The sequence below is a fragment of the Argentina silus genome, assembly GCF_951799395.1.
Source record: "Argentina silus genome assembly, chromosome: 4".
Taxonomy (NCBI): Eukaryota; Metazoa; Chordata; class Actinopteri; order Argentiniformes; family Argentinidae; genus Argentina; species Argentina silus.
In genome coordinates, this window is record NC_139658.1 from 3,009,476 (window position 1) to 3,153,654 (window position 144,179).

Below are 144,179 nucleotides of genomic sequence, written 5' to 3' on the forward strand. Positions count from 1 at the left end.
TGAGAGCAGACTACATCCTCAGGGATCTGTGGCTCTCAGTCTCCAGAAGTCTCAGTGCTTACGGCCCACTGTGTGGAAATTGACTATGGATTATTGAAAGCAACCACAAAGCACTCGTACCACCTTCACCTCCAGATTGGGAGAGGGAGAGGAAGAGATGGGGAATGCAACATCATTATCGCCCTCCCAGAGAGATGCTCAACATGGGGTTGGACATAAACAATGGGTGCTCTGAGGTAATACTGTGGTGTAGTTTGGATTGCCTATGAAGATGTAGACTTAAAGACTTGTTTAAATATACTGGGACACATATCATTAACAGAAATGTACAAACCTGGAGGCAGAGAAACAAATATTCATTTCAATGATGGAGATTGTTCATCTGCTGTGCTAACTACATTTAATCAGCTTTCCATTTAGACTGAACTCAAAGGCTAGTGGACAGAATCAATGGATTTGATTGAACATTGATTTATTCTATTGATCTGTACCCACACAAGTCCTCATCACGTTTTTCCATCCTTACTTCTTTCCCTAATTCTTTCCCCCCCTCCTCCCCTCCTCCCCTCCTGCCCTCCTTCCACCTTTCCTCCCTTCCCCCCTTCCCCCTTTACCTTAAAGTGTATGAATCAATGTGTAGACTAGTCATCATATCATATCCCTCATGGGAAAAGAGGGGCAAGTCCAATTGTCATAACTAACCAATGACAGCAGTCGATGGGAAAGAAAAGGTATTAGATTGACATATTGCAGTAGCTGATGTGTTCTGTTGCCATCACAGGTACAGTACAGTACATTGATGGACGAGCTAAGAGGAGTAGAGATGAAGTCAAGGAGCCTATGTCCATCCTTGATCCCACATACTGCACTGTGAGGAGAATCTATTTTAGAGAGAACATTGCTTTGTTGGCCAGGAGCCACACATGGGAAAACTTCCCTAAGCATGATAGATACATATAATAGCTGTCCAAACAACAATCTTATGCTCATCCCCTAATGAGAGTGTGTTTGGATTAACATACATACTAATGACTGTGACAGATAGCCAGCCCTTTTTATTGTCACCCATACAGTGTAAATGCAAGTTAGTGTGGTACATGTAATCTCAGCTTAATCAAATAGCAAATTCCAAAGCAACTCTGGAAATATCAGTAGTTTGTAAATGAGAAATATGTATCTTATCAGAGAGGCTTTGCATTTTAAAAGAAGCATGACAAGTTTTCCTCACCAGGGACATAGCACAGGCTCTTGTTCTGAAAGAGAGAACAACATCTTAAATGAGAAAAGTTGAATTGCATGAGTCAGAGGCATTGATATTCTGACAGGCATGTCCAATCGGGCGAGAAGAAAAAACTTAAAGCCTTGGAATGTTCAAGTGAATCATCTGTCAGTCATTCCGGTAGACTTTGTCTGTTAGAATTTCTATACCCAGTTGAGGATTCCAATTTTACAACAACAATGCACTGATACCATGGCATTTTCATACATAAGGCACAATTTGTTGACAAACTAAAATATTGTGCAAAGCCAGCATTTTTACTCCACTCTATACTCTTGCCCTGGTTATAAAGTAGAGAAAGGCCATCACCCAGTGAATATTTCATTCAATGTAATACAGTATGGATCACTGACTATCAAAAGCCTCCCCCCAAAAGAGTGAGGTTGGCGGTGCAAAGAATAGAATAAACATGAGGCGAATTCCCCCTCATTTGCCATTGTAAAATGGTGCAGATTTGCACATGTCAAAAGCAGAATTTATTTTCACAGTGCATATTTGTTTATTTGACTGAAACAGAGGTGCTCTTTTTCGAGAGGTGGTTCATCACAATCTCCTCTCTCACCCCTCTGTCTTGCCCTCCCTCATGTGCTGACACTGATCATTTCTAAGCAAGTGTTTAATCTCTCTCTCTATCTCTCTCTCTCTCTCTCTCTCTCTATGTCACAATCACTGCTCTTTATGATCACTTTGCCCTATTTGCCCTTTAAAGATGTCGTAGTAATGAGGACTCTGGAGAACTGGGTGAGTGGGTTATTTAGCTATTCAGTCGAGCTCACACATCCATCCCACACTTTCACTTTTTCACACAGACTACTGTCCAATCCCTCTTTATTAAGGAGAGTGGTGGTCAGCTGGGTTCACAGGGTCACTGAGTAGATGGAGCCAGACAGGCTTAGAGCAGATGAGATCTAGTACACCTATTATACCATTACTTTAGCTTCTCTGGTCTGAAATACCAATTTCAAATAAATTACTTTGGTTACAGAGGACTCCCCTTGCCCCTTTATACATAAACTTGACTATACAATCACTGAGTGGCCACATTGCCTGCATACAGTTTAATCTCTCATATCCTTCTTCTCTTCAGTGCATTGTAGGTTAGAGCATATTTGAACAGTACAAAAATATCGGAATCTTCTAGAATTTGAGGTTATTCTAACCTATGCAAATTAAATGGATTTCTCAGAAATCAATGAGTTCCCTTTTTTACACAAAAGTAACACAACCCACTAATTCTCCAAGGAGAGATTAATTTAAAGGAAACAATAGGACTTATTTCTATGATAGGTTATAGGTTATCCAGTAATTATTGAGTTTAGCCTCTCAGGTTTCTCATCAATAAAGTGCAGTACCGTCTCTCCCTATACGTGGACTACACACTGTGCATAGGGCCCCGACCGCTAGGGTTATTTTCTTTTTAAAAAGAAACAATTCTCCATAAAAACATAATAAAAACATTTGGTTCTTGAAAAAAGCAACTTTTCTGTAGCTTACTTTTAATGAGCCAGCCCTTAATATTATTTCATTCTATAATTAGCTTTATTTATTTAAATGTCTATATTGTAGGCGTACACAGTTTATTCCTTTTCCTTTATTCCTTTATTCTACAACCTAGAGAACAAAATCATATTGGAAAAGCCTACAGCATATTCTTCGGTAGTATTTCTGTATCTCCTGGGCCGTATAGCAGTCTTATATTTTGTCTATTAACAAATAAATATTAGTTGTATTATTAGTAGGTTATAATATTAGTTGTATAAGAATATGTTCAATTTAGATATGGAGCCACAGAAGAGAGGTCTGACGTGTGTGCACAGTGGAATCCTTTCGCAACGCCTACTTCCGTCGACCTTCCTATCAGCTGTCTGAACTGCACGCACATGGTCCTTCACAGTACTCTCTTCCGCGTCAACATGGCGGCATCCATGGCATCTCAGGCTGTAGTGAGAGGATTTCGTGGAGCAACCTCCAAACACTTGTTTATTGACAAATTCAAGGTACTGACATCATTTTAAATATTGACATTGTAATTGTAACACTGCAACAACGTGTCCCGATGTAGTGCACTCACTGTCCTTACCACCGAGCACTCTGACGGTTTGCCAGCTAACCTGAGGACGTGGAATGGACTGGTGAAAGTTGGGAGAAACAGCTCGCAGATGTAACACAGCCTGCACAGTGCATTACTTAACCAGCGATATGAAGAGATATTGACATTGGCATCCCGTAACATTTTATTTTTTTCCATGGAATAGCTATAATCTCACAAACATCCTTAACATCCTTTTGATGCTATTTGTCTCCAGCTAACCTTTGCAATATAAGCTGTGCTGTACAGTGAAAGGTCATAGGCTGTTTGAATTTGTCATTTAGTTTAATTCTTGCATTTTGTGTGTTGGCATTAGCTATGTGGTGTGGAATGCCAGTGTGGTGTAGTGAGTAGTGTCATTGACAATACTGTAGCTTGAATATGAGGCTTATTTGATTGATAACATTTTGATCTTAGATTTTTTTTTATTTGAGAGATTGCAATGTTCTCTGCCTTTAATTGATTGTACTGTGAATCAAATATAATATTGTAAGTGATTATTCTGTGGGTGACTCTCAACCATGCAACCTTTGACCCCAATTGACTGTAAGGTCTAGGCCTATGTGGAGGTATCCTAGTTGATAGCCTCTGAGATGGAACAATAGTGTGTAAAGGTCAATTCATCTCTGCACTTTAAACTGTTGAACTAATGTGAGATAAGGTTTCAATGCTTGACTGATTTCTATAGATTTTCTTCTCTGGTGCAACATTATGCAATTCTTACTTCATTGCGTTGGTTGAGAAATAGTTACGCATGGTATTGATCAGCCTAGGCTTACAGCACATGTTGGTAGGATTTTAACAGTGCTTCTGCATGCTCATTAGTTCTATGTTAGGCCTCAGTAAATTATAGAAAAGAGCTTTTTAGCAACTCATTCACGGCAAACGGATTGAGACAAATTGCATCATGCATTGAAGCATCTGGTGGTCACATCCCAAATTGGCCTATAGCGACTAGTTTGTATCTCTCTGAGACACCATCATTGAAAGTCTAAAGTCAGAGTTTGCTGTTGATACTTTAAACAGTGGCACAGTTGAGTGTAGGAGATCGTGGCCTACACAAGCAGGGATCACAGATTGTCACTCTTTGTAGTTGGACTTTTGGAGTCTCCCTCTGTTTGCTTTTACTTTGGTGGTTTTGCACTTTGTGCATGGCAGATGTTTTGCATAGTTCTAGCAGTTTGTCAGTGAGACTTGGGAGAGAGAGAACCCTTAATGCCTAACTATGAGTGGTGGATGCTTGATGTTTTTGTTTACTGTAACCAAAACTCCATGAAATAGACTTTGGCACAATTAGAGCAACTAATGCCCCCTAAACTTTAGCAGTAATGTTGCAGTTAGACGAAGCAAGTTCACACTTTTTCAACGGGATTGTCTATTTGGGGCACGGTAATGAATATCATTGAGAGGGCATAATTACGCCTATACATATGGACCTCTGTTATTGATATAGCCCTATCTATTATCTAGTCGGTATTTCTAGGAAAAAGCCCTGGTAATACGCCTACTTGCACTTGATTGTCAAATGTTTAGGTCATAATTAGAAACTTAAATGAAACCAAGTCACTTAGGGGCAATTCCACTCTAACATAATGATGACGCTAACAGGGATGCTGGGACAAAATTTTTCACTTTCAAATGTATGCCAAATAGTGTTGTCATGATACCAAAATGTTGACTTCGATACCAACTTAAGTATCATGATTTTCACGACAAAAAACCCAGTTACAATCATCAATTAAGACAAGTTAGCAAGTTATAGTGGTAGCAATATGTGCCCAAATCTAACATCCCCTGCACCATGTTTCACAGATGAGGTGCTATGCTGTAAATCTTGGGCACTCTGGTACATCAGGTATTAATCTTACCTTTTTCCAGACCTCTGCAGGCTTTTTAAGGTACTTTTTAGCAAACTGTAAGTGACCATCCTTTTTGAGGATAACTAGTGGCTGGCACCTTGCATTGATGCTTCTGTAGTTTGGCTGGTGACATATTCTGTGGATGGTAGTAGGTTGTTTTGGGGTTTTTCTATATTATGGTTAGCATTCTTCTGTCATTCACTGTAGAAGTCTTCCTTGGCCTACCAGCCCATTTGCATTTGCTGAGGTTTTTTAAAAAACAGTTTTTAATGATCTTCCAAACTGTTGATTTTGGCATGCCTAAGGTTTTGGCTATGTTTCTGATTGTTGTTTTCTGATTGTTCAGCCTAATAATGACTTCCTTGACTTTCATTGACACCTCTTTGGTCCTCATGTTGACAGACAATGCAAAGCCTACAATCAATACTAGACATTGACAGCTCTCTTATGCCTGGTCATCTCTTATGACAAATGATATGACGGAACACACTTGACTTACTAGAAACACCCGTCAAGCCATTTGTCCAATTACTGGAGCCCCCCAGGGGACAGTTCTGGCTCCCTTCCTCTTCACCTTCTATACCTCAGACTTGCACAACACAGATATTTGGCATCTGCATAAGTTCTTGGACGATTCTGCTATTGTGGGATTTACATTTACATGTTTGCCATTTAGCAGACGCCTTTATCCAAAGCGACTTACTACAAATACATTTGTTTAAGTAAGTGAATCATATATCCATCAGTCATCATAATCAATGCTCAGACCAGGGCCCATAGGCAGTCACTGTGCTAGAATAATATTATTATTTAATTTTTTTTAAACAGGGAGAAACTTGTACAGGGGGGTAGTGGGGGTGAAGAGGTCTTTAGGAGGGACCGTTAAGATGTAGCCTGAAGAGATGGGTCTTCAATCTACAGCGGAAGATTAGTAGTGACTTTGCAGTCATGACAGCAGTGAAAAGCCGTGACCGACTAGTGCGGCTGCTGCATCCACGTAGAGGCGGCGGTGCCAGGCGGCCAGCCGAGGTGGAAGAGTGGAGTGATCGGGCAGGGGTTCGGGGGCTGACCATTGCTTGCAAGTAGGGAGGGGCTGTTCCCTTTGCCGCCCGGTAGGCGAGCACCAGGGTCTTGAATCTGTTGCGGGCTGCCACCGGGAGCCAGTGAAGGGAGCGGAGGAGGGAGTGACATGGGAGAATTGTGATGTGTCAGTGGAGGTCAGGAGACCGAGTACAGAGGACTGGTGGACTTGTTGAGTGGTGATTATTACAACCACGTTGCACTAAGGAGCGCTATAGGAGATCTCTGCTGCAATAACACTGTACAACTCCTCCTCCGGGTGGCTCGATCAGGGTGATCAGTCAGGCTGGGGGATGTTAAATCATACTGGGCTGTTCTTACTGTATATAATGTTTAAGATGTCTATTTTATTTTTATTCTATTATTCTATTGTCACTTTATTTTGTTGTTGTTTGTGATGTGAGCTGCTGTAATGCCTTAATTTTTCCTCGGGGATCAATAAAGTACCTATCTATCTATCTTTTTAGTACCCTAAAATAGGGGGACTATGCATAGAAAGTGTTTCCGAATGATGAAAGCAATATGTACACAAAAGCCATCAAATAAAAGCTGAGAATCTCTACTTTAACCTCATACCTCGTACTTGTTTGATTTAAAATCCAAACTTTTGGAATTTGGTGTAGAGCCAAAAGAAGAAAACATGCTTCATTGTCCCATCACTTACGCAGGGCACTGTATTTGTGTGATTTTCTGGCTTTGCTTTCCAACAATGAAGTCTACATTTTTTAGGGCATAAGATGAGGATGTTGATGCGGTGGTTGGTGAGGAAGTTGATGCAGTGGTTTGTAACTACTACTGTATGATTTCCCACTTTATTCCGGCTGTCCCTGTGGAAGGACCCTTTTGGAAACCATTTGAATTCCATATAGAACTCTTTTGGGTTCCATGTAGAACCATCTGTGAAAAGGTTTCTTCATGTAATCCAAAAGGATTCCTTAAAGGGTTCTCCCACAGGGAAAGCCGAAGATGCTTAAATGCTTTTCCATTACTTGACCAGAAGTCAAAGCCTTTGCTCATCCCTTTTTTATAATGGAAGAGAAATGTATTTCTGACTTCAGAAACTAACCCTAGCTAGCCTATACCCATATTACAGTAGCTTAAATTCATTTAAATTCGACAATTATCATTATTGATAAAGCATCAATTGAAAATCAAAATGATTATTATTGCCATTTTTATTGCAATAGTGCTCACAGTGGCTGCTAGATTATAGGTAATCACTTTCCCTCCCACACCTAGCCCAACTCTAGCAGTGTTCATTTAGGCAAGAGCAGAGACAGACCACCGCTTCACTGTGCAGTGCAGCCCACACACACATTGGTACTGACTCCTCGGAAGTCTGGTTTGGTATTCTGTGTATAGTGCTAACTAAGCATATATTTTCATCTTGTTGGTATAATGAGACATAGCTGTAGTAGCTAGAGACTAGCTCCATCTATCTGGAAGAAAGCTTCGCATAATGAGAAAGTACACAGTGCAAAGTTGTATTACTCACGCACATATTTATTGAAAATATGTTTTCAAAAAATGGTGTGCTAAAGTTATGTGAATTTTCTCCTTTAATGTGAAAATTGGTGTTTTAAATCAGAGATTCCATTGTGCATCTATGAGTTCAAAGTAGCATTGGTTAGGCATATACTGGGGATATCTGTTATGGTATCTTAACAGCAGATATTTTACAATTGATATAGCGGCCTATTATTGCAGCTTATTGTTCTTGTATTGCATACAGTGGCTGTAGGTCGAGACTAATATTGAAATCAGGCAAAAATAAATAGATTTTCCAAAGATGTCTAGCTATTCCAGATTGGTGTGCTAAAATGTCAATCCCCCCTCCTCCTCCTCCCCTTCCCTTCTCGTCCTTCAGCTTCTCCTTGTGTTCACACTTCATCTATATGCGAGCCTCAGTTCAATCTGCAGGAGCCTGGACATATGCCAGTGCTTCAAACAATTGATCGTTTTACTTAGTGACGGCACGCATTGACTTTTGCACCGCCACTCTCCCCCAGTGGTAAACTGGTGCAGCGCTTCTAATATACGTTTTCTGGCTGCAGCACCTGGTTCTGATACCCCGTCTCTCTCTCTCTATTTTTGTTCCGCTGCTGATGTGAAAATAGTAACAATCCGGGATCCTCTCTTGTCTATTGCACCCTATCACAGCCCCGATTGATTGACAGGCAGGTACCGTCACAATGGAGTTCTATCGGCTGTGACAGTCGTCACCTCTGCAGGGAATTCAATTTGCCATGAATTGTCAATAACAATACTTGGGAGATCACAATATATTTTGAGATTGATACAGGGTCTTGTATGGGGAAGAGAGAGGTGTTTTTTTTCCCTCTCATAAATCAAATCTCCTGAATTGTTGTCTGCACAGCGAGATAATCCTGGGGCTGTTTTTCACTGTCGCTGCACACCGTGCTGAATTTGTAAAGGTTTGCTAAGTTTTTTAAGGTGTCATCGCTCCCTGGCCCCATAGTGCTGCAGCCCTACACAGAGAGCAGGGAAACAGGGGGAGAGGCAGCTCAATGAGAGTGAATATTTTACCAAGGGGGTGGGGGGCTGTGACGACTCGGGATACTGGAACTTCAAACGGCGGGCGGCATCCCCATCTGTCTACAGCAAGAACACATTTACATTTCCTACCCGCAAGGGATACAGTAGACCAAGTTAGTTCTAACTGGATTTGAATATCATTTCGCCAAGGTTAATAGCCATTTCTGTAGCTCGTAAGAGGTGTTTAGGCTTTTTCAATAATTTAGAAGGGCTGCGATCATTCAGAATATTTGGCAGCCTCTAGAGTGAGAATGCAATGAATTAATGCACTCTGATCAGCCCAATCAATTTTTTTTTCTTTACTGATGATGAGGGATAGAGGACTAAGCCTAGTCATGCTGAAAATAGCCAAAACAGCAACCACAGCAGTTTGAAATAACCTTTGCTACATGTTTTAAAAGGACAAAGAGTCAAATGTTTTTTCCATCCACTTTTAATCACACTTACTGTAGCTCCTATGTTTTCAATTAACACTTTTACAAGCAAAGTCTCATTTGTCATTCCAGTGTGAGTACACACTGGGCATCCATACCTCCCTCCCCAATCTTACGTTCCCCCTAGACCTGACACCTGCAAATACGAATTCCTTGGATGTCTCTTATTAGCTATGCTAATTGCTCAAAGTCTCCTATCTGTGTAGACTTAGAGCTTTGGGTTTGTTCTCCTCCTAAGTCTGTCTGCGGCAGATTAGGCCCTCCGTTCGCCCAGACTTGCAGATGATGCAAATCTCATTGATCTAAATCCTGTAGCCATGCTCCACTGCTTCTGCCTTCCCCTTCCCCTCTCTGCTATAGCAACACTCCCAAACAGGCAGACGTCACATCATATCATGCCTTCCTTTACGGCCTAATGGAGCCTTCCCAAGATCTTCTCTAACTCCCCTCATGGCTGGGCCATGACTTTGGCTTACACGGGCCAAGGACTTCTTGTATACGGGTCATAGAGGGTAGAAGGTTGGGTGAAGATACTGTAGGAATGACATTGTAGAGAGAGAGGACAGTGATGGCATTGAGGAACAAGGAAGTACAAAGGTAGCAAGAGGCTCCAATGGGTTTGTTCAGTTAGATTTATTTTGGCCCTATCAAAAGGAATACCCTTTTATCATTTTTAAGCGTAACAGCATTGTCATTTTTGTCTTTGTTTAGGCTAATTCTAGAAGAAGCAGCAAAGTGAAGTGCCATCAACACTCATACTCTATTAATTAGAAAGGACTATACATCTGTTTCTCCTAATACAAATTACTAATGCTTCATTGTGGGTGCTATTGCTACATAATACATTCACATTGGCCTATTCATGCTGCAAAATCAAATCAATGCCGCCTCTCTGCTCTCAGTTTCTTTCGTGTATGTGTCGCCCATCACTGTTAACTATGCAGCCACTGTCTAATTACAATATAGCCTATCTTCTTGAGTCAAGACCAAGTTAGCAAACTGCCATCTCATTAGTCAGAAAACATTTTACTGCAGTCAGGATGCCAATGATTTTTTATAACAACTCAAAGTGTTGAGCTCCGTGATTTGCTTGTGTAAGTGGAATTGGCTTAAGATCCCTTTTAAACTCTACCCGGATGGTTAGCTAAATGGGGAGAAAAAGGCGTGAGTTCCGGACCTGAATGGGAACAAATCAATTAGGTACAATCGGTGAACTGGCTATGTGTTAATTTCTTAAACATTTGATAATGCCCCTTAAGGAATATTCCGGTTAATTAACTCTGAGGCCGTTCGTCAGTGTTAATTAGGTGGAGTCATTTCAAAGGGTTAGGGTCTGGCCATGACTAGTAATGAGGATTTTAACCCTGGGAGACATCTGGGGACGCCACAGTATTATGAGTCATTCAGAGCAGTTCACAGACCCTCTGTAAGATGTCTGCAGGCTTGGTACTGAGAGTTGAGAATTCAGAGAAGATTACAGACAAAACGTACAAAGGCAGAGATTTGACTGTTTTAGGTTTTGAACTAATATGGTCAAATAACTTAGTACTTGCCTGTGTAATACTGAAGAGCCACCAGCAAGCTGCATAGATCTTTGTGTCTTCCAGATAGGATTTGTAGGATTTTCTAAACATTCCTTTCACTGGGTCCTGTGGTTCCAAGATGCTGTTCTGTGCTGAACAACTAGGCCACCTCTACAATTCTCACAGAGACCTTGAGAGTCTCATCTCAAAGCTTATTTTTCAAAACACCTTGATTAGAGTCCCATAAGCTCCTATTCCCCAAAGCTATGTCGGGTCAATACAGAATTGCAAATAACCCTTCATGCATATATGCCTGTTAAAATTTTTTTTTTTGTTTCCTACAAGGACTCTTTTAGGAATCAATCCCGTATCGACGTATTGAGTTTTTCCTTTCTCTGCCCCTAATGGAGCGGCACTACGTCCAGCCTCTGAGACATGCTAATGATGATGGCCCTCCCTGAGAGGGATAGTTAGATTCACTCTTCTACTGCTTTTATGGCCCCTTATGGAGCAGGTTGAGGCTTTTTTATACATGCATTATAAAAAAAAGTTCAACCTAAACACTCTATGAAATACCTCTCTGGATTTTTGCATCTGAAGAATGAATGAGTGATGATGTTGGGCCCTGTCCAGGTGTCCTATACGATATCGATTTTTCTCTCTGCCTTTTTGCACAGCCCTTCCACCTCATCCATCTGAGCCCTGCTGCTTCAAACATGTCCTACTGTATGTGTGAGAGGTCTTTGTGCCATTGGTTCATATGGGTTTGCCCTTTCCTCAATCAAAGCATGACATTTAAATAGTATACATACTGTGTGAACAGTCTATGCCCATCTTGACCAGGCCTTGTGTGGACTATAGACAAGGGAAAACCCCTATCCCATATAGTTTGCTACTCTTAACTATGGATGGTAGCAGAGGTTATTTAGCTTGTAGCTGTTGTGCTCAATTGCACTTGCGTTGGCACTGTATCGGTATGGCCAGAAGACTGAGGCACAAAATGAGACTTTTGCCATGCTTTATCAAACCTTGTAGAGTTTGAGTGATGGATTGACTGGCAATGTAGAATTGCCTAGCTGCTGTTTATAGGCATGATATGGCCCTACTTTGTAACCTTCCCCAGTAAATTAACACTTATGACTGCAATAAATCTCACTGAATTAGGAGAGGTGCCTACCAGAATATGGCTTGTGACCATTTGACATTGTGCTGCCTCACTCAGAGTGATAGAGTAAAATACTGCCTCTCCATTCGAACTTTAAGAGTGGGGCCAACTACAATGTGATGATTCTGTCTTAAACCGACTGTGACTTTGTAAAGCACTTGGCTGAGGGTTAAGATCCTGCCTCCCTTCCCTGTAATGACACTTCTAAAAGTATTGCAGTATGACATCGTGTCCCCATCTCACAAAAACAAGAGTGGCTGCGCCAGCCGCCACTTGTGCCTCTTGAGAGTAGACCTGATGTTGCTCCTGACTGCTGAATGCCATACGGGGAAGGAGATATATAACAAGGAGCTGGGAGGTGGATGGAGGGAGGAGTGTGCTACCCCGGCTCTGTCCTTCCACGACACTCCTCGACGCCAATGCATCTGCGACACTGACTGCGCAATCTGATGCAGCTGCTACCACAGCACTGTCCTCTCTCTGCCTTTGTGTGAGGACAGTCGGTATGAGTGCTCGTCAGAGAGGAGCCGTATGGCCCTGCTACAAGATATGCTTTACTCAGCATATTTGTCCAGTTTATGCATTTTGTTTTCAACACTTTTGAATGTCATTGTGTTTTAATGACTTTGGGAATTGCGTCCTGTTTAGTGTTGTTCAGTGGCTAACGTACTGCATAGGTCATTGTCTCACGTCATCTATCTCGTATCTATCCAAATGCTTTTGGAATAGATCAAAAGTACCTCAGCTAAAATGTGCTGTCATATTGTTAATGTGGACTCATAACTGAAACAATGCATCTGTTAATTATTTTCATGTGTCTCTCCAGCAAATGTCTTTGTTAAATGACCATGATACTAGCAAAAGGACTTTTGTTAATTGAAGGTGCAGCCATTGTTTAGTTTGCAAATGTACACAAAAACTAGCATACTGTAGATTGTTCAGTGAGCCAGCCAGCTAAGCAACTCACATTTCACATGAAATTAATGGTGCTTTATCCACAGCTGTGCAACCATAGCAGTGATACATTATTGTAAAAGTGACTTCACACAACAGTAACTAACGATGTATATCGAGTTTTTATGGTTTTGTAAGTAGCAGTCCTGGAGAAAGCAATGCATCTCACAAATTAGGATCTATTTTAACGCGGATGCTTTCTAATCTGAAGATCTGAAGATTGGTTCCATGTCCTACAAGTCAGGTCGGTCGAGGCTCTGTGTGTTGCGTATTAATGACGCTACCCGTTATAAGACAATGAGCCCTAGGTATAATTATTTCTTTGGGTTGTTTGATTTGGTTGCTTGATGACAATGTTGGAAACCTGAAGGTCAAAAAAACATTGTCAAAATCAGACCGGAAGCAGGAATATAATGTAGATATTGCGATATGAGGAAAAAAAGAAAAGAAAAAGAAAGCTTTGTCTTTTTATCTTGAAATGCTTTGCTCTGACATTTTCTGTCTGAATGTTGTAGCTGTAAGCTTGCTGAAAGCCAAGCTCTCCCTCACGGAATATTGTGGTACTTCAGCATTGGCACTCTCCTTAATAAGTGCTCTTACCAAGACGATGGACAGACAGAGATAGACGAGACTTAGATAAAACACTTCCAGGGTGAAACCATTTCACCTTTTTATAGGTGTAGGCTTAGGCCAGGCCTACACCCTGAAGTACTCAACTCAGATTACACCTCAGGGTTTTCTATTCTAATTAGGTCTAAGCCTAGGGCAAAGCCCTCTTTACATCCTGGTCGTTCACAGCATTAAAACAAATCAAGTGTTTCTGTCCATTTTGGTGATGATCTTTAAAGTACCATGCCACTGCTTAAGTGTTTATTAAAGAGCAGAACTGTGCTTATTGCTCACCCTTCTTTATCTCACTTTTTACCATATCTCTCTTTCATGGTAGAAAGTGTTTGTGTGCACATGTATGTGAGAGAGTGCTTTGTTTGTGTGTTTGATCGTTTGCTTGCATGTTTGACTGGCGTGAGTGTTTATTTGTTTGTTTGTTTGTGCGTGTGTGTGTGTATGTTTGATTCCAGCTCCTGCATGCGCATGTATGTGAACAGGCTGCTAGTATTTAACAGCACTGGGTGGGTTGTCTCCAGAGCACTGATGAAGATAATTACTGTAGAGTGAGTGTCTCAGGAGAGATCAGCCTGCCTGCCATCCGCCACTTACTGCTCTCTCCTGGGGCTGGCCTGCAGCACACACAGCTTATTCCTCCACAACTGTACTGTACCAACACTGCCACAGCCCTACGCCACTCAACACTTATCATCTAGCTAAGACTTTACTATGACTTAGTTATGACTTTACCATAGCTTGTGTGCGATTTAACAACCATAGCTTGCACAGTTTGTGTGTGCAGCTGGCATGGTGAATATTGTAACTTTAACATGTTGTCTGGTAAAGCCACAACGGTGTTTTGTCTCTGTTGTGACAAACAAACGTAAATCATAGGCCTTTCTATCTATCATCTCTCTATGTGGACACAGTATTAAACTCAGACAAGACAGGCAAACAGACCAGTTAGACCAATCTTTGGGCTATTTGTGACAACGTCGAGGTAACAACGTGTCTTAAGCCCTTTCTCTGTACATAGAGAGCCGTATTTGGGTCTCTGTGTGCCAAGTTGTAAAGTGCTCTGGGTTGTCTCTGCTCCTCTATTGTTTGGCCCAAGGTAACTGGCAGCGCCTGGAGGGACACCGCCAGCCCCAGTTCCCCATTCAGCAGCTGTTATTTTTAGCAGCTCTTCTATCTCCTTTCATTTTTCCCCTCCCTTTCTTCCCTCCTCCTCCTCCTCCTCCTCGGTGACAGAGAAGTTGTCTCCGATGGGTCTGAAGTGTGTTTGCTCACTCCCTCTCCAACAGCACTACGGTTGCTTTATATTTGCGATGGTGTTTTGGGGATTTGGCATGAATTTGTTTTTCATAAAGAATGTCTTCTACTCTCTTTCTCCCAGCAGACGGTGGCAGTGCTTGTCGGGTCAGATTAATGTCTAGCTCCTCTGGTTGTTTTGCACCATGCTGTTAATGATCTATTCACTGTCGGCGCACTGGACCCACAGTCCCCATTTTAGCACTCATAAGTAGCTCATAGCAGCAAGAGATCTTGGGTTATGTTTAGGCCTCAGACTCAGTACCACTTCTCATTTGATATTGTGGTCAGTGACTGTTAGTCTTTGTAGGAGGAAGGTTGTGAGGTTAGTGACTGTAGTCTAGGCCTTACCTATACTGTATGTTCTTGCTGATCTTTTTCAGCACGTTTTTTTCTTAACACGAACACAAGCTTTTGCAATCTCTGAGATTCAACATAGATACACTTTACGCACACACACACACACACACACACACACACACACACACACAGAGAGCTCTGACTGCAGACGGTTCCAATAATATGCAGAGCGGGGGGAACTTGTTTCTGTTCTCCTGGCGGACCTGTAGGACATGATCAACTGAAGTGAAGTGGACATGAGAGAGAGAGAGACAATGTACTGTGGCACAGTTCAACAAGCCAGATACTTACCCAACACACAACATACTCTTTCACCCCTAACACATTAGGCCTACCACAACGCGTTGCACCAACCCATAGGGCTGAATCCTGGTTCGTTGCTGTGTATCTTAAAAAGATCCCAGACATGTCCCACGGAAGGGTCTGCTCAGCTCTGTTGGCGTGTCTACGGCTGTGAATAGCTTAAGCGTGAATAAATGCAGCCAGTGCACAAACTAGGACAGCAGAAGCCTTTTTTTTTTTTAATAGAGCCAGAGTGTAAGAGAGAAGCAATTCATTTGAAATACTGTTGTTTTCATATCTTGTGCCATGCCATTGAACACCGTTAGATTCGACTGAGACTGAGACATTGTGAATGTTGTCTAGTGTACTAGTACCGTAGATACTATGGTCTTATTATCTTGCACTTGGACGCCCTCTGACTGTCCCTGTGAAGCGCTGTACACATAGAAGGCTATGTGAAAACAGTAAACAGTTCCTGCAAATCCAATGGCGCTGACCCACAGATGCCCATCATTATGCAGTAATGCATGTAGAGGGCCCATCAGGACACACGTGTTGTACTGTACGCTATGAAAGCAGACCATTTCGCTCTAATGAAGTCTCCAGTTGCTTACAGACTGACTGCATCTGAAGGGGTTTGGGAAAGAGAATGCATTCTAAGTAGTAGACTACACCATCATGGAAAAGGCCTATGTTTTAACATGAAAGTTTGGATTGATCTCACACTCCACTCTGTGTTGACCTTAGAGGGCTAGGGAGGGTGTCTCTTTTCTAGGACTGAAAATAAATGTAATAGAGGCCCAGTTTGTGAACATGTTGGGAGTTAATAAGTTATCGGTGATGATCTTTCTGTCATGCTGCCTGTAGGCCTAAAAATCGTTGTCTTTCTTCGTAGATGGGGGGGGGGGGGATCCTCACATCTGGCCCTCTGAGGTTAAACTTGGTCGGACTTTGGTGGTGAGGTGATGGAGAAGCACTCTGATCCCTCTTTCCCTCCTTTTTCCTGTTCTCATCTCCTCATGAATGATGGAGAGGAACTGTTTGAGAGGCACAGCGTGGCCTTGTCAGTTTTCTCGCACCGCTAAGTCAGATGGCAGCACCCCAACACACACGCACACACACACACACACACACACACACACACACACTTCCTTATGCACCAGCCCCCTGTCATTTTCACCCCACATCCTCTCAACCTGCCTTGAATCAAGATACATTTTTGAAAAGGCCTTCTAAAATGTGTCTTGTTTGATCAGCTATTCCAGACTTTGTTGCACTAGAGTAAGCCTTCATAATTCATCAGTGGAGGACTCATAGTGGATTTGGGGATGGGATTACGCCTGTCGGAGTCACACACACAAAGCTCTTAAGCAGGGATGTTAAAAGAAAGAAGAAATTATGTCTAATTTGCACAAATAACCTTAGGTCCAAGTCCTTAAATGCTGCTGTATGCTGGTTTTTTATCCACGGGCATAGACTCTCTGTTATGAGTCCTGCAATGCATAAATCTGACAGTCTCTGCGTAGAGACGTATTCAGAGTAACCTGGTCCTTGGCCAAGAAAATCTAATTGTCTCCAATGTCACAATTAACAAACGTAACAGCCATGGAGATGGGAACAGCAATAATCGTTTTATTTTTCGTAGCCTAACTGCTCTAATTTTTCTTTCAGTTTCAATCTGTTTTTTTTTAATTTTTAAATTTTATTATTTATTAGAACTGTGATAGACTACACACATCTACTTGTCTTCTTCACAAGTGATGCTGTAGCTAAGTAGAAAACAAACAATAAAGCCTTCTATTTACTTAGCATTATCACTCTCCTTTACCTTAATGACTTTGTTTTCCTTAACAATGTCAGTTGGCACCGTGGTGAATGCACACGCTGAGGGTAATGGGCCCACCTGACAACACTGAGGGAAGCTAACCTTAACACCGGTATCTCACATTAAAACCCAATGTCTTTTTAATAGTGGCAACAGCTGGAGCTGACAGCCCCTCTGTCTGCTGAGTGAGCAAACGGCTTTAAAGCGGCCTAGGCCTGTCTGCCTCTCTCATTACTAAGAACAGGGATAGAGAGGAGGAGGAGGGGGAGGAGAGGTAGTGGAGAGGAAGAGGAGAGAAGGAGGAGGAGAGGAAGTGGTGGAGAAGAAAGAGGGAGGAGGACGAGATGGGAGGAGGACAGTACTCAGTGAAGGTGGGAGATATGGAGGGGAAGGGAGGAGAAGAAGGTAAGGAGAGAAAGCAGGAGAGGGACACTGAAAAATCATTGTACTTGAGTTGAGATGGTGAACCCACTCCTCAAGTTAAAATATCCCACCCGCACCATCGAATTGCTGGCTTTTCAGTGACGTAGCTGGTTTATTGGTATTTTTAGAGTGCAAGTATATTTTGACTTAACATCTGTTTTACCATGATCATGTAATCTATACCTGCTCTCAGGTATGATCATTCCTGTAGCGGAGACTCAGTCACACCATTGGCATCTCAACTCGATTATTTGCCATGTTGATAATTCCTGAACATAACTAGATGTGCAAACAGTGGCTGGTGCAGTGCTGCTAAGCCATTTATGTGTGAATAATGTTCAAAATCTCTTGGGAAAAGTGAATAGAAATCTCCTACCCTACATAAAAATGTTAAAATATGCAGCTGCTTAGTGTTTAATACTCCTTTGGTGCTTTCTCTTTCAGGAGTATAGAAAACAGTTTTCACTGGCCTTCATGTAGTCTGCGTCTTGTTCTCTCCAGCTGTGTTCCTTGATTCCTGAATTCCCTTGGACTTTGTTGACTCTCGTCTGGTCATAATGTCACCTATTCTCTCTCTCTCTCACTCCCCCCGCAGTGTGCACAGGTAAGCTGTAGAAGATGGCTGAACCTGCAGGAATACCAGAGCAAGAAGCTGATGCAGGAGAGCGGGGTGACCGTCCAACGCTTCTACGTGGCCGACACAGCCTCCGAGGCCCTGGAGGCCGCCAAGAGACTCAGTGAGTGGACACACTGTCTCCACACTAACAACTCAAGTGTCTTTTTATAAACAAACAGCAAGTTTAAAGAAATTGCCCTCATGAAATCATTGTTTATGATGTTAAAAAAAAAAAGATATGTTCTGATGTAAAATTTTATTCAAGCAGATCCTAGGATTTCTAGACTGTGGGTTGTTTGAACAGCTTCCTAGCACGGTCGTGCCATTGTAACAGCTTGTATTGTGATACCCAGCCTGCTTGCAGACATGCAAACGCCTGTGGTTAATTCTGGCTGAAGTGTTATCAGATTTAATTGCGTGTTGTTTATGCAGTTTGTTTGGGAGTGGGGCCCATGTTTCTTGCGGTTAGCAAAGTCCTGGCTCGGTTTTTCGTCACCCCAGATACATTTCTACATGCGCACACACACACACACACACACACACACCCCTCCCCCTTGCCCTTATATTTAATTCAGTGATCTCTGTTTGACAGCCATCTAGTAGAGACACTGTTGTTGTTGGCCAGTGAAATGTTAGGCCTGGGCACTGCCCAGGGCATGTTGTTCTGGGTAGTATGTGATGCACGGTGCTGGTAGTGGTGGTGGTGGTGGTGTAATATCTCTCTGTGACAGTCCCAGTTGTGCACTCTTTCACTTAGGGCTGAGAGAAAGGCACTTATGTGTACTGTATGTGGACGCAGCCCAGGCCAGACACCTCCTCCTCTGCTCACTTCCTTTGGCTTCTGTAATTTCTGCGTCTCCACTCACACAACGGGCTCTGGTGCTGTCCTATAGTGTCCCTGTTTACAGCTCTGAAAAGCTCAGTGTGTGTGTGTGTGTGTGTGGTCCTCAGACTGTATTTGTGTCCAATAACTGCTGTTGGCTCACTATTAACGCGACTAAGCAGCTACCAATGCCTCATTTGTTCAGTTACACACTGTGTGTGTGTGTGTGTGTGTGTGTGTGTGTGTGTATGTGTGTGGCGTGCTCCTGGGCCATGTTAGGTTGTGCATGAACATGATGAGAGGGAGAGAGAGGGGGTAGTAGCTTTCTATTTAGTTATTTTTGTTGGAATATGCACTGAGATGCCCCGCTGCTCCCTGTAGGGAAGAGGGGAAAGAGCCACTGGCTCAGACTTCTGCCCAGGACCGGGAGCTCTGTGTCTGGGCCCCCTCCACTGGGGTACAGCAGCTCCACAGGGGGGGCTAGAGGTGACCAAGCGAGACTCAAATGGATTTCTGTGTGACGGTGATATACCACTGTGAGCACGAGCCCCCCCCCCCCCCCCCCCCCCCCCACACACACACCCCACACACATACACCCTAACACCCTCTTCCCCTCTGCTGGGCTCACTTAAGCATGAAGCAGTGGAGCTGACAATTGGAGCTGGGCTCTCTGTAGATGTACTCTCATGTACAGTACTGCACTCTCTCCAAAGTGGATGGTGATTGATTGGACCAATAACACTTAGGAGAAATAACTTGATAACTTGCAGGAGTTTTCCTTCTCTGTATAAAATCAGTGGTAGAGGATCACTGATGCCGTGCCGTAATGATTCAGGAAAGGATTGTGTAGGGTGTCACACAAACACAGATGGATAAGACAGAACTAGCCGATCATTAAGTTGACCTAAGCTACTCATTGTCCTCCATACAGGGAGTGCTGAGTCATCTAAATGTGTGAGTTAGTCTGTCTCTGTGCCTGCGGGCCACACTCTGTGACAGACTCAGACTCCCTCCGTCCTGCCTCCTAATGATCCAGCAGCACCTGTCCCAAAACCAGGTCTGTGTGCAGGCAGGGGCCCTGTACATTTTAAAAAGCCCCCCCCACAGTGAAGTAATCTAACTGTCACAGAGGCAGGTATAATTTGTCCCTCATCGGTCATCTGTGTGTGTGTGTGTGTGTGTGTGTGTCTGTGTGTGTGTGTGTCTGTGTGTGTGTGTGTCTGTGTGTGTGTGTGCGTGTGTGTGTGTGTGTGCGTGTGTGTGTGTGTGTGTGTTACACTACATTGGCACTAGTCTTGTGTAGCCATACCTCCATATCGCATTGTTCTCACGTCTCTTTTGGAGGTCAGAATTTTAGGTTAGCCGATCTGGCTTGGATTGAAGCGGAGCGATGGGAGAATTTCATTGGATGTTGCGTTTCGAGAACCCTTCCCCACACATGCCCGTAGATGATTGTTGTTTGTTGGCTAGTTTCTGACTATTTTGCAGAGAGTTGTTGCTAGATGCTAGCTTGCTAACATTGAAGAAAATGGAAGAAAACCTGAAGGAAAAACTGAATTATGTTTGCCAATCTAGTCGATAAAGGCATTAGGTTAGGTATTTGATTGGTTTGACGTGTGGCGAGGCGTCACTCATTTTCCACCCCTTTGTAGCTACGTTTCAAAAGGGTTTCCTCCCCGTTGTAGCTACATACTGCAACGTTTTTCACCAGGCTTTTCGCCTCTTCTCAGCGAGGTTACCATGGCACTAGCGGGTGGCCATAAGGTATGCTGGATTCCTACCCTGATTGAGAAATGAAGTGAGAACGTTTCCAGCTTATGTTAAATGTCTCGATAAATCAGCTGAGAGACTTTTTTGACACCTCTCCTAGCAATGTAGCACTTCACAATGTTGAAATCATCCCCTTTTGAACACATACAGTACACATCATGTATATGGATTTCAAAGAGGTTGTATGTTTTGGCATTTCCCATCTGAATAGCCTAAACATCTTCTTGATAATGATATACATTATACAGTGTCACTCAATAGAAGGCTGTGTTGCATTTTCCTCAACCAGGATGTTATCAAACAAACTGGATATTTATCCAGCTTTTGAATATAGGCTGTCTGGTATCTTGCCACTTTGAGATATGAGAGTTGCTCACCTAATGAATATAGATTTTGTTTCCCTCCCCCACCCATCAAACACACACACACACACACACACACACGCACACACACCTGTCACACTAACCAATGAGGGTGTGATTATTTGGTCCACTTTGTATATCACCACCCTGTTGACAGATGCATCTGCTGAGTAAATCTTGATGGATTTTCACTCTGAATTCTCCATTATGTCGGACCCCCTCATCCTTTCCTGTGTGTGCGATAGCCCTCACGTGTGCCAGGCTGCACCTCCCTTGAGCAGTGAACCAGAAATTGAAAAACATTTGGTTGGATTTCTATCTTCTTCACATGAGACCAACATGTTTTGTTTTTTACAAGCAAACACTGCATACCTATACATTCTCTCACGCCAAATGACATGTTTCACCTTGTTTCCAATTCAATTCATTGAAATGTGCAACGTAAGATATTCTTTTCATGTTTGCCTAAGTGCGCCTCACATCATACCTTGAATCCAGTATGTCTTTTTTCTTGGAAAACCTGAATGAAAGGATATAATGTTTGCATATAATATGGTTACGTCTACCTATTATGGTCTTATCACAATGTCTACATAGGTTGAGGCAGCTTGTAGGATTCTAGGGGCTTTGTATTCTCAGATTAGTTCTGAATACAATGATCTATCTGCAGTTTGGTTTTTTTTCTGCGTTTTTACATCCTGCCTCCTGAAGTCAACCCTCCAGGTGTTATCTCTCTCTCTCTCTCTCTCTTACCTTCTCTCTCGTTCTCTCTCTCACGCTCTCTCTCTCCCCTCTCCCCATTTCTCTCTCATATTCTTGCCTGACAGTGACTCTCCCATTATTTAATTTATCTTTCCTGCCCCCATCCCCTTCCCTCTCTCCCCTCACCCTTCTGTTCCCTCTCTGTCTTTCCACTTATTCAGAATAGACAGACAGGTAGAATGACAATTAACATAGTCAGGAGTGTATTAATTCATTTCACAGAGCAGCTATGAATATTCAGTGTAAATATTCCAGGTTTTTATGCATGGCAGTCAAATCTCACGTGTGCTTATTAGAGGAATAGTACGTTTGATATGTCTGTGTGCAGCATAATATTGAGATGCCCTGACATAAGACGACTCTTTGATGAGGCAGGGATATGTGTACTTCCACACTCATCAACTGATCTGACAAGCAGTTTTGATTACTTTATGTTATGCTGCCTTCAGATGACATGTTGTTTTTGTTCAGAAATCCTTGTCTGTATAAAAGTTGACTATTCCAAAGGCTATGTAGTTGAGGTGAGCATCAAAGCATTGTCCTTGTACAATCGTATGATTCGTTCCTAATTGGCCTGACTCTTAATAATTCTTAACCACATTTTTAAGGCCCTGTTTTGGCTGTTGGCATTTCTAAAAAACCTCATGCCTCAGATGATGTATGAAACACACACGCACACGCACGCGCACACGCACACACACACACACACACACTATCATGTCTGCTGCAGAATCAGTTATAGCTCACCACTCTCACAGCCTACAACACATAAATTGAGTGAGAACTCAACCAGAAACCTCTGGTCTCCTGAAAAACAGTAGGCCCCCGGACGTCTCCTTGGCAGAGCAGCATTTACACCTCTGCCTTTCGTTTCCCACTTGAGGGCTTTTGTTTGATAGCTTATCTCCATTGTGGAGAAATGTCAAGTGTCTCGCTGGCATGTAGATGTGATGTTGTAGGTCAGCCGGTTGGTCTCACTTGTTTTCTCTGGTTTAGATAAAAGACATTTGAGGATCTGATATATTATGGTGTATGTGTGTGCCCCCTAGGATTCCAACTGTGTTTATGCCAGTGTTGGTGTGTGTACTGCATGCAAGTGAATATTCTGTTTATTCCCTGTTTGTGTGTTTGTATACCACCCACCCACCACCTCATATAAAGCTACAGCTGCAACCAGCTTCAATAGGAAAACACACTTTGGCATCTGGATCACCAATAGAACAACGTGAGGGAAAGGCAAAAACAAAAACCCCAGTGCAAATACGAAAATGGGAGACTTTATGACTCACAAAGGAGCGTAATTACTGCCTCTGATTTGTTTATTCTGTGGTAAATCGGAATGCCTCTCAAATGATTGTGTAAATACATTGAGGACTACGAAGCGCGTTTCGGGGAGCTCACAAATCAAAATGTAATTTTGGACTCATGACGGCTTGGTGGTATTGATATGTGCGTGCAGCACATTACCGTTATTCACGCTTTAGGCCCTGCTGCCTTTGTTGCCAATGCGGCTCCAGCAACACTTGTTCAGGCAGAAGGTATGGCGCCATTATTTGGGTAATGTTAAATTGCATGTTTTATTAGGGCTATTCCATGCTCCATTGAGCAGTAAATTTGTTAGAAGAAATACAATGTGTTTTTTTTTTTTACTCTCTCTCTCTCTCCACATTGCATTCATTCCAGTTTTTAAGTTCCTGCGTCTGGATTGCCTTCTACTATTTCTCTAGTCTCTGTTTGGTAACGATGCTTTCCCGTCATTGACGAGTAGTGAATTGGAATGATTCCTGCACTCTAGCAATGTTAAAACACAAACAAGAGAGCAGTACAATTAAAACCCAACTCTCAAGTTTTAGCAGTCGTAGTTTAGCAGCGTTCAAAATTCACATTTGTTTTACAGTATGGTCTCTCAGTAGTGTAATGATGTTTGAATATTTAAGTGACACTGTTTTGTATGAGGAATTTGGTGTGAGACTCAAGCTGGAGCAGTCCACCCATGTTGGCCAGCTTTGCTCAGACAGACACCACCAATGCCTCTTCTCACACTTCCCTCCCTCCTTCCTCACTCGGCCTCCACTTGCCGCCCAAACTGGCCTTGCGCACTTCAACACTTCAAGCGCCGTTAAGCCCACTTTCATCTTCCCCTCCAGAAAACAAGCCAAAGTCTCTTTTCTGAAAAGCGCTGACAGCGGCAGTGAACAGTGAGTGCTGTTTGGAGTGTGTTGGCTCACACTGGACCACTCCTCTGTCTTTGTCAGAAGAGGGGGGGGGGTGGCCTCATGTATCAGTGTGCGGCTCAGCTGGACCAAAATGGCCGCTCTTGTACCAAGTCTCGTCGAGAGGAGAGGAGAGAGGGGCCCTAAGAGCTGCGAGGACGGCAGGAATCAAATGCTTCCTAGATGTTTATGATAACATATGTTCTCTGCATTGCCTCTGATAGTATACTGAATATGACACGTTAAGTAGTCTCTCCTGCTTTATTAACAGTGGCTTGATCTGATCAGATTTCTCTCCGACTGTTTGCAGTGGGAAATGTGCTTGGCCATGAAAGGGAGCCAGGTGATACGACTGTATACTATATCCAGCTTTACTATGCTAGATCTACTGTGTGATCTACGTAGGAGTCCCTCTAGTCTGCACCATGTAGATCACCCATGGTTATCACAGAGGAGTTGTATAACATAACCACACCATGTTGTCCCCTAAACTTCTGTCAGCTTCTCTTTCTGTCTAAAGTCTAAAGAAACTTCTGAGAAGTTGTGCTGCATTGAGAGAGATGGTGAGGGAGAGAGAGGGTGGAAGGAAGCAGGATTTGGAGTGAGAGGGAGATTTTGATTGACAAGGACATAGTTGTTGACAGCTAGTGGAGTACTCTCTAGAGGGCAGATTGAGGAGGCAGCAGTAGTTTGGGTCACAGGCAGCCATGCACCCAATCCTCTGACTGGCATAGACTCAATCAGGGCTTTCCTTGCAGTGGTGTGTGTGTGAGTGTGCTGTACTGCTAGATATAAATGTGCATTTAGTTCAGGTCTGAGATTAACTGAGTTTATTGCTCTCATACAGCATAAAAAATAGGTTGTAACAGTATGTTTTCAGCTGGGCAACCATTGTTGCCAAGCAATATACATGTTTAAAATGGTGTTCTATTAGAGATTCAACTTGTATATTTGTCTGAATAGCCCAATATAAAATAGTTCTCTGTATTTCGTAGTTCACCTTTTTATAGTATTCCCTCAGTGAGAACCATGCCGTTGTTCTTTGGTTCGAATAGACTATTATGCTAATGTTTATCAGGTAACTGGGTGCATTTACATAGCTATTAACTGTTAATGTCAAGTCAACACAGCAGTGCTCTTTCCAAAAGAGTTTGTCCACACATCTCCCCTGCTCTCTCTCTCTCTCTAGCAAGCAGCCACTCTGTGCCACAGGAAAACATCAGTGTCCTCATTTGCCACTTGATCAGACAGGAGGGGAATAAACGAGGGCAGCAAGTTAGTGTGGCGAGCGGCAGGTATCTCCGCCACACCGCCCTTTTCCCAGCATGCCTCCGGCTGATGGACAGAATGGCTTTAGTCCCTCCTGAGAACCGGCCTGTCAGGCAGAAAGACGGATGGTGTGCGGAGTTCTCCTGGCACCGTTACCTGCCAAGAAGACACGCTCCCGGGGAGAGCGGACACAGGAGAGGAGCGAGGAGGGGCTCGTTTAAGCACAAGGTCGTTAACGCAGACAAGACGGACAGGCACAGACATGAGCTGAGACGGGTACGCGTCTAGTACACACAGTTTCACTCACATGCACAGCCACACAGACGCATCAAAGTGATGCTTTAGTCCTCTGCTAAAAACTTGGTTGACATAACATTGTAGCTGGCAGAGGTCTCACAAGAGAGGGAAGAAGAAATGCAGCTGAAATTGTCTCAACAGCTGTAAATAGGCTTTCGAGGGTACAGTCGGCTGTATTTGACAGCACAGATTTCTGTAAGCAGCTTATAGTATTTCCACCTCCTCATTACACTGCTTAACCCATTCATTTTGTTGAACCATATTTGGTATTATTTCAGTCCTCGGATTGTATTAGGAGGAGGATGGTGTAATACTAGAAATAATAGTTATTGTTATGATGCTATTCTGAGATGGAAGACGCTCAGAGCCTTTACTATGACAAGCTCTCACACATACTCATCTCAGGATCAGGGGGGTTAAAGTCATATGAATCACTCTTGAGTTACTGGAAGGTACCCCAGCCGCCATTAGCTGTAAGAAGGTCTTAACCCAAGTCATCTATATGTGTTTTATATGACTCCTACAGTATGTAACACAGTATTGCCCACTAGTTCATCCCATCAGCCTTGCATGTACAGGCATTTGGTCTAATTGGATGTCATGTAGTGCGAATGGGAAATAAGTCATAGTTCAGTATTTGTTCTGGTGATGAGAATGGTAATGGCTAGGCTCTGATGTTTATAACAACAGGTCAACTGTATTGTATTTTATGAGATCCATTTGTTATATGTCACTCACTCACAAAGGCCAGAGTAGGTTTGGTTGGCTAAAAACTGATGTAAGTATTCAAACTGTGGGCCAGATTTGCTCAGTGTAACACTCTCTTTACCATGTCATGACTAAGACTAGTTTTGATGACCACTGGGACATTATCTGTACATCTCCCTCTTGGGTAAATAAGCTCCTGGAAATGTGTAGAAGGGTTTAAAACTCTCTGTCGTAGTGGTGCTACGGCCAGCTCTGGCTGCTATCATTAGTGTGGTGGTGGTTGGTATTTTGTCTGGAGCCAGGTGGAGCAGTCTAACGAGGAGCCAGCTCAGCTCAGCTGTCATGTGGGCAGTGACAGGAGGATGTGACATGGGTGGCACCGGGGGTCTGGGCCACTTGCTGATCAACCCCCACAGAGCTGCACACTGACAGTAACGGCATCATTAGGACCCAGCCAGAGAGATGGTGTCCGTGTGGCCCAGTTGAGGGCACACCACAGGCCAGAGTAAAGACATATAACATGATGGAGAGAGAGTATAACAGTCTAGTAGAACAAAAAGGTCAAATGTTATGTGTGCAATAGTGGTTTTAAGTGTGTGTGTGTGTGTGTGTTACTCTCAACTTTCTCTTACATGGAGATTTTCCTGAGTGAATGTGTTATCTAAGATTTCACTTCTCAACTTTGTAAGAGCGTCTTATGAACCATGCAGAGCTGGATAATAGATATGGCCTTGGCTGTATTCAGGGCACTATGATCGGTCATTATCTTTAGATTGTGAAAAGTAACTGGCAAACAATCTGTTTTTTTCCCCTGAACAACCTCTTGAATGGAGAGTGTGTCTAGGATTTTGCCAAAGGACCAGAGGAGAAGCAACCCCCAAGCCTGGCAGAATTAGAACCTGTTCACCATATTTCTTACATTTTAAGGGCTTTTTGATTGGGTAAAGGACCGTGCAACAGAACCACTCTGGAAAGGACATTTGGCTAATGTACCAAATTGCCCTGGGGTTCCATTCATTTGACACCGGGAGGTTGTGAGGTCATCATCTCTCTCCAGTGCCCTGTGGAGACGGTGCTGTAGCGTGAGGTGAATGGTGGGCCAGGGCTCGTTAAATAGACTACTGTACAGTACTCTCAGCATGAGACTGAGCAACAAACAAACAACCCAAGGAGAGAGTAGCCTTATTCATGTTATTTTAAGGGTCAATGCAAGATCAAGTCATGTTTATTAGGTAGGCTATGTCACAAACGGAAAGCACAGATCACAGTTTCTCTCCTGCTTATAATTGAGGTTACTTTTAAAAAAAGGATATATGATGAGCTAACCCTTCAAGCTCTGTTGTGTACAGTACTTAGTTACAATGCTTAGCTCCATTACTTATCACTGTGCTATACCAGTAACCAGACATTCTCATTTCCCTCATAGTTCTCAACATTCCTCTACGATTCGTGCAGCAGGCTACGTTTTTAACACAGATGCTTGGGTTGAACAGGTCTTTTTACTTTCTGCCACTGTTTGTGTTTGTAGCATTTATCTAAAGGAGCCACACAGACTCCCTTCCCTGTGTGTGTGTGTGTGTGTGCGTGTGCGTGTGCGCGTGCGCGTGTGCGTGTGTGTTTTCGTTTTCTGTCTCCCTAGAGTTTGATTAGCCTTCCACATTTACCCGCCACATTACTTGCATTACGACACGGCACACACATTGGGGATCCGGGCCTGATCTCTCCCTTCTGTGCCGTGCATAGTCAGACAGCAGGCTCATCTCATCTCATCTCATCTCATGCTCCCTCCCTGGATTGACTCGTAGCCTGCATCTGTCCCATTCCACTGTCCCCCCAAGTGCAGAGCCTTTACGGCTTCATTAAATATCAGACAAACGCCTTCACTAAGCCCAGAGCTACATCCTTCCAGACCACTGAGAGAAGAGGGGGGAGCGGAGTGTTTGAAACACAAAGAGAGGGAGAGAGACGGCGAGGCAGAAGTAACAGCCTGGATGTCGACTGCTGTCATCGGTAAATAAGCTCCGAGTTCATTTGCGTTCATTACTGGGAAATGAGGACGCCCGGGGACGGCCGTGTTACTCAGGTTGCATCTAATGCAATTGGAGATGTAGTAACATGTTAATCTCCTCTTCCCTGTCCCCAAGAAAGAACTAAATGGAGAGGAAAAGAAATCTCCCTCTTGACAGTTCACCATGGCCTGAAATGGTTACAGATGGAACGTCGACACACCTCTTTGTTCCTGTCGTAAACCCAACACATTCCCCACTCTGAGGGTCCATTGGGGCCAAGACAGACTTCCAATTGATCTTATCTGAGTCCTCATCACAAGAGCATCAGAAGGTGCAGATGACCAACACCACCCCCACACCCTATGGAAGGTGTGAAAGAAGGAACATTCAGAGAAGACACACAAAGGGGATTTGTGCACATGATTGGCTCTGATCATTTCTTAAACACATTAGAAATGTCAACGTATTACCTGTGAATGTATTTGGAATAGTGTGTGTACTCCTTGCAATTCACTTATCTTTAACTTAAATGTGCTATTACAAATCTTGTAACGTTGCTTTATATTGTAATCACTTATTGTTTGCTATCATTCTCTCCTACAATATGAAACAAAGACTAAAATAATTGCAGACGTGCATATGCCTATGAGAACATTTTAGGAATGATATCTGGACTATCTGCATTTCACTGCAGCCAATCCTGAAGGAGAGGTGAGATTTCCTATCACCCATTCACAATTGCGGCTGGGACCAGCCCGCATTTCAAACACGCCCATTCTCCTGCTGGCAGGAGAAAGGCATAAAAGAGCTTTGACTCAACTAAATCAGGAGCTTTTCTGTGGTCTTTGGCTTTTTGGTTCTTTTGGAGCTTTTGAAGAAGCTCTGCCTTTACTCTGTTCGAATGATCCCCCTCAAAGGGGGTCCTGAGATTATCCCTTCTTGCATGAGTGACCAGCTTGCTCTCGGCCAAGGAGAGGTCCAACCATGGTACTGTCAGCACAACGAACTCTACCACTGAAAACATCCAGGAGGATGTGTTGGAATCAAGCCTTGGAATCTGATCAATTCCGTAAATATTGACAATGAATTTCCCTTACAATTATGATTGAAGTCACCTTTATTAATCTTTGCAAATTGCTTGTGTGTTTCTTAGCATAGTAATAAAATTCAATCTTTATAAAGAAGTGTTGTTTGTCTTGCTTTGAGAAATGTTTGCCCTATGAACAATTAAAGAACATACTAAAATATTTGATGGACATCAAATACCCTTCAGATTATTAATATGAGGCTGACTGTTGAAGTAATTATTCTGTAAAAGAACAAATCCAGAGTTTAACTTAAGAATCTCTGCTCAAAATGTTTAGTGGTGCCCACTAAGAATTACATTATTAATTTGAAATAGTAGCCAAATTAATAATTCCAAGTAATTAATTATTATGCATACCTATATCAACCCTCTCCCATCCTTGCTCTCTCTCTCATGCTCTCGCTCTCTCTCTCTCTCTCTCTCTCTCATGCTCTCTCTCTCTCATGCTCTCTCTCTCTCATTAGTGACCAACCTTGCCTGTGTGATGGGGCTGTTTCATGTCTGATGCATCACTGGTCAATGGCTGCTCAGCCCTCTCCAGCTATCATGTTCACTGTGATCTTTGAGGGCATCATTACTCTACCATGTATTTAAAGGAACACAGACATCTTTATCCTTGGTGGTGGCAGCTTGTGAGAATCTATAATGACACACTTTTTTTAACAAGCTACAGCAAAGGTCGGGTGTGTTATGTGTGTATAATCAAGACCAATTTTCCAGCCGAGCGATTTTATTAGATGACCGTCCGTTCGTTAAGAGGCTTATCTCTCCTCCCTCCTCTTCTGTGTGCTTTATATGCACTATATAAGGACATCAGGTATTTAAGGCTATTATTTACTTATTATTTAATTATTTACTTTAAATCTAAGTATTAGGCCAAGAGCTTAGGTATGTAAGCATTGTTGTAATAGCAGGGTAAATAATACTGTCCTTTGACATGCTCTGTTGTCTGGTGAATAAGCTCTTCTTCTTACAGGTGTGTCTGGGTATAATGGGCTCCATATTTCCCTTCATAATTCCCTTTCTCCCTTTTCTTCCCATTCTCTCTCCAGCCAGCCACACTGTAAATGTCCTATCCGAATGTTCATCCCTCGGTCCTCTCCTCTCCTCTCCTCTCCTCTCGATGATGGCTCCATGTGGGCCCTCTCACCTCTCCACACCTTGTACCAGACCTCTTCTCAATGCACGCAGTAAACAGCCTCTCCATTGGCCCCGGTGTCTTCTCCTTCTTCCCACCTTCTTTAACAAAAGTCATTTCCTCTGCTGCGTCCCTCTCCACTGCACATGCCCGCAGGACACTCTTATTTCATCTCGCTTTGAACTCAATTTTAATTTTGCGCGGTGGCAGTTTTTTTTTTTTATTAACATATTTATTAATTTATGAGTCCTCACAGCCCCTTGCATACACTCACCTTTATTCTCTCACTCTCTCTCTCTCCCCCACTCTTTCTCTCTCTCCCACTCTCTCTCCCCCCCAGACCTCACTAATGCTGTATTGGTTTAATCCGTGCCACGTTGTCGGAGCCTATTTTCTATGGGTCCTCTTTCCTATAGCTGTAGCAGGCAAAGCATTTAGCCTTTGTCTCCAGCCTCCTGGCTAGACACTCATCTGCTGGCGGAGACTCACTAGTGAAGGAGGCTCTAGTCTGCTCCTCTCTGGTCCAAGGTCGCCACGCCTTTCCAGGCCTGTTCAGGAGAAGGGCACCCCTGCTCTCCATCTCCCGTCCCTGTTAGCGAATGGTTGAACTCCCAGCCAGGATAATGATAGCTGAACGACCGTATTCCATCAAGTGCTCTTGATGCTCCATTTGAATACAGGGAAATTGTGTTCAGGAAGTCGAATAAAAAGCCTCGTCCTCAAGTGCTCAATCTCTCCTGGTGGGTGGGGATGAGGCGTTGAAGGTGAGAGGGAGGGCAGGAGGGGATGTGAGGTATTTGCATATGTGCAGCAGGGTTGTATGAAACATTTAGTTGTTTACTAACTATAATAGTGACATAGTAGTCAGAGTAGTAGTAGTAGGTTTTCTGGCCATTGACAGCCATATGGTACCAACACACAAGTGGATAAAGTGTGGATTAGATCAGACGTTCTAAGATCATGGAGTCTTTTGGATTGGCGTCTCTTGGGAGAATCCTCTACTTCTCTTTGGGGGAGTTGGTTATGTCATGTACTGTAATGAGCTGTGCTGGTGGTTAATAACATCCGTGTGGACGATTATAGAACTCTGGACTACCCTTCCTTCCCCTGCAGTCCCTAATCCCATCACATTGCTCTCCTCTCAGCCCTCCCTTTCCCAGTGCCCTTCTCCTCTAGCTCCCATTCCACCAGAGGGACATAGTAGCTAATGGGGACCCAGGGCGATGGGTGAGATGACATTTTACTCACAGACACGGGAGAGTGGAATGGGCCAATGCGATGATGTGATGTACTGATTGGAGACTCTCCTCTCTCAGCCCACCACTCTATCCTTCTGACAGTCCTTTTCTCTTTCTCTCTCTCTCTCTCTCTCTCTCTCTCTCTCTCTCTCTCTCTCTCTCAGATGCCAAGGAGATAGTCCTGAAGGCCCAGATTCTGGCCGGTGGCCGGGGAAAGGGCGTGTTCGACAGCGGCCTTAAAGGTGGAGTGCACTTAACTAAGGAGTGAGTACCCGCATGCCCACTCTCACTAGGCTGTAATCTGGGAAATGGACTCTTGAGAGAATGTCTCCGCTTTCTCCTCTACAACAGCTGTTTTAAAGAGTACTGCTGTATAGCTGTCTCAAGATCCTCCCTACAGACAAAGGATCTGCCTCCTCATACGCTGGGACCTAAAAAGCTAGCATAGCTTTTTATTTGTTTTTGCAAGGTCTGTTTACTGACATTTGGCCCCAATTAAACTTTCAAAACAGATGAATTGAATGTTAGCAAATGCACAGTACACCCCTCACTGATTTTCACTGTGTCAGATTATTGTATTCCGCACTGCTGTTATATTGTTTTGCAAGCACATCCATTGTTGAATATGCTTAGATGCTTAAAGTTTCCGCCATTGATAATTTACTGTACTGTAAATCCCTCCCACATTTCATCAAACCCATATCTACCTTGCCCAGCACAGAGATGTTCTTTGTCCAAATGTAGCAGCAGTGATTAGGTACGAACTTGATTTATGACAATCGGCCATGACATGCATCATAGTCACCCTACTTCAGTGTATGGGATATTGCTGGGAACTTTTCTCAAAGTGAGACGTGTGAAGTTCATCCTCCCTAGACAGTGACACGTGCACAGAGTTCACCCTCCTCCCATCTATCAAAGGATGAGCCTAACCTGAGGCTTTATTTGTATCCTGGTAGAAACCAGAGCGGGGCCAGAGGAGGAAGGAGACACACACACACACACACACACACACACACACACTAACACACCCGCTTTAAACAGCATGGAATGAACAGAGCTTTATTTAAAGAGAAGCATAGACATATTGAAGCAGTGCTTTGTCAGAATATGTTACAATCACGCCAGAAATCTGCTGAACCATGTCCTCATTGAAATGAAAAACTATTCTCGTGAGCTGAAAATAATTACTCTGTCTCTCTGTACTCTGTCTCATAGTTTGCTACATTTATAGATATTTGTCCTCAATTTATTTCTTGGTCTAGTCTCTCTAATGTCAAACATGTTTTAATGGAACACGTGTGATTGAGCCAATACCCTCTCTCCTTACAGCCCCTCAGTGGTGGGCGAGCTGGCCAATAAGATGCTGGGGTTCAACCTGACCACCAAGCAGACGCCAAAGGAGGGAGTGAAAGTAAAAACGGTAAGTCATCGCTGGAGGTAAAGAACATTCTGTTTTTCTCATTTCAGGGTAATTTCAACACGGTAATGCAATGCCATGAAATTAATGACTGCACAGGCATTGGGGGCAATAATACATGAGACTATATTGTTTACTTTCCTAGTTCTGGGGAGTAGGTGTCTGGGTTCCATAGTGAAGCCAGTGTTGTTTGTTCTGTGTTTGTGCTATTGGGGGTCATGATTCTTTATGGCAATAAATAATACATGCAAGTCAAGGCCTCTGTGAGACCAGAGTGTTGGTAAAAACAACCATTTCAGTGTGTCACTAACAAGCAGGAGTATTATTTTCCTCACTTACATACCGCAGCACCCCCCAAAAACACACACTCGCAGGTAATGAAGCCTTCCTGGCCTGTAGCTTGTGTTTTCTCTCTCTCGCTCTCTCTCTTTCTTTCTTTCTTTCTCTCCCTCCCTCCTCCCTCTCTCCTTCTTACTGAAATATCGCCTAGAGCTCCCCATTAACGCGTGCTTTCATTCCTGCCAGCCAGGCACGTACTTCGCTCAGCTCCTGCCCCTGCCGCAAAGTTTAGCAGAAGAATCAAATGAGTGTCACATTTGCCATTTTTATAGAAAGCGCTCGCGGGGAAGGCAGTTCACAGCCGCAAGATCAGGACTGAGTCATTCAGGGAGAAGATGATAATATACACAGAAGAAGACAAAGAAAAAATAACAACACATACAGAAGTACATTTGCTCAGCTAATGGAAATGTCAACATATTGAAACATTGCTGTATTACCTATCAAGAGCAGACATCTTCTGCCACATGATTGACACAACAACAACATTTATCATGTCTCAACTAAATTCATGGGAGTAAACAATCTTTCACACCAAAATGTTTTAACAATATATATACACTCACTGAGCACTTTATTGGGAACACTATATGAATACTGGGTAGGGCCTCCCTTCCACAAGATGTTGGAAACATTCCTTTGAGATTCTCATCCATGATGACATGATTGTATCACGCAATTCTTGCAAATTTTTCCAGTGCACTTTCAAGCTGTGAATCTCTCGTTCTACCACATCCCAAAGCTGTTCTATTGGATTCAGATCCAGTGACTGGGAAGGCCACTGAGGAACACTGAACTCATTGTCACGTTCATGAAACCAGTTTGAGACGACTTTTGCTTTGTGACATGGTGCATTATCATTCTGGAAGTAGTCATTAGAAGATGGGTAAATTGTGGCCATGAAGAGATGCACATGGTCAGCAACAGTACTCAAATAGGCTGTGGCATTCAAGGTTCAAGATTGATTGGTATTAACGGGCCCAAAGTGTGCCAAGAAAACATTCCCCACACCATTACACCACCTCCACCAGCTTGGACTGTTGACACAAGGCAGGTTGGGTCCATGGATTCATGCTGTTGGCGCCAAATTCTGACCCTACCGTCTGTGTGCCTCAGCAGAAATTCTTCAGACCACGCTACATTTTTCCAGTCTTCAACTGTCCAGATTTGGTGAGCCTATGCCCACTGCAGCCTCAGCTTTCTGTTCTTGGCTGACAGAAGTGGAACCCGACGTGACCTTCTGCTGTTGTAGCCCATCCGCCTACCTAAAGGTTCGACGCATTGTGCATTCTGAGATGCATTTCTGCTCACCACAATTGTACAGAGTGGTTATCTGAGTTACTGTAGGCTTCCTGTCAGCTTGAACCAGTCTGGCCATTCTCTGCTGACATCTCATCAACAAGGCGTTTCCGCCCGCAGAACTGCAGCTCACTGGATGTTTTGCCTTTTTATTGTACCATTCTGAGTAAACTCTACAGACTGTTGTGCATGAAAATCCCAGGAGATCAGCAGTTTTAGAAATACTCAAACCAGCCTGTCTGGCACCAACAATCATGCCACGGTTAAAATCACTGAGAACAAATTTTTTCCCCATTCTGATGGTTGATGTGAACGTTACCTGAACCTGTTGGCCCGTATCTGCAGGATTGTATGCATTGCGCTGCTGCCACACGATTGGCTGATTAGATAATTGCATGAATGAGAAGGTGTACAGGTGTTCCTAATAAAGTGATGGGTGAGTGTATATACCACATACCATCCCAGAGGGAATTGGGATATGCTGGCAGTGATCAGTCACCAAAACAGTAACACACACTCAACAAATTCCCACAACTGATAAACGTCCTCAAACACAGGAGGACATGATCCTACCTGGCAGTATAGAGCAGAGTACACCAACGCCAAGGCAGGGGATCAGAGTGATAAAGTCAGCCAGAGCAGTGGTGATTGAATAGGACCCAGGACTTAACAGGCTGTAATTGTGTTGTCAGGCTCTGTTCCCCTGAATGGGAACCACAGGCGAGCTGTCATCCTGCCATTGTACCTACATCCACAGCATGTAGAGCTGTTGACTTAGCCATACAGACACTCCACCCTTACATGGAGGGATAAATGAGGGATATTCATCCTCATCTATTGTTCATTTGGGTTGAAGTGGAACATGGGTGTTGTCCGTGTTCAACCAAAGACTGGCGTCCAGTTAGGCTGATATAATGGCTAACTCATCTCTCTACCTCTGTCTTCCTGTCAATCTCTTGCCCCCCCCCCCCCCCCCCCTCCCCCCAACCACACCAGCTCCCAATGCTTTGCTTCATGCCCATTTGCCCATTGTAGCCTAGATATAGATTCCAATTGTTCTCTGGGTTGGGATGGAACTGCCTTCCCTGTCTGTTGTGAAACTGCAACAGTAGGTACCAGGTAGTAGACCGAACCTTTCTGCTACTCCAAACTGCCCCTAGGTGATGGTGGCCGAGGCCCTGGACATCACCAGAGAGACTTACTTTGCCATCCTGATGGACCGCTCCTGTAATGGGCCTGTCATGGTTGGCAGCCCTCAGGGAGGTGTTGACATAGAGGAGGTGGCCGCCAGCACCCCAGAACTCATCTTTAAGGTACATTTTGATTTAGATTTATTACAATAGTATGCATGTAGCAACATTCTCAGTAATCTACAGTAGGAGCCATAGCATGATAGCAAGTATAGCATGTTCCAGTGGTTCTGTATTGCTATCCCAGTAGCGTAAACTCAGGTGACTGCAGATGCTTCTCAGTTATTCTCTGTAGATAGATAATACTCTATTGCATAGCATTTCTCACCAGGGAAGACAGATTAAACAACATCATCTCATTCAAATGAGTACAGATGGTAGTGCAGCACCCCATTGACTTCAGTTAATACCCAGTTACTATTGCCATTAAACACATGTTGTCCTGTAGTGTAGTACATGCATGTCTTACCAGTGACTACAGACCATAAGTATCGCTGTTCCTGTATGTGGAGAAGGTGCCACCTCTCTCTCTCTCGCTGTTGAGTGGCACAGGGAAGTCCTTGATCCCTCTTACCCATGATGAGGAATAGTGAGAGAGGTAGAGAGAGAGAGAGAACCTCTCTCTGTGTGAGAGTCATTTCTACAAGGGCCCAGTAATTATAAAGCCATCGTTCCAGAGTTCTCCTTTTCCTCACGTCTGGCAGGTTGCCACCATTTAATTGCGGTGTTCGTGATTTAATGTGAACATCCACTTTGTGTCAAATTACCGTCCAGTGCCGGAGTCTCCCATTCTCTCTCTCTCGCTCTCTCTGTTCTATCTCTGTCTCTCCCTCTCTCTCTCTCTCTCATTCTTTCTCTCTCTCTCTCTCTCTCTTCTCTCTTTCCACAGGAAGTTATAGATATTTTCGAGGGGGTACGAGACGACCAGGCGCTCCGCATGGCAACTAATTTGGGTTTCAAAGGACCTCTGGAGAGACAGGTAATGGCCCCGGCGGAGGCTTCAGAGCCGCAGTGTAGAGCCTCAGAACAGAGCAGCGACACAGCAAAGAACCCCAGAGCACACAACACAACACAGCTGATAAGAGTGGATAGGACAGTGCCTTGCTTCTATATACTGTTTAGAGGGTTTATACAGAATCACATACAACACAGATATACCGTACTACTATAGTGCAGACATGGCCAAGAGGGTTAAGATCATCATGGTACAATGTTATATCGTGTAGTGCAGTACTGTATGTGTTTTAGCCACCATGACATTGACATTGACCTCAAATAATTATATTACTTTTAGTACATACAAAACATTTTTTTAATTAGTGTTGTTTTTTTTCTATACCCATTTCTTGCTCCCAAACCAGGTCAGTGAGGGAAAGAAAAAGAACAGAAATTTTTTCCAAATGTGTATTCCTATCTGTGAGCAGAGTGGCATAACAAATCGGATTCGTTCAGAAATGTAAAAAGTGTAAATCAACTTTTCAAATTAATCAGTTTTAGAGAAATTATTATTATTGTTATTATTATTATTAGACATATATTAATGCAGGGTGTCCCACTAAGAACAAGGTCTCCTTTTCAAGAGAACTGCTTAATAAATCAACAGCAATTTACACAATATTATTAATTAAAACAAGTACAGTACAATCCTCAGGTGACAGATCCTTTAACATGGTCTTAAATTGACCAATGGAGAGTTGAAATAGACCAAGATAATCTAATTTGAGTATGCTTTGAAGGTTGTTCCAAGTATTCTGGGCGCAGAAACTAAAAGCTGATTTACCTAGTTCAGACAAAACGCATGGACTTTTGACGGTTAGCCAGGCTTGGGACCTGGTTTGGTACTCTGGAGAGCGTGTCTGCCATAAAAGCAATGTGAGGTAAAATGGGAGTTTTTAAAAGAACTGCTTTATATCCAAATAAAAACCAATGATAAGCCCTTCTTGAAGTCAAAGACTCCCAACCCACAGACTGATATAAAAGACAATGGAGAGGAACTGCAGAGCAGAGAGATAAACTGAGCCAAACAGTTTGAGAACTGAGGCTGCCGTGTGCATGTAGATTGTGTCACCATAATGGAGGACAGGAAGGAGCGTCACCTGGACAATCTTCCTATTATCAAAGGTGTAGCAGGACCTATTTCTGTACAACAAAACAAGTTTAACTCTCAAGCTCTTGGTCAGTTTTTCAATATGTGTTCTAAAACACAGTTTATCATCTATCCAAATGCCCAGATACTTATAATGTGGGACATGTTAAATTTGGGCTCCTTTCAAGGTGCAAATATGCAGATCATTGTAATCAATATTACGGGATCTACAGAGAAAACATTCCTCCGTTCTCATTCAGCACAAAACTAAATATGTTTTTCCATGAAACCTACCCCCGATGGCTGAGAGGTAGTGCGTCCCAGGGAAATACAAGCCTTTTTTTGTATTGAATGGATATTGATTTGAACAGCCTTGAGGAAATTAAAATGATTCGCTAAGTGTCTGGCTTGTCAGTTTGGTTCTGCCAACTTTGCGACTTTTAAAGAACATCAGTCACGAGTGTCTGTTCGATTCAGCGGTAATTACAGTGGTTCCGGGTACGGAACCTAGTTTAAATAACTTTGCGACTTTGAAGAGCCTTGAGAATGACAAAAAGCGTTGGCACGGTTGCGTGGAGAGAGAGCAGTGCTAACAATGTTTTCTGTCAGACTGCTTTCATTATCAACAGAGCAGCTCGGTTGCAGGGACAGACAGAGACATCCATTGAACTCCTCATTCTTTGAAATGGTGATTTTATTAAAATGACAGCTGCTGAAATAGGGATACTGCGGTTGTTAGTGTGTCTTACAATGTGTCTATTGTTCTACATTATCCTATGTTCACGCATTGTCCTCCACTATAATGTGTCGATTCAATGATACAGCACAAAAAGGCTATTCCATTGTAGCTGAATCATGTAAAGTGATATACATTGAATTAAGTAGGAGGTGAAGATAGTGTATTTATCACACTAAGAGCAAAAAGCTTGTTGAGTTACAGAATGAGCTATTGTGGGTTGTCTGCCTGAGGTTGTCATAACCCATACAAAATGTGGTAATTAAATGTTATTGTGCAGCACCTGCAGACACAATCTCTCACTGTTGAAAAGTGGTGTGTGTGTGCGTGTGTACGTGCGTACGGTGAAGGTGATTTGCCATGTTTTATTTAGTGTATGCGCTGGGCTTAGTGGCCTTGGCGGGCCTGCTGCTCAGAGGCGTATTGTTGGGTAATTACTGTCCTCTGTGGAACTCACAGGCAGCAGATCAGATTAAGAGGCTCTATGATCTGTTCCTGAAAGTCGACGCCACTCAAGTTGAAGTCAATCCTCTTGGAGAGACTCCCGAAGGAAAAGGTATGACTTTTTTTCCCCACTCTCTTTTTTATCTTTCTGTATCAGGGAGAATATCTGTCTGTCTGTGAGTGTGTCTGTGTGCTTGCTTGTGTGTGTAAGTGCTATATCATCCAACATATCTCTTTTACTTCAGGAGTGAGTGCACTCAATGATATAAGAACATATAGTAGCTTAGTATGTATTCCTTTAATGATGACCTTTTCTATTGCTAAATCAGAGAAGCCGTGGGCAGGACTGAGGGCATGTCTTTCCTTATTCATAGATTTAAGATGATAGACGAAAGACTCAGTCTATTTCAAATGTTACTGAGAAGTTATGAATATACCTTAATGTTATAAGTTACTGTACATACCAAGTAGACATTTAGGAATGGGTTAGAATCCGTCCAAAATGTGTTCTGTTACATTTGCAGTCTTGATTAAACCCAGTGGGTAATATCTACAAGGAGTACTCAAATAAAATTGAAACCCAAATAACATACAGGCATACAAGTCCATCCTTTATTCAGTTAATTTAGAACTACCATTGAATCTTCACTTCACTTTCTTTTATTTCTTCAAAACCATCAGAAATGGTCTTGTGAGAACAGTCAGCAATTGTGAGAACAGCAACAATCAGCTATTAGATGGCCTCCTAGATAAATAACATAAGTCTGAGGATGTCATGACAACTTTTGATGTATTATTTGGGTCTGATTCAGCATCAATTGACGAGAGGAACATTTTGCTGTCATTATAATCCCCTATTCTTTAGTTATATACTTATACTGAGAAGATGAGACATGACTATTGCAGAAGCTGTATTTTAGTCGACTACAGTAGTGTAACTGAAGTCAGATCAGGTTCTTCATTTTATACACATTTATACTATCAGGTTCTCCTTTTTATACACACTTACCAAGGGAAGAGAATCAGGAAGTCAGTTTGGCAGATTTATAATGGCACTCAGTAGGGTAATGAACATCACTAAATACATTTTGACTACTGTGCAGTTTTTCATTTGTCTTTCATTACACTGCAACTGAGCCCATTTTACCAGGGGGACTGTAAGACCAAATGGCTGCTTGACTCTGAAAATGAAAGTGATTTTAGAGTTGGTCACATACTGTATCTTGATGAGATGGCCACACAGCACTCCACTTAGCAGGAGTTGAAGTTGGTTTCCAATTTATTTTGATTCCCTCGTGTGTGTGTGTGTGTGTGTGTGTGTGTGTGTGTGTGTGTGTGTGTGTGTGTGTGTGTGTGTGTGTGTGTGTGTGTGTGTGTGTGTGTGTGTGTGTGTGTGTGTGTGTGTGTGTGTGTGTGTGTGTGTGTGTGTGTGTGTGTGTGTGTGTGTGTGTGTGAGTTGGGCCTTACACTCGGGAGCTCTGGCCAGGCCTCCATTTCACGGGGATGAGCCATTACATTTCCAGTGAATTTACAGCTGGTTCCTCAGAGATCCTGTGTGCCATTTGTCTTACAGGCAGTTATAGAGTATTGATAGATGAAGGCTCCAATATACCCTGTGTAAATGGTTGTGGTATATGATGGGTCTTATAAAGCACAAATCCATAGGTAGCACACCTTCATTGACCATCATTGCCCCTTAACCATTACATATCCTATTGGAAAAGTTACTGAGGATATAGGTTTATCTAACAAGGAGTACCCTATGTTGTAGTCATCTGTATAGTGTTCTTTCTAAAGGTGCACATACAGCTGATATAAATACCTTGCTTGTTATGCAGGTTGTGTTCTGCTTATAGTCTCTTTGAAATGCACCCACTTGTGAAATGTAATGGCAGTGTCCATTATGCATAACAGTTTCTTCCTGAGGGGCACTGCCAAATACATAATACAGAAACATAAACCAAATGCTGAAATAATTAAGACTAATAGGATGAGGCTACTCCCATCATAACATATTTTATTGAGGGTGTCAAATATATTGATTTCACTCTCTCTCTGCCTCTGTCCTTCGCTTCAGTTGTATGCTTTGATGCTAAGATCAACTTTGACGACAACGCAGAGTTCCGTCAGAAAGCCGTCTTTGCCATGGACGACATGACGGAGAGCGACCCCACCGAGACAGAGGCTGCCAAGTGGGACCTGAAATACATTGGACTGGATGGAAACATCGCTTGCTTTGGTGATTTAAGATGATACCCTTCTATTGCTGTATTTCAACATAACATAATATGTCCGCCATACAGTATGTAGCCCACCAAAACAAATGGAATTATTTCCTAATGAGATGACTGTGACACTGAGAAGTTAAAACTTCTTCTTGTCAAACTACTCTAAGGTTGACTGGCTCCTCTCTGGTCTAAATTACAACCAGCTTTCTAACAGCTCCAGAAGGAGCGCGCCGTAACCAATGCTTTCTAATTAGCCATAATCCGCCAGAAAAGTCTCCAGTGATCGCTGGATTGTTAGCATTCTCATTATAGCCCTCGCTCGTCATCAATCAAAGCTTTGCAGCGTAATACAAGGCAAACAGGGACTCTCTCCTGGCTGCCCGGTAGCCTCATAAACACACTGGAGGTTAGAGCACAGGTTAGAGCGACTCCATCCTCCTGCCCAGGCCCGCTTTTTAAAGAACAACAGCTTGGAGCAAACAGCTTCCTTAAAAGCTTTGTAACCCACCAACGTGACAGCTGTTACAGAGAATTTCCCTTTTATGCAGACTTCTGTCAGGGCGCTTGCCAGGACGCAGGCTCAGCACCGATAAACCAAATGAGGTAAGACGTTTGTAGAGGGAGGCGCGTTGGCCAGCGCAGTGAAACAACTGAATCACTTGGCTCCCTCATAGCGCAGCGGGGTAGGGACGCTCGTTGCTCTCTGCTGGGCCGATCGGTACAGTAATACGGCCCACGACTAGAATTACAGAAGCTCTTTTAATCAATGCTCCCTTTCTGAAGTCGAGAACGCAGTCGTAATCACATTTTCCTATGCCTCGCAACTTAGTGTTGAATTTCCTGATTAGAAGGTTTTGAACAGTTTAGGGCGGCTTACCTCTTAAAGCTTTAAATCCTCCAAGCTTTCAGTTTAGTTGTTCTCTGTTCTTTATTATATCATTTACTCATTGATTTCACGATGCACTTTTATATTTGCTTTTTTTCTGCTTTTAATTAACTTGACTACTTTTCATGTCAGTCTTTTCTCTCAAGGGTTTTTGTTTCAGTTCTCCGCTTCGTTTGGATCCTAATGGGGAAATCTAGCTTCATTACACTATGGACAAGAACAACCATTACTAGAGCTACAGTATCATTCCTTGTCATCTGTCTGCTAGGTTGGGCACAGTAACTCTATGCGAGAGAGGCTTTGCACTTAAGAAGGCCTCCCTCTGTTGGTGAAACCCTGCTGTTTCAATTAACTTTCTCTGTGATTCTATATCTGACCTTTCACCTTCCATCACAGTGAATGGGGCTGGTCTGGCCATGGCCACGTGTGACATCATCGACCTCCACGGAGGGAAGCCGGCCAACTTCCTTGACCTGGGAGGAGGGGTGAAGGAGAACCAGGTGTACCAGGCCTTTAAACTGCTTACTGCTGACCCCAAGGTAGGACAGCAGCTTTAACTTTTACTTGAACACATTACTATTATTATTACACTGAGTGTGGAAGGGAGTGGTGAGAAGTTTAACCATCTGATTGGGTAACAGTGGTAAAATGCTGGAGTTTTTTATTCCGCACCACTGGGTGGGAGTGCACTTCAGAGCAGTAGGTTACCTGGAGATGAAAAATGGATTTCCAGTGGTAAAAGTAGCTTGTGAAATGCCAAACTGTCAGATATGAAGTAAACACATGTCAAGAGCAATTCCCACTACCAGTTAAATTCCCAATATATTGTGTTTTCAACATGTCTGTTGTAGCAAAGCCTTTTTGTAATTCTCTTATGTTCTTTATTTTATTATTAACCATGAGTCCTGTCAAAGCTCCTTGTCTATATGGACCAACTCCACCTGCATGTTAAAGACCCAGCAATGCTCATTACACCAGTAGCTGTTTCACATGGACAATGGGAGACCTTGTGAGAGACCTTGTGATTATATGCTATCATTTTATTGACAGCGATGTGATGAATCACAGCTTCGCAGCCACAGTAAAACCAGCCTTTTAATGACTTGTCTCTGCTGTCACACTCTCTTGTGTCTTGTCCCAATGCGCACGCACACACACACACACACACACACACTCGTTACTTCCCTCCCTCAGTGAATTAAAAGCCTGAAACCCAAGAGGATGTGGCAGCTTGGGTCTTTTACGAGTGTGTGATTCTGTGTTCAGCTTGCCAAAAAACTCGACAGTAAACAATCAGAGGTTTGTAACGATGCCGCAGTGATGATTGTGTGTGACACTCATCACAGAGTTAATTCCCTGTTTGCTGTCACTTTCACGTCCATGCCTTTTTACTCCAGCAGGCTCCTCTAGAGTGGCTGTTTGTGTCTTTATGACGTATAAAGTGTAGAGAGTTTGATATTAATTCCCTCTGTCTTCTATTGAAAACATCAGTTAACTCACTTGTTTTTGATACATCCAAGACAGAGAGAGGTTTGGAGAAAGAGGGGCATATTAGAGGCATGATGTGGTAAATGTGCTCATAGTAGACGTCGATGATTCTGTGTTATACTAGTATTACAATATGTTTACACGTCATTTCAATTTTATAGCTCGACTTCAGTTTATTGCGGTTGTTTCAATAGTAGACAGTTTCATAGAGGGTAGACGGTGTCAGAGAGTTGTTTGGGGTTTTAATACGGTTCCTCTCCCTTGTTTTTGAGTCGTTGTGTGAAGGAGCCAGTGATGCACACCTACAAGTGATTAATTTCAAAAAGGTGCTTGTGCAACACACCAGCTGATGATATATTGTCCCACTCTAATATCCACTGTGTATTTATTATTTTTGGCCTCGCATGAATTCATCACGGTGTCCTTAAAAAAAATAAACTAAAAAGAGAGAGAGAAGAGAATAAAATAACAAGAGAAAAACACTGAAGGTGTTCCTCACTCCTCGGAGGCCCAGGCGATCTATTCAACCATTACCATGTCAAACGAGTTCATAATAGAGACGAATTTACAGGGAAACTGTGCCAGTTCTTTAAAAGACTGCATTAGCCTACACTCCCCCAATTATTCCTGCATGGGGAAGTAGTTTTCTCTTTTTTACTCTGGCAGAAATTCAAAAGGCTTTGCCCAGATCTGGGGAGTGACGTGAATGCGGGACAGGTATATGTCCCTCCTCCAGCAGTGCACCGTAGAGGAGAGACAGAGGAGCCCTCCCTAACAGGGAAGAACAGAGACTGGATTGACATTAAACCTCTATGTACTGCCATTAGCATTTCATAGAAGGATCTGGAGAGACTCCTCAGATCTGTGGAGGGAATGTTAATTATTAGATTCTTGGCGTGATAAAAATCCCTCATTTGCATTCTTTCTTTTTTGCATCATTTCTTCTTTTCAGAAATTCCCCCCAAACTTTTTAAGCAGGCATATTTCATGTGTCTCAGTTTCTGTTTAGGCCCAATATGTGTGTGTGTGGGGGGAATATGTTCTAGACACAGAGAGAGGCTTGTGTGTGGTGATCAATAGTGGTCAATGGATACACAATGTGTGCTGATTGTAGAAATGGGTCTGATGAACTAAGACTGACCTCAGGTGCATGGATGTTCTGAGGAGTGTATGATGACGAATAATGACTATTCATGCTTACAATTTATTATGTTATATTTGTTTGGAATTGAAGATGCCAACTTGGCTTTACTTTTTCTTGGGAGGTTAATGTGTTTTTTAAGTAGAGTCAGGAGTGTTTAGTTTGTCATAATCAGAACACCTGCTAAAAAGGCCTTGTGCATGACGCATCATCTTATTTCAGCTGGTACATAACTGGTGTCTCCCAAGAAATCATATGATCAAATGTTTTTTGAAACAATGAAACACAAAATATCACCCTGCCACTACATTGTTATTTGATAATACAGAATTGCACTTGTTTAATGAATACCCAATAAATCAGGAAGAATTTTAGCAACCATTACAGTTATTTCACAGTGAATTCTAGGTAAATAACAAACATACAGCCTGTGAGGCTGGCTCCCTCTTTCATCAGGGAGATGGCTGCTGCATACATGGACTTATTCATCACTCTCTCTTTCTCTCTCTCTCTCTGTCTCTCTGCTTTGATCTCTTCAGCTCATTCTATTCAGACTGGAGGACACAGCCTCAGTGTACAGCTAGCAGAGACAGGGTCTTGGATTGGTTATGATTAAACTTCCCTTGTTTCTTTTAGTTGCTTTCCTTCTACCTGAGTATAATATTCATTAGGTAGATTGGAGAGATGAAAAAAGAAAGAAAGAGAAAAAGGAACATAGCATGAGAGAGAGAAAGATTAAGGTGAGGGGAACATGGCAGAAGAATGAAAGGAAAAATAAAGTATAAAACAAATGAAAGCAAACATTGGAAACATATAAGGCAATAGCTGCAGTGAGTGTTAGTCGCTGCTGAATGCTGTTCAGATTCTGTCCTCTGGCACCTTGACAGGAATATATATTTATTTTCCATGCTAAAATAAATAGCCCCACTTTCTCATAGAAACATACAGAAATGCTTACTTTGACAGAATAGTTGTGTTATAGTATAGTGTATAATAGTAGAGTTTTTCCCTCACATCACCTGTAGGCACTATAGGCAATGGCCAAATACCAACAGCCAAATAACCTATTTGCTTCCTTCTGCTCTGGCCTCAGAGGACATGGTGAATGGATATTTTTTCAGCAGTTAACAGCAATTTTGCTCTGAAGGCTGTATTTTCTAGATGGGAGTGAATTATGCTCCATCTACAATGGGCTACAGCGCCTGGATAATTGTCACCTGTGGGCATGTTCACCTGAATGACTCCTCTGTGGTGTGTTGTCTAAGGTGAAGCGTGAACGAGATGTAAAGGGAACAGACTTGGTTAGAGCTCTCTACTCCGCTTGCGACCAACTGAAAAAGAGGGGAGATTGGCACATTAGCATTTAGTTTACCTGCCCCCAGGCAAAGAGCAGGGGAGGTGTGTGTGTGTGTGTGTGTGTGTGTGTTGCATGGACGTCACACTGTTGATAGAACATGCTGAAGGTGTATTGGCTACTTTCTTTCCTCACCTTTGCCTCCCTCCCAGCCTATGCGTGTGTATCTGAGTTTGTTCATGTGTGATTCTGCTCTGGAGGTATGCACTCAATCAGAACATCCAGCTTCACCTGTGTCACCCCTCCAGCGCACATCTGTGTGTTTTTGTGTGTGTGTGTGTGTGCACGTGTGTGTGTGTAACTGTGTGTACTGTACCTCTCCTCTGTCCCTCCTGGCCTGTCTGTTTGCGTGCATGTGTGTTTTTCTCTCTTCACCTGTGTCTCCCTCTTGGCATGCAGCCAGACAAGAACCACCCCCCCCCCTCCCCCTCCCCCCCGAGGACAGTGTGTCCCATCTGCGCTGTAAAACACAGAGGGGTCCCGTTCCCTTCAAATTTCCCCACCAAATCGCCCCATTGCGGCTGAGTATTCATGAACGGTAGCATTGTCCACTTACGGTGGATATCCACACCACTGTGTGCCAGCACTCCTCCCTGCCTGTGCCTTTGATCTGTTAAATCCTGTTAAGGCCATGTGAGGGGCTCCCCTCTGCTTCACGCCTGCTAACTCTCTTAGGAGAAAGGCCAATACTCTCTGGTCCTATTTTGCATATGGAGATGTCTGGGCCCATAGCGAATGTCACAGCTCCTGCTTAGACATGGTCCGTGGCTGCAGGAGACAGGCTTCATTGTGGCCCCCTTAAGAGCCAAATGCTGGGACGTGATTGGTTGTGAGGGATGCATCATTCTGTCTTCCGCGCGTTGAAGGCTGGAGTTTCTAGAGGCTTGCTGGGAATGACCCCTAGTCATGTCCTTGAGGCTGCTTTCATCTAAAACCACCTCTGTCTCATGTGTGAAGGAAATCATTCACCCACACGCACGCGCACACACACACACACACACACACACACACTCCTGCCTGGCCCTCCAGAGACTCAACCAGCCTGTCATCATGGAGTCGCCTATGACGTCGGAGCCCTGTGTTTACCACGAGGGAAAGGATATCATCCCTCCGCCTGCAGCCGAGGGCCTCTGGGAGCAGCCAGTCCCCCGTCTCGTAAACACAAGCAATGAGAAGCCAGAGAAAGACCAGGAACAGGCTTCAACACCATAATGGAGTTCATTCCCTCTGCGCCGGCCGGGTATTAAGCCAGGTATTAAAGAGGGCGCGCTACAGTGGAGCCAGCACCTGAGTCCAGCGCGCCGGGACCAGTAAACCAGTAAAGAGTGCTATACTGGGGAGACATGAGGAGAGAACATTGTAATGGCAGGCAGGTTAGCCCTAGTCAGGGGCTAGGTAGTAATAGCTCTGTGGGTGTTACAGGCTACTTGGGTATTAGCCTATGTTGACTGTGTGAAGGATAGGTTGGAGTTTTGCTGCCCTGGTGGTTTGCAGGGGTTGTACACTGAATGCACTCATTTGAAATGAGACTGGAATTGTGTCGTGTTGGTAAATAAGGGAACGGCGACATTGGAGCAGCTACCACTGTCAAATCTGTGAGTGAGAACAGCTGGCATACTGTGGCAGAAAGCTATCGTCAAACATTTTAAATCACCTATAATCACTGAAATGAAAATATTTCGATTTAGCTGTATGGTTGTAATAGGGCCTCTTAAAAGCTCTCTATAACATAAATGCTAATGTGACACTTTTGAACTGGGAAACACTACAACAGCCCTAGTAATTGCTGATCTCGGACTAGAAGCGAAAATCATTGGTGATACAGCATGGACCTGAAGGTTTGCTAACAATGCATTACTTTCATACAGTCCATGATACCCTACTGTACACATCATTGGAACTGTTCCACCTCAGTGATGTCATATGCAGCAGCAATGTGGGCAGTGTCTACTGCACGACAGGCACTTTGTTCAGTGTGCACTGTGTCTATGGCAGTCCTTGACACGTGTAATTAAATGTAAATTGTGTGTGTGTCTTTGTGTGTCAAGGGTTGTCTGAGACTTCAAGGCTCTCATACTTTAAAAGCCTTTTAGACGTATGACAATGGAGCAGCAATTCAAAGGAGCACAGCTATGGTGCAGAGTAGGGAACTCTAACTGGATGCAGAATGTGAGCTTTTGAACATGCTGATTATCAAATGCTAGGCTGTCCCATTTTGTTGTTCTGTAAAACAAAAGAGCTCAGAAAACCATGGACTGTGTATCAATCCTCCATCGATACAGAGAGTTTGTTTTATGACAAAGTAGTTTAGTTCGAGAGTTCACTCTCTTATTTGTGTAATTGGTTGGAGTAGAGTAACCTAGAGTGTGCTGTTTCTGTGAGCTGACAAGCTTGAACTCCTGTGAATGAGCTATTGTTTGATTTTAGTTGTTCTAAAAAAGCACACAATGTTTTCTGGTTGCTTTTACATTCTGTTTTGCACAAACCCATGACAATACAGAGTTGAGATGCATATTTAACTGGTTATGAATGACAGACAGGTTTATAAAAGTATAAATGCTTGTTCTCTCAACGCGTTGTTTTCAGCAGCTGGGATGTATCCTTGAGGATGTTTGGAGAAGCATGTCTCAGATTTTCTTCCTACACAGTTACAAGACTCCATAACGATAGACCCTTATTGGAACACTTATAATGAGTTGCTTGAAGCCTTTTGGAGCATTTGACAGAATTACATTTTCTCTCATTTTGTGAATATAATAGGCATAGAAGTACATATTGTAGCAAACAATGTGAAAATATCCCCAAACCAGCATGTGACATACAGTACACTGCATATGGGACTTTGACGTTAGTATTTTGTCATCCTGTGTATTCAATTGTTATACACTTTAAAACATTTCTGTTCTGTTTGGCTATTGTACAATAGCAGATAATCAGGTTTGCAATATTCCTTGTTGGATGTTTGTAGTTGTGTAAATTAACCCATTGTGGCATTTAATGTGTAGGTTCTTCTTTTATTTGTCACTTTAATCTGTGTTCACATTCTGTGATCTCTCTAGCCCCCCGTCTGTTGAAAGGAATGCTGTTTCTTATCTAATTAAATCAAGTGAAACCTAAAGTAAATGCCACTTACTGTTGGTTTATGTTACATACTGTCTAGGTGCTCACACCAATGGATTAGGTTCCCTGGTGTGAAATTTGTTTTCACGATACCAGCGTATAGTACTGTAGACAGATTTGGTGGAGACAGTCATTTAGTCATCTGCTTTAGTCATCAGCACCAACTCCTGTGTGTCCTTGACACACACAGCCTAACACTAATACACTTATCTGCATGGAAATGTTATAGCCTTTTTAAATGGTGTCACAATTGCTTGTGTTCAGATGAATGTTAAAAACAAGAAGTTAGATGGCGATCAAATATCACTCCTCTCTAAATTGCGGCAGTAATCGATATGTGAATTGCCTGGAGAAACACTCAGAATAGCATTCAGCAGGCCTGCTCACCTTTCCTCTAGTCTGTTTTACCCATCTTATCACTTATGGTTTAAGAGGCTCAATCGACATCAGACCCAAAGCTTCACTCACTCACGCTCTTTTCCTCTCCTTTTTCTCCCTTGTTCTCTACTATTCTATTCTTTGTTTTTTACTATTCTATTCATTGTCTGTCTGTCTGTCTGTCTGTCATAAGTTGAAGGTTAATTTAAGGAAGTGTTGAATTCTCCCAGGATCCTCCATGGAGCTGTCTGATTGATCGCTGTCTGATTGATCTCTCCTTCAGGGAGCTAATGTCTCCCTGGCCTGGCCTACTACAAGATCGCTGTAGGACATGGTGTCTGTCTAAAGACCCATGTCATTTCCAAAGGCAGTCAACAGAAGGTGCTATTACATATTTAATGGCCATCTAGGTATTAGTATGGATTGTTAATACATTTGCCATGTCTTAACATATTGACATTTCACCCCATGTGATTTCAACTGTGCTCTTACCCCTTCTCCTCCTGCTCCTTCTGTGGGTCAGTCTGATTGAACAGTCTCCCCGTCTCCCATTCCTCATCTGAGAGAAATCAATAGAGGATCTGGGATTGGAGCCTGGACTAATTGAGACCTTCTCTCACTCATATTGCTGCGCGGTGTCTCAGCGGCTTGTCCGTGATAGGCCGGGGGGGCAGCAGTAGAGGGACCAAATGTCATACTGTAAGGGCACACAAGGCCTGTGATTGAGTGACCTACTGGAAGTCAAGCAGTGGACCTTCTATAGGGAACTGGTCTGAACACTTCATTGTGTTCTCATGTTCTACACAGCAGCTCTTCACATTTCCTCCCAGCTAATGGTGGTACAGGCTGACAACAGGTTGATCTCTCATTGACGGGGTTCTGTTCGTCATCTTCGTCCTATTCCTTTTGAAATGACTTCCACTCCTACTTATTACTATCATGGTATGACAACAGCCACCTCCCTGTCTTTCTATGTGGCTGTGATTCCTCATGGTTCTGTATGACAGTAACACATGGTAATGCCCCCCCCGCATTACTACTGTGGCCCTGGTTGTGACGTGGCGCTGTGTGTCCAAACTACCGGCCTTCGCCACGCAGCTCAATTTAACGGATGATGATTCCTTCCGTCCTGACGAACGTCAAATATCTCCATCTTATCTCTCCATCTCCTTGTCCGCGATGTGAGCGAGTGTCGCCGGGGCGTGGCAGGTTGTGGAACATTGAGCTGATGGTGTGGCCATTGAACGGACGCCTCTCATTTCATGCCTCTTGACTCTGATGTACACACACTGTGGGCTCATCTGAGGCCACCCAAACACCCGAGAACGATGATGAGATCAGGCCTGCTTTATGAGCCATGGTACGCTACATGACAGCACAGTATACAACACAGCACACAGCACAGCTCAATACAGCCCGTCCTCCCATGTCCTCTATGGTGTGTGGATGCAGAGCTGTATGTGTATCTGTGGGTATAGATGCCAGCGTTGATGAGTCACATGTTAAAATAACTGTGAAAGATGATTTAAAGGAGCTTTTGAATATTCCACTAATCATTCGAGAAAACTTGATTGTCTAGCCACATAATAAGATGTGCCCTCCAATGCCTTGGGAAGTGTTTTTCCATGGAGATGAGAAGCCATCGGGGTATGCTACGTGCCATTAGCCACGATATGTCATCCTAAGACACACAATACACAGGAGATGAATGGAGACTCCAATAATTCAATAAGCGGGCATCCCTTTATTTGAGAGATGGGGAACATGGATGCTAATTTACCAGACACAGCCAAGGCTAAAGCAGGTGATTAGGTTGGGCGTGTGCGCGTGTCGTAACACATCTCATCTCTGGTAATGTGTGAATGACAGATTTATAAACAGTGCCCTGTGTACCTCTTGTTGTTGATGTTTGTGTCAGAGGGGCTGTAGATTCCACTCTCACATTAACCCTGTGACTTATGTCATTTGGATCCCCCAGCCCCTCTAGCCGTCTCTCCCAGCACAGCCCCTTGTTTTAGGCATGAGGTCAGAAAGGCACCACCAGCCCCCAGCACCCCCTATGGCCCCCCTGTACCCCATTGCAGACAGGACTCCACGCTATAATTAATGTGATGAGTTGTAGTGTGTGTGTGATGAGTGGACCTCCCACCGTAAAATAACATCAGAGACCACTGCTGAACCAAGGGATATCTGAAAATTGCAATTTTTAAAAGAAGATAAGCTTTCTAAGAACATTAGGAAATGATCACCAAGTCACAGACACTATTATTTGCTTCATACAGAAGAGATTGAAGCTATATTTGGGTTCTCTGATCCTCGTGCACCTCTGTCTCGTGTTACCTGTACCTCAGGCCTTCTCTCCGATCCTCTCCCCTGCTGGAGGTATTTGTTGCTGTGTATACTGAGTCACGCTGGCAGCAGTCCAGCGAGATTATTGTCACTGTAATTGGCTTTTCCAGTCCTGATTTGATACAAGGTTCTTGTCTGATCCGTACACCTCTTTACCGCGGTAATAGAACGACGATGAGGCTCACATGAAATGTTTGTCTCATCAGATTGCTTGATGGAATCTGCCGTCTCTCGCTGCTCTGGTCAGGGTCAGCGTAGAAGGCTGAGCAAGCGCTACTGAAATTACATTACATGTACTGTACTGTAGAAACTAAGTCACAGGGAGGATATAATGTCCCTATAGAGTGTGGAAGTGTACTACACTGGTACCCATAGTGCACAGTACAACCGTGTGCACAGTGACACTCCTTATCCAAACCATGAGCCTCACATGTATGATAACGAAAACCACCAGTTATTTGGTCAATTCATACCGGGAATTATCTTCCTGTGAGAACAGTTGTGGTTATCTTAGATTGTCTGAATGCAATAATGAACATTACTACTATTACAGCAGGATTACAATCGAACAGCACAATGCTATTGCTAATAATGATACAACCAGGCCATTGTAACCTAACTCCATGCTGACTGACACTACTACAGTGACCTAGTATCTAGTTTGTCCTCTAATGATCTGACACCCTGTTTGGGAGCTGACCTTTCTCTGTCTGTCTCTGGCTGCAGGTGTCCTATCCTCCATAGCCCTATGCTCATATCTCACAGAGCATCTGCTGTTGTCAGGGCAGCATGTAGATGCACAGGAGATGGCTAGGCTACGATCCACCATCTTGCACAATGCCTGTATTCTCTATTTAGAAAAACGCAGCACCGGAGCTTAAACTGGGCCAGAGGGCCACTGATTAAGAGAATGTTATGGTTGCTAACTCCTTCTGGCTGCCCTGCAGTGACCAGCTGATTTAGAGTTGAGTTGTTTGAACTAGATTTAAATCACCCGACAGTCCATAAGCGATTGGATATGCGATACACCCTTACACATAATTAACGTGTTAATCTTTTTTTTAAGGAGATTAGGTGATGTAGCTAGTGGCTTGGATTTATGTATCTCCGCATCCTCCTTCTCCACACCCACCCCCCCCCGACTGTATCAGTTTATAGAGCCTTTTCACATTTCCCCCATTTTTCAGACCTGCTGTCATGGCCCTGTCTACCAAGCTGTGAGAGAGAGAGAGAGAGGGAGGGAGAGAAAGAGAGTGTGAGGGAGAAAGTTCCATTTGAAGCCCCAGCATTGATTACACTGTCCATCAGCCGCCAGGACGACCTGCATCAGCCCACAGGATTGATGTTTGACAGAATAATTAGAAAACTGTCTCTGGTTGTAATCACTGGTGCTCATCTTTGGTGAAGAAGGCTTCCTTTCCATCCTCTGCAGAGGGGGTACGTGGTATAGGGAGAGAGACAGAGAGAGAGAGAGTTGATAGAGTGCTGGGACGGGAGTGTTTGTGTTTACTCTAGTGGAACTGGAAGGGCACAATCTGAGAGAATGGGGGAAGAGGGGACATCAATGTCTGTGACACATGCTACTGGCTCAGTGGTGGTAGGATCGGAAAGATGCTTACAGGGGACGGTGGGTAGGGGATGTAATAGGGGAGTGAATGACAACAGGAATGCAGGGTGGGGTATGTGTTATGGAATGGGACAGAGGGGGTGAAGCAAAGATCATCCTATATAACTAATGGCTTTGCCTCTTGGGGGGACTCGCGGGGGAGAAGGGGTGAAGTGAGGGGTAGCCATTACCCTGATGTCTCTAGTTCTGTAGTGTTGATGAGGTCTTCATTAAGCTGGCCCTCAGGGCTGTCCTCAGGGATCAAAGAGAAGGATGTGTCTGTGTCCACCCTACAGGCCCTTACCTGTCAGAGAACCAGGCATCAGATGAGGCCATTATTGACTGTCCCAGCCCACATCTCTCACTCACCTCTGGGCTTTTATTGGCTCCTCTGATCCCTCTAATACCTGAACAAACCCTTAATGGCTAGTTGATATACTGCAGAGTTCCACAGAGCTGCATCAAGGCCTGGGGATCTAAATGTCAGCCCAGTAGCAATCCCCCCCCCCCCCCCCCCCGAAAGACAGCACACGGGTGCTGAAGAAAAGATCCCCCTCATCTGTATGTTCAGGCTACCTTTTTGTCTCCTTTTGATGACACGTACAGTGCAGATGGAGACATGGGAAGACATGATACAAGGTCTTCCAATGCAACAGAGAAAGGAGGGGAGAAAAAGGGGGCACTAACACGTTCAATCAGTGTATGTATCCGTGTCTGGCTTTTTGGAAATTAAGTCTTGATTACACCCATCTGTTTAGCCCTGCTTTCTGGTTTTCTGGCTGTGTAGCGCCTGCTCCCCAGACCCCGCAGGACCGGGCGAACAGAGGGAAGGGAAGAGCGGAGAACGCAATATGTGTATTCTATCAATTTCTAAATTACTCATTTAGCCGGAGACGAGTCGTGGAGAAAAGTAGTCATTGCCTCTCAATAACCGCCTTGATTCAGTCATTCACAGGGATGAATAACAAATTAGCGCACTCTAAAAAAGGGGGTCTATATTTAGACAGGGGGGGCCTCCATATCAAAATAACCTCCCATCTATCAGGATTAAAGCTTTCAGAGGTTATTTCATCCAGGCTAAATTGCCTCTCAGGCTAATCACCCAGTTCCTCTCCTGACAGTTTTTCTCTGCTCTTTCATTGTTGCCTCAAAGAGGACAAAATGCACTCCCTCTGAGTTGCTTATTGGTCACTTTTGCCCTTTCAGGGCTCTTAAGGTATTTTCAGGATGGCAGTGCATTGTCTGGAAATACCAGTGTACTCAACCCTTCTTCCCAATCTGTCTATTTTACTTTTGCTCAGCTCCTGTGGGTGTCTTTGAGGCTTCAGTACACCCTGGTAAAATCACTCTATCAAGGATCAGGCAATAGTACACCCAATAGCTAGGTTTAGTTATTGTGTGTTTATTTAATTGGTGGTTGCGTTCCTTTGTAGCTCTGAAGAGCCCCTAGCTATGTTTACACGAGTCAGAGAGAGCAGCTCAATTGTGTTTCTGCATTCTGAATTAGATTTGTCTCTGAGGTGTGAATGATGTGAGTTATCTGTGTGGGTGGTGGTACACTCGGATAGGCTTCAGGTTAGAGTCATAATCTTTCCAGACTTTTCTTCTCTTTTTTTTTTTTTGTCCACATACTTAGTTTGCCATTTGTGGTCCATGGGTCCTGGCAGCTTTAAAGCAGAGTTTAAAACGCCCCGTTGTTTACCCATTAGCGAAATGCTCTCCACCAAAAGAAGAGCAGGCGCGTCTATGCAAACAGGGGTGACGAAAAAGAAGTGGGAGATGATTTGCCTTGCAAAACCACACAGCTGCCCTTTAGATGGCTCATTGGCTCCCAAGATCAGGTGCAATCTGAACTGGAATCATTTGGATAATTGACCTTCTGTATGAATACATTAGAATAAATTAATTTTGATTGGCCGTGTAGCATTATGAACAAAGTAGAAATGTTGGGTCTTTTACATTCAGCGGCGGTTTGTTGTGCTAGGTCTCCGAGGTGATTATGTATGCCATTCGCCGCTATTATGTATTCCTTCAATTTAATAAAGTAATTCTCGCTCGGAGCAGAGAAGAACAGAGCAGGGCTATGCCAGTTGAGTGCCACATACAGGTGTGCTGGCAGAGTTCTGCAATGATTGAAAGGAGAAATATCTGAGGATTGGGTCTTGTAATCACAGTTCGTTTGTGTGTGTGTGTGTGTGCGTGTGTGTGTGTGTGTGTGCGTGTGTGTGTGTGTGCGCGCGTGCGCGTGTGCGCATGTGCGTGTGTGTGTGTGCAAATGGTACTCACACCCCGCCTTCATATTTCTTTGAGAGGAGCTATGTCTGTGCGCCCCAGTCACCCTGCATATCTCTGTTGGTCCTGTCTCATCCCTCACTGATCGACAGCCATTAACCCTTGGTGAAGGGGTTGAGGAATATTTATGTCTGCCTGTCAGCGGTGACACGCGGCCCTTTCTGGATGAATAATATGCCTGCTCTACAGTGTCTGCTTTTGTCAAATCTAATGTACAGCACTGCAACAGCTCTGTGTGTGTGTTTGTGCATGTGCGCATGCGCGTGCGTGTGAGAACATGTACCAGAACCATGAGGTGAGCAACAGGAAATGAGTTGTACATCCCAGACTGACATCTGACAACATCCCCTGTCAGCAGCTGTGGAGTCTCACTCCCTCTCTCCCCCCTCCTTTTTCTAGTGCCTTACCTCTTCCTCCTGTCTGTCTACTGCCAGGCTATCTCTTTCATAGTCTTGTCTCTCTATCTCTCTATCATACACGCGTTGCTCACTCTGGTCCTCTCACCTGCCCCCCTGTGCTGTTTTTAAATGTGTTTATCCTCAATATTCTCTCCATCTCACTCATTCATCCTCTACATGATGGCTCACTCTAGCCCTCTACCATTCTCATTCTAGAATACTGACGTTCTGTAATTTCAAGTATTTATCTGTGTTTGATTGAGTTTGCCTGATGTAATGGAACCAAAGGAATGGTCCTAAAAGTGCAAACTCTGCCTATCTGACACTCTAGGCAGACTCAAGCAAATGCTAAGGGATTTAAAATGATTTCAAATACTATTTTGACCCAGGTTTGCTGTCCGTATATGACCTAAACTGTACTTTATAATGTATCAGTTGAACATTAAAAAGCCCCTCTCTGTGAGCTGATATCAGACCCACAAAAAAATGCATTGTCTCCAGTTATAAGCTTATTAACTAACCATGATGTCAGAGGCTAAATTGGACATTGAGTTTAGAGATGTTTTTTTGTTCTCCCCATCTGATTAAAAACCATGGGCGGCGAACACTCAGGGACATGAAAGAGTTCTGGGATGTTGCAGAGAGGCCGACGGTACTATCAGATATCCACCACCACCTCTGTGTTTTAATAGCCACTTCAAACCTCCACAACAAAGCCCACCCCAGCCAATACTAGTGCTAGCTCTACCACCATCTCCATGACAAAGGGAGAGGTGAAGTGCACTTCACACAGTCTGCTATAAAGTGCACTTCATAGCCTGTTCTAAAGTCAGTCCCAAAACTCTAGTTTAGTCGAGAGGCCTCCCTCAGAGGCCCCGTTGTCAGTGACATACACATGCAATTGCAGATACAAGGACACACACACACACACACACACGTTAGTGGGTGCTGGGCCTTATCATTGGCCTTATCAGGTAAGGAGGATATGGAGTATGAGAAGATGCAGTGTGGTGGGATGAGGTTGGCCTACTTATCAAAGCCAGGGTGTATGATGGGACTGTTGGGGTGAGATTCGGGTGTATTGGAGATATGAGATAGATAGATAGATAGATAGATATATGTGTGTATATGTTTATATATATGCACACTGTATGTACAGTTAGGTCCAGAAATATTTGGACAGTGACAGAATTTTCATAATTTTGGTTCTGTACACCACCACAATGGATTTGAAATGAACCAATCGAGATGCAATTGAAGGGCAGACTTTCAGCTTTAATTCAAGGGGTTGAACGAAAAAATCTTATGAAATGTTTAGGAATTGCAACCATTTTTATACACAGACCCCATTTTTAGGGGCTCAAATGTAATTGGACAAATTAACATAATCATAAATGAAATGTTCATTTTTAATACTTTGTCGAGAATCCTTTGCAGGCAATGATGACCTGAAGTCTGGAATCCATGGCATATGTAACAGAAACCATTCAAAATAGTTGATTGTTGCTATGTATTACATTAAAACCCATTATGTCAACTGGTTGAATGCCATGGTTAATACTGAACTACACATTTATCTCCACTGGTACTTGCAGCAATGTGTTTGTATTTTCAAAGAGAAGTAACCTGAGTACAGTACATATTAGTTTAGCTGCAGGAAAGTACTTGAAGTATAATACTGTACTTGAGGAGAAATATTATCATGGTTTTGAACCGTTTTCATGTGTTCAATACCTGGGAAGTATTTTGTGGATGTAATATACTGTATGGAATCACTTGGGATTTTCTGGATTATGGGTTAATTTTCCCTTTAACATGTGCGTTTTCAAGTGAGTGTGTGCACGGCTGTGGGTGGCTGTTCAAACACCGGTGTTTAAGTACATGTGCAGTTGTGTGGTCTTACAAAACGCAATCTTCTTCCCTGCTTTGTGTTGGCGATATTGGGCCAGAGTGTGTTGTGAAAATTGAATGACTGGGGCTTAGTGAAAGGACGGTCTTACTTATCGCCGCGATGTGGGCTGCCGAGAGGCAGCTGTCACAGTCCACAACCCTGCCGCTCGCTCACAAGGGAGGCAAACCTTGAGGCGGAAATGACCGGCTTCTGTATCAATTCACAGGGACACTGCTGTCCCCCTGCCTCTCCCCCTCCCATGCCGCACCCATACCCCCCCCCCCCCACACACACACACACACACACACACACACACGCCTCTCCTCCTGGCTCCAGCAAACCCATTTCTGCCTTGATTGGTTTCTTTTCATCGGTGGAGAGAGGAGAGAAGCGCGCTGGCTGTGCTGAGACGAACCAGAGGGCCACTCATGTTGGTCTGAGGCCGGAGGAACAATAGGACATCATGACCAACTGCAGCCCCAGCAACAGACGCTTTTTAGGACGGGCAGTTGTCAGAGAAGATGGCACATATGGGCAGGGATATTGGAGTGGGTTGGGTTGTGTTAGGTCAGTGTTACAGCAAGGTGAGCAGAAGGATATGACAGACTTAGCAGGCATTGAATGTCTTTGGTTCCTAGTAAGGATGTGAAGAATGGTCCTCACATTAGTGATATGATGAATGGTCCCCTTGAGCTGTAAAGCAAAACTCCATGCAACACTGCTTGCTTGCAAAAATCACCACGTTTAATAATCACTGATGTTTCGGTCAAGAGACCTTCTTCAAAGTGTAAAAGACGTTGCTTGAAGCTGAAAGCTCGCTTGTCCTTAGTCACTGCTTACTTGCAAAAATCACCACGTTTTAATAATCACTGACGTTTCGGTCAAGAGACCTTCTTCAAAGTGTAAAATATGTTACCTGAATCTGAAAGCTTGATTGTTTTTGGAAAAGGACTAGAAGTCCAATGACTAGATTTGGAAGACATTTATAACACAGAATCATACTTTACTGCTCCATTTATATATTTCAATTGACCGATACGCATTATTTTCCTAATGGCATATATTTCATATACACGTTTTTTCTCTAAATTGTTACTCTAATGGACAATGTTTGCGGTGTTTGCCCATCTTAGCCTGTTGACTGGTCAAGACACATCTCCCCAGCATTGATCAGGCTAGCAGCTGCCAGTTCAGGAGGGTTTCTCAACATTGAAGTCAAACTTCTGATGGCAGTGTCAAGATGTGTCTGTGTTTGTGATGCGCCGTCTTTGACATAATGCTTCATCTCTTTCACTTTGGGGCCCAGGAGGAGCTGTCATGCTTCAACAAGCCGTATAATTATTTCCCTCTTATCCCCCTTCGCCAGGCCCAATCCCAGCCTTCAATACGAGCCAGGGCCCACGCCGCTTCTCTTCTTCGCCTCGAGACGCTCCCCCTCTCCTCTCGCTCTCTCTTTCTCGCTCTCAAGCTTCAGGGAGTTGATTCTCAGTGAGGAAAATAGCCCATAGATGTGATAAGATGGCAGCAAAAGAGAAAGCCAAGAGGAGGATACAAATAAAAGTAAATAAGTCTAATTAAATGTTTTATCACCCACCTTTCTTATGTCTGCCTGCCAATATTTTAGCAATTTAGTGACTCTCTCTATAAACTGACAAGGCCTTGATGAACTGAAGCTTTCGAATAGTGTTCTGCAGTTTCTTGGTAAACTTGCTCCATTGATTACCATGTGTTCTCATATATTCAACTTAGCAGTACGTCAATCAATCTTCTGATTGATTCTTGGCACACACTTGTGTTTAGTTTAGAGATTCCTCGTTAGGAGCATCAGTGACAACATTCAGCATTTGTATGTACACTACTCCAAGAAAGGGACAGTTCCTGATCCATAGTCCCATCTCCTAGTTCCTACCCCATCTGTGTTCACAGGTTGATCCATATTGATAGATAGTTAGATAGGTAGGTAGGTACTTTATTGATCCCCAAGGGGAAATTAAGGCATTACAGCAGCTCACATCACAAACAACAACAACAAAATAAAGTGACAATAAAATTAAAATAAAATAGACATCTGAAACATTATTTACAGTAAGAACAGTCCAGTATGATTTAACATCCCCCGTCCTGACTCTGATCACCCCGATTGATCCAGCCGGAGGAGGACTTGTACAGTCTTATTGCGGCAGGCAGAAAAGATCTCCTATAGCGCTCCTTAGTGCAACGTGTAATAATGCAACGTGGTTGTAATAATCTGTTGCTAAAGGAGCTTCTCTGCTCTGCCACAGTGTCATGTAGGGGATGGAAGGGATTGTCCATGATGGCCAGGAGTTTGGTCATCATCCTCCAATTGGCCACCTCCTCCACAGTCTCCAGGGTGACACTGAGGACAGAACCAGCTTTCCTAATAAGCTTGTTCAGCCTCTTGGTGTCACCTTCCTTGATGCTGCCCCCCAGCATACCACCGCTTACAGCACTGCGCTGGCCACCACTGACTGGTACAACGAGTCCTGCACATGCCAAAGGATCTGAGCCTCCTCAGGAAATAAAGCCGCCTCTGGCCCCTCTTGTATAGGACATCAGTGTTACCAGTCCAGTCCAGTTTATTGTCCAGGTGCACAGGACAGGACAGCTGATGAGGCTCTTCAGGTCTGGTGACAAGGAAGAACTGCGGGTGCAGAGGAAGCTGAAGGAGAGCAGGGACACCTACAGGTGGAAGATGGAGGACAGCCTGCAGGACAACAACCCAAGAGAGGTGTGGAGCAGCGTGAGGAAGATCACCAGCTACAAGCAGGCTAACCACTCGCATTGTCTCCCTCCCCCCAGCTCCACCAACGACTCTCCACTCCGTTCTCCTTTTACTTCTCCTCCCCCCAGCTCCACCAGCCCTGCTCAGCTACCGGACCTCCCCTCCCCCTGCCCTGTCTGGACCCATTCACACCTCTCATCTACCCCTTTGTCCCATCCAGTACCCCCTCCCTTCCCTCTCCAGCCCCTCTGACTCCATTCACACCTCCCCTCCATTCCCCTCCTCCTCCAGCTCCACCATTTTCTGACTTCACAACTCTTCAGCGCCCCCCATCAGTGTACCCCCCCGACATCACTGACAGGCACAACACAGATACTTGCCATCAGCTTCCAGCATCAAGGAAGGTGACACCAAGAGGCTGAACAAGCTTATTAGGTAAGCTGGTTCTGTCCTCAGTGTCAACCTGGACACTGTGGAAGAGGTGGCCAATAGGAGGATGAGGACCAAACTCCTGGCCATCATGGATAATCCCTTCCATCCCCTACATGACACTGTGGCAGAGCAGAGAAGCTCCTTTAGCAACAGACTACTACAACCATGTTGCACTAAGGAGCGCTATAGGAGATCTTTTCTGCTGCGACAAGACTGTACAACTCCTCCTCTGGCTGGCTCGATCAGGGTGATCAGAGTCAGGCTGGGGGATGTTAAATCATACTGGACTCTTGTTACTGTATATAATGTTTCAGATGTCTATTTTTATTCTATTATTCTATTATCACTTTATTTTGTTATGGTTGATTGTGATGTGAGCTGCTGTAACGCCTTAATTTCCCCTCTGGGATCAACAAAGTACCTATCTATCTGTCTACCTATCTATCTATCTATCTATCTATCTATCTATCTATCTATAGTAGCACACTGCTCATCCAAGATGGATGATTAGTGCCAAAGGGCCTGTCTTGATTTGGAAATGCTGCGTGTTAACCTCTGGTCCCGAGCCAGGCGCCGGACCCCAGTGGAAGAGACAGGAATAAACAACAACCCTGGCTAATGGCAGGCACTGACAGAAAAGCCTGCTTCCACCAGATAAAGCAGAACAATGCTCTTAATAGGCCACAGAGACACACAGAGATTTCCTTGCCTTTTTTCTGTACAATCTGCTAGCCGCTAACAAAGGGAAAGAGATGCGTTTTTCCACAGGCAGATTAGCGCCGGTCAACAGGGGTACGGCACCGCTAGCGTGAAAGGCGCTAAATGTGTGTGTGTGTGATAATTCAGCAGCTCACACACTCACCACAGGGATGCTGGCAGAAAGGAGAGGAAACACAATGCTTAATTCCTCCAGGTTTCAAATGGACAAATGGAAATCACTGTTTTTAAATGTTGACAGGTCTAAGTGGAGCATGTTATGATTTAGCTTGATGATCATGTAGGCCTGGTGATTACATTGTTTTTGGTTATTGTTTTGGGTTGGATAGATTGACTTCGGGGGATTTACGTTATCTAAATCGTGAGAGATTTCCATATTACCTGCCAGCAGTGGTAATAATGACATTCATCCTCATATTCTGTTGAACACAAGGCGTAATCGTGACACTCCTGGGGATACGCCAGTGCCGTGTCAGCATGGTAACATTGTATAGGCTACATTTCATCCTGTCTTAAATGCAGTTAGCAGGGTGGAGAATGGAGGCAGAAACGCCTGTTTTTTTTCCCTGTGAAGCCGTCTTTGGTTTGATGTGAAAAAGCCTTGACAGGGTATTGAAGCGTCGGCTGCTATGATCCTATTATGTGAAATTTGAATCATTCACTCTCGGGCCCAGGTAGAACGTGGCGATGCCTCGCGCTCTTGAACTCACAAAGATTCTCAAAGGACCCCCGGTACATTATTCTTGATGCCTTTATGTTCAGCTCCAATGAATGAAATACCCCATTGCCAACATTTACCCTGTCTGGGACAAATGTGTTCAAGGAGGCTTTGTATATTTGATTTTATGACCGGGTAAATTGGTCGTACTATGTACTCTGATTTGTGAGTTATGAGAATTGTGAGAAGAGTGATATTGAAGTATTGAAATGTCAGAGTGGATTTGTATTGATCTTAGTGTGATTTTGAGATGGTCAGAGCTGGAATCAATGGAATGTTGTTTATGGTGGTCTTTTGATTGGAGCAGGCATTGAACCCAAGGGGTTGACCCTAACTTTACCTCCCATTCCCCAAAACATAAATCAGAGCGGAATTTAAAGGGTCTGTGCTGGGATGGAAATTGTCTATAGCTCTGCTTTATGAGTCTCTAAAACCAGGAATATATAACCAATGTGTGCTTTGACACGTGGGTGGGTGCTACACATTTTTGGTGGTGGATGAGGTAATCCAACGTTGAGGTAGGATGAGATAGATGGGTGGTCAAGTGTGTTTTATTTGAACTGTGTAACCTACCCTACACTACCCTGCCTTTACCTTCTCCCTTGTATGTAAGCTACCTCACTGTATGGCTTTGTACACTACCTCACTGTATTTAGAGTCTTGTACTCTAGTTTTGTTTCGTTGATACTGTAGGCTATCCTCCATATTGACAGTGGTCAGTGTCTCTGGGGCTTCCTGAGATGATGTTAATCAGTCTAGTCTCTACATCGGGAGGGGGCATGTATAGATATGGCAAGTGACTACCCTCCCTGCTGTATTTCTCAGATTCAAACGTCCTGTTTTGCTGATGAATAATCTGTGTGGAAGATGTGAAAATAAGTCTCTCAAAAGTCCACTGTAAACATTTGTAAAAAAACGATAGCTCATCCATATTTCTCTAAACTGCATTTACTTGCGTGTGAGCATACATAAATCATGTCCTCTGTATCATTAATATACATGGATGCCAATAGGAGACGCTTGGATGGAAGAAATATGGTGGTACTCAATAGAGCCTGCATTGGAAAATGTGATGCTGATGACGACAGAATAGGGCTTTTATGTTGGACTGTAGTCCCGGCGTCTAAATCTCTACTGCCCCCCAGTGGTCCCTCGGCAGTATAGCTGATGATGCACCATCAGTACGTCTAAGGACCGTTACTCCAAACAACCTCATGCTGTGTCCTGTCAGTCAGCCCCTAGCACTCATGGAAACTTCAATTATGCTGTGTGTCGTCTTTAAAAACAGATGGAAACGTGCTGTGAGAGAAGTTTTAATTACATATGTAATGCTTGTCCTACTAAACATGAGTTGTATTGGTTTAGGTCGTCCTCAATAATGCTCTATAGCTAGTAGGCCTATAATGTAAACCACATTGGGGGGTTGCCACTCTGGTCCAGTTGTCAAGTTTGAGACAGTTATATGGTTTCTTAGAATGTAGTGACATACCTGTTCATTTAAATGTCGACTATAACCCACTCAAGGTGTTCTCTGAATTGGGCGCACACATACAAAGACACACACACACACACGCATGCACTGGCTCTTTGACTGGTATATTTGCAGGAAAAGATCTGCACTTGGCTTAGTTTGAGAGGAGCTTGGAGTATTGACAGGTTTCTGTGTGTCTTTCTCTCCCTCTGTGTGATTTTCTCAGTTTGTTATGTTCTAATTGGGCCAGGGGAAGCGCTGGCAGGATTGGCCTGGTGCCCCTGCCTGGGGCCAGAGCTGTTCAGGGCCAGGGGAAGAACACACCCCCAGGCTGTAGAGAGATATCACCCACCTTTAGGAAAGAGACCTGCCTCAGATCACACCTAGCAGGCTGACCGTGGAACAGTTTGATGCAAGTCTGGGATATGAGGACCAATGTGCCATTTCTCACCGCTTTATTTTGCACACACACACACACACACACACACACACGTTGTGGTGGTGTTGCTGGAGGTCTAGTGGTGTGGTATCAGTCACAGATGACAGTGATGAACAGTATAGCCACCTAAGGACTTCTTCTCCTTGGAGACTGACAGCTGCTCCACATTAATCTGGCTGACACATGTACCCACACATGCACGCACGTAGGTTTTATTCTACAGTATATATCTGTGGCTCTAATTGTTCCTGTTGAATTCATTGACACTCTTTGATATGAGATGTACAGACAATAGTGTAGGTGATGGCTATCATTAAGTCACTGTGTGAAACTGTAAACATCCTTACACACAGAGTTCATCCACAGCAGTGGATTAGCGTAGACTATAAACAAATGTGCAGGATTAATCCTGTCTGCTCAATCAATTTGCCATTGCACTGTCCAGGGTATGTACGGTTGGTTAGATTGTTATTGTATACCAGCTGACTGTTATGTGTATGTCGTGTCCCCCTTCTATATCTTTCTGTTGCACTTTATCAATGTATAGTAATAACCTAATTTGTGCAATACTATTTCTAGATGTGACTAGAGGATATAACCCAGTACAATATGACAGAGTTGGAAAAATGCCTATATCTATAATATATGTAACAGTATGACAAAGTTGGATTGATTTCCTAATGTTTATTAACATGTATTATTGTAGTGTATCTGTGTGAGGTGTTGTGTCTCCACCTGCTTGGAGAGAAAATGTCCTTATAGGAAAATAAAAATTGACTTGACCCCCCTCCTGCCCTCCTCTCTCCTCTAGGTGGAAGCCGTCTTAGTGAACATCTTTGGTGGCATTGTGAATTGTGCCATCATTGCCAATGGTATCACCAAGGCCTGCCAAGAGCTGGAGCTCAAGGTGCCCCTCGTCGTCAGGCTGGAAGGTGGGTATAGCTCCTCTGACCACACACACACACACACACACCTTCCCCAACCTCACATCAACTTACTACAGTATATGTACCCCTCAGCTCTGCCCTTACTCCATTATCTACACCATTCTAGTCCACACAGCTTTTTTTTTTATCTACTTGGTTGTAGGTAGTTTCATTTGATTACTTGAGCCACATCACTTCAAGATGATTGATAGAAACACCAATTTATTGTGGATAAACAAATTCCATAGATGTGTTTCTATTGCGGTCCCCTTCTTTGCAAAACCTTAACAGTAGAGAAGGGCATTTCTCACGCCCGTCACGTTCCACACCGCCGTCGTTAGCGCTGGCCCACACAATGGAGACGGCGCTGATTGGGTCACCTCTCACCTGTGTATGCTAATGAGGTGGCGTTGGCGCGCTTGGCGGTGTGTCGCGATGGCGGTTGACTCCTGGGTGCCACGGCGGCAGTCGTTAGGATAATTGGCAGGAAACAGCTGAGTGGCGTTGTCCTGAGAAGGAGCAGAGGGACTGTGTCTATTAGCCCACAGCACTTCATTTGTCCCCACAGCACCTGCAACAAATTTTAGGTCAACACCGCTATTTCTGGGACACAGCTGTGGCAGTAAAGGCAAGCTTATGTACAGTGCTGCTTGAATGTTTGTGAACCCTACAGGGATGGTCATTATTTTTGTATAAAATATTAAAATTTACTTATAAAATCTTCATCTAAACCCCAATTCATCGTAAAAACATTCCAAATAAAAGGAATAAAAAACAAAGCTATATTTTCATTGTTTATTTAACAAAAACTCAGATTTCATGTGTGCAAAAATATGTGAACCTCTTCAGTCAATAGCTTGCGGCACCTCCATTAGCAGCGATAACTTGGAGTTAAACGTCTTGTATAGCCACTAATCCGTCTCTGACATCTGTTTTGAGGGATTTTTGCCTACTCCTCCTTACAGAACTCAGCCAATTGAGTGAGGTTTGAGGGGTGTCTGGCATGAACAGCCCGCTTCAGGTCCTGCCACAGCATCTTGATTGGATTTAGGTCAGAACTTTGACTTGGCTAATCCAAAACACAAATATTCTTTCTCCTGAGCCATTCTTTGGTAGATTTACTTGAATGCTTTGGGTTGTTGTTGTTGGAAGACCCATTTTCAGCCCAGCTTTAGCTCCTTGACTGGATGGCTTGACCTTCTGTTCAAGAATCTCCTGGTATACCTCAGAATTCATGGTTCCCTTAATGATGTGGAGTCGACCAGGTCCAGAGGAGGAAAAGCAGCCCCAGATCTTGACATTCCCCCCACCACCATGCTTGACTGTTGGGATATGGTTATGGGATAAGGTTATTTTGGTGGTAGGTAGTGTTGGGTTTTCGCCAAACATAGTGGTTTTGATTGTGTCCAAAAGGGTAAATTTTGGACTCATCTGTCCAGAGAACAGACTTCCAGAAACCTTCAGGTTTGTCTAGGTGGTCTCTGGCAAAGTTAAGACGGGTAGTTTGGTTCTTTTTTGACAGCAGAGGCTTCTTCCTAGCAACCCTCCCATGAATGCCATTTCGATTCAGTGTTCTTATTGTTGAAGCATGCACAGTTACCTGAGATGCAGCAAGGGAGGTCTGCAAATCTCTAGATGTTATGTGTGGGTTGGCTTTTACCTTTATTATTTTTCTTGTGGATATTTTGGAAGGGCGTCCACTTCTAGGCCAAGTTGCTGTCATGTTAAATGCTCTCCATTTGTAAATGATTTGCCTCACAGTGGACTGATGGAGCTCAAATCTTGTTGAGATGATTTTATAGCCTTCACCAGACTGATCTCACTACCATTGTCCTGATGTCCTCTGAGATCTCCTTTCCTCTCGGCATGGTGTGTTTTGCATTCACCTGTATGGGTAACACAAAACTGAACAGGTTTCTTATCTCTATTTATCAGAGTCGCGCCCAAACTCTTTCCTAAAGATCTCTCCTTTGATTGGTTCATTTGGTACCCAATTATTTACCCACCTGATTCTACTTACCTACTTGATTTAACCAATGCAACTTGGGGTTCACTTATTTTTGCACCTGCACTAATTTCTTTATAATTCAGTTTTTCTATTCATGATTTCCTCTTAACCAACATATATAATTGGTAAATATAAGCCTGTTATGTCAGATAAAAAAAGACTGGTTCTGGTTAAATAAAGATGTCATGGTAAAAACAAAAAAATATCTATAATTGCACAAGGGGTTCACATATTTTCAAGCAGCACTGTATATGACAGTTATGTTGCATTTTGGACCACTTTAAATAGTTCCGTCTATACAATTCATACAACTAAGTTAGTTATACAACTAAACATTTGATATGTATACCCTAGTCATGCTAAGATTGAAGTGTGTAGATTAATTAATTGTATAGATCTTTATGCTTTGTGTACATATACTGTAGATGTGGATCGCATGTGTGTCAGTATTATGCTGGTAACACACTCTGCAAACAATGCCCAAAAGAGAGCATTAATTGGGGTTCTCACTTTTCATTAACACAAAAAAACATCCCACTGTCTGTCAAATGTGGACCACTCAGAAAGTCATAGTAGCTATTGGGTTGAGTGCGACTGGTGGTCGGTTTTAATCCATGGTTTATAGCTGTGGTCATTACCAGGGGCTCCAGACTCTGAGATTGGTTAAAATCAATCAGCTAAAGGTAGCTAGCCTGACCACAGCCTCCAGCTGAGCTCTTCAACAGGATCAGCCAGGATTAACTCTGACACTGTTAATTGGGAACCTTTTTTTGGGGCCTTCTTCACTTATGCACACTTGGGAGGGGGTTGGCTTTAAATTAATTCCTCCTTTGAGGATAGAAGGCCACACGGTGTGGAGGTTGGTGTCAGTGGTTGATGTTAAGTCATTGGTGTATGATGCTAGGTTTCAGGAATTTCAATTTATGTACACACACACACACACACACACACACACACAAACACACACACACACACACAAACAATGTTTTGATAGTCTGTTTTGATACACATGAGATTTGAGAGAGGCTAGAAAGTATTTAACTGAGGAAGGACTGACCCCTCTTTGAGACTGGCCACCCTGCTGTATGTGTGTGAGTGTCTCCGCACATGTGTATGTCTGCATATGTGTGTCTGTCTGTCCTCTTAAACACACCACAGGGTCCAGTGAAGTAGTGATTTCATTCTATTCCTATTGATTTACACAGCCATTCCACTACTGTCAATCTGGGAATAGAGGTTATTTTCTCATTAAAGGGAAATTTGGGGGATATAGCCTTTTTTTCCCTCATGTAATTAGAAAAAGGACTGGTGGTCCTACAGAGGGGTCGAAATGGCTCCCTCAGCCCTGACAGTATCATTATAGCTTAAATAGAGCCATCTAACCACACACACACACACACACACACACACACACACACACACACACACACACACACACACACAGCCCTGACAGTATCATTACAGCCCGGATCTGGCCTGGTTTTTCTCTATCTAGCCGTGGACCGCACACACATACATACACACACACACACACACACACATTAACCTTTGTTTAGCCACACACATTAACTTTTGTTTAGTACTGTAAGTCATTGTGAACAAATTATCTAATACATTTGCGACCTGGACATGAGCAGACACAAACATAAACACTCACTTTTCCTTTCTCTCTCTCACACACACACACACACACACACACACACAGGCTTAAACATGCAGACTTAGGGAAAGAAGTGATTAGAATTGTAGAGTGAGTGTGTGGGAGTTAAGGGGCCCTCCTCCTACAGGTCTCAGAATATGGAGGAGTATTCCCCCTTCATCAGCCCCAGTCCTCCTGGGCTGAGCCTGATTTAGGAACATTATCATAATAGATGGAAAACTCAGGCAGGGCTGTGGCTCTCTCACTGCTAGAGTAGCTCTCATTCCATCCTAGTGCCCCACTTAGATCCCTTCACTCAACCAAATAAGACTAAACTCTGTTTCCTTACTGTGCCTAGAGAGGGCCCGGGGATCTTGCGATATAGTTGTCACTGCTACTAACCGCTTAAATGGGCCTTTTATGGTCCCAAAAAAGCAATTGAGGTAATAGTTAGGAAACATGTGAATAGGGTGTAAGTGTCCCTTTAAAGCCCCAGGTCCCTGGTGCTGTGTCCTGTAGCCCTGGCTGTGAGTGAGTCCTGTAGGTCTCTGGCAGCACCTAGTGGCTGCATGTGAACACACACCTACTCTGCTGGCTCTGACTGGGATGTGCTGCTGCTGCTGCTGCTACTACTCCCTGCTGCTCACACTGGAACTGCAAACAGCTCACTGACACCACCTCTTTCTACACACACACACACACACACACACAAAACAGACATCAAGTTGTTGCAAACAACAATCAAATAGCCCTGCAATTCGAGTTGCTCTAACCCTGCGACCTCTGACTTGCCAACACACGTGTATTTGTGTCCTCAAATACCTGATGCTGCGCTATGGAAAAGCTAGCAATTGGACAGCCTTGAGCTGAGCCCAACTGCTTATCTGGATCTCGGCAGCAAGGAACAGACTATCAAGTTGCTTCAACTGAATCTCGAACTTGCGACCTCTGACTTGACAACACGTCATCTCAAATACCCGACGTGAACCAGCTGCATTATGGAAAAGCTAGCAATTTGACAGTGCGTGTGGGATATTTGAACTTGAGGAGTGAGTTTACCATCTCAACACACACAAGCAGCTTTTAGCAGCTATGTTTATGAATATTTTGTGTGTGTGTGTGTGTTCCCCTTGTGCTTGGCCAGTCTATATATAGAGATTGTACAGCTTTTTTTTTTTTTTTTTTTATGTTTTATTATTATTCAGTGGAATTGTGTATTTATAGGGAAGCTTTTTGAAAACTGCTTTCCTTGAACTGCAGTGTGTATGTAAATATAGAATGGTAGAGGGTGTTTGTCTCAGACAGTCTTTGTTAACCAGCATATAGCTAAACCTCCCGCTGCCCTCCATAGGATTATGACATAAGTGATTTGTCAATCCAAATGAAGTTGATAGGTCAGTGTATTGAGCTGTCCCCTGCCTTGTTTGAGAGAAAGGAGTGCCCTTTGAGATATAGATTTGGCAGAGGACAGCATGTGGAGAGAGAATACCATATGATATGCTGTTTGATTAGAAAATGACTTTGGATATCCTATACGCCATGTGTATCTGGCCCTGGCCTTCTCCTTCTCTAATTAGATTACGCAATTGATTGTTTTCTGCAGAACTCAAGAAATGTGTTTAGAATGACTTATTATCTTGTTAGACAAAAGCGATGAAATATTAGGAGTTAAGTGGCAGCGGTAATAGAATTCCTCATGAAACTGCTATTGATTAGCACATCCAGGGCTCCTAAGATTTCACATATCATGCAATCTTAATTACATGCTAGCCAGGAGAGCCAGCCTGACATACACACACACACACACACACACACACACACACACACACACACACACACACTAACACACACAATAGAGGGTGTGAGTGATATGGGAGCACCTGTGTTAGGTAATTTGGCTCTTCCTCTGTAGTAATGTACTCACCTGTGAAATCACTGAACCCCAGCTGGGCTCTGTTGTTTCTCAGGGTTAGCGTCTTTTGTGCCTTTTGGTTTTTCTTTTTTTTTTCCTTCTTTTTTATCGAGAGCAAGGAGTAGAGAAGTGTGCATCAGTATCCCCCCCACGGCCTTCTCCCTTTTGCTCCCTCTCTCTCTCTCCCGTCTACTTCTTTTCTTTCTCTCTCTCCGTCCTTTTTTCCCTCCCCTCTCTCTCACTCTCTTTCTTTTCCTCCTCTCTCACTCCTTTTCTTCCTCCTCTCTATCTCTCTCTCTAACTCACCCCCCCCTCTCTCTATTTTATCCTGCCCTGTGTTGTGTGTTGGTCTCAGAAAGAGCCACTGTAGGCCTCGGGGCCGTGGAGGGGCTCTGACTGTCTCTGCATGGTTACTTGGTTACAGCTCCACTGGGGCCTGAACAACAGAGACCTCCAACAGCTGTCTCCTCTGCCCCCACTGGAGCCAATGGAACACCCTCCCTCCCTTTGCCTTGTTATACACCACTGACTGACAAGCCCTTCACAGATCAGACTGCGTTTTGATTAACAATTGAATTATGCCACTTATTCATCCATCCATCTGTATTTCCAGGCATCTGTCATTGAGTAAAGTTGATTTCTCCAATGTATGTCTTGTGTGTCTGTGAGTCAGTTGGCTGTGTCACAGCTCCTAACGGTGAACTCGTGTTGCTGTTTGTGTGTACTACAGGGACCAACGTGCAGGAGGCCAAGCGGATCCTCTCAGAGAGCGGACTGCCCATCACAGCAGCCACTGACCTGGACGACGCTGCCAAGAAAGCTGTAGCTGCTATCGCCAAGAAGTAGAGACCCCCTAAGACAAAGCCCCAACACCCACCTATCCATCAACGCCACCCTTACCCTCACCTAAGCACTATTGCCCCACCCTCACTATCACCCTTATCCATCCTAACTCCAACCCCTACCCCCCGGCTTTCACCAGCCATCCTGGCTCTGAGCCTCACCACACACTGTAGATCCTTCAGGCTCTCCTCTCTTTGGTCCCCTCCCTCTCCACCTCTGTCTCAGAGTGCTATCTGTCCCAATAGAGCTGTACTTCTCAATCCCTACCTTTCTTCCCTCCCTTTTGTATCATGAAGATATCCATATCAATCAGGTTGATGAATCAATATCAATCTTTTTACAATCATCGAGCTTGCCATCACTTTGTGTTCGTTCGTTATTGTTGACGGTGCTGTGTTTATCCAAGAAATGATCTGGAATCCTTGCACCCTTTAATTGTGCATTCCATTTTGACAGTGAGAGGAACATACATGTTTCTCAGTAAGATGCCATTTAACCAAGCAAAGATCAATGAACATGTTGTTGTTTACCAAACCATGTGGTGATACCAAGATTAATGGCACAAAAAGAATGACATCTGAATGAGGACTAAAAGACAGGTTCAAGACTGACCACAACAGTTAGCAAGATGAATATTCCCCTGTTCACGAAATGCTCTATGGTGTTAAAGCTAACGCAAGACACCTGGGGTTTTAGTGAGTAGCATTTATATTTTGTTTTGTTTCTGTAATCTTTGTTTATGCTTTTTACTACATCAGGAGACCTCATTGGTTTGCCTTGGTTGAAGTCAACTTTATTGATGCCTTAATAAGAGGTTGTTAAATTCTATGAGTATTATCTTTTGAAGTAAGTTGTATGAAATGTCCAACATTATTGAGCTGTTCGCTGTGTAATTCCATGTCTGATTTGAAAGTGCGACTTTTAACTATGACATAGCAGTATATAACTTTGATAAGATTATACAGTGCCTACTTCATAAGGATTTATTTAAAATTCATTATAGATCTGATAAAAAAAAAGAAAAACATTATTGTAACTGAGCTTTTTATAATCATGAATGTTTCGACAGTTGCAATGTCTTACGTCAACTGTATTGTATAATTTGAGAGCCTAATAAATGTGACTATTTCAAGAATAACTGCTTTTGTGAATGTCTTATTCACTTTGTCGCCTCTCATTTTCTCGATACACAAAGCATGTCCAGGTAGAAAATAATAACAAAACAAAGTGGAATAAAAGGAGCTAGAAAATGAAAAGGTAATCATGCCCAGTTCTTTGGGGGTCAGTTCATTTGCGGAACGACCGTAATGTGAGTGGAGAAAAGCAGCCGCTCAGCACTCTTTATTTCTCTGTGACTGAGCCTGTGAGCTCAGAATATTGACGACTTTAGTGCAGAAATGAAAAGACCTCGCATAGGAAAAACAACCATCAAAGTGCAGACGAAGGCAGATATTTTAAGACTGATAGTGATGATCTAAGGTTGATTTTAATGACTGAAAGTGGTCATGTTCACAATGTCATCTCTGTCTCTAACCCGTTTAAAACCTTTAACTAAAATAATCTGGCCACACACACACACACACACCCATGGTCCGAACCTTTAGTTCTCTTTTAATACATCTCCATGTATGTGGTCCCTGGGGAGACTGTGTGAAAGAAGTGACCGTCCTTCATGGGGCCAGAGTGAGTTGTAAGGTATGTGTGTGTGTGTGTGTGAGTGTGAGAGAGAGAGGGAGAGGGAGAGAGAGAGCTCAGTGAAATCTATCCCTGTCAGACAGACTGACTCTGATGGATTATCTGTCAGGGGATCTGAGAGGACACCCAGACCCACAGGATCAACTGCCACCTCTGACACACACACACACACACACACACACACACACACACACACAAGCATATTGACCACGCAACTGCTCCTTTTGCAGGAAACACACACACACACATTCACACACATACATTATACTAGACAGCCAGGTCCAGTCACAGCTCACTCAGCCTCCTGTGTTTGTGTGAGAGAGAGAATCAAGAGGATTGATCTGAAAGAACTCATTGACAAGTGCTCTAATGAATTCATGAGCAGTTGGTGGTCTGACTGCTGCCTGTTTCTCCCCACAAATATACGGTACATAAAAGGATTGGACTGACCTAACCGTAAAGGTTAGATAAGTCAACAGCATCTCTGTGTGCAAAGGTTAACGTGTATGACTAAGGCCAAGAGCACCAACTTGAGGCTTGCACTCAGCGTAAAGAGGCCTACCTGAATCACACAGTCACAGACATTACCGAATACCAGATAACCTGTACTGTCCTATATCCCCATTGCAAAGTGGCATCTTGGAAAGCCAAACTTAAGTGTAAGTTCTCCCACTGCGCTCCATGGCTGCAGCCCTAACCATATAAATGGGGTGGATGGCTCAATAATTGCCTTATTTCATGCTCTTCCTCCGGTGTGTCAGAAATACCCACACTGATGGATTGGAGTGGAGTTTAGGCTTGTTAAAGTGGGGCTTTGGCGTTGACATTGTTTAATTCACCAGCCGAGCTAGAGGTCAGTGGGAAATGTGCGGTGTTGATTTACTCGCCAAAATTAGTGCCGCACTGTCATATCAATATAGATGAGGCGCGCATCACTAGAGGTCACCCAGTGGATTACATCATTTACCCTCCGCTCTTAACTTGGCTGATACCTTTTGAGGAGAGTGGATGCTAACAGCTAGTCTAGCACAACCACATCGGTTTTATAAAAAGCCATTTCCATGTCTTGGTACTTTAATTAAACTGAATTATTATACCCTGAGTGCATACTTCAGCCTCTGTGACTCACTTTATTTGTTCCTGTAATTGTCCATTTTGGTATCTGAAAGGTTTGCAGTGGTTTTTTTTTATAGCCCTCAGAATTGATGTCAAAACTGTAATTGCCACTTTAGGAAGCTGCCTTTTGTGTTTAACATGAAACTGAAAGCCACTGTCTTGTGGAAACTTTTTTTTTTCTCACTCTGGCTTTAGACAATAAGGTCAAGACCACCTCAGAGAAAGTATTGGTTATTTATTGAGTAATTTGGAGGCAACAACTACTAATATATGAGTTCATAAAAAAGCAATAGCATTGTAAATTGTGTACAGCTACTTCGTCTTTCAGGGACACAGGTTGTTCAATATTTACAATTTTCTGCTGGCTCGTTCCACTGCCAAGGTAATGGACAGATGAGGGGCAGGGGAGTGTGTGTGTGTGTGTGTGTGTGTGTGTGTGTGTGTGTGTGTGTGTGTGTGTGTGTGTGTGTGTGTGTGTGTGTGTGTGTGGTGTGTGTGTGTGTGTGTGTGTGTGTGTGTGTGTGTGTGTGTGTGTGTGTGTGTGTGTGTGTGTGTGTGTGTGTGTGTGTGTCTTCCTACCCATTAGACCCTCACTGCCCACTATCCTTGAATTCCTATGGCGAGTGTCTCTTTACAAGACCAACATACACACACAAAATGTCTCGTTTCACTTTAATTGTCTCGTTTCTAAATCAAACCATAAAGAATCCACTTTGACAGTTTTTATGTCAAAAAACTAGAACTGAGAGACTGAGTAAAATTGTCAGGGGGAGAGAGAAGCTGGGAGACTGTTGATGTTGTGTTTGTCTCCACGGTTGATGTTGAGGTCTTAACGTTTGGCCTTGGCTCACGGATGGGCAGAAAAATCCATTACCCTCACCAAGAATTGTTGCCAGTGTGTCTGTAATTGAAGGACTTAAAAATCGATCGAAATTGCCTTTGCTACCTTCTTAACAAGAAATTGAGCGATGAAGAGGCAGATAGGACACACCTTGCTGGAATCTTTTTCCGTTCTATTTTTGTCATTTTTTCTTTTACCTAATGCCTCTTTCACAATCAATTTGAGTTCAAAGGCTGTGTTTTTAGTGAAACACGTTCGGGTTTGTTTTCCAACAGAGAATAGTATTCTCTACTGGTATTCAGGGCCACTGAGTATGTAGGTTTTTGCCTTCAGCTAAATCATTCATTGCCCCTGGGCTAACAGTCTGAACAGAGTAAGTGTAGTCTGAGCTTGTACCTGTATATGGATTGGGCCAAAACAGACATTGGTTTTGCTTATTGGTTGAAAAGGGATATTATTCTGCAAGAGACTATTCCAAACCGAACCCTGGTGATACTGTACCGACTTCCATATTTGACACTCAAGTATGAGCCCTGTGATTAACCTGTTCCCCCTTTCCCTCTCTCTCTCTCTCTCTCTCTCTCTCTCTCTCTCTCTCTCTCTCTCTCTCTCTCTCTCTCTCTCTCTCTCTCATTGTCAGTGAGCAATTAATGACCCTTTATTAATTAAAAAAGAGAGATAGAGGCTTTTCGAATATTTGTTAGTTCCCTCTTTGTTTGATAAACTTTCACCGGTACAAACTTTGTGACAGTGATTTGTATGTGTGTTTGTGAGCCATCTCTGATCCAATTATCTACAAAGCGGTATTGTGAGAGAAGGCTTCAATAACGGAGGAATCTACTGGTACGCTGACACTAATTAAAAGCTCATTTGGTGTGACCCCTGAAAGCCTCCCTAATTAAAACAGAAGCAGTAGCAACATAATGCTGTTTCAGATTGCCAGATAATTAGGCTCTGTAGCTTCCTGGTGGAGTTCTCAGCAGGTGTGCCTGTGACACGCTTAGACACTCCACAGTCCCACAATGCACTCCTGTGAGTCTTCTAGCGAGTACAAAATAAAAGGTTAGATGAAATCCTGAGAGGCAAGGGCATGGAGGTGTGATGAAACAATCCAGGTATTTCATAAATTTGCTTCATTTGTTTTCTTTGTACACTCTTTGTGTTGCTGTTTAAATCAACACTGTAGTTGTTGTCATTCTGGTTGATAAGGCTTTGTAGGCCTTGGTAATATAATCCCATTTATTTACAGTTGGTTGACTCTCAGAGAACATGTTATCCAGCCAGTTTGCTCTCTATTTTACTTTACTTTATACAATTTAGGTTGACAGGGACAATGCACATCAATCAACATTACTGTAAATGTGCCAGCTTTACCCAGCCGGCTACATTACAACTGTAGTCCCTGGGCAGGGGTTTCAAAATGTTTTAAAGTGACAGTTCAAAAAAACATAGAGCGCATACAAAGCAGCACACTGATTATAGTAGACAAGGATACACAATAGGACATGTAGCAGCACATGCCAAGCAACACATAGCAAGCAGTCAGACAAAAAGGAAACAAAACTAAATAAAATAGACACAACCCTTCACTAGACAATTGCAGCAAACAACCAGAAAAACAACAATGTATAAACAAGACCCAGGACAGGATAACAAATAACAACAACATTGGAGTGGGTGTGTTGAGTTGGCCTACCAGCTCACATACCTAATTGTCCTTCAGCCATGGCTTCAGGCAAAGGATCGATAGGTAGTACGGTTGCAGTATTGTATTCCAAACATGAGAATCTCTCACTGAAAAAGCAGTCTGGCTTAAGGTACTTTTTCTTAGGGGGACTATACAGTCTCCCCTCAAGACAAACCTGGTTGGTGTGGGTCCTCACCAGGCATGCGTCTCAGCTCAGGAGGATTTATGCTTACTACACTCATTGAACACTTTATTAGGAACAATATACTAATACTGGGTAGGGCCTCCCTTTGCTCTCAAAACAGCCTCAATTCTTTGTGGCATTGATTCCACAAGATGTTGGAAACATTCCTTTGAGATTCTGGTCCATGATGACATGATTGCATCACGCAATTCCTGTAGATTTTTCAGGTGCACTTTCAAGCTGTGAATCCCCTGTTCTACCACAGCCCAAAGGTGTTTTATTGGATTCAGATCCGGTGACTGGGAAGGCCACTGAAGAACACTGAACTCATTATCATGTTCATGAAACCAGTTTGAGACGACTTTTGCTTTGTCACATGGTGCATTATCATGATGGAAGTAGCCATTAGAAGATGGGTAAATTGTGGCCATGAAGGGATGCACATGGTCAGCAACACTACTCAAATAGGCTGTGGCATTCAAGCGATGATTGATTGGTATTAACAGGCCCAAAGTGTGCCAAGAAAACATTCCCTACACCATTACATCACCTCCATCATGAGAAGGTGTACAGATATTCCTAATAAAGCACTCGGTGAGTGTATAACATTGCAGTGGTGGTGGGCTTTGGCTTTGGGCTTTCTTTTTTCACCTTGGGGCCTGTTTGTAGACAGACTCAACATATTTTAGCATAGTACTCAGGCTTGGGGCCTAACTAGTTATGTTAAGTGTGGGAGGACCATGGCATTGAAGTACAATTTTGCTGCCTCAGCGGTCAGGCAGTTCTTTGAACTTTGTTATTTGTGTTACCTTTTTCACCCAGTTTTAAAAGAGAGCTGGGAGTTATCGTAAAACATATTTTAGTAGCCTGGGTGTTTATTTGCTTTAACCACGGGAGCGCATCCGGCACATATTGGAGACAGGCTATTATTGGAGATTGACGGTTATTCTGTTACCCCCACTGGTGTTGCCAAACTGCTGCTCAAACCCGCAATATGATAGAGCTCAATTTATCTGAGAACAAGTATCCACCAACATTATTAACCTACAATCAATCAGTCAAAACCAGATTAATCATTGATAGATATGGTAATTTATTCCATAGAAGACTGCCATAAACAATCTTTCAGACTGTTAAATAAATATGGCATAGCATATAATAACGTTATATATATCATACTGTTGCTTAGAATAAAATGTGTTGCATTAATCATCTGTTCTAATCATTAAGCAATGTATTTTGACCCAATGTTTATTAGGGACAGGCACTGGTTCCGGGGCAGCTGCTTTCTATGGGAAGAACATACAGACAGTTATCTTTCTTTGTTTATGTAACAGCTAAACAAGAGAGGCCCCAGGACTGACCCCTGGGGCAACCCCACATCATACTGCTAACTATGACACATTGAGTTCTGTCATTAAGTTCTGTCATTAAGTTAAGATTTTATTCGGCACAAGGCGTCAGGGGGGAAGTTGAACTTAGAGAGCTTAGTAATGAGGACCTCATGATTAACGGCATCGAAGGCTTTCCTTAGGTCTACAAAGACAATGCCCCATTTGTCCATTTTGGATTTTACATTCTCCAGGAAAAATCAGTTGGCAATTTCAGTGGAGTGGTTGGTTCTATAGTGCATGGGATGTAATGAGTAAGGGCTGGTGTTCAGGTGGGCAATCATTTGCTCGGCAACACATTTCTCAGGAACTTTGGACACACAGGAAGTATTCCTATGGGCCTATAGTGTCTGCACGGTCACCTGATTTGAAGATGGATGTTATTATTGCTGCCTTCCAGACCCTTTGAAACTATACAAATAATCTTGGCTCATGGCTCAGTTGTATAGACTGTGTGCTGTGTATAGGCCTAGGTGCCTGTCTGTGTGTGTTCGGAGGGGGTCTAAGGTTGAAGGTGACTTTGGTAGTTAATAGCCATAACCGGAGGCTTGCGCATTTTTCCATCTCCCTCCTCAAACTTGGGGTGAATATATGACGCCTGTGCGTGTCGACTGCTATCGGCAACAAATGCAGTTTGACTGCAGAATGTGGCGTGAGGAGCGTGTATGCTGAGAGCCTAGGAAAAGTGGCCTGTCACTGGTGATTTTGGTGACGTGATAAAGCGTGGCGGTAATGAGGAGATGAAGGCTGCGGAGGCACCGGAGCACACACACACTTGCACAACATGGTGATGAAGTGTGGCATGCTCGCTTGTGTGCAGAGCTCCCTGGCCACGCCACTTTTTGATGCAGGCACACTTGGTAATCAGAGTTTGTGTATGTGTGTTTGTTTGTTTGTATGGGGCGTGCCAGCATGAGCATGGTGTGTGTGTTTCTATGTTTGTTTGTGCTCAGTGGAAAGGTGTGATAAGGTGTTTGTGTAGCCAAATGTCTTTGAATGTTTGTTTGTATGCAGGTTTGTCAGTGGATTGTTTGTGGAGAATTGTAAACTAATCTGGAGAAGGTGTTGATTAGCTTCATTTCAAAGGCGTTGATTGGCTGCATTTCAACCAGTAAGCTTATGTTCCTACCAGTGTTGTTGGAGACTCAGGCAATAGCCTGGATACAACATCAATGTCTGTGGCTGCAGTGTGCATCAATGACCGATCTGATGCGACCCAGCATCACATCCACACCGGGAGATGATTTACTGTATGTTTGAATGCTATTGACTTACCAGTATTACAGTCTATAAGAGTGAACTTGAATTGTCTTATATGATCTAGGGATGTGTCCAGGTATTGTATGGCAGTGCACAGTTTTCCACAAAGCTTGCATGAATGTCTCAGATACAGTATGCAGAATGAGAGAGAGAGAGAGATAAAGAAAGAAATAGAAAATGGAGAGAGACGGAGAGCTGCAGAGAGACCTAGAGCCTGCGCAGAGCCATACAGTAACTGTACGTGTGAAATGGCAAGCATTCGATGGGATCAGAGTGCGGCCCTCTCTCCTAGATGAGCACTTTACTTACATCTACTGGATATTTCAAACACTTCCACTTGTAAAATTCTCCATTACATGGGTCAACAGAGGGCAATGGGAGGCGAATAAGTACCTCTCCTCTCTCCCAAAGACCCAGCACCCACCAATAATCCCCTCCTGCTGAGATGTCTGTCAGCACTCTGATTGCCTTTTAGAAAGACTCATTCACACCGACACTAGCTTTTTTTTCTTCTCTGGGAGCCATTTTCGCCCGCCATGTCAGATATTGGGATATTAATGAATGCACAATGACAGTCCTTTGGGAGCCAAGCGGCCATCCTGCCTCCGAGCATTTACCCGCAGGTCCTTTGCGCGACACAAGAAGAAGAAAAAGCTAAGACTATAAAAAAACAATAGGCTAGGGTCAGAAACTCATCTCCTCCCAGAGATTAAAAACTCATCTCTCAGCGCTGCGCAGCCTTATTGAGGCTGATTCTCGAGGCCCTCCATGCAAATGGAGGTGTGATTAGACGGGGGTGTTTACGTAGCGAAGCCGCAGTGAGGTGAGGACACAGTGTCCCCCTGCCCAATTACCACTGTCTGTATTACAGCAGACCCAGACCCAGAGGCCCTTAGACCGTATCCAAATTGCTTGCAAGTGAGTGTTGAGGAGAGAAACAGATCTCTCCCACTAAAATCAGCTTGGGTGTCCTAATCAGCGGTGTCTGTCAAAAGGCTTTGCATGCGTCTACACCGCTGAGCGCATTATTGGACGCTCTGTGTATATTTCAGATGCTTGTGCCGACTAGTTCCATCATTGTGGTTTGTTTTGGTGCTGTCTTGCTGTGCCATTTCACCCCCCCCCCCCCCCCACACACACACACACACACACACACACACACACACACAAACTGTATTTTGAGTGTACTGCCACAGATCACCTGGACAACAGTCCACACTGAATACAAACTACATAACTATCTGTGGTTTTGTTATTCAAGGACATTAAATGGTTAAATTAGAGGAAAGGGGATTATTTATGGATGCTAATGGCTGTATGAGCCCAATCTGACTGCACATTAGGCAAGTCTGCAGGACCCTCAAAATCTTTCAACCATGATATCAGCTTCCCTTGTCGCCATTCTGTGTTTGCTACTGTATGAATGAAACAGAGGATGCCACTAGTATTACTGCAATAATTGGATAAAAGAGCCATGATATATTATCAAGTTCATATGTCTGTTGGCAATAGTAGATGTTGAATGTTAAACAGATGATTTTGAGGGGGTGTTATCCGTTACACTGCGTTTGACCGTAGCTAAATGAGACTGAGCATCTCTTTGAAAAGGAAATGCGCTCCTGCACCATGGTACCAGAAACTTGATGTAATAATGTGCTGAAACTTTAATGGTTTCACAAATCATTAAAAAGTGGCGTCAGATGCCAATTTAATGAAGGCGGGCCTCAGCAGAAGCGGCCGGATAAGACGGAATGCGATGTTCATACAGGGATGCTTCCTCATTAACCTTAAATTATGCAAGCTAATGCAGTTCAAACTCTAATTTATGAAAAGACACTATCATCTTAGCTGGGGTTTTTTTCTTCATTTTTTCTTTTCTGTCTAGTCCTTTCATGTTGACCAGTATGTCTGATGGTCATATCTGCTTTTTATTTCCACTGCTTTCACAGGAATCTTTCTGTTTAATGAGCCTTTTTTCTCTGGCAAGGTCAGGCAGCCGTGCCACAGCCACACCATTTGACATAAACTCAGTGTGCGTTCTTTCTCTTCTCCATGTTACTGAGCCACAGTCATGACACAAGGTCAGGGTAAACATACCCACATCTATGGCTTCTGGCTTCCTCCTTGGCTCCCTCCCTCCCCCTCGCTGTGGGACTGGTCACCTGACTGCCACTGGGGACTTGTAGCATCATCCCAGTAGCCTCAGGGTTTTTGGTTTTAATAAGGTATGTATATTTATCTCATCCCCCTCCTGTCGATGGGCATATCTGGATCAATAAGGATTAGTGTTTCACACTGAATCAGATGTCACCCTCAGGGGAAGTAGGGGAGGATAAAGCCAGGAGACATTTTGAAGGAAGTTCATATTTCATAGTATTAATATCTATAAATAACATTGACAGACTTCACACCAGTTTTTTTTTTAATGTAAAACCTAATTAAGGGCATTTGTTTAAAACGGGTTGATAAAGTTGTGGGTGTTACCAGTTCAATTTATTCGTCTGCCAGGAGCTGGAATTGTCCTTGAATGGACAAGTGAATGGACTCTTAAATTAGACAAAAAAATACACTTAATTGCCTTTCAGGCCTACCTTGGAATGACATGTGTTTCCATTATCCATTACTGTAAGTGTTCTCAACAGTTCAACAGAGAATGAGAAGATGATATTCTGAAATTCAAAATGTCCCAGTCAAGCGGTGAAACAGCTGTCAATTTGCTACTTTGGTAGAGCAGGTAAGTTGTTCTGTGAGTCGGAGGCTCCCCTGTCAGCCCACCTGGATCCATTGCCCTTGACACGTCCTTTAGGGAAGAGCTGCCTGCCAGATACCCTCCATGGAAGACTCAGCCCTGCATGGAACGACACCATTCTGCAGCTGCTGAGGCATTTTGCTCAGGGTGATGTGATGTGTGTGTGTGTGTGTGTGTGTGTGTGTGTGTGTGTGTGTGTGTGTGTATGTGTGTGCGTGTGCGTGTGCGTGTGCATGTGTGAATCATCAATCCCCCACTTCCCCATCTCTCCTCCCCTCCCGTCACTCTCCTCCCCTTGCACCTCAGTGCGGCAGATGACATTTCATAAAATATTTATAAAAAACAATCTCTGTACAGCATAATTAGAGGTTTTAATGTCCGCCTAATCCAAGGGATCCTATTTCGCCGTTGTTCTCGATTACGGGAGCCCATGCCGCAGTGTCGGCGCACACACACACACACACACACACACACACACACACACACACACACACAGGCGTCGTTCAGCCAATAATTACACTGCTGGGTTTTGTCATGTAACACGGCCCGTTGTAACCCCACCTTTCAATCTGTGTTTGATTTCTACCTTCTCTCTCCTTTGAACTGTCATTAGTGCTTATACCACTGTACTGTGCAGATGGAACTCCTGCATTCCATGTGCTGACAAGAGAAAGGTCTATTTTTAGAGCAAACCTTCACGACCACTCCACATTTCCTCTCAGTACATTTCCTCTGAATGGCTCGAAGAATGGCGCTGCACATTATTGCATTTCAGGTTATTAATTACTTTCCAATTACTTAAACAAATACGGTACATTAAGTGCCTAATTTTCCAGCTAACTCTGAGCAGATGGATAGCGCCGCGCTGGCTAGCACTGAGTACCTGGGTGTAACAGAAGGAGATTGGAGAGGTAAAGTGATATCATCGCACTACTAAGCTACACAACTGTCTTCACGGTTCTCTGACACCTGTGGCATGTTGTAATAGGTTTGCACATTAGGGGACTGGTGAACCTCATCGTAGTGGAGCATGCTTTGCATATGTTTCATAAGGCCTTATGGATGAGTTTGTATGAGTATGGATGAGCTTCACTTACTACTTGTTTATTAAGGAAAGAGTCTAGTTTTTGACATACATACCCAACTCTGTAGTCTTAGGCCGATATATAGAGGGCTATATGGACACCACTGTCACCGATTTAATGTTTTTCTGTGTTGGCTTATATTTGGCCTGTTTTGTGTGTTTAGTGAATGTGTCTTGTCTTGGCTAAAACATATGTGTATGTGTGTGTTCTCCTAATATTGCATGTGTGCTGCTCTCCTAATATTTCATGCAACATTCACATGTACTCAATATCCCTGTCTAACTGGACTGAATAGTTTCGACAGACTAGATCTTAGAGTATGTTTGTGTGTGTGTGTGTGTGTGTGTGTGTGTGTGTGTGTGTGTGTGTGTGTGTGTGTGTGTGTGTGTGTGTGTGTGTGTGTTAGCTAAAATTGTCTGTCACCGTGAAAACCCTGATGGGAAATATCTCACTAATTAAGATGCATGAATAATTCAAGTCATCTCATACTAATTAGTATTCCATCAACCGCTCTGGAGATGATGGCTTGTCTGAGGTCTCCTCAGTTTGTTGCAGGCTAGAGAGAAGTGTGAGAATGCACACACTTTGAGAGTATCATGTGTTCTCCAATTCCAATATACTGTAGCTAACTAGCTCAATATCAGACTTGGGTTCCTCAACTACCAACTTCTAACCTCTTATGTTGGAAATAGGCCTTGAGGTACAACTGCGTCAGATGTATTAAGTGGCATTACGTGTATTAACATGTGTCGACCAAAAGAGGGAAATTGCACATGCAATAACATTTTCATTGCAAGTCCAAACACGTAGAACCTTTGAACAAATAATGTCATAAATATATGATTTAGCTGAATTATGGCCCTGTAGGGTAAGCTATTCTCTCGGTGGAGATATTTAATGTTAATAAATGCAATAATGAGGTCTTATGAAGGAAATTAAGTGTCGGTAAATCACCACGGTTCCCAGGCTTAGGCTCATAATTACTAGTGGAGCGAATAACTGCTTCTCCTTATTTACTAGTACAACATTACTCCTGCTGTATAATGTCCTATTATTATCATTATACTGCACATCGTTGGCTGTAATTATCAAGGTTTTAGAAAGTGTGGACTGTTCATAAATCAACTGAGACAATATACGTCGTTTCTCTTGCTGTTTCATATGTACTTCCATGCAATACTGTTCTGTATCAGGATTCATCCTCATGGAGGAAGAAAATAAGAAACACACACAGACGAACGCACGCAAGCATGCACACACACACACACACACACACACACACACACACACACACACACACACACACACACACACACACACACACGCACCAAAACAAACACAGAAGAAAACAAGTTGAAAGCAAGCGTGTTGCCTGGAGGAGGCAGGCTGAGGTTTTCCTCCTGTCTTTGTGATGGGTTTAACCTTGGCTCTGGGGTAAACACTTGGGGAATGTTCTGAGAGGACCTCCAGCCATCAGCGCTTGGTTTTCATCCAGTGTTCATGACCTCTGGGAATTCACTACAAACACTACTATTGATCCGCTATCATACTCTCCCACTCTCCACACAGGATCCCTGGGTACGGCTAGGAGGAAAGGACTGGATACTGTCTGTTTGTGCGTTAATAATAATACTCTCCCAAGTGGTCATGAACCCCTCATTGTGGTATTGGGGGCATTGATGGTATGTTTCATGTGGGCTTGAGGTTTTGTATATTTTTATTCCTATTTATAGGTGGATGGTAGTGTGGTTAAGAGAGAGAGAGAAAGAGAGGGAGGGAGGGGAGGGAGGGGAGGGAGAGGGAGAAGACTAAGAGAGGAGGAGAATCATGATGAATCATCACCAATCTTATGTGCTGTGAATAAATACCAGACCATTTCCACATCATACTGTATATATCAGCCAGGCTTAATATGTTCTCCAAGGTGGTCCTAGACTCTGGTACCACAGGGGGATTAGAGGAGGAGGGTGAAGGGTCCCCTGCAGATCTCCAGGAGGGGGCCATGGGTAGCTTAATCCCTGAAGCATTAAGTAGATATGCCCTAGTCCCCTCAGGCAGATGTGCTACAGATGCCACTGTGGACAGTTGGGGTATTAATCATTCTCAGCCTGATGACTCTCCCCTTCCTACTGTACCTGCCGGTGTGTGTGTGTGTGTGTGTGTGTGTGTGTGTGTGTGTGTGTGTGTGTGTGTGTGTGTGTGTGTGTGTGTGTGTGTGTGTGTGTGTGTGTGTGTGTGTGTCTCACAAACACATTCACACCAGGGGGACCAACAGTAACACCATCACAATAATATCTGGATACATTCTAATCAAATCATGTTTCAACCTCACTCTCTCTCACTCTCTCATATTCTTTGTGAGGGCTTTTGTGTTGACTAACTCAGTGACATTGGGATCCAATCTGTCCTGACGGCTGGAGGAGTGAGCTCATTTTTCTCTGTGTCAGACGGTGTCCTGTCTGATGAGTGCCCAGGCCTCACCCGGGCGGATTGGCTTGCAGCACGGATACAGGCAGGTGATTGATGACTGGGAGAAAAGTCCTCAGCTTTGCTCTGATTTCCCCAGACCTGACATGCTGACAGGCCCAATCGCCAGGCAGACGTCTGAATCTGGGCCTCCGCCCCCACGGAGATCTGTAACTTACAGCAGTGTGTGTAGCTGAACGTATCACTTGGGCTAACAACTCTTGGTTACAATAGTGTAGCCAAGAGTTGTAAAAAAGTTGTTGGATATCACCTCATTTAAGTGACCCATATCTACTTATAACAGCTGGGAAACATACTTATCACTTATTTTAATTATCTGTGATACAGTCAAAAGATACAGTTAGTCACTTTCACTGAGATACGCATCATAATTACCCAGTTTTTTGTAAAATTGTAATTAGACCGAAACTGCAGTTGATTCAGAATGACTTCTCAGCATCTTTATGAGAACAGAGAGCAGTTGGCTGTGCTTAAACTTCAAGGGCTCTGCATCAGTCATTTGGTTGAGTGTTTCAGTTGAAAGCCGTGTTCCTGAGGCAGCATAATGTCCATCAGTACAGCCACATGGGGTGGTACCATCACAAAGCAGGGGGTTATGGGTGAATTACCAGCCAACACCTTGGGAGGAGTCAATGAGACCAGGCCTTAATGATGTGATTAGATGTCTCACTTTTCAACAAGTCATCAGATTTGCTGTGCCTTACTCTCTGTGCCAGTACTGCCCGTCTGTTCCGAGAGCCCCCAACCCTCCATCCCTTGCTCCATCCCATGGCAGCCTGCCTGGAGGGTTCAGTGCAGCACTGGGCAATTACCGTCCACCCACTGGGGAGTATGGGTAAATGTCTGCGTGATTTGAAGGGGTGTGATTGGCTGGGCTTGTCCCAGCTGATGGATGGTTACTTGGACACCTGTCTCTGCCGAGAGGAGAGCAGGTGAGGGAGGACTCAGACAGAAAATGGATTTCTTTTGGATTTTAGACCCCCCCCCCCCCCCCCCCCCCACCTGTTTTGCAGCCATTAGGTTTTTTTCAAGCTGCTGCAGCTGCTGTTGTTAACTGATTTCTCTATGTCAGTCTGGAGACGATGGCCTTGGTCAGCTTTGGCTCAGATGACTCAGAAACACCTGAGAAGTTGAAACTGCAACAGTTTTGAAGGTATTCTCACAGCTGAAACATGTGTATCAATCATATAATATGTACATAAAGCAATTGGGCAATCAGGCTGTTGACTATAACCATCTGCAATTGACATTCCAATTTACATCTCTTCAACTCTCACAAGAAATCATGTTTTTCTCAAGTCTGTTTGAGCTTCAGCATTCATATTCATAAACAGTGCTCAGGACAGCTGGGACTATGTCAGCCACAAACACATACAGAAAACATGTCCACATTAGCCCAGTGAAAACACAGCCAGGTGTGTGTGTGTGTGTGTGTGTGTGTGTGTGTGTGTGTGTGTGTGTGTGTGTGTGTGTGTGTGTGTGTGTGTGTGTGTGTGTGTGTGTGTGTGTGTGTGTGTGTGTGTGTGTGTGTGTGTGTGTGTGCGCGTGTGCGTGTGCATGTGCATGTAACAGATCCAATGGAATCGATCCAATGGAGTTAATCCAGCCAATCCCATAGACCCCTGGTGGAACCATTCATTCAACTGCTGACATGTCCGTTTATTCATCTCCAGATTCCCCGGCAGCCAAGCCAAAAATGCATCATGTAGTTAGCATCTTTTGACAGGCACAGGAAGCATAGGTGTCCTGTTTCCTGGGCCCCAGACCCAGGGCCGAACGCTGAGCAGCAAACAGCACGTTATTAAATCACAACCTGGAGGTGGAGAGGGAAGAGGAGGGAGGGAAGTAGGGTTGGAACGATACACAGCCAAGCCACGCACAGACACATTACTGTGGCAACGTTCCCAGCATCCTGCCCATCAGAGCCCAATCAAATATTCTATTACATTATTCTCCAATTTCTGCCCCTGTCCGCCTTGGGAGCCGGGGGGCCGTGTGTGCACTAACAGAGGAGGAAATGTTTCCTCTTCAGCCATCTGTCCTGATGGGCAGACATATTGGAAATCAAAGCAAGAACAGGAGGGAGGCATAGGGGGCAGGTCCCTGGGCTCCGGAGGGGCCAGGAGATATCTTAACACAGAAAGGGAGTGGAGCCATGTGCGTACAGTATGTTTGCACACACACACACACACACACACAAACACACACACATGAACAGGGAAACACACATGCATGCACACATATGAACATGAAACACATATTTATGTACACACACACACACACACACACACACACACACACACACACACACACACACAATAATATACATATAAATACATAAATCAGTTTATGATACAATCTTCCACACATCATAACATATTGATAAACAAGAATGTGTAGAGGTATGTGTATGCATTCATATGAAGAGAAGATCACTGTAAGTGGCAGTTTTGTGGAGTTCTTCTCTGAATACCGTAATGAGTCAGTCAGGCTGTCTGAGTCAGCAGAATCCCAGTGGGGCATAGAAAGAGATCAGCCCCTAAAACCTGCAGGGATGAGAGAGAGGGAGAGAGAGAGAGGAGAGGGTGGGACAGAGATAGAAAGGAAGGCAGTAAGAGAAAGAAAGATGGTGACAGACACCGAAAATATGCAGGCACATCTGAAGACCCCCCTCCCTCCTTACTCCCCAATTAGACTGCCTTCTGCTGTTCTATTTGGGACAACCCACTGTTCCCCACATAGGGGGGGGGGTTGACTGAGCTCTCCTATAATCTTCCCCAAAAATCCCCCTTCCAGAGGTTTGTCCCTGTGACAACACTCAGTACAGCTGGACCATGTCTTCTCTCTGTGAAATGCTGTAGCAGCAGTTTCAGCAACACATTTAAGAGAAATAGAGGGAAATGGATGAGATTGTATTTGGGAGAGGACAGGGGAGGTGGCAGAGGAGGGGGTGAGAGCTTGTGGTAAGGAGAGGTGGACACATCCACAAGTCAGGTGTTAGGGGATAACGGTGGTCTGGATAGGCAGATAGCTGTTTACTGGAGTGAGAGGGGGGTTGGACCAGAGGAGCGATGTCACACAGGAAATACTGTAGGTGTACATTGTGTTGTGTGACCTGAAAGTCATATAGTCAGAGCTAGCAGCTAGTAGTGAAGGCGTCACAAACTAGAGAGAGGTGGAGGTCAGTCCAGGCGGGAACAACCTTTCTACACAGACAGTGGTAGTACTAGTGGGAGAGAGAAAGGTGTCAGCGAGGAGAGAGAGAAGTGGGGATCAGGCGTGTATAGCGTACCCTTGACATGCCACCAGAGTGATGTCAGCCCCTCAGCTGTCCGGCTCGCTCTCGTCAGAGCTAGCGTGTGGGGCCAGTCATGTGAGCAGCGCTGCCATGTCGCCCTTCATAAATTATGCAGCTTAAACAAACTTACAAGGCCCCGGGTCTCCCAAGCTAAAGGGTTTTTACCCCTGCGAGTATTCATGAGGGAGAGAGAGAGAGAGAGGGAGAAGGCAGACCATCGGCTCACCTCACTTCCCCCCCCTACATGTCTTAATTTGCTCACTGCACGACCCACCAGCCACGGCTCCACCCCCTGAACCCGAGGTCCCAGCAGGACGGGAGTGGAGTCCAGAGGTGGGGGGGCCGGTGGACAGGGCTGAGGGGTCAGGGGAGGATGGAGGGTGATGGGCGAGATTTGGCCACTGTGTCCATTATGACTTGCCGTGCCTGAAGAGCAAACAAAGGGCACATGCTCCGCATACTCCTTTCGAGCCCTGTCTCTAATGACGATGTTTGTGTGTGTGTGTGTGTGTGTGTGTGTGTGTGTGTGTGTGTGTGTGTGTGTGTGTGTGTGTGTGATTGTGTGTGTGCGATTGTGTGTGCGCGTGCGTGTGTGCGTGCATGTGTGTGAGAGAGACCCACCTGTGACCTGATGTGCTTGCTCAAAGGCAACTCTTTGTCTTCATGGTGACAGGGTGAACATGATTGAATGCTCTAGCTCTTCCAGGATTATGCTATAGAGGATTCTAAGATATAGGTCAATTTTTTCATATATAAACTTAAAATTAATAATCCACACAATGTGCTTGTTAATCATTGTATCTTTTATCAAATACAGTTTCATAAGAAGTACATTTTTTCACCCCAAAATGTTACCATCAGTTTCTTTGTTACCATGGTTATTGACATTTGGTAGCAAGCCTGACTTCAGTCACTGGAGACCAGATGGTCCAGAAATTATAAAAAAAAACACATAGTCAGACTTGTGCTTATGTTACAGTCATCTAAAGAGACATGTACCATATGTATGTGTGCTGGGCCCTGTAATCTACACATGGTTTCATCTGCTATCTCTACGTTGTTGTTACTGACAAAGCACTTCCATTTGCACCTACTATAATTGCATGCACACAATATGCAGTATGATATAATGAAACATACAAACACACTGATACATTACGCAACCATGCACTCACTCACTCACGCAACACACACACACACACACAGTTTAAGCGATTACTATTAGGGCTCTATTTTCAGCTGAAAGGTCCAAACGCAGGCGTATTGACAATTTTTGTCGGCCGTAACTGGTGTAAATACCACAGCGCTGAATCGCTTTCTCGTGTGGGCTCAGGTGGGTGGAGTAGTGGTAATAGAGGCGTGTTTATGACAATGATCATGTCAAGTGTATTCAGGGCTGAAAAATTCTGGCCTTGAAAATATGACAAATATAGTATTTCAGACACACCCTATAGCGCCACTGTCAGCCCCCCTCGCCAGAGACCACGATTGCACTAAGACTGTTTTCACGCTGTTCAAATATAGCCTTTATTCTCTTATTAAACCTGCTTTTTCCTTCAGCATACATCCCCAGTCCTCCCCCTCCTGCTCAGTAGACTCAGGGTGAACTGACAGTGGCCCTCTGAGTCCCCTGTCTCTCCAGCCTCCTCCACAGCACTGGGCCAAAGGCTGGGCTTTAATTAAGGCCTGAGGAGTACTGGGACTGTGTGTGTGCATGTGTGTGTGTGTGTGTGTGTGTGTGTGTGTGTGTGTGTGTGTGTGTGTGTGTGTGTGTGTGTGTGTGTGTGTGTGTGTGTGTGTGTGTGTGTGTGTGTGTGTGTGTCTGCCCATCTGTGGTTAGGGAGGTTGTGAGACCGTCCGCCAGGTAATGTGCAGCGCAGGGTCCATCCTACTTATGGTTCATGTGGAGACAGAGGTAGAGGGATAGGGCAGAGCAGAGGGATAGGGCACCGAGGGGTAGGGCAGGGCAGAGGGATAGGGCACCGAGGGGTAGGGCAGAGCAGAGGGATAGGGTACCGAGGGGTAGGGCAGGGCAGAGGGATAGGGCACTAAGGGGTAGGGCAGGCCAGAGGGGTAGGGCACTGAGTTTCAAGTTCATTTAGTTTTAAAGTCCATTTTAACCAAGGTCTCAGCACACTATGCATCATATAAAAAACAAATACATTAACTAAACACATAACATAAGTAAAAGCATATGGGTACACAATAATCGCAACATGGGGAATGGGGAAAGGCAGTGGGGAGGGGGAGTTGCTAAGTGCAACCACATGCAGCTCTAAAAGGTGGGTCTTGAGGTTAGTCTTAAAAGTGGAAACTGTCGATCACCCCCGAACAAGGGAACGCAGGCTATTGCACAGAAGTTGCGCTCGATAAGAAAAAACCCTGCCTCCAGCTGTTTTCTTTTTGATGCAGAGGACGACAAGCAATACAGCATCCTTCGATCTGAGGGTGAGAGTGGGTTGGCAGGAGTTGATCAGATCTGCTAAATGCTCAGGTGTGAGACCTTTAAGGGTTGTATATGTTAAAAGCAAGACCTTGAAGTCTGTGTGTTGTTTTACCCGGTAACCAATGCAATAATGATAGAACAGAGGTGATATTACCACATTTTCTGGTTCTGGTGAGGAGTCTGGCAGCTGGATTTTGGACTAGTTGCAGACTTGTATGGCTGTGTTGGAGGAGCCATAAGAAATCAGTAATGTAATGTCAGTCACAAAGGACTCTAGGACAGTAAGCAGCATGCCAGGTTTTATTGCAACATAATGTTGCGTATTATCTGCATAGCAATGAAAATTGACACCATGATGACAGATTATTTTACCTAGAGGTAGCATATATGGGGGGAAAAGTATTGCTCCCAAAAGAAAGCCTTGTGGAACACCATAATTGATCAGATGAATCTGAACAATGTTCAGATGAATCACCACTGATGATATGCTATGATTTAAACCAAGACAGAGCAGACCCATGGATTTCCACAAGTTTCTCCAGTCTCTGTAATAGAATTTGTTGAACAACTGTATCAAACGCAGCATTCAAGCCAGGGGTGGGGCAGGGCAGAAGAGATGAGAGGGCAGATTGTAGAGGCTAGGTCAGAGACAACATTATTCTTTAATTGCTGCTTTTTCAAAATCTCTATGGGAAACACACCATGATGCTGCTCTATGTTCTCTTTTTCACACACAAGTTCTTTGATATCTGGGAGCAGTGAGTTAATGGTGGCGGTAAAGATCTAAAGACTCTTCACATTCTCTCTACCTTGCCCATCCTCCTCTTCCTCCTTACACCTTCCTCCATGGGGCCAGATGAGGTGAGGCAGGAAGCTGACAGAGCTCACCTCCTGTGAACATCCTCTTCAGTGCAGCATATTGATCACGTTAACATTAACTCACGCTCCGATCAATGGCTCACCCTGCTACTGAGCTGTGCTTAACATCAACATACAGGATCTAATTTCTCTCATCTAATCATCTCATCTTATCTCTCTCACTCTTCACCACAAACACACACACACACACACACACACACACACACACAAACACACACACATTCAGTCTCCCCCCTCTCTCTCTTTCTATGATAGGAACCCATGTGGTAGCTGAAACGCAGGAGAGTGCTATCAAAAGTAAGCAGCAGGAGTTAGGTGGAACAAATAGAATCTTTATTGTCTTTTTGTTTCCTGTGGGCAACTGAACATGCAGTAATGCTGCTGCGCACACACACTTAACTTCAGCCAAAAGGTTTGATTTAGAAGCTGCAGCATACTCCATATTACATACTCCATATTACATACTCCATATTACATACACACAAAAAAACCTAAGCTCAATCACCTGATCAGAAAAACAAGGCAATCTTTTATTATTTTACCTGGGTATGTAAAACACACTGAATGCCTGCTTTATTGATTGTGTGTGACAGGGAGCCCAGTGCAGTGACTGATCATCAGCCACTGAAGTTCTTATACAGGTGCTCATTGGAGGTATATTAGCCTGTAAACTAAAGATATGTCTTTGTGTTACAATATGCAACTAGACAAGTTTCATATGAGGTTACTTCTCATTTAGCAACTGTCACAGAAAAATACTCCTACATGCATGTTTACATCAATGTATGTGCCCTGATAACCACCACCTAAACTCTTTAGCTTGGTTCCAACCCTGAAGGCACTGCAGCTAATATTCGCCACCAGCCGGTATATCACATGAGTTGATACTGACCTTCTTTTATCACATTTTCCTCTAACACAGACACAATGGCTGACGGAGCCTCCAGTATTTATCCAAGCCCTTTTCTTAACAGAGGGATTACTGTCTATGTCTCACCTTGGGGCGGAGCATGAGCAAATCCTCTGAGCAACGTTGGAAGCAAATTTATTAATATGATTTACATAAAGTTAAAGTTCCCGCTGCAGCCAAGGAGGCCACTCTAAAATAAGCCATGGTGACAGAGCCAATGTGTTATGTGTGTCAGGCCTGGGGGCTGTGGGGAGAGAGGGGTGGGGAGGGTCCCTGGGGACCCCTGGCCTGGAAATGACACAGAGTGAGGGAAGAGCCCCGGTGCAAAGGAATCAGTCATCTCATCTGCAGGCTGGTCCGGGGAGAGGACAAAGACGCATCACCGCAGGCACAGACACAAAAACATGATATTTCACAAATGGATCTTAAATATGCTTTTAGAAAGGGATTATGCAGGTGGTGGTAAATGCGTTCTGCACGGCAAACACTTCTTTGTTTCAGAAGTGTCAAGCATAGGACTCGGGGGTGTTTTTGCTCACATGTTTGTGCATTATGTACATTCATGGTTTTTTACTGAATGTACCCACTAGATACAGTATAGGCCTAGGCTTCTTCCAAGTTGTCTGATGTGATGTACAACTATGTAATAACAGGTTATAGGGCCATTGAACAATCGCCACTATGCAGATTTTGTAGTTTTGTTCTGTTTTGGTATTGACCATTGTGTCTGACTTTTGGTCTGGGGTTCAGGAATGTTTGGCAAAAAACAATATTAATCTAGAAATAACCTTACAAAAGGCACTATTGGGTGACTTAGTATCAGACAGACAGTCATTAATAAACATAATCATACGCTTTGGGCAAACAAAATATACAAACAATTTTATTTATTTTTAAATAATAATAATTACAATTTTCCTTTCAGGGGAGGGGTGGAGCAGGGAAAAAGGCACTAGAAGTGATGCAAGCAATGCTATCAAATAAAACGTTTTTGTTTTTTTTCAAAGCTGATCTATGCCAAAAAAGAAAAATGGCCTTCTGTACTATAAGGGATAAAATTACAAAAAAGATCATTAATAATCCATCATGTGACTGTCATATCACAGATCAGATGAAAATAGCCATGGTTACCGCAAGGTCAATATCTTTCCCAACCCTTTTGACAGCACGCTGATCTGAAACTAAACTGACACCTTTTTGATGGGTTGATTCTTGAGAAACCACGATCGAAGCTCTGGAGGGTTGGAGTGATAGAACGTGTGGAACACAATCCAGTGTCAAATGGAACACCGAGGTGAAAAAATAAGTATTACCAGAGGACACAGAATGCACAGAACACACTAACAGGGCGCGGCACGCAAGGAGCCATAATTAGGACCTGTAAAAAACGTGAGTTATTCACCCCAGCACAGGCAAAATTCAGTTTTTGCAGAAGAAACAACCGTCAAGGGTATAAAGAACACCAGCCACTGCAAGCCCCCCACTATTACCAACCATAACTGTGAAATGACACGCATCCATTTCCTCTTAACTGAGAAGGCTAAAAAGGCCGTCAAATGTCAACACCTTGCTTAATTCCCTAAAGAAAACTGTGATTGAGTGAGAAAACCAGACAGAGAGAGAGAGAGAGAGAGAGAGAGAGAGAGAGAGAGAGAGAGAGAGAGAGAGAGAGAGAGAGAGAGAGAGAGAGAGAGGGAATTCGTTGAAACATTTAAGGAATGTTCTCCCCATGCTTAGTCTTAATTACCACAGTGCTATCCATGCAAATACGATTGGCCGTTTATGCCAGGAAATGTATAACCACAGCGCGATATTAATTACTCCTGCAGCATCCATTCTATATTTAATATGCACTGCGCATCGCAGCGATTACAAGCCTGTGTTTCAGCCACGGCCTTCGTGTCAGCAGTAATCAAATCTAAATGTCCACAACAACACGTTCACCAATCAATATAGGATGGGGGGATGATTTACTGCAGAATCTTAATCCATTCTTTCATGTGTCTTTGTCTCTTAATTTCAACACTATGTAAACATCCTGTTAACGCATCACCCTCCCCTATTCATTATACTCTGATTCAATGCCCTCAATATTTACTCTACTGTATCATATTCTACATACCTTTATTGTCCTAAAATGTGTTACATAGTAGATTATGTGAGGATCAAATGCATGGACTGAAGCCAATTCGTAAATGTTCAGTAAAAATTTCAATAACAATCACTCTGTTTAAGATTGTTCATTTACATCTGAGGGAGAGGGGTCTATATAAAATATGTACATCTAATATTTGAATTACCATGTAAAAGCTTTTGAGGACAGTGAAGGTGTTTCAAATATGGTGCAGCAGAAAAAGTAGCATCTGAAAATAGTTTCTATCAGACTGGTCCAACCAGTGACGCTGACTTTCATCAACCTCGCTATACTGGTCCAACCACTGCTTTCATCAAAGACCAACTGACGTCCATCAGCAGAAACTCAACTAGCCACACTGCTTAGTTACTGGCCGACAGTCAACAGAGCGTTTTAACACTAGAGAGAGAGAGCTGGCTCTCCTTAAACTTCAACTGTGGAGCAACACTGACCTCTAGTGTCTGAGAAAAAAAACTAATAATTCTATTGCCTGTTGCTTTTCACCAGTATCACACCTCGGTTGCTACTTGAGCTCTCAAATTGCTTTCTTAAATCATTCTGAACCTGAGAGAGAACATAGATCAACCACAGGAGGAATAATAATAAAGAAAAAACACAAAGCACTGTGCCAATTACTGAACGTGGTTCTACATCAGACTTTTAAAAACCTAATCAATCACCTCCAACTGGCCGTGTGTGTGTGTGTGTGTGTGTGTGTGTGTGTGTGTGTGTGTGTGTGTGTGTGTGTGTGTGTGTGTGTGTGTGTGAGGGTCAGAGTTTTACATCCCAACAGTCACAATGGGGACACTTACTCCACTAACTCACAGTACACACATGTACATGTCGTGTCCTTGGAATGGTGTAAATCTGAAATACACATCCCACCAATACAGGGATCTCTCTAGACCTACTGTCCCAATCAGGCTCTGTAATGGTTCAGTTGATATTTCGACAGTGAGGATGTCTCCAGCTGTCAACACTCAGAGCGTGTCAGGAGAAACCCAGGGGTCCTCGCAGGCCTGGACAGGCTCATTAATATACGTATCGTACCCGACGCGGGGAGCCACCGGGAACAAACAGGCACAGTAAGGGCTGCCAAAAAAGTGCCGCACACACTGATCTAAAGCCTCCATGAATGAGCAGGAATGAACAGGCTACAGCACACGCCTGACTACTGCTGTAGTCGTCAGCAAAGTTTATTGATCAGGAGGCCTGGATATTCCCAAGTAACCATGCGTCCTTCGTACACACACACACACACTCACGTACACATGCACACACACACACACACACACACACACACACACACACACACACACACACACACACACACACTCAGCTAATGATGCTCTGGCACATATGTCTTTCCACCCATATTGTGCTGCGTACCCATCCACAGGGCTGGCATGTGTTAATGGCACTGGCACCCTAAGCCTGCGATAAAGTGACATGTCCAACTGGCATGCAAGTTTGCACGGCATGACTGAACAGATGCCATCTATTGCTGCTGGCCAAAGTGGCCCAAAGATCAGCTAGCCACCCAGCTCAAATAAGCACAAGCCAGTAATGAGTGAAATGAATGTTCAACCTGGTGTTAACGTCGCAAGACGCTACAGTAGATAGTTCTCTGCCTCTCTCTATTTCTCGTCCTCTGCTCATTTCAATTCCTCTCTCTACCCACCATCAGCTTGCACCACCCTCTATCTAATCCGTACTATTTTCTCTCTGGCTCTGTTTGCCCCTCTCTCTCTATCTCCCCTCTCTCTCTCTCCCTCTCTCTCTCTCTCTCTGGGTGTGTGTGTGCGTGCGTGTTGCGAGCTGATGCGTTCCTATGACATATTGAGGTAATAAAAAAACCCTCCTTGGGGACGACCATGCCGGACTAATTAAACACCTCCTCTGCGACCTTATTGCGGGAGGCAGTTGCCATAGAATCGTAATACATCTTCTGGGCCCTGTGTCAAACTAGATCTCCCTTCTCCAATTTATAGGAGGGAGAAAAGTTGCAAGGTCATTACCTCAGAAGGTCCAATTACACAAAATAATCTCCTCACTACAAATGAGCTGTATTGACCACCAGGACATAGAGACACTGTATACAAGGGTTGTCTCTGCTGGGTTAGAGGTGTTTTTGTTGGTCTGCTGTAGAACTCGAGATGGGTGGTGGAAAGGGATGTCATTTTGTTCAGTACTTGTTCAATCTTGCACCACCCAACAAAATAAATGAACATGGTTGAACAAACTAGAAGAGCCATCTGACAAAGCATTTACAAGAGATAATAATTTCCCCTATAAGAAGCTTTTTCCCTGCATATGTCGATTCAAAGAAATTACAGCCTCCGGCTAGGGAAATAAATGTAGCCCCCGCTCTAGAATTAGCAATCCAGGGGTAGGTTTGTAGTTCTTCCCCCTCCCTTTTCATCCTCTATTTACCAGAGATAACACATAGAGCCTCAGAAATAGCCTCAGACCTACATTCCCATATCTTAAAAAAAAACATAATTACTACCACTATTGTGGGAGAAAGGTTGTTGCATGTATGTTTGTTTAATTGTTTGTGTATGAGTGAGTGGCTGTGTGTATACAGTAGTATAGACCACATCACATGATGACAGATGAGAGCATCATGAAGAGAAATACATAAAGTGAGTAAAGCAAAGGAGAAAAGTAAAGCGAGTCAGATACTAAGGAAGGTAGGTAGCCAGGTGCAGTGGCATGTTTGGGCAGACCAAGACTGCAGTGTGTGTGTGTGTGTGTGTGTGTGTGTGTGTGTGTGTGTGTGTGTGTGTGTGTGTGTGTGTGTCTGTGTGTCTGTGTGTCTGTGTGTGCCTGTGTCTGTGTGTGTGTGTGTGTGTGTGTGTGTGTGTGTGTGTGTGTGTGTGTGTGTGTGTGTGTGTGTGTGTGTGTGTGTGTGTGTGTGTGTGTGCCTGCAGGGGGGGTCAGAGCTGCTGGATGAAGGTGTCCTCTGATTAGACCTGTTGAGGACCGGGGGTCAGTGCGACAGATGACTCAGCACCTGTCATCAGGGCAGCCACACTCATCAGTCATCCACCCCATATGCTGGCCATTAAAATCAGACATGTGGGCACCTTCCTGGCAAAGTCCACACACCAAGTGACCCAATCCACATCTGTTTACAAAGCCTTAATCACATGCAGCACAGACATATAAAGACATTGGGAGAAACAGAGGAAAAGAAAAACAGAGAGAATTAAAAAAAAAAAATACAGGGAGAGAAAGAAAGAGAGAGAGAGGGTAGCTTCTTTCACTTTTCATGCCAATAGCATTGAATTGACTATGTGTGTGTGAGAGTCATTCTGTGAAAGAGAGGCAGAGGGCATTCTCTTCAAAAAGCCAGGACTCAAAGAGTAGGGAGTTTCAAAAGGAAACAGCACTGAGGGCAGTTGGGTTTGAACTGTGTTTGTGCAAAGCACTCTGGGTAAGAAAGGAATTCCTGAAGTGCATTAAGTGTTTTCAAGTTTTCAGAGGCAAATAGAGAGAGAGAGAGAGAAAGAGACGCATACCGAGAAAGACATTATGAGAAATAAAGAAAGGAGAGCAGAACTCTCCAGAAACTGCGAGAGGGAAAGTGCGATAGTGGAGAGGGAGTACAAAAGAAAAGTGGGAAAAGAGATGGCAACAGAGCATGGTCACCGTAAAATAAAGAGGGGAGAAAAGATGACATAAAGAGGTAGAAGGCAGTAGAGTGAGTGAGAGAGAAAGAAAGAAACAGGGAGAAAGCTAGTGGGACACATGATGGGAGAACATTGGCCTCGAGCATTGCTACGTGCTGTGCCTCCTACCTTCTCTGTCTTCAGGAGGCTGAGTGAGTGTGTAGAAAGAGAGAGTATATATATATATATATATATATATATAGAGAGAGAGAGAGAGAGAGAGAGAGATAGGGAGAGAGAGAGAGAGAAAGAGAGAGAGAGCAGTAGCCGTATTCCAGCTTGCCCCACCCTGATGGCTAGAGAATGAGCATGTCACTGGCCCTCTGCCCAGCCATGCCAGCTCCTTCACACACACATAATAAACACACTCCATCACCTGCACCAGCCTAGCCTCACGGGCCAATTGCCAGCAGCCGTCCAAAGAGAGCAAATTAATTATACATGTATGTTAAATTACTTTCATTACCTCCCCTGCTACATGGGTTGGACAGAGAGAGAAGGATGACTAATGAAGGTATATTTCAATACTTCCCCTCGCAGGAAACTCCCTCTCCCTCTCTATCATTCTAATTCTCTTTTTTCCTAACCTTTCGTTCTCCTCCTTCATTCACTTCACTGACCCATGACTATTTATTTCAGATTGAGGCTATTTTTCATACTCTGTATTGTACATTTATACCATATGTTGTTAACCTTTTCTATGTGTGTGAAGGTTATGGTGTGGAATTGTCTCTGTTTTTACATGTGTGCTGAAGCAATTCAGTTGCAAAAACAACCGAAGCAAATTCCTAACAATCTCTGATATGTCTTGAATGTTGAATTCTCCACCACCTCCTTCCTGCTCTGTAGCTCTCCCTTCTTCCTCCCTCTCTCTATCACTCCCTCCCTCACTCTATCTCAATGTGTTCCACTGCTTAACAGTGTGAAACTGGTGCTTCTTTTTATTCCTCAGAGGGGCTGTGCAGCAAAGGCAATGTCAAATGTTGGTGTGAATAGATAATGCATTAGGAGAGGTCTATGGGAGGGTGATAGATAGCATGTAGGGAAAGCTGGGTGGTGCAAAGACCAAAGTGACCCAGGATTCATCACTGCAGGAGTCCTAACAAGACTGTGCATGAAATATGTTATGTCCCATGTAGGGTGAGAGGGCAGGGGGGAGACAGATTGTGGACAGACTCCAGTCTGCGCATTCAGGGGAAAAAGTCAACTCTGCTCTGCACTATCTTTCAAAGGAATTATGGAAATCATTATACAGTCTGGCTGATGTGATGATAGGTTCCCTAATCCAAATAACCTATCCTAATCCTATATAATTTCATTAAGGTCAAAGTAAAAACCTGTGTTGTAGAAAGGTAATTTTAGTCTACAATATATGATATTGATTTCCTCCTTTGGTTTAATTGTCTACAAATTATATAACTGTTTGCTTGTCACTGAACCAACTTGTACTGACATTCCTGTCTCTGAAAAGTTGAAAGCTACAGTATTCGGTATTCAGAGTTCAGAATGAAGCTTTAGAGATCTGTCTGTGTATAAGCATCAGATATTAGCAATGTAAATGATGGGAGACTAATCTCAAATACAGTACCAGATCAACACCTGGGGCCTGACCTTTGCAATGACAGTTATGGAACAAGATCACCATTCAAACAGTGGGTACTGTTTGAATGGTGATCTTGACTGTTGGAATGTCAGTAATGTTATTCTTCTGTCATTTTCAAGTCACTTATACAGAACAAAACAGCATGTTCCAATATGGGACTTTCTTTTTTCTTTTTCTTTTTTACTAGTTACAGCTTCGAAATTAGTAAATTGAATTTAAGTTCTATCCAATAGTATTGCTTGCATAATTTCTTGGCCCTTTTCCCCCCCCTGCCCCAACCCTCCCCTAATTGGAGGGCATTGAAAAAGAAAATTCAAATAAATTATACATATAATTGTGTTGGTTTTATTTAGGTGTAAATTGAAGTTAGGTCTGACCTCACTCCTCCGCACTCAAATGTAAATTGATCTGGCATTTTGTGCAGGGTGAAAATATCAGGCTTTACACGTGGGAAACATATTCTGACATTTAACAGAGTAGTTTATCAAACCTAAGCCCTCTTTGATGAACTTCCTTGCTTATGCTTAATACCAGCACGCAGGGAACATCCCAGCGGGAATTGCACATGGCCAAACATCACATCTACAATACATAAAGGTAATGAAGAGTACAGAGTGAGGTTGTGTGTGCTAAACCAATACCTCCAGTTTACACAACATCTGGGCATCTAATCTCTAGGTCTGAAACAACCCATTCAATTTCTCCTGCTGATAGATGACAGTGCTCTTTGAGCCCATGGCGTTCACATATCTGTTTCACCACGCTCCTGGTCTTCTCTTATGCAAGCCAACTCAACATTCATCAGATGGACCTTCTTCTGTACACATAGGCCTGATTCACCCAGTTACAAAGGTCAGGAAAGAGACCTATTTTCAGGATCAAACCAAAATTCTCTTGTGTATTCACTCTACCTGTAGGCTTTCAGTATTCTGTGCTGTATTTGATTGTCATCTTAACAAAGACCTTCATTTGCCTTAAGGGTACTTGTCCTAACCTGAAATTAATCATTGACAATCAGCTTTAGGTCCTGTATTACATCATCAGTTGATCTTAATCCTATATAATGAGAAAAGAAGTTGTCTAGCAACCCTGTGAGGAGAGAGGTGGGTCACCCAGCCAGCCACCTCTGTGGACCCACCAGAGACCAGGAAGTCTTTCTGACATCAAATAGGAAAGACAATGGCCACAGGGCATTATGGGAAAACACAGGGGTTGGAGCGGAGGGTCAGCAGGCTAGAGGGAACAGGGGGGGGTGATATGAAATATAATAACAACGACTCTCAGACTCAGCGTCCATCCCATGGTCTCTGGGGAATCCCCCACCTTGCCACGTCCTAAGACCTTGGACTAGATTGATCTAGCAGGGTGGGGTGGGGTCGGTGTAGAGACGTGGGGGGGTCTAATGTATTGGATTGTGATTTGAATGTGAGATGTGAGTCGGGGAGACTGCATGCAGCGCAGTGCACTAGCCTGGAACATCCAGGCCTTGCTTCATTAGGTAGTCACGCCCTTAGCTGCTGACATTTTCAAACTTGTTCCACAGCTTTCTAATTGCTGTGAAAAATTGGACACAGCCAAAACAAGTCACGGCTGCATGGTAGATCTTGATTTGACCCTCTGCTGGAAGTGAAAATGAGTACAACAAATCATATACATTACTTGAATTTAGTTTTTATTTTAGATCAAGTTACTGTCAAGAAGTAAGACAAGTAAATTACTGTATGTTGTACAGCAAATCTACTTTGTAATCAATATGTTATTCAATTAATATACATAGTCCATTATCATGTTTACATTTTCTTATATAGATATTCGATATGCCTGTTATTTCGCAATTGAAATAAAACAATTTGTTTGAGTCCTTCAAATACAGACTAAAAACAAATTGCTTCCATCACCATTACAATCAATAGTTGAAAACAATCTTAATAGTTTAAAATCTTAAGAAATGTGACCTCATCTGACAAAAAAGAACCCATGTTTCAAACTAAAAATGAGTTCAAATACTATTAAAACACTGCATGCAAATATACTATTCCGCCTGAGATATCTGTATGGTTAAATGGTTATGATTGTATCTGATATGACATTGTTGACATCAGATTTCATAATCATCACACTTCATTATGTGTTTCATACATTCATACTTTTTTTTTGTTAAACAGACTTTGTCACACCCGTAGAGTGTAGCCTCTATTGGCAGTGAAACAAAGGCATAATTACAGTACAACAATAATACATGCAGTACAATAATATCTGAAACAGTGCATTATTACATAAGACTACTGAAACATACATTTTTTTGTCAGTCATGAGTACAAAATGTGAACTCATTTCTTTTAACTAGGTGGGTCCCTGAGGTTACATATCATGCTCAGACATGCATGATTCGAACAAGTGACTCAGTTTCATGATTGAAAAAAACAACAACCTTAAAAAGGTCCCTACAGCTTTGAGCCTCGAACCTATGGCTGAGAGCTAACAATGACGTGGTTTCTATGGGTAATGAGGGAATATCCCCGACAACTAATGTGCCCGTTCTGATTGAATAAGTGTCTATTTTCGGTATTGAGGTATGAGGCATGTATAGTGACAAATAGACACAAGAATGCTCGTTCACGGTGGGATCACAGCTTTCAGTGACACTTGATTCAGTGTCTACTTGTGCATTGGTTCGTTGGTTACGTCTCCCTGGGCAGACTCTGGTTCAGACTGTCCTTGTTCAGCTGCTGACAACTGGGGCTGTCCGTTCCCTTTCAGCACCAGCTCCAGGCCCCCCTCCTGGGCCTGGCTGTCCCTAACCCCCCCCATCTCCTCCTGCCTCTCCCTCTCCAGGAGCCTGTAGTTGTATGCGTTCATGACGAAGAGGAAGAGTCCTGCGACCACCAACACTGCTCCACACAGGAGGTACAGGTACCTGTAGTGACCAGTGATGTCCACTAGGGCTCCTACATAAAGAGAGAGGGAGGGGGCAATATTACTGGGGTGTTACAACAACAACAACAACAACAGCATGACTGCATTTCCACTGGGAAGAGATTAGAGTATATTTAACCTGAGCCAAAAGTACTTCTGACATCTTCATTACAACAATTAAAAAAAAAAAAAACTTAAAATCATATCAGTACAATGTAAATCAATCGCACAGATTACCAAAATCCAGATAGTTTACCTACAACAGGACTGTTTGCTTACACAGTATATGGCTATCCATATTATGTCATATAAACAGGTTGTATTGAGGAGTGAAGGCATGCTATTATCCTTCTCTCAACAGCAGGAGACAAAAGTGAGGAGGGGGAAGAGGAGTATGGTTTGGTTGCGCAGCTCAAGCTGTGCTAGAGAGAGAGAGGACAATCCTAGAGGAGACAGCATGTAGGAAATGATATGGAGTCATTACGCCTGGCCTTGCCTGCCATGGATCTCTGGGAAGGCAATTTGGCATGCTGCAACTAGAACGAATCAGGAGAGTGGCGATTCGGAGAACGATAAATATCTAGCCTGCGCTTCAGAAGAAAAGTGACAAATGCGGTTTATATCAGATTTGAGCCTCCAGCTTTGAGTCTAGCCTCTCTTCTTCTTCTCCTCCCTCCTCCTCCTCCTCCTCCTCCTACCCCCCCCCCCCCCCACAAGTCTCTCAGACATGGATCGATCTGCAGTGCCTGCTTTCTCACTCGTGCAGTGTGTCTGTCTGCCAATCTGTCTGTCTGTCTGTCATCACTTGTTAGTAGGAACGTCTTAATCAGCTTATAAAGAAGAGAGAATGAATCAACTTTTAAAAAAAAAATAGATGAATGCTCATTGCCAGAATGTATGGGCAGTTCATAGCCAACTCTTTCATTCATTAGTTCAATGGAAGTACAACTTCAGGTGTGGAGGGTGCTGAAATTAAATTGATGGGTTGTTCAAATAAGCCTAACCCTAACCCTAACAAAGTGATTTAGCCAATGTTATAGGCCTTTATAAACTTCAGCTTGTTTGTGAATTGGTCTTTGATTGTTCTCTCTACATTGGAAACTTTTCTCAGGTATATTTCTCTGCAATGGATTTATTTCCAGCAAACTTCAGAAACTAACAATCAATTATTCTGAGACTGTTATTATTGAGTAGTCTAGGAGACAGGGTCAACACAGACTACATCACTATAAATACTCCGGTAGGCTGTTCAATTGAAGGGCAGTTGTCAGGTTAGGCAAACCAATTAAAACAAGGTCTTAATGAATCTTTCATGCGAAGACTATGATGGGGGCATGCGTTGGTTGGTCGGCCTCTGTGTGTGTGTGTATGTATATGTATTGGGAGGGGTCACTTTGCCCGGACCAGTCTAATCAAGCTATGCGGGCATGGTCTGATTGATGGCATTTCCTCCTGTGGGTGTGTGCAGCTAACCATCACCCTCATTAAGGCAGCCCCTTGATTGGTTGAACGGTAATTATGTCCATCTGGCAGAGTCACCTCTTTTTTTGTATGTATTCATGGCTTAATTATGGCCCAGGTACGAGCCTTTAATGAGTATAGTCTGAACTGAAATTCATTAAACACTGAAAGCAAAAGGCTAATTACAGCAATTACCTCACTTCCTCCTAATTAGGCTGACCCGAAGGTTTGGGGTGGTGGCGTGGAGAGGCGCCATAACGAGGAGACTTGTAAGGGGAAATGTAAAGATTCTGCCCTCGTGAGAAGAACGTCTGACGTGCGGGGAGGTGCTTATTTACCCCCATTAAATGAGCACCTCAGAACAGGGTCGCACAAAAAGATCCAGGAGGCCTATACATTTCCACCTCATTAAAACGCTGAGGCGGAGGAGAGGGAGCGAGAGGGATGAGAACGGGATGCCATTTCAACCTGCCAGCTGGTCTGGATGGAGAAAAGAAAACTCCCTCCTTTCTCACTCTTCAATTTGTAGAGTGAATTCGACTTTTTGCCATGTCCCTTTCTTTGTGTTTTCGTAGGCTGAACGGAGAATTTCACTTGTTTCACTGATTTCTCCTGTGTTTACACCCAGAGCGAGCATGAGCAGAGCAAAAATGACAATACACTGAGAGAGACAGGGGCTTTCAAAAGATGTAGCAATTCCAGCAATGGCACGGGAACACAGAGGAAAATACCATCCTTCTGATTACACTTATCCCCAAACCATGGAGGGAGCTGGAACAGTGCACCATGAATAAGAAGATATAGATGACAGCACCGTGTGATGTTTATTTAATTGGCATCACACGATTATGGGGGTGGGAGAGGGTATCAAAAGCAATAGTACAAAGGATTAATCTGAAATGTCTGTTCCCAGTCAAAAGCCTGACCATGCTATATCGTTTATGGTGTGGACTGAAAAGGTAGCTGTTACTCTACAATAATCCGAACATTGCTACTTGACCTGTGTTGCAGTCGGTATCTTTCGGCAGTGTGTGGCATACACAAGGCCGAGGGGACTTGGTAAAGAGAGAGAGATGGGGGGGGGGGGGGGGGGGGGGTAAGAGAGGCGCGGAGAGACCTTCATTACCCTTACGGCTTCTTAGCTCTGAAAAATGTTCCATAATTTGTGTGGAGGACGAATCCTCCAGCGGGCGTGCCCTGAAAGCCGGAGCGCACCCGGCTTATTTACAGCAGTAAATAACCGTGACCAATTACTGCTTTTCTCTGGGCTGGCCGTGCACTCTAGGCCAGCCCGGCTCACCGATGATAATCCAATTCTGCTGGAATGTCTTACAATAATGACACCCTGGAAAGCAGTTCAGCTCAAACGCCATGCAGCCCAGAGGCCGTGACCAAGAAGTAAAGTGAGAGGGAATAATACTGATTTTTTTTCAGCCCTAAATCCATTTTCTGTTTAATTCACTAAAACCTATTCTAAAGTACAACTTTTCCTATATACTCCAACAGTGGATGTTTTCTGAAGTGCACCTAAAGCAGCATATGTTAAAACAGTACATGTTGCCTATGTGGAGGATGGAGGTTATAGTTACAGGACTGACTGTGTGGAGGGAGGCTATGTGCAGTAGTATGTGTCGGTCTTACCTCCTACAGGTGGTCCCAGGAGCACGGGGCAGCACTCTAAGATGGTGACCAGTCCCACCGCACTGGAGAACCGTTGGGGTCCCACCAGATCCATCAGGCTCTCATACAGCAGGGCGCACACCATGCCAAACCCTACGGCAAAGAAGCCAGTGTAGACCATCAGCCCCGAGTACCCGCTGGCCAGGGGGCACAGCAGGTGGCACACGCCCGTGAAGGTAATGGCGAAGCTGAAGAAGTACTGAATCTTGGGCCTGATCCGCCTGGTATTGGCTAGGATCCCTGTCCCTGGCCGGGCAAACATGTCCACGAAGCCCATGACGGAGAGGAGGGCGGCGGACGAGTATTCATCAATGCCCATGCTCTGGGCGTACGTTGACAAAAACACCACAGGGGCGAAGAAGCCAAAAAACATCACCACGTTCCCCACAATGTAGATGATGAAGCCCCTGTGCTTGAAGAGTGACAGGTCCAGGTACTTGTTGACGTTGTCCATGCAGCTTCCTTTCAGCTTTGTGTTGCCTCCGTTGACCAACTCCACCACTTTGTCGTCTCCATCACCGGTGGGTTTCTTTGGGGTTCCGTTTCGCTTTCCACCTATGGGCCTCATAAGGGACCCCGCCACACAGCAATTCAACAGCAGAGCCCCAAGGATGCAGAAACTGCCCCTCCAGCCAAAGTGGTCAAGCAGGAGCTGGTTCACAGGCGCCAGAATGCAGAGGAAGACCGGACTTCCCGCCATGGCCAGCCCATTGGCTATAGGCCTCTTGACCTGGAAGTACTTCCCAATGATGGTTAGGGAGGGCTGGAGGTTAAAGGAGAGTCCAAATCCTGTGGATAATAGGGGAGGAAGAAGAAAAGTCACGTACCCAAGTTTCATCTGCAGGGGATACATCCTGAATTTAACCGCCTGGTGGTACTGGCAGGATTAAATTAAGACCAAACCTACCCTATTGCGCACATTAAGGTTCTATCTCATTTCACATTTCACATAAAATCTCATTACGGGAAGCTGGAATAATTGCAGAAATGATTTCTCCATTTAAATGGTAATAAATTAGAGACTCCGGATAATTCATTCACTACCACCTCCGTTCCCAAAAATCCAATTTAATAGCGTTTCACCCTGTAAATGAGCATCTTAGTCTCTAAATGAGACTTCACTTTAAGATGAAGAGCACCAGGTAGCTGGCTCCACCGCTTCATTCCATCATTCTAACGTTTGTTAAACGTCTCTGGATCACAATCCCCCCCCCCCCCCCCCCCCCCCCCCCCCCCCCCCCCCCACCCCCCCCCCCCCCACACACACACACACACACTTCAAAAGCCTTATTTTGGTAAGTCGGGGATGAAAATAGCTCTCATTGAAAGGGGCTTAACTCAAACACAGATCAGATTCAAGGTAGACGTCCCAGCTACATAGGAGATCTAGGTTCTTTTTCAACTTCATTGACAAACGTTTTGATTAGAAATGAGTACTGCAGTGCTTGCTAGTGACCCTTAAATAGGGTGCAGAGGGAGAATAAACTTGAGGTCTGGGAGCTGCATTTACAAGGCCTTCTGAATCTCAACTTCTGTCTCTAAGCTCAGTGGATGCTTGGGATGAGTAGTCATATCCGTGTGTGTGTGTGTGTGTAGTGTGAGTGGATGGCGTTTGTTGGCGTGCGTCAGTGGGCCAGGGCACTGGGGACCAGGGCAAGGTACACGCACGCCTCCAGGTTACACACTTGGCCTCATAACTACTTCCTGCCCCTATTAATCCTCCATGCCAGCCTGTGGCTAGATAATGAGTCTCGCCGGGTGGGGTGGGGGCTCCCGCGAGGGGACACGTGCAGGAGCCTACAGGAGAGTACACGGGGGGTCGCAGTAGGCCGTGCTCTCTGGGAACTGGAAAAGTATTGTCTTAATTACTGTCCCCATGCCGTCTCCCCAGTGCTCCCAAATGCTCCGACACCGGCCCACAGGCTGGGTGAGACTCCCTGGGTCCAGGCAGACAGCACATCAGCCCAGCTTGGGGAACCATAGCTAGAGCCAGAGAGACCCAAGGAGGATGTGCACCTCGACCCCCAGAGGAGCAAGCCCAAGGTTGGGAGAGAGATGGCCAGCACTAGGGTAAACAAGTCTGAGACACCACAATCCTCAGACATACTGGTTCATTCATTCACACTTTACTGCAAATACACACAGATACACGATAGCAGGGATCCCACCGGGCTGGGCTCTGATTAGTGTTGGTCCCAGATGTCTGTTCTGAGGACAATATGGTCTAACTAATTGTGTTGTTTTGCCTAATCTAGCAACTGCACTGTGTTTAAGAGGAATAAAATTCAAAACATGCTGAAGTTAACTCATTCTGGCTAATAATGATCAAACATTTATAATTGGTCTCTTAAGAGTGCTGAAACGTTTACTTTTCTTTCCTAAACTTCATGCAGTTCATTATAGGCTGGTGGAAAATTCAGTGAGAATATGATTTGGCAGGTACATTAAATAAATACATAAAATGGGTGGGTACCTCCAATGACTCCTACGCATATGTACAGATGCATAATGGAATTGCCAAAAGAGGCAGTTACCATAGCAACTCCACACATCACTCCGCCAACCATGACCACAGGCCGGCATCCAAAGCGATTGACCAGTATACTGCTCACAGGTCCTGCAGAGAGAGAGAGAGAGAGAGACACATATTTATACACATAATGACAATCCCCATTTTTTATCTAAGACTAGATATTTGCAAACAGCCATTTAAATACACAGTACTCAAACAACTTGATGTTCGTCTCTAGGCTGACCCATTTAAAATTATCAATAGCGTAAAAAAACATGTGCCACAAATGGTTAAGAAGTGAGTGATGTTAGAAAATTGTGCACTCCTACATTAGCAAAGCAGGTCAGTGACTTATTACAATGTCTTCTGATAATGTCCCTGTACCAAATGTTCTAGGTGATCAATCAGCAATTGAATACCTTTTAATATATTCTATGACTTTCTAACCTTCATTCATAATCCTGCTTGTAAGAATTGCAGAACAGTCCCTCTGCACTACAGTACACTAAACCCACTGCTCCTCCCTGCTAGAATCAGACCATTTGAATAGTAAATCACCCCTCCCTAATTAATTTAAGACAAAACTGGGGAGCATCAATCAAACAAATATGTAGGCTGTCACAATTATTGAAATCTTCACATGCTGCCTTTCAAAGCAGTGCTGGAATGGGAATCTGCAAGGCAGGTGATAATTCCTAGTAAACAATAAGAAGATTATACATTTGAGAGCATGTTTACGGCCGATGATTCATTTTTCCATATGACAAATAACTAATAGCATGTATGGTTTTTCCCCCCCCACTCAAAATCCATTGTTCAAGTTGATTACACACAAATAAATGTTTTGAATTGTTCTTGTTTATTTACCAAGATCAGGAATTATGCAGATCATAAGGACTTGCAGTTACTTGCAGCTTAACAGTTGAGCAAGATGTAACCCACATTTAATTTCAATGGTCTGGTAAAAATAGCAGGACAATGACCTTGTTATGCAGGCCTTGGTACATGCCCTCCCTTTTAATCATCATTTTAATCTGCTTGCTGTATACTTCACAGGTTCAAGGCAGGACTACAATTCTCTGAAAGATCATTTTCAGTTGCAGGAAAAGACCAGAAACAATATTTGTTTTTTATAGTAAATCCAATTTATCACCTCCCACAGGTCCACGCCTACTAGAGGTCTTTAAGACAGCAAACAATTCTAAACAAATAATTCTGACTGTTGCCTATTTATATAAACTAAATGTGTGTCAATAGTCTGTAAACTGCTTGAAGGAAGAGACAGACTTGTTAATCATTAACTATTTCCTTTTGCACTACAGTTGTTGGAATATGATGTTTGGTCACATTGACAGATATTTTCACAGTAAATACCTGAGAGGTGCCCTTAGCCATTGTGCTGTATGGTAAATACAACAAAGTAAGTGAGTAAGGCATGCCTAGGTTATACATGTAGTGGTGCATATAGATCATGTCCTCCTACTGCTTGTGTCACTTTGGGGTGGCATCCCAGGCATCATCACAATTTCCCTCTCCTATTATAACTTTATCACTCTGGCTCCGTAAGTCATAGGTCCTCTGAAAATGCTGTCACATGTCTCCCATAGGGCTCTGGTGTGAGGCCCAAATGTGCTGAACCCACCACTGATATATTCCCCCTGTCTTTTCTTCCACTGGGTGACATTGCAGAAGCTGAGCCAAGGACAATATGATAAAGCCCTGTGCCTCTGCTACTGTGCGTGGGGATATTTCACAGGCTGCGTTCTCTGTGCTGGGGACCGCAGGTGAGTCAGGCACCCTGTCATCCTGTAACCTTGCAGCCCACTGATGGATTTACTTGAAAAGTTCAATTGGAACCTTCTGTTATAATATCGCTGTCATCTAATGAGTCATTCATGGTCCCTTAAGAATGCCATTACTACAACCAAGCCAGAGTGAGGTGAATCCAAACATCCATATCAAACGAGTCACTCCTGATTTCTCAGACTGTTTGTCTGTTGTGACACACCACACTCCTGTTGGCAATGTATTACTCCAAGCCCCATTAAGCCTTGCAGTGCACAGACGGACAGTTGTTACGAATATACAAATGCTCAAGCAGAGAGAAAGAACAACGTTTTTCCAACTGACTGTCCTGGAGCATTGTGTTATTGTCCTGAGGTGAATCCCCTACGGTGGCCCCACTGGCCCTTCTCTTAAAGGGTGGGTTCTGGAATTTGTAACCATATGTATTCTACTTATCAGCAGTGCTGCCGATCGATGGGTACTATTTTGGAACCTGTCTGTGCTGTCACTCATATGGAGCGCCTTCAAAGAATAGCATTTTCTAAGCCACAATGCTACTGCAAGTACACAGGGCTACAAGTCCGGTCTGTCCAAAAAGCACCCAAATAAACCACACAACACATACAACTAATAATAAAGCTGTGGCAGTCCATTGAAGCTAATTAGATTTTGAATACCATCACTTTAAAGTCAAATTAACGTGCAATCCTTTACTTTGGCCTGGAATTTATTTTTTCTGTTGAGGTACGCATTACTGTGTGATCGCTCGTGGGCATTTCTACTCTACTCATTTTAACAAGCCCTTAGACAAGAGGGTTGCATTTACATTGTTTCCTGACTTATTAGATAATTTACATGCCACAACCTGTGGTAAACTTTAGCCAGCTAGCATTCTGCCACCTTTCTACCAAAACAGTAGGAAGCAAAGTATGCAGTGGAACTAAAGTATGGTTGTATACCATTCAGGAAATGTTAGGAGGTGTACCTTTTTCCATCCTCTGATTGGTTATCACCTAGGGAAAAATAAATAATATAATAATAATAATAATAATAATAATAATAATAATAATAATAATAATATATAAGAAAATATTTTTTATTATTATTTTTTAATTTATTTATTTTCCCCCCTGGATCCTATTCTGGCTAGTTGCATCGGCAGCCAGAACAACGTCACCAAGGGTCGTATCGTCCTAAGTCTTGTCAAGTCGGCAACTTCCATTGACAATGAGTGACCACTGGTCGTTTTGTAGCGTACTCTAGTACCTGTAACTGGACTCATAATCAATTAGGAAAAATCTGTACTACATTTTTTTACAGGCTTCTTCTAAGCCATGTGCAGCACTTCTTTGACCGGGTAGATGAGGGAGAATGTGAAATGCAAGCAGGGTTTTTTTCGCCTCAATAGTACGTTGATCAACATCGATCAACAGAACTGCTGGTAAGAGTAGAACACAGATGGTTATACAATCCCAAACCAACCCTTTAAGTGAAAGAGTGAGGTTGTTTTAACACCCAAATTCATGTCAGGTGCAGAAGCATGTGAACAACCCATTTCAACCCTTCATTAGGAAGCCTAACACTAAACAGTTAGATGCAGCCACTACTCTAGGAGTCATGTTAATTCAATATCCTGATATCTACAGCTTTTCAAGATGAAAGATGCTGCTTTGTCAAAACTCATTGGAAGCAAAACAAAAGGGTCTCTTTTCTTCAGTATGGAGAGAGACAGCAAGCTGCTTATCCTAACAACTTGATCAACTCAAGTTTAGGCTGCACTGTTGGTCTTTGATCTATAAAACATGTAATTTCAGAACAGAAATCATGGTAACATAAAAAATAAAAATAAAAATATATTGGGGCAATTTATTTTTACTTCTTAAGAGTGTTGTGGTCATTTGAACACAGTACTACTATTCATTGTTCTGGAATAGTTTAGTAACACTCACTAATAAACACAGAAAAGATGGAGATCTTGGGGTTAAAGGACAAATATAACACTTCATTAAAAAGGTATTTTCACTATATCCTCTGTGCAATGTGCGGTCTACTCACCTCCAGCGTACATTGCAGCCAGCATGATTGAGGACATCCATGCAATCTCACTGAAGGAGACATGGAAGTGCCCCTGTATTTCACTGAAAAAGACGGTGAGGGCTTTAGGGAACGCGTAGGAGAAGCCAATAGAGATGAAGGCCCCAAGCACCACAGCCCAGCCCCAGCCCCCATCCGGAGGGGTGTAGTCCAAAGCAGTTGCTCGTGCAGGGGGCATGGTTCTGTCAAGAGAGGAGAGGACATTTTAATTTGACTGTGAAACAGGTGATGGACTTTCACACTCTGTATCAAAGTGTTTTTGTAACACTGTGTGATTAAATTAAGTATTTGACTTTGTGTCAACCTCAATGATTTTATTCATGGTTGTGATTTGATTATGATAATTTCTCAAATAGATCTATTAATTCAAATATAACACACACACACACACACACACACACACACACACACACACACACACACACTTGATATTGCTCCTATAGGCTATGAGAGCCCTTAATGTGACATTGTGTTTAGGCTATCCTTGTAACAACCTGAAAGTTCTAATAGCATGTGGCAATCAGCCTGCAGTCATAACCATATTCACAGAGGACCAAAGTTTCCAGGCCAGGAAGACTGCAGCACTTTGGAAAATGTGTAGGCAAATTGAAAACGTTTAAAAATCATGTAAAAAGAGACCCTTATTATCGGCATAATATATAAACACTGTTTTTATAGGATACAGGCATATTCATATTTTATATTCACTTTTTGTATTACAATTTAACATTCTTGCAATACTGGGTAGCCTAATGAGAGTGATGCAATTGCTGACATTATGGTACGTATTATCAAACACCCATGGCAAAACAACAGGAAGAAACATGATATAATGAAAAAATTATATACGTTCTGGTGCTGTGACATATTCAACGTTAGTACCATAGTAAAAACGTGCGAGGTAGCCTACGTGTTCTGGTAAGTGACAAAGAGTCAAGCCTTCAGTCAATACTGTCTTAAAGCAAGCATGGAATGTTACAGTAAATTATTGTACGGAAATTCCTGCACAAGGTAGCGAGTTTTCAATTGCAAATGTAGCTCATTCGCTAAATTATCTCATGATTGAATTGCCAGAGTTTGTTTCATAACCTCAATTTACGAACTTTGGTTTGCGTGTGTATTATCAATGGCTTTTGGACATTTCACTCCCTTCAGAATGTGAAGAAAACTAGACGCGCATTAAGTGTGAGAAATAATTCATTCGTTTGAAAGAACTTACCTTACGGAAGCTCAGCACTTCAACGTTCAGTTTCCCCAAGAAAGTTTTTGAGACACAAAAGTACCGGGTATTTACTCTACTGACGCTTGGTCACGTGTTGCCGCGATTGGGCTACTGGAATGTCAGGAAAGTTGTTACTGCAGATGTTACGAAATCCCTACACACCTGCTCAAAAGGGTCAAATAGGCCTATGTTCTTGGTGAGGTCAGATTGTCAACAATCATGATAGATTTGTACCTGTTGTGGATCATCTGAACGAGTTTTCCGTCTGCTACCTTTGAAGCTAACAGTCCCCCCCCACGACGCTACGCTAACCCCTTATCTGTGATCGGCTTATCTAAATGTGAAAAGTAATACGCCTAGTTACAGACAGGTCTAAGTAAAAGCCTGATGTATTAGAGCCAGTCAGGCAGTAATGTAAATATGTGATGAAAATGAGAAGGTACAAGATGTTCGACTACAAGGAACAATGTGTGCAATTCTACACAAACTCAATCCAACGTCTAAAACAAATCAGACAAATTAAACTTTAAGGTTTTATTCTCAAATTATGTGCAATGTGAATTTCACAGTTGAGCTCAACCACCACTATTCCCCAAATCATAAAACAGACAAACAAGCCAACAAAAAAAAGAAATAACGTGTAGGAAGAACTCAATGGTTGTACCTAACCAAGATGGACGCATACTTGACTCTGGTGAGCTGGTATGGCTGCTCAAGACCAACAGCTCTACACACAATGCACACTGATTGATTGATACTTGTATAAGCTTGGTGTATTTAACATGACTGGTGTGTCAGAGATTCAATGTAACATTGTAGTTACTTAGCTGTAATGCTTATTATAAGTTATTGAGGAAGTTATGGTAAAGCAAAACTACTGAGAAACAAAATAGTGTGATCAGAGCAGTTACCTCACCACAACTTAAGTGGATAAAGACAATATTAAAACACACCCATGGAAAATAACAAAAGAAATCACATCTATTTTTCAAGTTATAAAAATGAAACAAAAGTTTAAAAAAAACTGTGCAAGTACAGCAAACTTATATTACAGTATATTACACATACAACAAAACATTTAAATACAGTACTGTGTATGAATAGAAATCCTGAGAGTTGTCCATTCCTGGTTCCCATGTGGCTGAGTTGTTAGGCATTTGGGCAAACCCCCTTTCTCCTTCCTCACTCGTGAGAGCTTGGGGAGGACACTGCTCTGGACAGGTCTAATGACAGCCAAATGATCTGCAGTCCTTCTTGCAAAAGTTTATCATGTCCACACCTCCACATACAGAATGCAGGTTCTCATATTACTCTCCGTGTCAAATTCTGTGAAGACAGAACTTTCCAATTTCCCAAGATTGCTTTGTGGTTGATTGACTGAGGAACGCCTCTTTAAATATGAGATAAAGTAAAGGGTAATATGTAGTGCAATGACACCAGAACCTGCATATGAAGACATTATTGACATGTCATTGAAATTGTTGCAGTTCAACAAGGAACATCACTCAATGGCTGTATTACTTATTCTTAACAAGATTGTCAAAAAGTAGCACCAAGTTCTCTCTTTTTTCTCCAAGTGATAGTATGTATAGATGGATTCATGTGGAAAAGTAGAGTGTATGCACACATGTTGAGCCACACACACACACTCCACTGTAGCTCTTTCCAGGAGGGTGCTCTGTAAGTTTGCAGTTAAGGACTGTTGAAGTGGAGAGTGATTCAGTGCAATGATGAGTAAGACTTCTGAGACACTGCCTTATCTTCCACTAGGACAAACACACAGGACATATCTGATGCTCCCATCAACCAATAGGCACAATGACATCCAGGGATCTGCTCTAAATAACATACCAAGACCTGCAGAGAAAAATAGATATATCCCTACTCCTCTACAACTGTATGGCAGCCACACATCTGAAACTGAGCCAATGGTGAGTACCCAAATTAAGCTTGAAAACAATAGTTAATGCACATCCACTAGGGTATACCTAATAGTATCACAGTTTCATTAGTTATTGCTACCAGAAACTTTATTAACTTTTCGGATCAACCAAAAAAAAAAAAAAAACGTCTTAAATGCATGTTGGCATTTAAGACAGACTATTTATTCCAAACCCTTTTTTTTTCTGAAGTAGAACGTAATCAGATGTTCAGAAACATAAACAGAACATACAACTCTGAGTGAAATGTCCACACTTTGGCCAAATCAATGCATCGGCCTGAACAATGTCCCTTCACTCCTTATCACTCCTTGCATTGGGTTGCTCCTGAAGCAAAACGGTTAGCTGGTTAGAATTTCTTACTTATCTTGGCCACACACACACACACGGATGCCATTCTTATATCTCCAATGTGGAGACTGAATACTACTTCACTTCAGTTGTCTTGGCATGTGACACTTGTTGCAACAAAATGGATGCCAAATCTTGAGTGGGTAGCTACACATGACTCCATTGCAGTGATCACAACAAGCAACAAATTTAAAATTTAAACTGAAAAGACTGTTCTGAAGCCGGATAGCATATTGGTTGACACAAGAAACTCCCTCTCAGGGGAGGTAGGCCTCTGTGTTTCATAAAATGGCTTCATACCAACCTACCAAATATGGCAATAATACCTAATTAATCTAAATCACTCGCACACTTCATACCAACTATTAAACATTTCCATAAACAAACTTACTGTGGGGAGCAATGAGCATAGAAATCAATAAAAAGGTCAAACAAAGACACACAACTCCCCTCAATCTGAGCTAACAACCTACCAATGAGCAACATCGCTCATCTTACCCGTATGAATATATAGTCTATATAGTTATTTATATATAATTTTCACTTTATGCTGACATGTAGCATGTCCATTTCTAGAGGGCATTTAATTTACTGATCCCCCGACTGCATGCCAATCAATTGCAAAAATTGTTACCTATATATGCTTTTAAGATAATATGAAACAAAATGGCTCAAAAACAAGATGATAATTGCACTTATGATTCATTGTACTGTAAAACAAGCATTGTGGGTATTTGGTGCTGGAGAAAAAATGAAAATACTGCAAATCTTTAAAAGCACCCCCACATTTGATCGTGTTCAGCGTAAGTTTGAATGCTTTAAGACTAAACCGACAACGGTCCTCACGGTGCAAACCCAGGACAGCACCAGGCACAAGGCAGGCAAGACCACACACACTCTCCCTCCTCTTTCAAGATTGGGTTCACAATACACCACAACAACCCCCCTCCTATCAGAGCACTTTCTGGAGACACTGGGGATACAGTTTGGCCACCACACACTCAAAATGGCGACCCAGGTCCCAGAGGCGGTCAGGCGTTTCATAGACTTTGGTCCACATGTCCGCCTCGTCATCATACTGGTAGAGGGAGTTCTTGCGACTGGTGCGGAACACATGCTCTTCCACCATGACCTGCGTGGCTCGGACGAACAGGTGCAGCTTGCCCTGGAGCAGTAGAGCCTTTATGTAGGGGCTTGTGGCCTGGTCAAAGGGCAGGTCCCTCTTGCGGGTCCAGGTGTTCTGCTCAATGTCGTAGACCTCCACGGTGAAGGTGCGCTGGTGATTCCTGCAGATGCCTGCAATGTAGTAGATGCAGTTCTTGTGTAAGGCAGCCAGGCCCTGGCTCCGGGGGACACTCATTGGGACCAGGTGGCCCCAGTAGTCCTTGCGAGGGTCGAAGCAGAAGAAGTATTCACCTGTGGAAAACAAGCACCACATAGTTACATTGTATTATAAACCTCACTGCAGTAAGTATGTTCTATCAAATTGCACTAATTTGTGACAGGGATGCGTAGTAAGTTGTAAGCTAGTTCAGGGCCAATTTTCCTATGTTCTCTTCCACCCTTCCTATTTTTTTACCATCTTTGTATTTTTCAGGGGTATTAAACAAAATGACTTCACAGCTCTTCTCTATAACATCCCCACTCACTTTGGAGAATGTAGATGCGGTCTTTGTACTCCACAGCACTGTGAAACTCCATGGCCACAGGCATGGGGCTGACTGCGGTCCAGCAGTTGTCCCTGGCGTCATAACACTCCACTGACTTCAGCGCGTTCCGCCCGTCCCCCTCATACACCCGCCCCCCCAGAGCATAGAGCTTGCCACAGCAGTGCACCAGCCTGCAGCCAATCCTGGCCCGCAGCATGGGTGCCCGCGCCAGCCATCGGTTCCCTGCATGCTCGTACTGCCAGAAGTCGCTCTCCGCCCTGTGGTCAATAGACACCTCACTGTTGCTCGGCCGGTAGCCCCCGGCGATAAAGATGTCGTTCTCCGATGACACCAGGATGCCCACCTCCCGGAGGTCATTGGGGGGCTTGCAGAGCTTAAAGACCTTCCCCACTAGGGTGTCTAGGCAGGGAACAGTCTGCTTCTTCCCTGAGTGTTTGTGCGCAGCGTCGAAGCAGATGACCATCTCAGAGGCAGTCATCCCCAGGCGCTGGGGGCAGCCGTTAGTGCCATTGAGGCGGGTCTTGGCCTCGGCAGGGTCTACGGAGAGGGAGAGGGCACAGGCAAAGGTCGGCGGGATGCAGCTGAGGAAAGTCTCGTCGAGGAGAGGCAGGCGGATGCACTGGGCGAAGACTTCGACCAGGTGGGCTTCCCGGCGGGGGCAGTCGTACTCCAGCCAGCGCACGATGCTCTCGTACACGTGCTCCTCCTTCTCCACGTTCAGGTCATCGTTGTTCAGGATGCTGACCAGCTGCTCCTTTGTGAGTTGGAGGAACTCCTGCTCCCGCGACACGCACAGGAACTACAACAGCACATCAAATCAGCTTTCACCAGTATTTGACCAAGTTTACAAATTGTTATTATACAGATTGCTCAACAAGACACCCAGACATTGAAGGCAATCCTAATATTATAAATATAGCATCTACTGCTTAGTGCCTATGCCTATGTTACTTACATTGGCTACCTCCAACAAGACCATATTTACCACCACTGAGATAAAGCCCTGAATCAAAGCCCTGACCAAAAATAGCTAGGTACTGCAGAACAGTGACATAGAAGGCCAAAACCTACCTTCTTGCGGATGTAGTCCTGGGAGCGCTCCCTCAGCTCCTGGTGGCCGTAGGCATCTGCAAACATGTAAACACCAATGCAGTTCTGGGGGTCTAGGCGGCTGATCATGAACTGGGCACACTGGTCCTGTAGGGCTGGGATCTGGAAAATGCTGGCTGCCGTGAACAGGGCCTGGACGTTGGACTCGGACAGCGTGACTCTGGACGTGTAGGCATAGTCCAAGACCAGGTGCATGGACTCTGACTCCACACCGACGATCCTCACCTCTGTCTGGCTGCTCTCTGTAAGGCCACTGGTGAACATGGACCTGGGACAGCAAAAGAAAAAACAGTATAGTTATAAAAGTGCAGTTAAAAGTCTCGATGGTATTACAATGAAGCAGTACTGGTTGTCACATACAAGTGAAAATGCAACTAAAAATAATAAACAATGTTATTCTTATCTCCTTTTTACTTTGACTGCCACACAGTATAAATCCTGTTATGACGCCCCAATTGCAGATTGCAGAAGAGAGACTTGAGAGCTATGCATCAGCACAGATAAAGAAATTGTGCTATTGTCATCCTTTTGACTCCATTTGATACTGTTCGAGCAACCACCGATTAAGAGTCCCTAAAACACATCAGAATACCCACCTAAAGTAAGGGCTGATTGCAGCAAGGACATTTCTGTGACAGGAGAAAGTCTTGCCATGGTCCACTTCTACGACAATGTCTGTGAGCTGTGCTTCATCATACAAGGCTTTGAGCTGCTGAAGGACGTTACAGGCATGAACGGTGTCTACGCCGTTGTAGTATGTGTTCGCAGGAGTCCCATTCTGTATTTGTAACAGCTTGCCTACGTCTGTGGAACAAACATACAAAAAGAAAAACAGCTATTACATCTTGAAGTTATGTTGGATTAAACAATAACTTAAAACAGCTTAATACATTGTCTAGACACACAATGTAAGAGACAATGCCTGTTCAAATAGAGTTAATCAATAACACTTGATTAACAGACTGAATGTGGCCTTATTTTTAAATGACTGACAAAATGTGTTGAGTGATTATGCTGAAATACACGTGGGGGTTCTTTAAACTGACTAAGCACATGTTTCGTGTCACATGTTTATTATGCATTCTAATATTTGAATTGTATTCCAATAGTTGAAAACGTAGCTAATGCAACACTTGGCATTTATTTAATTGAATCTCTGTGAGGCATTGGAATCACTTCTAGCACGACTTGTGCAAGACTAGTTGACAGAACAAAGACCAGTCCGAAACGAGGCTCTGGAGAGGCTCTGGGGATTAGAAGAAACTCGCTGCTGGAGTAGCCTAAGCTAGCTAGCCGTTTGTGGCAGTGGTAGAAACGTTAGAAGCAAGCTAGCTAAAATAAGCAATCAGTTCGCTTTGACGCTGGTCAATGACTTCGGCCAGTTTAAGCCTCCCTACCACAACCGGCTAAACCAGAGATGTGTAGCTACAGTCAAACCTCTTACACTATTTTGGTTCATGTCATGTCTACATCGAATTGTACTTGCTATCAAGCTAAACTGCTGCCAGAACGAGACATTATGCTTAGCTTTTCTGGCTAACATAAGCTAGCTAGATAAGCTGGTATTGCTAACTACCTACAGTCCTATTCTTACAACAAAGCCTGGAATAACTAGCGTTACTGCTTGCCGACGTTAAATGCCCTGAAAGCTTTTAAAGCTTACCAACTAGTTATTAGCTAACATAACAAGGCCACCAGTCGTAGCAACACAATTGTTTACACACTCAGCTGTAGCTAGCCTAGCTGGCTAGACCAGCTTCAATGCTACACACACACACACACCACACTTTTTGATGAGCCACTCGTTTTAGAGCTGGACTTGTTATGCCAAAAGAAATGCCCGTCACTGTAAACAACTTTAGCCGGAGTGTAAAAGTAGCTCTTATAGGCCATGAAATGCGAACTTGACAACTTTAAAATGCGTTAAATAAGTTTAAAACGTGAACACAAACAATCAAGAGTCTCTAACCTCCACTGGCAGCCATTCTCCCCAGTCTGTCTCAAAGCAAACCGAGAAACGTCATCAGTAGTACAGAGCCCCGGAAACAGGCGACAGCCAATCGCCAGAGAAAGCAGCCTTCAGGGCCAATAGAATTCTCCTGAACTAAGACGTAGGAAACAGCTATTTACCACAGCGGCCACTAAACAAGACATGATTACAACAAAAAAAAACATGTATAGGAAATGGAGGAACCAATATGTACATCTTGTCTACTTGCCAATAATACCATAGTTTATTTTTATTTTTTTTATATGAACATAACACTGAATCATTTCGTCCACACTCAAAGGCGTCCAGGGTGGTGATGGAATCACAAAGATCCTTAGAATCGAGAAATGAGTGAAAGGCAAAATGCAATGTAAGCAACGAGCAATGAAGTGTTCAACGTGTAGCCTATCATGTAAGAATAAAGCCCTATACTACAAAGACAAATGTTCTTGACAAGCCTACAAAATTAATTGTAAAGACAAAACCTGCACAAAAAATGGTGCCCCTTGGTAACTGTATGATCTAAGCCACCCCATTGCATCACAGGAAATATTGTATTTACATTTTCTGTGTGATCTTGTGGATGCTGAGGAGTCCATATTTTTCGATCATGTTGTCAACAATAACCAGTCAATGGTGCCCTTTCAGTAATTAATAAAATAATTCATTAAGGTAATTCATTTGTATTTGTGCTCTCAGTCACAATAGAGTGTGGCGCATTGCTTTAGGCCTCTTGACATTCACCACATGAGGTGCCAACTGCAGTCAAGAGAAACAGGGTAATTGCTGTTTAGAAGCCATGCAATTGCCATTGTAATTTCCATATATTAACATGTTGTGTTATTTAATCTCTATTCTTCTTAATTAGAATTTATATACTGCCGGTGCTATTAGATTAATTTCACCAGCATGTGAGAGTGCATTATTGTTTAACAGAACAATTTGTGTCCAATAAATATAACAAGTCATTGACACTGGAGTGTTTTCAGTTAATTTGATGACTAAACATTCCTGTGTGGAGTGCATTAAAACAAGGGAAGGAATATTCAGTTTCAGAACTGAAGATAAACAATTGATTTGTTTTAATCCTCAAAAAAGTTGTTGTTATTTGGATGGGTACACTACACTTTACTGTAAACATTGTGACACCATCTGTCATGTATCTCTCCCAATATTTTATTCATCCACAATGATCAAATCTTGATGGACACCAATGATGGGGATTTAAATGGAACTGAGACCATTAGGGAGACATCAATGAAACAACAATATCATCACTGATAACGATGCAGGACCACTGTAGTGATGTCTATACCCTGTTGCAAACAGTGTCTATGTGTTGAAATATGGAAGACAAGAGCCTAACCACTCTTTTTGCATTCTTTTTTTTTCAACACAGTGCAGGCTGGAAATTGACTCTAACGCTGCATAACACTGTAAAATGACAGAAAGAGAGTAAAATAAAATAGAACTGCAATCCACGCAATCGATTTCACATTTTTTCCCAATTTCTTCCCATTCAGCCACAATGTAGCCTGTGAAATTGGGCCTAGCTGCTCTGAAATGAAGGAAATAGGCTTCCTAGGGTTTCTGTTATTTAATGATAGCTCTAGCTTATGTTTACCCCACTGTAGATGCCCTTTTTTGATACATTGAAACCGATCTCCTGATATGTGCACTTTATAATACTTTTTTTTCATATTTTGCACTGCGTTTTCTGGTCATAGCAACACTCAAGGGACAGGGAGATTTATTATTCTAGTGCTCTTTCCAAAAAATGTATACTGTTTCAACTTTGAAAACAGCTAGAATTGCTGCAACCCATGAAATATGGGCAAATGTCGACTGAAAGGAAATAGGAATAGATGGGGTCATCTTGTGTTGCTTATTCTCAGATTGCAGTCTAAAATTGCTGTCCAGTGTTTCCTCCAAATAAAAACATTTATTATAGAGTTCACAGACTGTAGCAATGTCAGTGAGTATTCTTTCTCAAAAACAAAAATGAATGCATGTCTGTTCCCTAGGTTTTCAACCCCTAACGATAGGGACTTACAACGACAATACTGAGCAATACATTGTCCTATAGTTGTTGCCTGTATAAATTGGTCAATAATAATTGATTGAAATGCACAGATCCCCCAAAAAATTGTCAGGAATGCTCCTGAGCCTGCTGCTCCGCCCATTGGTCACCAGAGGCCATCATAGAGTCACTTATTGTTTTGATTGCTTTCATTTAAGTTATTTGGCCACACTTGTGCCTCATATTGCTTGCCTGTTATTTAAGCCATGCCAAATTTATGCTCTGTAATCCCTTGTGAGTACATCAAGTAAAGATTTTAGTTTTGACAAATATGTATATTGTATGTGCATAATCCAGTGTGTGCCTTCATGCATGCCGTGTGTGTGCCTGCATGGACATGCTCTTGCTCGCCATAGAAGGATTGCACTTTATGATGAATTTCTGTATCTTGCCTAAAAGGCCTCTCTTCAGTTGTGAGACAATCTTGCAGTCTCCCTGGGCAGATGAGCGAGAGAGAGGGATAAACGTAGGATCCTCAGGTCGGGGAGTGATTGAATTGCAGAACAGAGGAGGGGATGAGATGGAATGCATGAGGGAGAGGAGGCAGGGGGTGTAATCGTAGTTTAAATGTGTGTTTTTGTCAGAGATGGAGGTAATGGGTTATTATATGCCTCCGGGGACTTGTGGGAGAACGCCTGCAGATGTTGTGAAGAGCTGCTCGCTCTTCTCTGCCACCCAGGAGGAGACAAATAGGAGCACGATGGGAGGCTGCTGTAAATACAGAACTGGAGTTCCCAGTTCATGTTTAAAAGGGTTCTCTCTCTCTAGCCCGTCTGAGAGCCTGTCTGACTGAACACCCCAGCAGCATATGTTCACAATCTCCCCAGCAGCACTCTCTCAGCGCAGTCCCACCACCCCACTCCTGAAACTGCTGACGAAGAGGTTTTTTAATGGATTTCTTAATGTTTGAATAGTAATACTCCAGATTTGAAAACCAAATTGAGGCCCTAATTGTCAATGAGTCAAATACAGGTCTTTTATATGATGTTGAAATGACTCTTCAGGAAAGCAGGGGCCACCCATGGATAAATGTATTCAACAAATCATTGAAGAAGTAGATGAAGAAAGACTAAAAAGACATTCCTAGATGATTTGATGCCTTTGTGCTAGGGTGTGGGAGTTAATTTTACCCATATTATCCAATGTCAGTTGTATACTGCCCAAATATTCTCTTCTGTCTTGCATAGGCCTACATGGTGGGTAGTCTCATGTCTGTGGAGAAATTAGCCATTCGTGATTTCATGGTCAGTGGTAGAGGGTAAAACCTCAGTCTGGCAAATATGTACTCACAAAGAAATACTTTGTGATAAACTGCAACTGAGATGATAAAACAATGGATCAAAGCACTTGAGCTATGAATCTGCTCTGTCTCTGTGTAGGGTAGTATGCCAAAGCACAGTTGCTGAATAGGAGTCCATGCACATTCAGATTTCCCTCATACTTTGGGGACAATTCACTAGGCAGGATGGGTGACCGCACATCGTCTGCCCTTCAAGTTGTAAAAAGCAAACAAATAAGGCAGCAGCCTCCTACTGTGAGGTTGAGTCATTTGTTCCACTTGTCTGGCTGATGGATTTGGTTTTATAAAATCAGGCTTTTTTTAGCCCCTCTCTAATTAGTACCAAAAAAAACAATTCGGTCACTTTGCTCAAGCTTCCAGCTTTATTTTGTTCTTAAGGTTTCAATTTTTTTCCCTCCTTGTCCTCTGCTGGGGTTCTTCACAGGCTTGTGCGTCTGGGGCATGGTTGAGCTCTCTCCGTGTGTGAGGGGAGGGTGGGGTGGGGTGGGAGCGGGGCGGGGCGGGGGACACCCAGCTGGGAGGTCTGGGGCTCTAATAGCAGAATCGGATTAGAGGACTCCCCCGGCGTGCTCAGCGGACGACAAGCACCCGTGTGTGAAAGCTCTGCCAGTCATCAATATTGAGGCGGTGGTGCGGGGAGATCCATCAGCAAATCCGATTGCACACCAAGAATTCTGAGGTCCCGGCAGAAAGCTGGGATGGGGCTTTTTTCTTTTTCTTCTTTCCTTTTACATTATTCTGGACCCCCGGGAGAGTATTCTCCATCATGTCAATGTAATGTAGCACACAGAGGCAATCATGCAGCTTCCCGGCCCCCAGGCTGGCTGCTCCGAGGAGAAAATGCAACTTTAGCACTTAATCATCGAACCCATACAGACCACACCAGTCTATGTGATCGTTTTCTCCACAATATGGTGCCAGATACCTCACTGTGAGCACTGTTGTATTCCCCGGCTTGTCTTGCATGGGGCTTTTGCCTCTACATTTGCCCCTTTTTTATTTGAAGTAGGCTACATAAACCAATGCACCACCTAGAACCTCTTCTGATATGTCATGTTTTGCCATGCGGAAAAACACCTCAGTTGGGTGTGATGTGATGACACCTGCTGCAACGTTTAGACTCAAGAAACCAATTGACTGAACTGTCGAGCATTTGCAGTCACAGAAAGGGAGACATTACGTTATTGCACCTGTGAGAGTTAGATTGAAGTATCCCGCAGGTTCAGTAAGGCATGGCAAGGAGGACGCAGGGACAGACACACACGCACACACACACACACACACACACACACACACACACACACACACACACACACACACACACACACACACACACAGCTGTTCTCACTTGCTGATGTCACATGTTCATGGGACAGGCTAGAAGAGTCAGTTCATGTTAGTCCACTATAGCTTGAGCAGTCGTTCACGCTGCCCTTCGTTCAAGTTTCCCACCACCACCCCAGCTTCCACCTGCAGGTTAGCTGTTGTTACCTACCTTCGGGGGTTGAATTTCATGGTTCTCCTCGCTTTTATTTATTTGTTTTAATATTATTTATTCAGGCGGTGGGTTAGAAGTTTATGGGCTCCCCGCTATGTATATTATATTGTATTACAATGTTGTTTAATTCAGCGGGGAGCAAAATCAGAGTGGAACCGTCCTTTATGCCAAATCAATTGTACATTCATAAAACTAAATACATTTACATCAACGACTTAAGTGTCCTAACTGAAGTATGGTTTATGCCTGTAGGAGCAGTAAATGACACAAACTGGCTGGTGTGATAAGATGGCATACTGTACAACTGTCAGACATTCCTTGACAGACGTTATTGTGGCATCCCCATGGGGGTGTGGCCAGGGAGTAGATCTGTTTGGATCCACTCCCTGAAGTGTACAACACCCTGCAGCTTCTTACATTATGACATTGAGGAGTGTGTGTGTGTGTGTGTGTGTGTGTGTGTGTGTGTGTGTGTGTGTGTGTGTGTGTGTGTGAGTATGTGTGTGTGCATGTGGGCATGTGAGAGAGTGCATGCTTGCAAGTGTGTGTGTGTGTGTGTGTGTGTGTGTGTGTGTGTGTGTGTATGTCTGGTGAGGTCATGAATAGTGAGGTGTGTATTATCATGTGATTGATCAGCTGCATGCATGGCTCCAGGGGAAGACACAGTGAGAGGTCAAACAAGACTGTTCCAAATAGACCTGTCTGAATCAGCCTTAGGGGCCAAAATGGTTGGACAAGGGCAATACCTTTTTACTGAGAGTGCCCTTGGTTTACTGTGGTTGGGCTGGACAAGCACATGTTTTATTCACTGGCCCTAGTGGCTGACAAATGGGCGACCCTCTTATCCAAAGCTACCAGGAGAATATGTATTGCTACTTTACTCCTCTTAATCTCATGGTCAGAGGCTAATCTGTTACATGAATAAGTTAACAAGGTATTCAAAACTGAACAAGGGTATGGTTGTTTAACAGGTTAGGCTATACTATGAAGAATGATGTTGAAATACTATCCTTTATTTGTACAATGTACAATATAATATAACAATATTGCCATTCATTTTACAGTAACTACTGTATGGATTGGACTTGTATATACTCTTGTTTTTAAAGCCTCTACCAAATAGATGCAACCATGAATTTGTATATAAGACTATTTTAAAATGTAAAATCAGACCATTTCTGTCAATATTGTTACATTTTTCAGTCTGAAAGTGTTAAATGCCTATTCTGGAAAAATGTTGTGTCTTGAAAATGACATTTCAATAACGCTCTTTAGTGCTTATATTAATGTAGCCTCTGCTCTCACACAGTCATTTGTTTTCGTTTTGCATCATCTTCTCACTCTATAGAAATGTTCTGTCAGTGTTCCATTTCAAGGAAATATTTCTTTCTCTAAAATGCCACCCCCCACTGCATCATTTACATATCTGAGAACATGGTTTTATGGGTCTTTCCAAAAGCAGAACACACAGTGATTAGTTAATATCACATCAAACATTAATCCTTCAATATGGAAATTTCATTTCCTTGTGTACATAAAAATGGGCAAGTTTGCTATTTTTGCCTGTGTTTCCTGAGTCTTGTAATCATGCAGAGACCATTAACGCGGAATCATTAATTTAGTTAAATGTCACTCAGTTGACATCATGACAGCTGTGTGTGTGTGTGTGCGTGCGTGCGTGCGTGCGTGCGTGCGTGCGTGCGTGCGTGCGTGCGTGCGTGCGTGCGTGCGTGCGTGCGTGTGCACTTGTGTGTCTGTTTATGCCCGTAATGTAATTTATACCAAAACATATTAGACCAGGTTTATCTCCTCATACTCTTTTGGGGAGTTTCACCTGCAAAGATAACATTTAATTCCCCCTTCTACAATAGCTATCTGAGCGTATCCCACTCTCTTCTCAACCCTCTCTTTCTATCCCTCACTCTTGTCTGATCATATCACGGCACCTGGGAAGCCAAATCCTACAATGACACGAGCCTTTGTTTTTCACCCAGGAACGGAGTGTCTACTGTGGAGCCTCCTGGAATACTAATAAGGTAAGGTGCTTAGTGAGTCAAAGTCACTGACCTGAGGTGCAGATATACAGCAGAGACCCAGGGAGCAGGGGGGCTGTGCAGCCCGCCACACTCTGCCACAGAGAAACAGGAAATGTCACACATGATCACCTCACTCACTGCTCTCTACTCATCAGCTGGGACTAATCACAAAAATATACCCACCCACTCCCATCCCACTGGTATTAGTGAGACTGGGTTAGGGTGCAGAGGTGGCAGAGGACTATACACTTTAGCACACACCCTGATTGCATCACTATACCCTACCCGGTGCAGAGAGAAAGTGTGTTTTCATCACCCATGATCCATTATCCATGAGTATACTCTCATGTATGAAGAGTACTCTGATTCATAGATTTCAGATGGAACACTTGTCTGCTTGACATATTCCAGCCGCATAGTCGGTGTGTGTGTGTGTGTGTGTGTGTGTGTGTGTGTGTGTGGTGATTAAGCCTCTGAAGCAGCTCCCCACACAGGGGACACTGAAGCCTTTTCGCTGGAAGGAAGGGATTTCAACAGCATCTGGATCTCTGTCCCGAGATCATATTTTCCCTCTGTCTGACTGTCTCTCCCTCCCTCCACCTCTGCTCCTCTGTCTTTATCCTTCTCTGTTCTGCCTCTCCCTCCATCTATCTCCCCTTCTCTCTCTTTCTCTTTCTCCTTCCCTCCCCCTTTCTCACATTTGCGCTATTTCGCTCTCCATTTCGGCCACTATTTCACTCCTATCATAGTGAAGGTAGGCCACCAAATAAATGGTATGATTCCAACTCTTTCCTCTTTCTCTCTTTGTTTCCCCACTATAGGCCACTCATCCCTCTCCACGAGCCTGGTCAGCCTTAGGTTCGGCTGCATGACTGTCAGGCGATTAAGGCAGCGGTCTATGGGCACAGCAGCTCAGTCATAAACAAAGCCTATTCACTGCCACAGAGATGAGGCCCAGGCCTTCATTTGCAGTGGGGAGAGAATAAATTACCCAGTGGAATGAATCTGTCTCTTCTCCTATTGATTCATTTTCTATGTGTGATGATAAGGCAATGTGTTTTAGAGACGCCCGTTTCTTCTTCTTTTCCTTCCCACATTCGGACGGTCCTTTATGGATTACGATCGGAATACCTTGGCCTCCAGTGAAGAATGTAAATACATATACATTTACCCCAAATCAGCAGTCGCTGAACAGCAGAAGCTATTCATCTCTCCGTAGTAGGAATTGTGCAATGATTTACTCTAGTTTACTCTATTTAACGAGTCAGCGACAATGGCATGTTACAGGGTAATATCATAGTGGTAGACAATTTTTAGCATGTTGTCCATGATTACATTTGTGGCTTTGCTCATGATCAGTCTTCCAGTTGATCCTTCCTACTCGCTGTTGCTCACCAAAAAAGTGTGCAAGTATTTTCCTTCTCCTAAACTTTACGATATGACACTACTAAGTGACTTTTTGTTGATTTCCTCCTAAAACTGTTGTATTGTGTTGTTACAGTACAGAAAGCCCTCTCATAAGAACCAGCCATTTACATGATCAAAGGTGCTGTATGTGCATCTCCACATCAGAGAGGATGGATTCTGTGGAAGAGCAACATTGCCATCTGTCATCTAGAAGAGGAATAACAGGCTTGATCTACCTCAAAAACAGAATGCTTTCAGGTGAATTCACTGTGCCAACGATTAAAACAGTACAGCAATCGACACAGGCTAAATTCATCTCTCTACTAGTCTCAGTCAAAGTCTCAGTCAAAAAGAATCAGATGACAGCATTTAAAACTAAGAATTTATCCATGCAGGCAGTGCACATGCAGACGCCTTGAAGTGAATTTAAGGATCTCATCAACAAAATTCCTGAAGTTTCAGGACTCACCGTGATCTACATAAAGGAAGTGAGGATTAAATATGTGGAAATCAATACAGTGTACAGCGAGATGAATATGAAATGTAACACAACTGTTGACTAGCGCAGGTGAAAGACAAGAGTGTTTTAGTTTCAGAGATACTGTGTAGTCAATCAGAACAGACTCAATCAAAATGAGGCCATTCAGCAGGTCACCAAAGAGAGGGTGACTAAATTAACCCCTGTGTTATTAACCCTTATGTTAAACAGGAGGTAGCACAACAATCATCATCATTTGTCCCCTTCTGCCCTGAGTCTGAGTGACATACTGATTGACAGTTATCTTGCACATAATAATGAAGCCAATTTGGCCTTGGCTAGGCTAACGCTATACAAGGGCTATTTATTCCTGTGGCCTGCATTGACTGCACAGACACACAGACACAGACACACACACACACACACACACACACACACATTGGAGGTGGGGAATTTGCATGGCATGTGGTGCCGGTGGTGCTGCCATAGAGTGGAATGATAATAATTTGTTGTGGTGTCCCACTGGTGCCAGGCATGAATCTTATTTAATTTCTGCCAGGCTAATAATATGGTGGAACTGTAGCAGCATAGGCAGCGGCCAATGGACAGAGAGATATTATGGAGATATAATGTGGAACACCATTGGTGGTACAGATAATTAAACATGTGTCTGACATGGGTGTGTGTGTGTGTGTGTGTGTGTGTGTGTGTGTGTGCGTGTGTGTGTGTGTGTGTGTGTGTGTGTGTGTGTGTGTGTGTGTGTGTGTGTTCAGCTAGTGCCATGTATGCTACTGGACACATTCTACTGACGACCAGGCTCTCTCTCTCCCCCCCCACTCACACACACACACACACTCACACACACACACACACACACACACACACACACACACACACACACATTGAATGACATAGGACTGCAGAGTCTGATTGAGAGAGATGGTCCCTTTCTTAAACGTAATTTCATGCATAATGTCACAGATCTGGAGACTCCCTGGTCGCGCTGTTCTCTTATGAATCCTAATTTCAGATTCAGATTGGTTTATTTCAGAGCCGCAGCAGCAAATCATGCCCCTAATTAATCTGAATGATGCATCGATTCCAACTTCCTTCCCCCTTCCTCTGCAATCTTCTGGGGCTCATGAGGAATACATGTGAACATAACAACACAATCAGTTGAGGTAAATGGGGCCACTAAACCGAACAAGGATTGTGGGCTAACTCAGATGTTTTTGTTTTTTCACACCTAGAATACTGTTCAATATAATTCTTCCTACAGAATGAATATAGTGCATGAAGGATGATTATATGTGTGTCTGGGTGTGAATGGAATAAGTATTCAATTTGAGAAATATGCAAATGCATTCAGATAATTAAACATTCACTCGACAAATGAGCCTCTCTCACCTTGAGTATACAGAACACTCTATCTCTCGCTCTCTCGCTCTCTCTCTTCCTCTCTCCCTCTCTCTTCAACTCTAACAGCCCCTGACAGCTGGAGATGAAATAGAAATTTCTATATCAAACACCTACACAAAGGAGAGATGACCTTTGATCAGACGAGTGTTTGATGTTGTGACATGAAATTTGCATCAGAGGGGTGCTGGGAGTGCGGACACCACAGCGAGGGGCTAATGCTTGGTCCTGTCAGTCAGCCGCAGAGGTCAGGGGCCTTTTAGGAAATAACAAGCACTCTAATCCCAGAGCAGGGAGTAGCGCTGCATTTCATGTTCAACAGACAGAGATAGAAGGGAAAAATCATAAGAGGGGGTACTACTCAGTCAAACACGGTATCCAGGGCAAAGCGGAAACATGATGACATGCATTCGTCATGCAGCCCGCGTGACAAATTCATGTGGGCTGCAATAATCACTATTTTGACTAGGGTATTCAGTAAAACAATGTCAAAAACCTGCTGCATAAGAGGAATCGTTTCTTGTTTCTTGTCAATATCTTGTCAATATTTGCTATTTGTTTTTTATGTCCATGCACCAACCTCACCAAGTCAATTTCCTGTATGTGCAAATGTACTTGGCCAAATAAAAGAATTCTGATTCTGATTCTGATTCTGATTCTGATTCTGATTCTGATACAAGTCCAAGAAAACTAGGACTGGTAATGAAGGCGGTACTGTATAAAACCCAGTCTAGCTATTGGATGAGATAGTTCATGGTTACTTGTTGCCCACAGTATATCCTTGGTATGTGTGTCACACATTTTAACGCCCACCCATCGCTAAGTTAATGTAACTAAGGCTCATCAAATGGACGGCTGTAGTAGTTGGCGTAGATTTTTAGAGGACATATGGTGCGATCAGTCTGAACGTTGTCTATTGATCTCTGGACTAGTGGATCAGTCAAGCTGAGAGGCTGTTTAATTATTCAGCCTGGCACATCATTTTTCATGCCTGTTCCTGTATGAGCCCCTCCAAAATAAACCTGTCCCTCCCATTGACCGTCTCTCATCTGTCCATCAGCACGCAGCCTCATTAACCAACACAGGACACAAGGAGAGGAGGGGAGAGGAGAGGAGAGGAGAGAGGAGAGGAGAGGAGAGGAGAGGAGAGGAGAGGAGAGGAGAGGAGAGGAGAGGAGAGGAGAGGAGAGGAGAGGAGAGGAGAGGACACTGTCATTTGATCCCATTTCAGGCTATATCATCACCTCTCTCTTTTTTCTGTAATCAATATTTCAGTTATGTTTTGGTCCTGATTTTAAAGTGATGCATTGTGTGGCATGGCTATTGGAAAGGGTGCCGTAATACATTGAAACATAGTTTTTTTGATGTGATTATTCCATGGTGCTATATTGACGTATATTGAGTGTGATGTCTCAGGTGTATGTAAGGACAGGGGTGAAATGAGTACACGGTTGTAAAGTTCCTTCTTGGGATCATTTGATTAAGGCATCAGTGTGTGTGTGTGTGTGTGTGTGTGTGTGTGTGTGTGTGTGTGTGTGTGTGTGTGTGTGTGTGTGTGTGTGTGTGCGCGCACATGTGTGTTTGCTTGTGTGAGTGTGTGTGTGTGTGTGTGTGTGTGTGTGTGTGTGTGTGTGTGTGTGTGTGTGTGTGTGTGTGTGCACGTACATGTGTGTGTATGTCTTTGGCTGCTGTTTATTTCATTCTGTTCATCCCGTTTTCTTTCATTGATCGTGTCCAGTGTGTGACTCCATTTCATCCATCAAACAGGTCCCACTCTGCGTTTGTTATGCAGGACCAACAGAGAGGTCAAAGAGGAGTCTTTCAGGAGTTCATGGTCACCCAAGATCAAAAATGGTTTCACATGAAACTTCACAAACAGCTTCAGCATCTCACATGATTTCTGGATGGCTTATGAGCTTTGAAAATGTAATCATTGTCACAATAGAAAGCCCACCAAAGAAAATAGGTTCAAGTCAGATCAGATACTCACTCATAAATCAAAAACAAGTGAAGGTTCACCCATGAACCTGTCTCTTTTCTGAGAGAGAATGCTTTATGCATCTGCGTAATCCCTCATGGCAATAAAAATGCCCAAATGTGGTCGTCAACAGTATTGCATTACATCATGTCATATTTCCTGAGACGTGGTATGAGGTAACCGCTGAGTCCCTTTCCAGAGTTTGTGGCCCTGATCAATATTTTTGTTCCTGCGTAATTATCCCACCATTACACTCCTTAATTACACTTTCAAGGCTCATTTCCAGTGTCGTTTGCAGCTGCTCTTTTTGAGGATGCTGAGGAGGCAGGGTGGGGGAGAGGTTTGGGGGAGAGGTTTGGGGCAGGAGGGGGGGGGGTGAGGTCTGATTAATAAGTTGTCTCTCTGTCTGAGGAAGGCTGCCACTTGCCAGGAGGAGAAAAAGTGCCTGTCCCGTCACCTGAGACTCCACTGAGCGTGAGACAGACGAGGCCTCGGAGGCTCAATCGATACCTTCCTCTGATGAACCAAATTTAGAGAGTGTCGCTCTTGCTTTGAAACGATCCTCCAGCTAACACCCCAGACTTCCTCAGCTGCCTAGAATTGTTGAGTACTCTTCAGGATATAGTACAGAATGGATTTGGGAAATTTTGTGTAAAAGCTGAGATCAAAGCTCACTGTCCGGGGCTAATACCATTCCATTCAGCAGTGGCGTTAAACTCAAACTATTAGGGTATGGAACTGAACAAACATAATATGACAAGTTAGATCATTCGATTATTATGTTGAAATATTGTTGAAATAATTGCTGATATGTTATGTCATTAAATAGACAATAGTCCTCAATCTCCATCCTTAAGGTAGAGCCTCACTGATGGTAATTCAGAAGTTATCTGTAATGATGCTAAGTTTGATCACTGTCCAGCCAACCTCCCCATCTGGACAGGGGGCTGGGTTGCCAGATTGACTTGACAACTTTTTTGCTGCCCAAACAGCTGTTATCCTCCCGCTCTCAGACGCTTATTATCACAGTGACAACAGCACCTGGCCACGGCACACAATAGTGACCTCACTATAGACACGGCACACAATAGTGACCTCACTATAGACACGGCACACAATAGTGACCTCACTATAGACACGGCACACAATAGTGACCTCACTATAGACACGGCACACAATAGTGACCTCACTATAGACACGGCACGAGGGGAGCTGGAGTGAAAGGGGCAGGTGGAGATGATGTAATGTTACAAGGTAAAGATGGGGACGCACATGTGTATACAGCAGAGCCATGGAGTGAAATGATAGGAAGGGATAGATTGGAAAAAGGTGACATTTTAAGGGAGGGATGAGAAGGAGGGCTCTTTGGGCTGGTGGTGAATGGAAAGTTAGTTTGATAGTTTAATCCTCACAGGGGAAGGGGGAAGAGGAGGCACACACAATTCAATTCAGTTCAATTCATTGATCCTGAGTGCGCAGAGACTTCTTTCTTTTATTCAGTTGACCAAGTCATCTGCCATCCGTTTCTGTCATTGAGTGGGTTGGGATGGACGTTTGGAGGTATATCCATGAGTCGTTACTACCACTGGGGTGAGAGAAGAGTACAATACTCTGGTGGAAAAATTTTACATTGCCAACTCCACTAACTGGCTGTAACATGCTCTTCTTATATAATTGGCCAGTTTTAAGAAACATACAATACAATGGCAGCAGATTCCCTTGCCATATCTTAATTATGCTATAGGGCTCAACATATTTGATGTCCTCTTCACAATTTACATAGAAACCCTACAGTAACTATTAGTGCTTTGAGGAACAATTAACAAAATCAAATGATGGAACATTGATGCCACCTGCTGCCCACAACTCAACCCACAAGACAGTACTCACGTTTCCGTTTCTGCACAATGACACATTGTCAAAATGTTATAAATTATGTTTTCAGAGAATTGCACTTAAAATTACTCTGACTGCATTAGCCTACATAGAGTGGGAAATACTTTGGTAAATGATCATTAAGGAAATTGGAATCAAGAAAATAGGAATCATTGAAGTATCTATTGACTACCCTATACTATTGATGATATCTGATGGTGGTCAAGAGTTTGCAGATGTGTGCTTATTTTAGTGACTACAGTAGCCTATGTTTGGTTTTGGTATTGTAAAGATGTATGGGCATTGTTTGTCTTAGTGTTTTAGGTATGCCCTGTGCTATTTTATTTTCTCTGCTCAACAATGAATCCCATGTGTCAGTCTGTGCAAGTCATTGAAAGCATAAGATTAAATGAAACAAATCTCAGCAAGCATATGAGTATACATATGGATGCACTCTAGAACAATGCAATGGTTTAGAGAGAGAGAGAGAGAGAGAGAGAGAGAGAGAGAGAGAGAGAGAGAGAGAGAGAGAGTGAGAGCCATTTAACTGCAGAGGTGTAAGTGGTTTAGCATGTACCAGAGGGAGGGGGAAGGAGAGAGAGGGACAAAGAGGAGGGGGAGAAGAAGGGAAATGTGGAGGAGAAAAAGGAGGAGTAAACTCCGGCTTGGGCTAAAACAGAGCAGTTTCACGCCTCAGTTGCAGAGAAGTCAACTGAGAAACAAGGGCCTAATAAAGAGGCTGGGAGCAAATGATTTTCTCCTCCTTTACTGAGGCTGTTCCTAACACAAACCTGCCTTAAGGGTGTGCACAGCATTATACAATACCATATGTTAAAAGGCTACAGCCAAACGCTCGGACCATGACAAGACAAAACAGATGGCTCTGTGTCAGCCTGCAGGCCACAGGACGTGCACACGCACGCACGCACACACGCACGCACGCACGCACGCACGCACACACACACACACACACACACACACACATTTGGAAATACCTCCAATAAGCCCTCACCGGCAGAGACCCATAGGCCCATGCACTCCACACTATCTATTGCAAGCTATTTGTTTCCTCAATAAAATGAGGACTATTCCTTATTCGATCAAATAACAGGATCATGTCTTAATTGTGAGAGAGCTGTCTGGAGTCACGCTTTAGTTTAGTCTATGTACAAACAGAGTTGTTCACAGCCCCCACAAGGGGGCAAACTGTCTCCATACACATACTGTACTGTACTTAGACATTCAAAGGCTTCAGCCCAGAACAGATACACAATAAAAGTATATTGTATAAACATACGGGGATCCTGTATGATTTAAGCAAATATCGCTTAACTTCAAATAACAACAAAAGAGATTGGACAAAAAAGAGCTGAGAGGAAAAGGGGTTGCCTAAGCCTCTAATTTCACCTCGGGAATTAACATCAGAGTGATACACAAACGTTTCATCTGATTTCATTATATTTGACCGTAAGCAGGAAACGAACACCGGGGGATTTGTCTGAGCCAGAATGGGTGGGGGTGAGGACCCCTGCAGAGACTCAATTTGACGTTGGAGATGAGACGGGAAACAGGTGTCACCCATGACCTTCAGTGCTCAAACATTCAACTCTCCTCACAATAGATTAGTCTGCCTACCCCTTCAGTTCCTGCTACTCCCTCTCCTACCAGGCTGCAGCTACGGCCTTGAATAATATTACGACGCAGGTAGCCTGCCTCAAATGTTTGTCATCGCAGATTATTTTCATGAAAATGAATGAGCGCTACGCACGGGATGCTGTGTTTAACATCAACGCTACATTCTCCCCGTAGCTCTATAGTCCTCCACTGTTCACCTCAGAGTCACCTTAACCCCGAAAGATGAACCCTGGGACAAAGAATAGAACACAGGCAATAACCTTTAAATCCGGACTGTGGGATTATGTGAAGTTGGAGACGATTGGGAAGTCTGCAGCGCGGCCTCCGTGTCGGAGTTCGTGGTGTCGGTGTCTTACCGCGTCTGTCAGCGCGCTCGTATCAGTCGCCCACGGTCGCCGCTGTTTTCCTCATAATAAAAAGATTAATTCTGCAGATTATCGTTGTTCAATAAAGTACTTACTGTTAACCAGTAATTGGAAAAAGTTGATGCCTTGTCCTGGCATGGATTGCAGCCGGCCAAAGGAGATAGAGGACAATATCTGAACTTGTTCTACATAAGGACTGCACCACGGAAAATGTGCCATTTTATTAGGCCTAGGTTCCTTTTGAATAATTGTAAACACATTTCAGTGAGGTAGTAAATTATAAAAGTTTATTAGAAAAAAAAAGTTTTGTTCTATGTAGTGTTGTAGCCTAGCCTAAATGTTGTGACATACTTACTTGAAGTACTGTAAAACACTAGAACATCTAAAAGCTTGCTAGTCTCATGTTGCCCTGTTTGACAGCAAATTACATGTCATATAACAGTCACTTTACTACCATGCCCATTTAGTCAGTCCAACACTTAACCTCTCACTATAAATCAGTTAGGAAGTGTTTTAGGCATGGAACTGGTTTTAGGCATGGAACCCTCGGCATCCCCTGGTAGTAGCTGTGGTGTGGTGGACATGACCAGCAGACACCAGCTAACTCTTCACACTGAGGCCACAGAAAACAGATGGGAACCAAATGCCATTTACTTCGTCTGTCCTTCAGTTAGGGCTCACTTCAGCAACATGACTATGACAAGTCTCTCTGTCTCTCTCTCTTGCACACATGCACACACACACGCACACAGATGCACCAACCTTAACACACACACACACCATAATAATATTAATATAGTGCAATATTATCAATGATTTTTGCTTTTCATGTTTATGCTATGCATTCCTTCAACTCTACCGCATTTTCACCCCAGTCAAGTTAGATGGTGCACTCCCTCACTGGTGCACCTGTATGTGTGTGCGTGTGTGCGTGCGTGTGTGTGTGCGTGTGCGTGCGTGTGTGTGTGTGTGTGTGTGTGTGTGTGTGCGTGTGTGTGTGTCTGTCTGTACGTGTGTGCATGCTTGTGCAACTTTATTTGTGTGTATGTGTGTGTGTGTGTGTGTGTGTGTGTGTGTGTGTGTGTGTGTTAGTGTGTGTGTGTGTGTGTGTGGTGGGTTTGTTGTGTTAAACAGTGTCATGTTGCCAGGCTATGTGCTGACACTGCTCTGAGAGCTATAGGTCGCACCTGGTGTGTGAGAGGAGTTCACCAGCTGCTGACGCTCCAATGTCAGCAGCAGAACACACACACACACACACACACACACATACTTATACATCATGTTCATACTTATACATCTTACCCATTTGTGCCCACACCCTCACATGTACGTTCACATGTGTTATTCAGTGCCAGTAAACCTTCCAGGATGCACAAACAACATTTTCTAAATACACAACTGCAAGAAAGCATGACCCACTTTACTGAGATATGATATGAAGGTTCTCCTGTGGAACACATTGTACTTATGAGAGGTTGTTCTAGCTGAACCCTTCAAAAGAAAGATGCATTTGGAATGCCTCAAGTGTGAAATGTGTTTTGCATACAATTCCCCTCTGGGAGTGTATATAACCTGCAGATTTGAAAAACACATTTAGAGACTTTGGCAAACGATGAATACATGGAATCAATTCGACTCAAGTCTGCAGTGACATATAGGCAAACTTTTACAATGCCTTTCAAAGTGAAATATCCACATTGCCTTTTCACTGCCTAACTTGGTCATGTGGTTCCAGTTGTTTATTTTGACTCAGGCCAGAAGTGTCGAGGTTTGAACCAGTACACACTCCAAGCCACTGATAGCATGGCAAGGGAAGTAACAAGTTGTCCTAACCAGTTTAAACACGGGAAAAGAGATGAAAGAAATAATCGTTTATGTCCCAGTCCTGCACAACTACAAAGTGTGAAATAAAAAAAGTGAAGGCGCTTGACATTTTGTCAAGATAAAATGCGTAATAAAAGGGAAAAAAAGAAGCCACAAGTAGATTGTTGAAATGCGAGATAAGGAATCAAAGTTAAGAGTTGGCACAGCTTCTGTCGCTCTTGTGAGTGTGCGCCTGATGAAAGTTGACGCTTACAGGGCACTATCGCTGCCTCCCAATAGAGCCTATCTAATCAGCTCTCAGAGAGTTCACAGAGACTGGAGGTGAAGGTTTTAAGACGCCAGAAGCTCAACATTAGAGATAATACCCTTTCAAAATGCAATGGAGAGACGTATTAATGTGTGGCTGCATTCTCCTTGTTGTTATGTTGTGGGTCATGCCTTATTTGAAGTAGAATAGTCTTTTAATTATTAAAATTAATCCCAATTTTGCATTTGGTATCAAATGCAATGTCATAATACATTTATACAATCTTACTAGATCTCAAATAATTGAATTAGTTGAAATCAGCTGAAAGAGATAGTCTTGTGTGTGTCCTATTTTGCTCTAAAGGAATGTTTTCTCCAAGCTCTAGTTAACACATTCTTGTTTGTGGTTGGGGTGCTGGGAGAGAGGGGGAGAGGGGGGAAGGTGAGAGGCAAGGAAACCATCATACCCCCGCCTGAGATGGACAAGCCTCTATTATCCCTCCCAGAGCCCCTCACTCCCCTCCTCAGAGTGCGGGCTCATAATTGGACCTTTGTGCTGTGTGTGAATTCTTCGCCTGCACACACTTTCCCAGACTGTGTCCGGCCACCAAACAGATGAGGTCTGTGTGGTTGGCACACACACACACACACACACACACACACACACACACACACACACACACACACACACACACACACACACACACACACACACACACACACACTCACACACACACAGACACACACACACACACACACACACACATACACACACACACACACACACACACACACACACACATACACACAGAACATGTCAAACACCCACGCCAGACCCCACTCATGGCCCATTCACAAAAAACATACAATGACAAGAAAAGAGTTTGAGGACCCCCTCAGCCCCTGCAAAGACCCTGTGTCCCTGTATCTGAAGGCCTGTAATGCAGTGAACATTCAATAATGTTTTTGTAGCTGGTCCGTTTGAAGTCTCTGAAGAAGAATGTATAATTTTGGAGAAAATAAGGAGAGGAAAAAGGAAAACCAATGGTTAATTGTTCAGTGGTAGCCCGCTTTTAGTCACCATATTAGGTTATGTGGTAAATAGCATGGCTCTCGAGGAAACAACTTTGCCACGGCAACCACATTCCGTAATTGTCTGTATGTTTTGTGGGCTTTGCAGCTGTACAGCTTCCCCTGTCAAAGAGCGGTTGGACTATAATGGGCAAAGAGGTAAAAGCCCCCCCGCTCTATCTTTCTTTGAAACCCTCAGCACCCCCTCCCCTCTCTCTCTCTCTCTCTCTCTCTCTCTCTCTCTATCCCCCCCCCCTCCTTTTCTGTCACTCGCTCACTCATTCATTCAGTCAGTCATCTCCCGCTCCCTTTCACTCTTTCACTCATTTTCTCACTCACTCTTTCAATAACTCACCAACTCTGTCACACACCCTTTTTTTTCTCTCACTCACCTCTCTTACTCACTGATACACTCAATCCCAGTCACTCACTCACTGTCTCTCTCTCTCTCTCTCTCTGTCTCTCTCTCTCTCTCTCTCTCTCTCTCTCTCTCTCTGTCAGGTAACTCTGTATGTGTGGAGATAACAGTGTGTTGTAAAGCTGATATACTCCATAAGTCAACCACTTGTTAGGCTGTCGAGCCCCACTTCATTTTGACACTCCTATCCGTCAGCAAATATGCTCTGGGATCCATATCTTCAGACTGTGGCAAATCAAGTTTCACAGCACCAAAGGTGCAGTGAAATCACAATCTTGTCAGATGTTTAATGCTCATATCATTTACAAAGGGGATGACCCACATGAATGCCTTTCTTTGAATAGATGTAATGTTTATCTGTTGATATGACCTTGGAGGTCAAACAATTACACATATCCAATGACATCAGAATTACTCTGCTTTCTGGTTAATTGGCCACACTGATATTCTCAGTCAGGCTTCTATGTCGTTTGTGTGTGTGTGTGTGTGTGTGTGTGTGTGTGTGTGTGTGTGTGTGTGTGTGTGTGTGTGTGTGTGTGTGTGTGTGTGTCTGTCGGCTTTGGCAGAGGGTGTTAGTTTCGCATTTGATTTCTGAGTGAAGCGGAATGGAGTGGGGTGCTCTCACAACTCAAAGCAAACGCCATGATGAATCCTGACAGGGATTTCCTTCAAATCAATAGTCATGCCTTACTGATGCTATGTGGCTGGAACATCTGTTGCTGACGGTTCTAACAACAGGTGCTGTGGAATGGCACAATGTCGTGAGAACTCGGCACCCGTCAGAACTGGGCAAGGCCAGGTGCTCTCTACAGTCGTGTCCAGCTGCAGGGGAAGCCGCGTGTTAAACCAAGCAGAACCTTAAACCCGACCCAGGGCACAGGAGCACGGCCTGCTCTCCCGCACAGAGACAGTCTGCCTTAGATGTCTTCTCATAAACAGTAAGATAGCTTTGTGCTCATAACCACACTCTGTCTCAGATCCATTCGTCTCATCAGTCAGTTTTACAAATAACTACGTATCAAAAGAGATATTACAATGTTGATTAAAATATTATTAAAATATAAAATATAAAAAAAAATATTATACTGAATTAATTCAAAATGGGTTTTTTTATTCTCAGTAAGAACGAGGCAGCAAAAATAGTTTTTTCCGGTTTCTATATTATTAACACTTCTATATAATCAACACTAGACTCAGCGAAATGCTATGTCAGACATGAAAAAGTAGGACAATAATGAAATTGTCTCTTTTTAGTTTGCAAAGTTGTCTGCATAGATGGGAAATGTAAGAGGAGGGGAAGCCATTAAAGGAAAAAATAACTGAAGCGACACTTCACCCAGAATGTTTGTTTTTCCCATTTTGGCTGTATTGACATAGCTGTTCCTTCGTTCCGGCCTGTCCTGTCCTTTCACAAACACACCCAGATGCATGTTGGGAGCATAACAGCCAACCAACCGTGTTTCTGCAAGCCTTCACCACGGCAACAGGCCCAGAGGAATCAGTGATTTTCAACACTTCACCCTGGGGGAGTGTGGAACGCTGACTATGGAGAGAAAGGTGTGCCTACTGGAGTGAAAAGACTCACATAAGAAAAAAAAGAGGAGGACATATAGAACTTTTTTTTTAAACAGGAGTTCTTTAGTATGAGTAAAAAACCAAGCAAGATGTTCGCCAGCTGTGGTGATTTTCACAGCACACCGACATTTGCTTGTTTCCCAAAAATTTGGATGGTTGACATGCTGAGCAAATTCTCTTTGTTAATTTGGGTTTTGGTTGCCAGAAATGTGGTGTGATATTTCACTGAGAGGAGAGAAGTGTAAGGGCCAGCTGTTGGTCGGCGCTTTAAGGGT

General features: G+C 43.6%; 3 protein-coding genes across 3 annotated transcripts; 1 reads left to right on the forward strand and 2 right to left on the reverse strand.

Annotated features, from left to right (window-relative positions):
* Positions 1-3,159: 3,159 nt before the first annotated feature.
* Positions 3,160-73,664, forward strand: suclg2 (succinate-CoA ligase GDP-forming subunit beta; the record flags this gene model as incomplete). The annotated part of the gene is made up of 11 exons (XM_083667572.1): positions 3,160-3,276; positions 18,342-18,483; positions 32,204-32,303; positions 33,372-33,462; positions 36,258-36,410; positions 37,177-37,266; positions 39,569-39,665; positions 41,631-41,792; positions 43,064-43,206; positions 66,016-66,136; positions 72,420-73,664. 11 exons carry the CDS (start codon positions 3,160-3,162, stop codon positions 72,533-72,535), a joined length of 1,332 nt encoding a protein of 443 aa, XP_083523698.1. The 3' UTR covers positions 72,536-73,664.
* A 30,042-nt stretch (positions 73,665-103,706) lies between these two features.
* Positions 103,707-115,685, reverse strand: LOC310803197 (monocarboxylate transporter 2-like). Its single transcript, XM_083667889.1, has 5 exons — positions 115,639-115,685; positions 114,381-114,601; positions 110,502-110,645; positions 107,990-108,817; positions 103,707-104,919 (listed from the first exon to the last, which is right to left on the reverse strand). Exons 2-5 carry the CDS (start codon positions 114,595-114,597, stop codon positions 104,630-104,632), a joined length of 1,479 nt encoding a protein of 492 aa, XP_083524015.1. The 5' UTR covers positions 114,598-114,601; positions 115,639-115,685; the 3' UTR covers positions 103,707-104,629.
* A 511-nt stretch (positions 115,686-116,196) lies between these two features.
* kbtbd8 (kelch repeat and BTB (POZ) domain containing 8) lies at positions 116,197-122,699 on the reverse strand. The gene is made up of 5 exons (XM_083668360.1): positions 122,682-122,699; positions 121,309-121,516; positions 120,674-120,980; positions 119,582-120,401; positions 116,197-119,348 (listed from the first exon to the last, which is right to left on the reverse strand). Exons 1-5 carry the CDS (start codon positions 122,695-122,697, stop codon positions 118,885-118,887), a joined length of 1,815 nt encoding a protein of 604 aa, XP_083524486.1. The 5' UTR covers positions 122,698-122,699; the 3' UTR covers positions 116,197-118,884.
* Positions 122,700-144,179: the final 21,480 nt, after the last annotated feature.

Bases quoted from the DNA above. Each gene is read 5' to 3' on its own strand.
- LOC310803197 (XM_083667889.1), bottom strand. From the start codon at position 114,597: ATGCCCCCTGCACGAGCAACTGCTTTGGACTACACCCCTCCGGATGGG. The intron at 110,646-114,380 runs GTGAGTAGACCG...CTCTCTCTGCAG, and splicing joins GGCTGCAATGTACGCTGGAG to GACCTGTGAGCAGTATACTG. The intron at 104,920-107,989 runs GTAAGACCGACA...CTCTTTATGTAG, and splicing joins CCTGGGACCACCTGTAGGAG to GAGCCCTAGTGGACATCACT.
- kbtbd8 (XM_083668360.1), bottom strand. The intron at 120,402-120,673 runs GTAGGTTTTGGC...GTGCTGTTGTAG, and splicing joins AGGACTACATCCGCAAGAAG to TTCCTGTGCGTGTCGCGGGA. The intron at 119,349-119,581 runs GTGAGTGGGGAT...TGTTTTCCACAG, and splicing joins CCGCATCTACATTCTCCAAA to GTGAATACTTCTTCTGCTTC.